The following is a 144,179-nucleotide window of genomic DNA, read 5'->3' as shown; positions in this document are numbered from 1 at the left end:
TTATTTAAGGATTAATTCTTCATTTTTTCATAATCAAAAAAGAGGTTCCCATCACATTACACATTTACGACATACACCTCTCTTTTTCTTTTTTGTGAATGTATACAGCAGCAACTTTGTGACACAGCTAGTCTAAACAGAAAACACATACACTATTTTCATGACATACATAGGTATGACCTAAGACTTTAAAACATTACTACATGCATAGACAACAACAATCCTGTTTGTAATGGTTTTTACACGAATATCATTCCCGACATGAGTAAGTCTTACTGTTTTACAATTATAATTGGGACTGTTATCGCTGTTTTGCCCTCAATTAGCTGTACTGAGCAGGTACTAGAGAGGTAAGAGAGTTGTTTACAAACTAAAGAGCGGCCATTAATCAGCTCGAGTGCACCTATTGTTGGGCAAACTTGTTTTGTTCGGTTGCTCTAAACCTCTCTTTCGAAAGAGCCAACGCTTTTCGGCCTTCAGTGGATTGGACCAGGCAGAGTATTTTGTGTGAAGGTCTTCATCAGGGCGGGGCTTTGGACGTGTAGGACATTAGGTGCCATATCTGATTCGCATGACGGAGTACAATATCCCTCCTAGGTTCTTGTGTTTGGGTTGTTCTTTTCAGGTTTCTGGTTTATTTGCAGTTTGCACTTCTTTGTCTTGGCGATATCTGGTCTGCAGGACTGGGGGGTGTATTCTCCTCCGGCGTTAGATTTACTCGTCTTTGTACTTCCGCGGTCCCGCGCGCCACATCTTATACCAGAAGTGAATGTTATTCGAGATGGCATTATCTGTGTCTCAAGAACCCACTGGTGTGCCTTCTGTTTTCTTTCTATTGAACAGCAATATGGTTACAATTATCAAGGGTTCAATGTAAGAAAAAGTATCAAGACCACTCTTGCTGCCCACCCACTCCCTTGGGGGGGTTTTGTCAACATTCAAACAGATGTCATTCAGATGCCTCTATGTTCTTCTCAAGTTTCTGCTCTAGTTATAGTGTGCAAGTCGTCTTCATAAATTGATGCCTCTCCATGTGCTCAAGTAGATGCTATGAAACTGCTTCAAGACGTCATCCTGAGGTTCAGAATCCCTCTTCGGATTGAACGTGAAAGGAACTCACTTGAACCCTCATTACAAGTGGCGTCCTAATTCTGCAGTTACTTGAATGAAGCTGCCTGTCAGACTGGAGCCTGAATGGGTTTGGAAAGGAACCAAAGTCCTCACCTGTGGGAGGTCTGGAATTTGCTGCACCGGCTGTTAGGAAGCAGGACACCTCTGGTGAGTACGGAGTATGGTACGGTGGAATACAGCAATAATACAATGTAGACGCGGGCAAACCTGTTTATATGACAGGAGTTTCTGTGGTAAACCCTCTACAGACCAGTTTACATGAAGAGGGTTCCTGGATGTCAAGGAAAACCACACCTGATAGGAGCAGAGGAAGCAAGCATGTGAGAAGGGATACCTGGAGGTACCACAAACAGTCATACAGACAACAGTACAGAAGAGCGTAGGTACATGAAGGAACCAGATGGGAAAAAAACAACAAACGTGGGGGATACAATGTTGGGAATCCAACTAGAACGACACAGAGAGCCACAAAAACTAGCAACACATTACCAGGCATGATATCCATGTTAAATATTGACTCTATCCTTCTACCCCAGAAGGGTCTTTAACCCAGGAGTGGGTAAAACCAAAATACCATCACTAGCATTAGGCTAGTTGTCTAGAGTTCAGGTAGTCACAGTTTGCATTGCCCTGCTCTCCAAAGTGTCCAGCCATGACTCATCCTATGCCTGACCCCTTGACTCCTACATTACTGAATCCTGACAGTACCCCCTTCCGGAAGAATCCCTCATCCCAGGAGCAAGAGGCTAAACCTGGTTTTGAGGGGAACTGACTGTGGAATTTCTTTACCTATCAAGGAGCATGGACAAAGTCTGCTGGTTCTCAACATCTTTTGGTGATGTCATACCCCTTCCAGGTTTCCGAAACTGAAGCTGAACTCAATCTATCCTGAATCTGGTAATGGTCTCTAACTCGAATTGTGGAGAAACTTTAATCTGTATTGAGTACTCCCTGTGTCAGTGATTGCAGTATCAAGATGGGAAACCTGAAACACGGGGTAAATGTGTGAGTGGGAAGGGACAAACACAAATAACTTAAGTGCCCACCTTCCATGTTTTTGAAAAGGGACTCACAAAACAGGATGTAAATTTAGGATGTGACTCTGGCAATGTCATGTGTTTCTTAGACAGGTGTCTCCCTCTTGGTTGATCGGTGATTTGCTCTTATGGCAATCCGTGAACTGTTTAAGATCAGCTTTAACTTGCAACAGGTATTGGTGAGCTGCTGCACTCTGGATTGTACAAACTCTTTGCAATAGTTCTATAACATATGGCACTGTGGAAGCTGAGATCTAGGCTGACCACGTTTGTTGACTAAATCCATAGAAACAGTAAAAAGAAGATCTAACCAGTGACGAATGCAAAGCGTTATTAAAGGCACATTTTACTAGTAAAATCCATTTGTGCCACCTGTTTTGGTGGACCATTAAAACGTCTCAAATATTGCCCTTGGGGTTGATTTTATTTCTCATTAGGTCACAGGTGGATTTGAAATGTTTTGCCGCTACTCTTTTCATCGTTTTGTTTTGCAAAAACGAACCATGAACTTTGCTTCTTTGTCAGTAATTATGATCTCTGGGAGACAACGTAACAAAAAGATATGGACACAACATATTCCAGCAAGCACAACAGCTGTGAGAAGTCTTTTAAGTTGGATTAACTGCTCCATCTTTGTGAAGTAATTCACCGCTCCAAATAATGCTGCAAATCCATTGGATACAGGCAACTCAACAATGAACTCAATTGAGATCACTTTCCTAGGTTGACTAGTAGTGGGAAGACAAGTTAACAAAGCAAGTGTGAGTGATAGAGATCTTTGGTTTGCACATAGATTGCACATCTCCTGATAAACGTTTGTATTCATACTGTTAGACGAGGCTATCAAAATTATTGAATGACAAATTCGCTCATCTTTCTTTGTTCGTTATCTCTGCTATAGGTGAATCTCCACACTACTTCTTTACTTTCTGTTGCATCTTCCTCCTGGTAGATGCAGGGTTTTTCTTAAAAAACAAGTCTTGCCTACAAGATCCTTTGTTCTTTTGTTTAAGTATCCACAACTGAGTCTCAATTGTTCATTTTTTCACAGTCTCATTACAACCATAAAAGTTTGAGAGATCTTCAGTTTGATTACCACTGTTAAAATACAACGTTGTACAGTCACAATTTCTTCGGCCTGAAACATTAGGTTTTTCATGCCTATTTCTTCGTGTCGGGGTGACAAATGAGTAAATGAGCAGTTTCACTAAGTGGACGTTCTCTACGGTGGAAACTTTGGGGCATATTTACTTGGCCTGGACGGTGCTCGCAGAGTTGTACTCTGCAGTACTCCACGGAGTTACTGGAAAACTCAGTGAAATTCCGCGAAGTTCTGCACCCGGGCGGAGCAACTTGGACCAATTGCTTGGTCTCTTGGTGCGTGTAACCCCTGCATCATAGTAGTTTCCCACCTTGCCTCCTTCACATGGTGGGCATTGGTGACTGTCCACAGGGGGGCAGCCCACCAGTCTCTCTTAGCCTCTGGTGCTGTTGTCCTGCTGGCTGCTACACACTGCGCTGAATAGGGAGAAGCCTTTGCTGCTCCAGTCGGACAATTCACTGTGCGAGCCAGCTTAGTGCAGCAGCTAACCCCCAACTCCAAGGACAGCAAGAACTGCAGTGTGCATGTCGTATTGCGTGATGGCAGGCAGGCATTAACCTGGAGAAGTGTTTTTATTCTTCAGACTTTTCAAATTTACTGTTAGACCTCTCATTCTTATGGTGGTTTTTCCCCAAACCTTTTGCTTTACTCCTCCACATTTTTGTGATCTCGTTTTTGCTAGCCTTTAGACTCTGTGCACTTTACCACTTGTAATCCATGCTACAGTGTGTGTATGATCACTCCTAAATACATGGTAACATTGGCTTACCCCCATTTGGCATGTTTATTTACGTATAAGTCCCTGGAAAAATGGTGCTACATCATGTACCCACGGCCTGTAAACTAAAGTCTATTAGTGGGCTAGCAGCATCTATTGTGTCACCCACATAAGTAGCCCTTTAAACATGACAAAGGTCTTCCATGGAAGCCTGTGTATGTAGTTTTAAACTGCCATTTAGAACCGGCACTAACAGCCCACAGGGCAAGGTACAAGTAGTTGAAAAAGGAAGACATGTCATTTAAGTTTTACATGTTCTGATAGGGAAAAAAACGTCTTTGTTACTCTTGCAAGGCCTACCTCTCCCATAGGTTAATATTAAATTTAATAATCTGTAACTTCTCAATTAGAACAGATGAACAGTTCATGTGGGATGTCATTGGAATTGCAATTAAAAATCCTCTTTTATGGTGAAGTCGGATTTTTGTTTACAATTTTGAAAATGCCACTTTTAGCAAGTTGCTATTTTCCTACCGTATCCATTTAGTGCCTGCAGCCTGTCTCTGGAACACGTGACTGGGTGTAGTTAGCAGTAGGTCTTTTTCTATTCCTTCTAGACAGCCACACACAATATTGAGCGTAGGAGTGCCTGATAGATCACTGGCAGGATGGAAAGGCATAGCTGGGCACAACCTCACTTACACCTGAATAGGCTGTGTACTGCTTTCACACATAGAATTGCAAAACACCTGTAGTTATTCTGGAGCCCAGGCAGGGCTCTTTGTGCACTTCAAAGAGAAACCTCTAGAAGCTTCTCCCATTTTAAAGGAAACTCAGGTATAAATATTGGACATCAGAAACCAACTTCCCAGAACACTTCTGGACCACTGGAAGACTCTGTCGGGAAGAAGGATTGCTGTGGTACTGAAATGACTACCACTCTGCTGGACAGCTGCTCTGAAGGACTGTTGCCTGCTATGCTGACCTGCTGCCTGCTGCCCTCTTGCCTGGGTGAGAAGGACTGGACCTTTAACCTGAAGCCAGAACCACTAGAGTGACTCCAAGGGCTAGTGTCTTGTAACCAGCACCTGGACTCTGCAACTGTGAGTCCTACACTGCCAAGTAGTGCCACCCCTGTCCTGGACACTTGGAAGGCAGTCTGAAAACACTCTGCCAGCCTATCCGTGGATCCAGCAGATCCAAGGCATAACCTCTGCTGTGCAGAATTCTTCCAGCACAAGGACTTTGCATCACCTGTTCTGCAGTTTCTTTGGATACAACCGTTGTGCGACACATCCTCAATGCAGGACTTCACATCACAAGATTCCCTTGTCAATGGCCCCCCATCAACGATGATGCGGGACCTTTCATCGCAACTCCACAACTCCCCGGAACCAACACATCCTTCGCAGCGCTATGCAAACAGGAGTTAAGATACTCTTGTTCAGCTGGCATAAGTGGGTCCCAGTAGCAGGCCCGCACTCTATTGTGGTCATTCTGAATGTGTGACTTTGTCCCGATCCAGCACGACTAAATATTCACAGTTTGTTCCTGTGGCCCTATTTTCACTTACATCTTTAACATGAAATATCTCTGGTTCTACTGATTTGATCTTTTTTGTTTTAGTCTTGTTTTATTTATTAAAATTTACTCTTTTTGTCTAATCTGGAGTAGGGTTCTTTTTGTGGTGTGTTTTCAATTTGTTACTGTTTTAAGTGTTGCAAAAAGGCTTTACACATTGCCTCCAAGTTAAGCCTGCCTTCACTGTGCCAAGCTAGGGTTGAGCACAGGTTAGTTTAGGGACTGCTTGTGACTTCACATTGACAAGGATTGTGGTTCCTGCTTTAATAGGGTTTCACCCCCTTTAACCAGCTACCCGGTTTCCTACAATTACCATGTATGCTGCCCTGTACAGCACACACACAATGATTAAAAGGTTTAAAGTATTACTTAGCATAGGTTTTGTACGGGAAGCATACCCTTCCATTACAAAACTTCTGCTAGGCATCAGTCATGAGCCAGAGAGCAGGAGTGCTATATCTACATAGATATGTTTCTGTCCTACTCACTCATTCTAGCGCAACAAAGTGCAGCAACTTTGTTCGCTGCACTTCATTGCACTACATTTTAGTAAGTCTCCCCCATTGTGTTTGCAGGTAAGATGAAATGGGACTTACATAGTCTCTTTGCGTTGCATAATATATATTCACAGTTCAATGACAGACTGGTTCATTTTCTTTATTGATAGTGATCCTATTCACGCAGTCAAAATTTCTTAGGACTTGGTTTTAAATTTATTTTTTAAAATCCTGTAGCGCTGCCACAGTGTCACACATCCTCTTTAAACCAACCATACTCTTATCAAAAGAAAGTTCTGAGACCAAGTGGAACCATGTTAGAATATCCATGTTTCAAAAAATATTAGAAAGTGATCCAACAGGAATTATTTTTTCACTCGATATGTATGAAACCCCTATTTAATATTGGTATTTCAACTGTAGATAAAATGAGAATTCATAAACTTAAGAAAGGCCTAGTAAAATAGTTACCTGCTGCAACATCTTATAGTATGTCCCTGAAGGCAGTACTTACTAGGAAGACACATATCTTTCTTCCTTAGTCAAGTATCAAGGTATTTCAGTGAACATTGTTAAAGAAATACAGTTACAGATCAAAGAATAATCAATTGCGGGGGAGAGCGCGTGGCGCCGAACAAGATGGCCGCCTAGCCCTGGAGCTCCGCATTGCAGCGGGGAATGCCGCATTGATTTTTGCGGTTTCAGTGGTTCCTGTCAGCAGAAACGGAGCGTTTCATGAATAGGAAGTGCCCCTGAGTGGTTTTTTTTCCACTTGCATGCTTTTCCTGCATTTTTTTAGCAGAATGGGAATTTAACTCTGTTGCAGCTCGTCTACGGCCGCCATTTTAATTAATCGGTGATCTACTTCTTCATTTACCTCAGGTACACACCTCTGACATTTACTACAAAGCATGACGTACTTGATTTTTTAAGGACAACCAGTCTTTTTCTATGTCAGCAGCGATTTAAATATTTGAATATACTGTGCTGCACAGTTAAATACTGGAGTTTTATTGAGACGCTGTGGTAGTGCGCTTGTGGTTTTCTCTTTCCTCACCGAAGTCTGTCACTCCTTCACTTTATGGGCAGGAGTAAGAAGTTCCTAATTACCAGTAAGAGATACCCGGCCCACGCTCCTATGTCGGATTCCTGTCATACTGATTCTGCGCATATCGGTAATATCAAAATGGCGCAAACTGGATCTTCAAAGTCTTTGGTTCAATCAACATCCTCAACCAAAATGCAGACTCCTGCCTCTGCCAACAAGCGTCTTAAGCAGGACCTTCCTTCTCCACCAAAATCTGCTTCTTCTGTTTCCTTGGATATGGTTATTGAAGAAATTTGCGCTTTGCGTATATTTATTTAGGAAACCAATTCGCGTTTGCAGTTGTTGGATACTAAGTGGGCGTCTATGAAATCTCGCATCACCAATGTGGAACATCAAGTTGATGACTTACAGAATTTCTCCATCAAATTGGCTACTTTGGAAAGGGAGGTTTCTATGCTAAAGAAATCGGCGGAGGATCTTGAAAATAGAAATAGACGCAATAACCTACGTCTGTATGGCCTTCCCGAGGGTTTGGAGGGTAATGACCCCGTCCAGTTCTTCAATACTTTCCTCATAAAGCTTCTTGACCTTCCTACTTCTACAAACTTGAACATTCAACGAGCCCACAGGTTGGGTCCCCGCTTGTCTTCATCAGCTGCTCCTTCGAAACCACGAGGTGTAATCTTTTTATTTTTAAAATTCACAGACTTGCTACAAGTTTTAAATGCAGCCAAGCATAAAAAAAACAGCTTGTTTGGTCAGGTTCTAAGCTATTAATTTCTCAGGATGTGTCTCCGGCAAAGGCTAAACAACGGAAAGAACTCCTTGATCTTCGTCCAGCCTTGCGTACACTTGGAGCACATTACGGACTAATCCACCCATGTCTGTTCAAGGTTACCTTCCAAAACAACACTTCCTCTTTTGATGATCCAGCCGACCTGAAGAAATGTATCCAATTACACCCCACAACTTCTATGGAAACTTCTGGTCCTCTTTCTTCCTCATAGTCCTCCAAACCGTGACTTTCTCACTTATTGCTGACATGTTTTGTCTCGCCTTGACTGGTCTAACGTTTATTTCTCTTTTACAGGATACTGATGGCAGCTGTCTTATAATATGTTCTTTTTAATTTTATATGAATATTTTTTCTTCCCTCATATTTTTGCGTATGTTTTTTATTGACATATCCCTTTCTCCATTTCGTACTTGTCTCATTTGGTTCCCCGTTGTGGTGCTTTCTCCCCGGGTGGATATGTCGTCTTCTTCTACGTGTCACCACTACTCATCCGTTTCCTCTTGTGCTCCTTCAGAAGGTATGTATTGCAGTTGTCAGTTATTTTTTATTTTTGGCTTACATTCTCATTTTGTAACAATAGTTGACATGTACTGTCTTCTCTTAATGTTCTTTCTTTTATCCTCCTCTCTTTCCCTCCTTTTCTTCTCTCTTCCTTTCTTTCTACAACTTTCTTCTTTTTCGTTATTATTTCATTCTATTGTAACTGTTACTACTGTTCATGTTATTTCATATATTTTCCAATGTACATACGTTCTGGGTTATATCGTGGAATGTGAAAGGTTTTATTAACCCTATAAAAAGGCAGATAATATTATCTCATCTAGCCTCTTATAAACCCGATTTAGTACTTTTACAAGAAACTCATTTAACAGAGGCGGAGGCTTTGAAGCTTAAACGCAGTTGGGTTGGCTCAGTTCATGTTTCTCCTACCTCTAATAAGAAAAATGGCGTAGTTATCTTAGTTCATGAAAAATTGCAATGTTCTGTTGTATCTCAGGAAATTGATTCAGAAGGTAGATGGATAATAGTTGTTACTTGTTAATAATATTTCGTTAACAGTCTTTAATGTTTATGGTCCCACACAGCCAGATTATTCCTTTTGGCCCACTATTACAAAAAAATGTATTCAGCATCAAAATGATTTTTTTATTTTAGGAGGCGATTACAATCAAATTATAGACCCTTTTATTGATCGACAGTCTCAGGTTCGTTTCATTCCCCACGAAGCTCATAAGCAATTTCATAACACTATTTCCCAAACTCACCTCATTGACGCTTGGCGCCTATGCAACCCAGATACAACAGAGTTTTCTTTTTTCTCCCCCCCTTATGGCTCCCTTACCAGATTGGATTACATTTTTCTCTCTAAATCTCTATCCCAAAACCTTGAACCCATTGTAATTTCAGATCGTGCCCTGGTTGTTACAGATTTTGATTTGCTCCAACCACAACCCAGATCTTCAAGATGGAGGTTCAATAATTTTCTTTTGAAGGATCCTCTTTTTTCTTCTTCCTTTGTTTCTTTTGCTGAGGAGTTTTTCTCCCTGAATGCAGTTTCTGGTTCTTCCCTACATTGGTTTGGGATACATTTAAAGCAGCCGCCCGTGGCATTATTATAAATTTTGTGCCCAAGAACAAGAAAAAAACACTTGTTCAGTACAATAATTTATTAGCAAACATTAAACGGTTGGAACATGAATTGTATTCTTCCTCTTCTAGATATCCTCCAGAGGAGCTTATCCTTGCAAAATTAGATTTTAATAAAATAACCACAGACAACGCTTCATCTATTCTCCTACGTAGTAGTGCTAGATATTATGTTGGCCGAAATAGAGTTGGTAAGCTTCTGGCTAACTATCTCAAGGTTCAGAAGGAATGTGTATCCATAGATTCCAATCAGTCATCGGAAGGGAAACATCTGTTTAAAGAACACGATTTTCTAGATGAATTTGTGAAATTTTATAAATCCCTTTACACACACCGGGAGCTCCTGTTTCTACATCGTCATTAGATGCTTACCTTGCTCAGTCTATTCCATCTTCCCGAGACAACTTGGACTTCGATGCTCTTGAGGTGGACATATTAAGCACAGAAATTTCCAAAGCTTTGACTCTTCTCAAAAAGGAAAAAACTCCAGGTCCAGATGGGTTCACAGTAGAATTTTATTTACACTTTTCTAATTTATAACTCCCAAAACTCCTGTATCTTTTTCAGCATTTTTACGATATTGGTAAGGCTGAAGGTACTTTTCTAGAAGCCACAATATGCTTAATCCACAAAGATGGTCGAGACACCAAGGTTTGCAAGAATTACCATCCTTGGTTAATGTTGACTACAACATTTTTGCCAAATTACTTGCCCTTCGTCTCAAAGCCCTTTTACCTGCACTAAACGGACCAGAACAATGTGGCTTTGTTAAGGACAGACTAAATTCTGACAATTTGCACCTATTTCTTAATGTTCTTAATAAAGCTCCCACACTTTCTTATGCCTTAGCTGCAATTTCTATTGATGCTGAGAAAGCATTTGATAGAGTGGATTGGTCTTGTTTATTTAAATCTCTTCATTGGCACGGTTTTGGTCCTAAATTAATTTCATTTATCTCTTTGCTTTATACAAATCCCACCGCATCTGTCTTAGTTAATGTCCTTCTCTCACAATTTTTTCCATTGCAAAGAGGAGTACACCAAGATTGTCCCCTATCTCCTCTCCTTTTTGTTTTGTTCTTGGAACCCTTTTTGTCTCGAATTCATCAGAACTCCTCTATATCTGGGTTTGTTTATAGGGAGTCTCATTTGAAATTATCAGCTTACAAGATGATATTTTGCTTTTCATTTCAAATCCTAAAACCTCTATTCCCTCTTTATTGCAAGAATTTTCTGATTTTTCTATGGTTTCTGGTTACAAGATTAATCCTGATAAGACTGAAATTCTCCCCAATACCAAATTTTGTTTTAAACAACATTTTGATTTATTTGACTGGTTTTCAATGCAATACCTCCAAAATTAAATACTTAGAAATTTGGTTAAAAAATTCCATTCCAGCGACGGTCAAAATCAATATGAAAGAAACTTTAGACCGGGTATCTAAACTTCTTTCCTTGTGGAATCTGCTTTTTCTCTCTTGGTGGGGTCATCTTGATTCCATTAAGATGACGATCACCCCTATTTTGCTTTATGTTCTTTCAATGTTGCCCATTCATATCCCTTCTATATATTTTAAAAAAATTGACTCCCTCCTTTCTAAATTCTAATGGCATGACAAGAAATCAAGGATATCTTTAACTCATTTTAGGAGACCAAAATCCATTGGAGGAGTGACATTTCCTGACTTTAGACTTTATCATAAGGCTTTCTGCCAAAAGGCTTCTTACTGTATCCTCCCCTTTTACTCCTCTATGGGTTACACTGGAACGCTTTTTGCTTGACCCCTTTTCTTTGAAGGAACTCTTGGCATTCACTACTAAAGTAAATATTTCATCTCTTCCTTTATTTCGACATACATGTTCTTTGTTAAAATTTCATTATCAATCGAAAATCACCACTAGGGAATCTTTTCTACAATCTCCTATCTGGTACAATCGTCTTATTACTATTAAAATTAGACCTTTATATTGGAAATCTTGGAGACTTAAAGGAATAGTTTGGGTTTGTGACTTGTTTAATGGTATGACTCCATGGGGCCGATTCACAGAACTAACTTAAGACAAAATCCTAAACGTACTACTTTTGGTATTCACAGAAGTTAGGATTTTGTCTTAAGTTTGTCTTAAGACAAACGTTTTTAAATTTTTTTTTTTTACTTAACATTTTATCATACATAACACAAAGTGACACAGTTTGGCAGATTCAAGGCATCAATACAAAGAATGACACAATTAGCAGTGGTACATTGATCTTACATTGCTGCAATAACATAGTCCCAGGTAATCCCGGAGCAACAAGGCCGGATATCCAGGCTACGACCCATGAAGGCAAACATGAACAGGGCAGCAGGCCAATCCCCGCCCACACATCAATCATTCTTAAGCGAGAGCAGGTACGAGGTGAGCGGCCCCCAAATATCCCTTGGCCGTGAGGCTGCAAGCAACTCCTCCGCGTAGCATGGAAGTTGATCGCGGCAGTATGCTAAGTCCCGCAGCCACATGGTCGCTGTGGGAGCTAATCGGCTCTCCCAACAGAGAGAAATACGCCGCTTAGCCATGAGCAAGGCAATGGAGACGAATTTTTTATTAGAAGGGTGCACCAGAGTTCCAACTCCCAACAAGCACAACCGCGGATGGCAGTCCAGCGGCTCCGCAATCAACAGTCCAAGCACTCTGACCACCTCACCCCAATACGCAAACACTTTGGGACATTCCCATGCCAAATGATAAAAGTCTGCCCCAGACGCCCCACATCGCCTACAGGCATCAGATTTGCGGAGCCCGAACCTACTCAATTGCGCCGGTGTATAGTACATCTGATGCAGATACTTAAAGTGCACCAAGCGCAGGTTACCATTCGGCGTCAAGCGGCCCGTCAAGTTGCAGCTATCCGGCCACTCCTCCTCCGTGAGAGGTTCCGGAAGGACCTTGTTCCAATTGTCCAGGGCCCTTGTCCCCAGCAAGATCCCATTCCTCTGGGACTCCCTATAGAGCCTGGTCACCAGCCGCGCCCTAGACGTGGTCGTATAAAGCAGCTGCAGTGCCCCAAGAGTCGGCGGCTCAGACGGGAAATACGGATTAAAGGCTCGCATGGCAGAGCACAACCTCGCATATACAAAGCGCTGCATGGTAGAGACCTCGCCACGGGCCTCCAAGTCTGCAAGGGGTATAAATTGACCTCCCGGGAACACGTCTGCCATGACGTTCAGTCCCATTTCCGCCAACATTCGCTGCGTGCCCATCTCTTGTGTCACCGAGAGACCCGAATGATGGAGCAACGGCATATTCGGAGCATAGAGTGGCAATCTGCCCGCTCGCTGTTCCAATGCCCTGCAGGCACCGGCGGTAGTCTGCACCGTGTCAAACTCCCCCTTCTCATATACCGTGTATGTGTTTACAATCATCGCCTTAAGCGGTAGCGGATGGACCGCGCCCGCCTCCACAGCCACATGCGGGATGAATGCAGGGTCATGTTGCCAATAATAGGCGTATTGTGCCTGGGCACAGAGGTAATAGAGATAGAAATCCGGCGCCGCAAAGCCACCTTGGGCGTATGGTAAGGTGAGAGTTTCCCAGGGAAGTCGGGGCTTCTTCCCTCCCCACGCTAGTGTGATCAGGATGGAGCGGAGGGTGTCAAAAAAGGACTTGTTAAGCCGCATGGGGATGTTACAAAAATAATATAGAAAGCGTGGGAGCACTACCATTTTCATCAAGGCTATGCGATCAGCGAAGGAGAATGGCAGCTTAATCCAACGAGTCACCTGTTCCTCCAATCTGGTAATCGCTGTGCCAAAATTTGCTTGTACGACCGTTTGAGAATCCCTATGTAGCCATATCCCTAATTACTTAATAGCCTCCAACCCCCACACCAACGGGTACTCCATATCAAAGGGCCGGGTGCCATCAGTGAGAGACAACACAGTGGACTTGGACCAGTTGATCCCCAGGCCAGAACGAACATACTCACGAATAAGCGGCGCCGGATACCGCGCCGGCTCACGCACATACAGCACCATGTCATCCGCATACATGGAAACAGCCAGCGGCCGCTGCAGGAAGCGCAATGCCGACGCGGCATGCCGCTGTCGCACAATGCAAGCCAGAGGCTCCAGCATAAGCGCAAACAGCAGGGGCGACAACCAGGGCCGGACTGGGAACTGAAACCAGCCCTGGCAAATTTGCCAGACCAGCCCCCTCTGGCATGTAGCGAGCGAGCCTAGCGAGCGAGCCCGACCACTACTAGGGGGGTTCCCCCCCAAGCAAATTTTGGAAAAAGACAGACCTAAACAGTGCATTTTACAGCACATTTTTCATTACAAAGCACATGGAGGTGCCCCCCTCCCAATCAGGATACCTCATAGCTCATAATGCAGTAGGTTTTGCCTTTTCTAAGAATTTTAAATAACGTGCTGCTATGAACTAATTTAAAGGGAGTCAATGTATCGACCTCAGAAGGCTGAATGGCTGAATTGGCTTTGCCAAGATTCGTACCTCAGATATAAGCCTTGTGGGCTTTTGTAGCCGAGACACATTGTGGCTTCTCACTTCTCCTTCCTCAATCATTCATTCTCTTACCGCCATCTTTCCCTTTTTCTTCTCTTCCATCATTGTTCCCTCCCTTTCTCATTGGTTTCCTTCACTTGTCAGTTTTCATTCCCTTGCAAACTCCCTTCCATCTGTCCTAAGCAGCTTGAATCCAGTGGCAAAGTGAACAAGGGACCCATGTCTGGGCATACCCTGCCAACTTAGGGCGATCAAAGCAAACAAAAGGAGATGATGGAGGGAGTGCTGAAACTTTTCAGACACTCACCCCACCCCCCAGTCCTCTCCCTACAATAACACTACACTACCCTGCATGACCCCATGACACTACACTAAAACACTACACTACACACTACAACACTAATCTAAACCCTAATGCACTACAATACTAAAACACTACAACACTACCCTAAAACACTACACTTCTAAAACTCTACAACAGTATCCTAAACCCTAAAACACTACAACACTACCCTAAACCCTAAAACACTACACTACGAAAACACTACTACACTACCCTATACCCTAAAACACTACACTACCCTAGACCCTAAAACACTACACTACACAAACACTACAACACTACCCTAAACCCTAAAACACTACACTACTTAATCACTACTACACTACCCTAAACCCTAAAACACTACACTACCCTAACCCCTAAAACACTACACAAACACTACAACACTACCCTAAACCCTAAAACACTACACTACACAAACACTACTACACTACCCTAAACCCTATAACACTACACTACACAAACACTACTACAATTCCCTAAGCCATAAAACACTACACTACCCTAACCCCTAAAATACTACACTACTCAAACACTACAACACTACCCTAAACCCTAAAACACTACACTACATAAACACTACTACACTACCCTAAACCCTAATACACTACACTAAACAAACACTACAACACTACACTACAAAAAAACACACTAAAACTTTATTAAAAAACACACACAACACAAACATTCCAACACTACTTTTACACTACCTTAAACCCTACAAAAGTAACCCCCACCCCAAGCACAAACCCCCTTACCTCTCTCCTCTCCAGCGTCGCCGTCTCTGCTCCCGATTCCTGCTTCCTCTTTCCTGCTTGGTGCATGTCGTTGTGAGGAAACAACCTCAGTTTCCTCACAACGACTTGGATAGCCGCCGCCACCGCTATTACACATTACATCGCATGTGTTGTAAAAGGGCATGCAATGTAATGGTATGCGTGGTTTTTACCACGCATTGTAACATCGCTTGTGTTGTAACGCATGCGATGTAGTGGCAACGCGTGGTAAAAACCGCATTGTAATGGCTGTTCCCCCACTAATAGTGTCCTTTTACACCTGTGGGAATTCAGGACTCTAGAGAACTGTGTAGGTATCTGATGGTTGATGTGTGGGTGTCTGTGGTGTATGGGTAGGCATATGATTATGGGAGTGTGGGTGTGTCATGGTAGTGTGTGGGCTTCTGATTGTGTGTGTAGGTACCTCATGGTGTATTGGCATTTGATGGTATGTGTTTGGCTATCTGAGGGCAGTTGTTTGGGCATCTGATTGTGGGTGTGTGACATCTCAAGGAGTCTGGGTGGCTAAGATGGGGGTGCGGGCAGTTATGTGGGCATGATTGGCAGGTTAACAGGTTAACAGGGTGGGAGGCACATCAACAGGAAACTCATGAGCATTTTGTAAGAGAGTGCATTGCTGTAGGAAGCTGGCTCTCTTTATAGTGCACTAAAATGAAGAACACTGTGCAGAGAGTCCAGGGTGACCCAGATTGGTATACAGAGGCAAAAGTAGATAATACTAACATTCTATTTTTGGTAGTGGGGGCAAGTAGTAGGCTTTTCAAAGGGTCATGTTACCATTTGTTGTAGTCACAGAGCCAATAAATAATACACACACTCAAGAATAAATCCGAGATTATTTTGCAAAAATAACACTGATTTTTACATAATTTTTAAGACCAAGAACTTCCTTCTACAGTAAGTACTTTTCAAGAAATGAAATTATCAAGTTCACAAGATAAATCACACTTGTGTTCAATTACACACCATTAAAATCAATGGGAGAAAATAGAAAAAAGCATATAAAATCGCACATTTGGATTTCGTGGTTCACCTGTTGGAATTAGATAGGTAGCAAGGCCAGGTCCAATGTTTCACCAGTGGATTCAGGAGAGCGTCCCGAATTCGGCTGGGAGCAGGATTCTGAGGTTGTTGGTAGCTGGTTCACATGAAAACACACTGCACAAGAGGACTTAAAGGTAGGTACGAGGAGTCCTACTCAAGGGAGCAGGTTGAAAGGGCCTGAGGACCACAGGAGGACAGCTAGTTCATCTGTACCCAGGCTGGGTGGGGCTGCATGCTGAGCAGATAGGTTAGCCGGGCGGCGTGCATCAAGATGTCCTTGAGGTCAGGGACAGGTAGGTTGTAGAGGTGATTCCATGACAGCTGGGCCACTTAAGATGTGGGTCTCAGGGTACTTGATGTCCCTCGAATGGTGCTTGCTTCCTGGGAAGTTGGAGTCTGGTTTGGACTCTTCGTCTCGGTGTCTGTTGCAGGGGTCTGGTACCCTGGGTATTGGTGCATAACGGCTCGGGTAGCTCATGGTGTCTCCAAATTTGGTGGGGAGACAGGTCTGAGCCTTTTGAGCTGATGTGCTTCTTTGTGCTTGGATTCTGTGTCGGAGTCGCCAGAGAGCAGCAAGTTGGCAAACCAGACTCTGTGTGTCCAGTGCCTGCGGTCTGCAGGGGAGTAGTTCCTCTATCCCAAGGGAGTTCTCTAGTGATTAGTGAAGGATTGTGGGGTGCTCCGTGGCTCTTCACAGCAGGGGGACGAGACATGACACCACGATTGTCGAGTCCTGGATACAGCAGGCAGCGTTTCGTGCCAAAAACCAGCAGCAAGTCTTCTGCTCTTGTGTCAGCAGCTCTTCTTTGTCTGTATCTTTCTTGTGTCCATCGAATCTAAAGTTCAGAGTCCAGGGATGTCATCTAAATACAAAATGTAGGGGTGTTAAAGGGGGTGACAGGGAGTAGCCAATGAGTTACATACCTTTAGGGTGTCTACACCCTCTAAGTGACCACTTCCTGTTAGAAGGGGCACTACCCTATCCCTGATTGACTAATCCTCTCTCAAACCAAGATGGAGGGAAATGAAAAGTGGGCTCCACATCACCTGCCCCACCTTAAGGTTGGTGCCGGCTGAATGGGGACCCACCTCCTAATTTAACTAATTTGCACATCTGTCCTCCAACCAGATGAAGAGCAGGGCAGGGGTTTTGGCACCCTCCACTATATGGAGATGCCTGAGTCACATTTCAAAGGTGGCATCACCTTTGAAGCTTCCCACCTTGAAAGGCCATCCTGGCCTCAGGGAGGTGTGAAGCACCTCTTCCCCAGCATACTTTCTCCCTGGCTTCTGAGGTCAGAAAGGATTAGGATATAGTGCACCTTGCCTTAGGGCTGTAAGGCCTGCAGTAGGGATGAACTACCTATTCCTCATGCAGTGTCGGTGGGCATGGTACACAGGGATGTGTGCAATGTTGTCTCTTCAGTTTTCTCTGCACCAAGACACACAGCCTGCAATGGCTATTTGCATGGTCTTAGTGAGGGGTCCCTAGGGTGGATCAAGTCGTGCTGCAGCCCTAGTGGACCCTCTTCAGCAGTGCTTAATTTGCAAAAATGTCCTTCTCTGAACGCCACTGAAGCATGCACCACCTATACCCTGCCAGTGCTGCCAACGGCAATACCAATATAACACCTAACCATCGCACTCCTACAAGTGAGACAATTCAGACTATTTCAGGCCACACACAGCTATGATAATGGCATGAGAGGCTACTAGTATTCATTTCCCATGTACTAACTTAATAAACAGGATTGTTGTGCTCATCTCAAAATAAAAAAAGACAGCGCCACCATGTGGTGAACTGTCACTAGAGCCGGTGCTGTCAATTACGCGCCGATGCCTAGCACCGGAAACTGCTGGCACAAATTAAGCACGGCTCTTCAGTCCCAAAGCTTAGGGAAAGAACACTGGTACCTGCCTACCTGGAACCTGATTACCAGGGAACCAGTACACCTCAGTTAAAGTTACATTAAGAACCGGGCAAAAATTGGGAGGCAGTGTGCTGCAACAAAAACCCAGTTTCTCACAACTACTTGCTTAGCTTTTCCTCGATCGAAAGAACGATGATGGATTCAACCCAGATCTTTGACTGGGGGTGAGTGTCTGAAAAGTTTCAGCACTCCCTCCATCATCTCCTTTTGTTTGCTTTGATCGCCCTAAGTTGGCAGGGTATGCCCAGACATGGGTCCCTTGTTCACTTTGCCACTGGATTCAAGCTAGCCTGGCTGATGAGGGCTGTTAGCCGGAAACCGGTTCCAGGATGCCTATTTCCGTTCCAGGGAATACATGGCTTGGCAGTTCAGGCTGGACTGTTCCCATGAGGCACAGGGTCAAGACTTATTTGCATATAGCTGTGTCACTCTGAACTGGGGTGGCAAAGTGAGCTAACGAACAACGATGGATTCAACCCAGATCTGTGACTGGGGGTGAGTGTCTGAAACGTTTCAGCGCTCTGTCCATCATCTCCTTGTGTTTGCTTTGTTTGCCCAAAGTTGGCAGGGTGAGCCCAGACGTGGGCCCCTTGCTTACTTTGCCACTGGATTAAAGCTAGCCTGGCTGATGAAGGGTGTTTCTCTGAAACGTCCCAGGATGCTTGTTTCCGGTTCAGAGGAGACCCGGCTTGGCAATTCGGGCAGGACTGTTACCATGAGGCACAGGGTCAAGACTGATTTGCATATAGCTGGGTCTGAACTGAGGTGGCAAAGTGAGCTAAAAACGATGATGGATTCAACCCAGATCTGTGACATGGGGTGCGGAGTTTCAGCGCTCCATCCATCATCTCCTTGTGTTGGCTGGTAATTAATGCAGGAGTGGGCAAGCAAGCCAAACACATACACACATACACTCACCCATCTGCATGCACACTGACTCACATCCAATGCCTTCACACATGTGCACACATACACCTACTATTCACAAGTACACACACAGACCCATTCACAGCACCACTCACAAATACACATACATTCATATATACACAGACACGCATGCACCAAACATTAAAAAACATAACTCTTACCTTCTGCAGCTGCTCAGGGAGGAAAGCCTCAGTGGTTCCAGAAGGGTTGGGATTGCTGCCTCCTCACCAGCCTCTGAGAGGAGGCAACAGTCCCTCTCTCATCACTGACTAAGGTGGGGTCAGTCAGACTGCTGACCCCAACCCACTCTGTGATGAGGCGTCAGTGATGGACACTCAAACCTGGGCACTTTAGGGCTTACAACTGGAGCTCCAAGGTCCAAGGCTACCCGTGACACTGCTCCTCATCGCAAGGGGGAGGGCCTTGAGGCTCTTTGCCAGGCTTAAATGGTCATACCCACAGGTTTGTGAAATCTTCAGTCCGGCAAAGTTTAGCTTGCGCAACCAGGAGCCAGCACATTTAGCGCATGTCTAGCGCTTGCCACCCTGATCTGAAAATGAAGAGTGTCTGTCAGGCTGACCTAAGCTCAGCCTGACAGACACTCTTTATGTCGGCAAAAAGCTGGAGGGGCATGGCCTCTCTGTCCTAAAGGACAGACCGCTGCAGAAACTACCTATTTGTGCTTTCCAAGAATTCCAGATTATGTGCCAAAATCCTTTCTGTCTGTTAATTACAAAAACATCCATAATGACATGGGTAACAGGTCGGGTGCTGCTGATTGTGGCAGGAAAAGGAAAATGTCTCAAGTTACAAAAGGAACATCTAGAATGTCATCTAAAGGCCTGGGACAAATAAGTATGAGGCAAATCCAAACTCATCCATTAAGCAAAGTAAGTTTTTAATTTTGTGTTTTGAAACTGATTATGCTGTAGCACCTCAAAACACCTCCTCTGATTTCAATCAGACTTTAGCAGCAAAAATGTGTTTGTTAACACTTTCAGTGCGCATATTTATTTCCTTTCATACTACCTGTGACATTTATGCAGAAACGGAAAATTAGGCATATTATCCATCTTTTTTCACAAGGAGTGCTGCCATGAGATGATCATGGCTTTCTCAAGCAGTGCCACTTTGCGTCATGGGGCATTCCATAGGAGATGCATAGACCATCCTGTGCATCCATCCATCTTTTTTGATGGAAATCCATATTTACAAACAAATGTAGACACAGATTTGCCAGAATCATGTGCCTCCCTGAAGGTGGTGTAACAAGCAGAAATATTTTTATTTCTCATTTCTTTTCTCTTTGCATTTATGCTGCATTCTGCAACACACATTCAAAGAGGAAATTGCCCTAAAGCCTTCCTACACAAAAAGCTATCATCTTTTGAGACTTCACTTTTATGCAATAGACGGAACCCTGATGAAGGCACCTCTGCCGAAACGCGCGTAGTCTCCATCTGCCGTTATGTTTCCATCAACTACTATATTGACCGTGTCATCATTTTTTTAGGATATTAATCCATATCAAAGTCTAAATTGGTGTTATTTTCTGTGTATTAGAAAGGGTACATAAATCATTGTCTCCTTAATTTGATGTTTTATTCTTACATTTGTATTTAAAAAAAACAACAAATAAATAATTATAAACTTTCTATCATGTATGTGGATCTATATTGAACTTTATGAACTATATGCAGATATACACCTGGTCCTGATTGGCAGCCTTTAGTATTAGTTTGCTATTGTCCTTTACCCAATAATGTTTCAATCCCTGCGTATAGCAAACCCATTTATTATGTAGGGGTCCCCTTCTTCCCAATAAATTATTGCTGGTGTCTCCACTGCCCCTTTGCCTTAACATGTCTGCGGCAGTGAGGAGATGATTGCAAGCACCCCACCGCCCCCAATCTGCCCCCGGATCTGACTCTGATTCACTTTCAAAGCCTTTGATATCAGGGCGGACAATCCAAAGCCCTTCGTCTGTACACTGCTGACAATCCACAGCCCCACCACTGCAAACTGCTGACAATCCACAGCCCTTCCTCTGCACACTGCTGACAATCCACAGCCCCACTACTGCACACTGCTGACAATCCACAGCGTTTCGTCTGCTCACTGCTGAAAGAGTTCACATCAATCCCCAACTCTGCACACAGCTGACAGGGTCTAACGCCACCCTGTGCACACAGCTGACATGGTCTACCACCACTAAGAGTCCACAGCTCGGGCTAATGTTGTAGCGGTGAGAAGAAAGGGTTATGTGTGCATAATAATAATTCTCCTCCCTGTCAGTGGTCGAAGTGGGAGAAAGAAAGTAGGGGAACTGTGGGTGGAGAATCTGAAGGCAGGAATAACCCATGGATAGGGTCAGTGGGCAGAGTCAGAGGTGTGCCGGAAATTGTTGGAGGCCAGGAAGCAGGCAGCAAGGGCTTTTAAAACCATATTATACTTGCAAACATGATGGCCCCAACTGAAGTCAGTACCAGCCGCGGGCCATGCAGGTTACAGCGGTGGGGAGGTGGGGGCGTTTAAGGGGGAATTTCGAAGGACGATGCAGAGGGAAAATTAATCATTTATTTAATTTTCCCTCTGCATCGTCCCTCGTAATTCCCCCTTACCCGGCCCCTCTGCCCCAGCGCTGATACCTGAACGGACCGCGGCTGGTCAGCGTCTGGTGTGGTCGCACGGCCCTCGAGCCACCCTGTTCAAGGGTCCTGTGACCTCAGTGACAGAATCACTGTCACTATATGGTGTGGTGCTTCATAGGCCTGCCTGCAAGACTGGAGGTCAACTTCAGAATGAATTGTGGCAGACAGGCGTTCAAGGTTAACCCACACTTGCCACTGCTAGGGTCCACGTGCTGGTGCTAAGACACCAGGGCTTTTAAGATTTGCAGGCCTTGTAAGGTCTAGCATGGGAATGTGCTCCCTCAGGGGGAGTGGTCTGGTGGACTAGTCATGAAGGCTGACCTGGGTACCCAGTTCCAAACTCAGCAGCTCTGACCATAGTGCCACATCCTCTCTCCCACTGAAAACCATACTGACCCACTGAGAGAAACTTGCACTGCACTGACCCGCTATAAACACCTGGATGTGACTCAATTCAAATTACGCACTAGACAAGAGCAATAGGCTACCTAAAACAAAATTGACAACATTCTAGAAAAAGCAAACGCTTATGGGGAATGCAAGAATAAGTGAAGCATGTGAAATGTAAGTAGAAACAACATGGTTACCTTTTTCTTTTTATACTTCTTATTCAGAAATTAGTGAGTGCTTTTGCCTGAAAAGTTAAGGCCATGACTACAGGGCCCAGAAGGGACCCACTTCAATACCATTGCCTATATTATCACAAAGCCTAAGCAGTATGGTTTAAAAAGACCACATTCATGAACACAGAGCCGCGGTCCACATTTTGTTTACCAATTGACCAATCCAGCAGTACTTCAGTACCTCCAGGAATAGTGCACTTTCCCACACAGGGAAAACAATGTAGTTCAAAGAGCAAAGAGAAAACAAAAGTACCGCTTCACCGACAAACACTGTAAAGTGGCGCTAATGTGTTCAGGTGTGAATAAATCCATCTGCCCACCTTGCAACCACTCTGTCTTGCTTTAGTTAGTTAGTTATTTTTCATATTTTTAATGTTTTATTTCTCTCCACCCCGAGGCTACACTTAGAAATTGAAAAATGTCAAAAAAGACTACGGGGCAGATTTACAAGCCCCTTGCGTCACTTTTGCACCGTTGTTGCGTCACTTTTCTGATGCAGCGGCAGCCTAAAAGTTGCGGCCCATTTACAATGTGACGCATCTAGGGAGATGCGTCACGTTGTGAAGCCCAGCGCCAAATTAAACCTGCGTCAGATTTAATGTATGCAGGGTGGGCGTTCTGTCGCAGCAAGCCCCGTAAAAGTGACGGAGTGAAATCTACAAGATTTCACTGAGTCACTTTTATGTCCATGCGGCATCAAAACCCTGTGCCTGCTTGAAGCAGGTGTAAGGAGTGACACAGCATGTTAGGTACAGGGTGCCCCTAAGCATTGCTGGAGTTGCGTTGTGCTTGCGACACGACTCCAGCAATGCGTGACTTTTCCGTCAACAGATGCATCAGAATTTCTGACGCATCTGTCAATCCTTGCGCCATGGTGCGCCGTATTGTAAATACGGCGCATCCATGGTGACGCAAGGGTATTGCATGTTGGCGCAGAGAAAGTGACGCATCTCTACAGATGTGTCACTTTCTTGTAAATCTGCCCCTACGTTTCCAGCAAAAGTGTTTTTTTTCTTTTTTGGATCCATTTCACAGGGGAGCAAATAAAAGAAAGGAGGAAAGAGAAGGTAATACCTGTTTCTTGAAGTCTCGTTTTTTTCTAAATGGGGAGGAGAGACACAGAAAGAGAGGGAAGATAGAGAACAAAGAGGGTGGGGGGACAGCTGCCAGCGGCAGGAGAACTGGACACTATCCTTGTGTTCTCTGGGCAAGAAGGAAAAGACAGAGTCCTTTTCCTTCTCTGCCCATCCCCAAAAGCCGAGCCTTAACTATCGGCCTCAGCAACTTCTGCCCTCCAGGAGGCATGTTTAAAATAAGAAAGTAGGGGAACGGACTCTATGTAATTAAAGAAGTAGGGGCACGCCGTGCCTGGCTGCCGATCCCGCCCACTTCGACCACTGCTCCCTGTGGCTATGTTCTGGGACAGTGCCCTCCCTGCGAGTGAATAGCTTGCAAGAGCGCCTTTTTTCACCCCATCAGCACTATTTTGGAACAAGGTGTGTTTTTATTTGACAGCACAGGGCCAGTGCAGAATGTAAGTCCGTTTGTGGTCGGAAAGTGGTAGGGCTGTCCACCCTCCCGTGGTCCAGCCTCACAAACATGCGTCTCTCCTGATTGTGAAGCTATTCAAAATGTAAGCAGATTTTGTTTGGTGAACTCTGCACGATCTTCTATTGAGCCGGGCATGTTTTGTTAAATGCGAGGCTTGTTAGAAAGTGAAACAAATCTCCCTGAAAACGCACAGGCATCTTGGCACTATCACGGTGGAGGCATAACATGGCAGCCCTTTGCGCATTCACCCGATCTTTGAGTAACAGAGGGAAGCGTTCTGTAACTTATGGAATAGACCAGGAAGAAAGGACAATTTGTTGTCCAGAAAGTGGTTGGCAGTGGGAGCGGGAAGGCGGGGGGTTAAATCGGGGCTGAGAAAATGCCCTGTAAATAGGCTTCCGGTGTGCCAAGATAAAAGCGTGCGCTCATTTTCGGGATGCGACAGCTGTCAACGTGTGAGAGTTGCAATGTGGTCCCTTGTCGCTCAGACTATGCTGGAATGCTGTTTCAACTTCTGTGGGCAGTATGTTGCATGAAAGACGCTATTCCGTTCCTAGTGGGTGAAGTAGGGGTTGCCCAGTACAGCAGTGCACCATGCTCCAAGCGGTGCCCCTAATGCTGGTAGCTCATGTTCTGTGACGACGCTGCCTACTGTGCTTTATATTGTCAATGGGAGACCATGCCCCGTGACTTCACAGTACACGGAGCTCACTGCACTGGCTCCCCTGCTTTTGGATGTCACTGTAGGCGCTGATCTGTGAACTCTGCCCTGTGCTTTGGGATGTTCCTTTGTGACGTCACGGTACATGGGGCCCTCTGCCTCCTGTGCTTTGTTTTGGAAGTTCTTCTGTGACGTCACGGTACATGCAGCCCTTTTCCTCCTGCGCTGTGGGACACCACTAGGACACCTTATTTTATGTCGTGCTAACGTACGCCTTAGACACTTTGCTTTAGGACGTCACTGATAGAAGGTTTACTTAGAAGTGGCCAAGCCACAAATTCTATAGGGAGTATTAAGCCAGGGGGCATGGACCAAAATTCCCAAGCACAAGCCGAGCCATAAAACGATTCGGCATTGACAGCTGTTAAAATTAATAGTTACATTTAAACCACTTCCAGTGCCCTAAAAACGCTGCCACGAGCGATAACCACTGCTTCGGTCACGGAACCGGGACGGGACCTAACCAGGCTTTTGCTTTTAATTCCGGCCCGGTCGCGACACATCCAGAGACAGTGCCTGGCCATAAATTAATTGATCAGGTTGGGGATAAGGATTGCATTTGCATTGCTGATCATCACTCACCTGCGGGCGCCGAGCGGCAGCCGACAGGCACAGCCCGGGCAGGCTACAAATAATAAAATTAAGGGGTCAGCGCCTCCACACTCCGCTCCAGCCTCTCGTCGTCTCACTCTCAGGCCTCCTCTGCCTCTCGGTCACACGCACTTTTTATTGCGCGACCCCTAATGCGCTTGCGCATGATCACCAGCAGGTCCACCGACTCCAGACCCCCACCCTAAGGGTGAATGACGTGCTGCGTAGACGCGAAGGCGGAGACTGAAGACGCGCTTGGAAGTGCAGTGCAGCCCAGTGGATTTTTAATAAATAATATATGCTCAGGGCTGCTAGCCTAAATGAAATAAAATCGGGTGAAGACATTTTATTTATTTATTTATTTGATGCCATTTATAGAGCGCGTACAATTACCCTTAGGCGTCTCGGCGCTGAAATTGCATAGAGGTTTCGCCCTGGAACAGAAATGCGGAGATGGAAATCACTGATTGAACAGCCAAGTCTTCAGGTTTTTTCTGAACTGAAGGAGAGTGGAACTAGTTCTTATGTGGATAGGCAGAGTGTTCCAGAGTTTAGGGGCCGCAGTTGAAAAGCGGCGATCGCCCCAGGAGGTTGTTCGACTGCGTTGTATCACCAGTTGCTTAAGAGAGGTGGATCTGAGCATTCTCGGGGGGTTGTAGAGGATCAGTTGCTCTCTAAGGAATCTGGGTCCTAGTTCCTGGAGCGATTTAAAGACAATACACAGCGCTTTAAATTTGACCCGGTTGTAAATGGACAACCAGTGGTATTGTTTAAGCGTGTCCGAGATGGGAGCAAATCTGGGTTTTTTTGAGAGCATTCGGGCGGCGGCATTCTGCACTGTCTGTAGTTTTTTTATGACTCTGTTCTGGGCATTGAGCAGCAGACCGTTACAGTAATCCAAAGATGACAACACTAGTGAGGAAACCAGTGTTTTTGCTGCTGATTCTGGCAAGTAAGGAGTGATTTTTCCTACCATTCTCAACTTAAAGTGAGCATTGGCAGCCACCTTATTCGCATGGGCCATAAAGTTGAGCTGGTTGTCAAAAGTGACACCCAAGTTTCTAACCTTGGCCGTAGGGCAGGGAGGAGTGCCCATGGCCGCTGGCCACCAAGTTGCCGACCAGGCTGGGGAGAGATTGCCGAAGATAACCACCTCCGTTTTCTCGGAATTGAGTTTCAGGCAATTTCTTGCCATCCACTCGCCTATGGCAATCATCCCATCTTGAAATCTCTCCGCCATTTCCTGTCCGTCTCCCTTTATGGCCAGAACCAACTGAGTGTCGTCTGCGTATGAGGTCAGGCCCATCCCGTATGCTTTGATGACACTAGCAAGGTCCGACACATATATATTAAATAGTGTCGGGCTCAGGGATGAGCCTTGAGGGACCCCACACGGTAACGACAGGTCGGCCGACTGGAAAGAACCCATTGTAACCGCCTGAGTTCTGTTGGTCAGGAACGAGGCCAGAAGGTCTCTGGCGGTGGACTGAATGCCCATCCTCTCGACACGGTCGACCAAGATCTTGTGGTCAACCGTGTCGAAAGCAGCCGACAAGTCAAGGAGGACTAATACAGCAGTACCTCCTTGGTCACGAATGATTCTTATGTCGTCAGCTGCTTTGATGAGGGCGGTTTCCGTGCCGTGGTATTTGCGGAAGCCGAACTGGGTATCATCCAGCAGGTGGTTGTTCTCGATATAGGCTGATAACTGCTGGTTCATAGCCTTTTCTATGACCTTTGCTAGAAAAGGGAGACTAGCAATGGGACGGTAGTTCTTAAGTTCACTTTTATCTAGCCCAGGTTTTTTTAGAAGAGGTTTAATGAGTGTGTTTTTCAGGGAGTCAGGGTAGGTACCAGATGCTAGAATAATGTTACAGAGGGAGGTTATGATAGGGACGACTGTATCTGGTACTGTGGCTAATACAGCAGAGGGGCAAGGATCCAAGGCTGATCCTGCTTTAATCGTGTTAAAAATGCTCATCACTTGATCAGTGGTGAGGGCATTAAAAGAGGTCATGGTAGTACTAGTTGGATTAATCAAAGAGGTGATCAAAGAGGTGGAAGCACTACTATGAGCCTGATCCAGATTAAATGCTTGATAGATGTCATTGACTTTAGTGAAGAAAAATTCTGACAAGGCATCACATAATGTTTGTGAAGGGGGTGGATTGAGATCTGGAGCATTTCCCGCAAGGGTTTTTGCAACATTATAAAGCTGTTTGCTAGAATTTTTAGCAGCTTCTATATGGCGAGTGTAATAATCCTTTTTGGCAGTTATAATCATTAATTTATAAGTAGCAAGGGCTTTCTTATAAATGTCCTTGCTTTCAATGTCATAACTTCTACGCCATTGTCGTTCCTTGTTCCTGGTGAGTTGTTTTTGGTCTTTTAATTCTTTCGTGTACCACTGAGCTTTAGGCGTATTTCTGTTTTTAGAAATTGATTTGGTAGGTGCCAACTGAGTAGAAGCTTCACCCAGCCATTTTTGGAATTGATTGGTAGCGGTCGCTGGATCGGTGGATAGTTCCGGGGTTGACGCATTGAGAAGCGACATTAAATCGCTAGGGTCAATATCCTTCCAAACTCTAAATGTGCCTTCTGTTGCAGGGTTCACTGTTTTTCTATGCGGGCCTTTGATGGTAAGTTCGCTAAAAATGACAGAATGATCTGTCCAGGTCATAGGGAGAACAGAGGTGACGGACAGTCCTTCCACATTTGTGAAAATTCCATCCAGCGTGTGGCCTGCCTGGTGGGTAGGGGTAGTCACCAGCTGTTTAAGGCCCATCAAGTCAAGATCAGATATGAGAGTTGTGGTGTCCCTGTCACTGAGAAGCTCTAGGTGAAAATTAAAATCACCTAGTAATGTGGTGGATACTTCTGTTGCTATAGATTCAGTGATATTGGTAAGATTTGCGAGAAACGCAGATCTGGTGCCAGGGGGTCTGTATACCAAAGTTCCCTTAAAATTGAACGTGGGGGCCATTTTGATGTCAAAATGCATGGCTTCGCATGCTTTAATGGGTATAGGTACACAACGAGTTTGGTATTGGTCTCTTACAATAATGGCTATTCCACCACCTTTTCCCTTGGGCCTGTCGTGCCGATAGGCACTGTAGCCTGGAGGAACTGCCGTAACATAGTCCGGCGCAGAAGCTTCGTCAGACCATGTTTCTGTAATATAAAGTACATCTAAATTAAAATCGCTAATCAGATCGGCTATGTCCTGGCAGTGCTTGCTCAGTGATCGCGCATTAACAAGAGCCATGGAAATATGTGTGTCTACCTCCGTAGCTCGACTTTTGCTATGCGGCGTGGGGGTAACGAGCAAGGGTGAAGAATTGCAGTGAGGGGACCGTGCATGAGACGCCGATATGTGGGCATGACATCAAATTTGGTGCATAGTGGAGCGTATGAGGGGCACAGCTCCCTGAGCTCGCTGCGAGAGTAAGAAATGCGAGAAACAGGGGTCGTGGCCCTGGGCCCGGTCCCGGCGCGGACGGGCCAGACGGGCCCGCCTTTGGCGCGCCTTCGGCGCGGACGGGCGATGGTTTTGCTTATGTACATAATTTGGGCGGGGCGTGAGGAGGGTGGGAGGGGCGCCGAGCTCTCGGCCAGCCTTCCCAAAGCAAGATGGCGGCCAAGTTCGATTCCCAGCTTCCCTGCGCCTGCCTACAGCGGCGCTAAGTGAGGGCAGTTCGATACTAGGCAAGGTGATCTGGTCTCAAAGCGACAATTTCATAAAAACGAAGCAGTTTAAAATATTCACAGTCCTTAAAAACAATAATTTGTCCCAATCGTTTTTGCCATACAAATATACATGCGAGGTGCAAGGGAGCACAATGAAACCTCCGGCTTCCGCCTCAGAGGGAAACTAGTAGCAATTACCTGCGTTTCTGCTAGAACGAGGTTTAAATACACTGGGAGGGCGGGAGGGGCGCCGAGCTCTCGGCCAGCCTTCCCAAAGCAAGATGGCGGCCAAGTTCGATTCCCAGCTTCCCTGCGCCTGCCTACAGCGGCGCTAAGTGAGGGCAGTTCGATACTAGGCAAGGTGATCTGGTCTCAAAGCGACAATTTCATAAAAACGAAGCAGTTTAAAATATTCACAGTCCTTAAAAACAATAATTTGTCCCAATCGTTTTTGCCATACAAATATACATGCGAGGTGCAAGGGAGCACAATGAAACCTCCGGCTTCCGCCTCAGAGGGAAACTAGTAGCAATTACCTGCGTTTCTGCTAGAACGAGGTTTAAATACACTGGGAGGGCGGGAGGGGCGCCGAGCTCTCGGCCAGCCTTCCCAAAGCAAGATGGCGGCCAAGTTCGATTCCCAGCTTCCCTGCGCCTGCCTACAGCGGCGCTAAGTGAGGGCAGTTCGATACTAGACATCCACCATGGACATGTCACGGACGGTGCGTGCAGCACCACCAGGCAGCAGCTGCATTTTATGCAGATAGTTGTGTGCTTGCTGTTTGCTCGGTCACACCAGCGCCCAAATCGGCCCCAGCAACAAAACCGTCCCCCTGTCATAAAACCGGCCCCCACCCCATCCAGCCTACCGGGGGATTGCCCGGTGCCCGGCATTGTCAGTCCGGCCCTGGCGACAACGGGCAGCCCTGTCGCGTACCCCGGTGAATCGCAAATTTGTCAGAGAGATGACCATTAATTCGCACTCTGGCCTCCGGTTTAGTATACAGCAACCAAATCCAGTTCATAAATACAAACGGGACCCCCATACGATGAAGGACAGCCAGCATATAGGACCAGGCTATAGAATCAAACGCTTTGGTAGCGTCAAGTAGCACCGCCACCGCCGAGAGCGCAGGGGTCAATACATGCATAACCGCAAAGATAGTGCGAAGATTATGGGATGTAGATCGAGCAGGAACGAACCCCGATTGGTCCGGGAGAACCATAACCGGAAGTAAGAGCTGGAGCCTCGTGGCCAGCACCTTCGCCAGTATTTTGACATCAGTATTTATTAGCGACAATGGGAGGTACGAATCGCATTGATCAGGTGGCTTATCAGGCTTCAGAAGAGCGACCACTAACGCCTCCCGAAGCGTCGGCGGTAAACACTGGGTCTCATACGCCTCTTCATATAGCTGCAGCAGGCATGGTGCCAATTGTTCAGCGTATTCTTTGTAAAATTCGGCCGCCAGCCCATAAGTGCCCGCCGCCTTACCCCAGGGAGCGCCCGGATAGCATCATGTAGTTCTCCAAGTGTTAGAGGGTGCATTAAGAATTCTTGCTGTCTACGTGACAACCACACCAGTGCGATATCATCTAAATACTGGTCTAGCTCATCCGGCCCAGCCGTAGGGCGGCAGCCATACATGTCCATGTAATAGTCAGTAAATGCCTTCAGAATACCGTCAGCATCGTGCCGGATCTCCCCATCTACCTGAATTCCCTGTACGACATGCACCCTACTGTGCGGATCGAGGATGCGAGAAGCTAGCGACCTCCCCGGCCGTCCTCCCTCTCCATAATATCGCGCCTTACTGCGCCGGGAGAGATGCTTAATCTCCTGTTCTGCAGTGTCATTATACGTTGTAATTTTTTCTTTTATGTGCGCCAGGACGGCCGGGCTAGGACTGTCACGATAGGAACGCTCCAGATCCTGCAGTTCCCTCTCCAGTGTCCCCATAGTGCGACGGAGAGATTTCAAGACACCAGCCTGCAGGCCGATACATTCCCACCGGATGGTCACTTTAAAGGCCTCCCATAGTGTTGCCATTGTCAGAACCGATCCCGTATTTACTGCAAAGTAATCTGTTATTGCCTTTCGAAGCCCTTCCTTGAACACCGGGTCTAATAGAGAGGAGGATTGCAAACGCCACTGGAAGAGGGGCGGGACCCACGCGGGCACCACCATATCCAGCGCCACTGGGGAATGATCAGACAGCGTTCTAGGCAAATGCCTTATCTGCACCACCCAATTACAAACCTCCGGTGTCCCCAGCCAGTAGTCTATGCGGGACCAGGCCTGTCGTGCATACGAGTGACATGTTCCCTCCATGGCCTGAGGGTGTCGCTGCCGCCAGATGTCGATCAGCCCCAATGATCTCATTCCCTCCCGTACTGCACCGGGGGCTCTCCGAGACGGATAGACCACTGTGGTTTTTCTATCCAGCGCAGGGTCTAGCACCGCATTGAAGTCCCCACCACATAGAATAGTTGCACACGATATACTGGAAAGCTTACTCCAGAGAGCATCAAAGAACCCGGGGTCATCTGTGTTTGGACCGTAAATATTAACAATAGTCAAAGGCATATTATAAAGCGTGCCCTGAGCTATGATGTACCGGCCTTCCGCATCAGCATCCACCTGTTGAGGCACAAAGGGAACATTTTTCTTGACAAATATCATAACCCCCCGAGCATACGAGGAGTAGGACGCAGCCAGCCTCACCCACGCCCACCGGGCTGCAATCTTCTGCGCAGATTGCTGCGTGAGATGCGTCTCCTGCAGCAATGCGATCTGCACATTATGCCTGTCCAAATACGCGAGCACCTGCCGGACCTTCCTAGCATTATTTAGCCCCCGAACATTCCAGCTCAGCCAATTAAGGGTGGACCTGTTGCTAATTACCACAGTAGCATATTTCAAGACATAGAAACGCAGCTAAACAGCAGCCGCAGCTGCAGCACCATGTAACATGTATCCTATGAATCTGCATCTCGACAACATATTGAAGCATATATCCCCAACCACCCCATCCCCCCACTGTGACCAGCAACCGCTGTCGCACATTTTCCCTTGTGTAAACCAAACAAAAATAGGGCAATTTCAATCTCCTAACCCATAAGGAACAGAGAGCGAGAAACAGCAGTGCCCCAACAGTGGCGCCAACCTGGCAGCTACAAGTACCCAAAACCGTGCGGGGAGTTCCCATGCCAGGGGTCACTAGCGGCTCTTGGCCCCCCGCTTAAGCAGGGTGGGTCGAGCAGGAAGAAGAGCGGCAGCCATCCTGTGACTTTGACAGAAATAAAAAGAAGGAGTGTGTATAACATGGCCAAGGCTACCTGGCAAAACCAATAGGCGCAGGAGAGCCTCCCAGGTGTGTCCCCCATCACCACCCTGAGGTTACCCCCACCAATCTTTTGACATATAAATGGCATTAGCATAACAGTTAACACATACAGTAAGGAACCATAGATCAGCAGAGCGGTAAGAAGAACCTCAGACACCCCAGCGCCCCTTGTTCAGTCCTCCGAGTCTGAATGTCTATCGCTTCTGCCAGTCGGCTCTTGCCGCTCCAACCGACGGGCGTATAGTAGTGCCTCTTTTGGGGCCGTAAAGATGCGCGCCTTTCCTTCGTGTTGTATCTGCAGACGGGCCGGGTAGAGCATGGCATATGGGATCTTTAGGGATTGCAGCTTTTTTTTCACAGCTTGAAATTCACGGCGAGCCTGCTGCACCGCCACGGTGAAGTCCGGGAACAGTTCTATTTTCATTCCCTGATACTCAAGCTTCCCCTTCTCCCTGGCCAGGCGGAGAGCCACATCCCTATCTCTATAATTGAGGAGCCTGGCAATAATAGGTCTTGGCTGGGCAGCCGGGGCAGGCCTAGGAGCCAGGGAGCGATGAGCGCGCTCTACAATAAACACCTTAGAGAAGTGTTCAGCACCCAGCAGCGCCGTGAGCAGCGACTCCACAGACAGTTCCATGGGGTCAGTGTTGGTAGATTCCGCCACCCCAGTTATGCGTAGGTTGTTCCTACGGGACCGCGCTTCAAAATCCTCAGCACTTTCTCCATATCAGCACAGGAGGTACCCACCGCCTCCATGCGGTCCTCCGCCGCTGAGATCCGGGTCTCCGCCTCCTCGAGCCGCGCACCATGTTTGTCAAGTCGTGAGGCCATACTATCCATGCGGATGTTGAGACCATCGATTTTCGCATCTATAGTGTGAAGGCTTTGCTGCATTGTTAGCATCATTTGCTCCAGTGGCGTGGGTGGACCCTGCTCCAGCTCTGGATCCGATGTAGGGGCAGTAGTTGCAGGAGCCGTAGCGCTTGTTTTAGCCGCGAACTGTAGTTTACTCTGCTGCTTGTCTGAGCGGCCCATGCCTGCGGCGTCCCTCTTCAAGAGAGGGGGAGTTATTGTCGACTTCCTCACCCACCTCTATATTCTGCACGGGGGCGGATCAAGAGAGCAGGCCGCACCGGGCTTAATGACGCCCGACCCACCCAACCTCAATCCAAGCCGGGGTTGCCCAGCCCGATCAGGGAGCAGGTAATGGCCCCGCCAGTTAGATGCCTCCAAAATGTCCCCAGCGTCAGTATCCAGAAGGGCCCTGTCAGGCCACACAGCCTGCCACCAAACCACAGGAGTTGCGCGTCCCAGATGCCCTCAATCAGCGCTCACTCACGCGTGCCCAGCCGGCCTCGCTGATCAAGGCCGCCGCCGGGGGCCGATTCCACCGCAGATTCCTCTGGCCCGGCCAGGCCTCGTCAGTTACAGCCGGAATTTCCAGCGTGCTAGGTCCAGAGATCAGCGCCGTCCCTCCGATGCAGGCAGCTCCCGACAACTCTGCTCAGCCAGCGCCTCGCCTCCCCAGAGCACCACAAGGTCCGAGAAGGCTCAGCACCGCACCCAGGTCGCGGGCGCCACCGCAGCGTCCATCGCCGAGGCCCTGAGGCGGTCTCCGATCCCGGCAGCAGGCCACCAGCCAACTGGTCCAGCCGCAGGAGCGACACCACCAGGGCCACTAACCGTCACAAGGCGGGATGCGGCAGACACCCCGCGGCCCCAGAGAGCCGCCAACGATCTCCGGCGAGCAGGCTCCACTGCACGCCACTCACTAGGAACCAGCGCAGGATGTTTCGCAGACGGGCTGCCAGCCGATTCCTCACACAGCCGCCATCTTCTTCACAGCATGGGTCACCAGCACTCGCGACGGTTGCGGGCTATAGAGAGAGCGGAGCGCTTCAGTCGCTTCACCCCCACGATCTGGGGCTTATTAGAGTCATTCAGCAGCCATCAATGGCCACGGAAGTCGCCGATGTGCGCGGATATTAGGCGGATATTCTGCTCGACCAGCAGAGCTGCACTACGGCGCAGCCATCTTGCTCTGGGCTCGCTAGCGCCCCCGTCTTAAGACAAACTTAAGACAGACTTAAGACAGACTTAAGACAAACTTAAGACAAAATCCTAACTTAAGTCTGTCTTAAGTCTGTCTTAAGTCCGTCTTAAGTTTGTCTTAAGACAAACTTAAGACTAAATCCTAACTTCTGTGAATACCAAAAATAGTAAGTTTAGGATTTTGTCTTAAGTTAGTTCTGTGAATCGGGCCCCATGTTCTTTCCCACATTTTCAGGTTCTTTTTAACTGTCCACGCTCATTCTGGCTCAAATTGTCAACCCTTATGGAGTTAATTTTGGACCTTTTTTACTCTCTACCTTCTGACAATTCTACTTCTCCAGATGATCCTTTATTAAAAATCTATATTTGGTTCCTAAGGCTTCCCTGATATATAAATTCCTCTCTACCCCAGATCCGCTCCACTCTAAAACTAAATTAGGATTGACCTGGGAAAGGGATTTGGGTTGTGTGTGGAGCATTAATTTCTGTAATAAAATTTGGGAGCAACTTCTAAAAATCTCTAGATCCGCTTCTACTACCCAATCCATGTTTTTTCTTTATCGTAGATTGTACTTTACTCCCCTTTCAATTGCTAAATTCTCGCACGATGCTAATGATTTCTGTTGGTCCTGTGTAAATCCCCTATGGCGGATTTGTTTAATCTTTTATTTTCTTGTCCTAATGTGACCTCTTTCTGGTTAAACATATGGTCCACTATATCTAAAAACTTTAAACAAACATTCCTCTTTCTAATGACATTCTCTTAGTAGGTAGGCTGATGGAATCCCTGGGTTTGCCCCTCCATGAACGAGGCTTATTCTACCTTATGTTGGCTTTAGCCTTTCAACAAATTGCACATAATTGGAAATGCTCCACCAATCTTTCCGTCAAATCCTGGTGGAACAATGTATGTCATTATATTAGATTGGATATTGCTTTTGCCTCCTTTTACAATCCACTTGGTAATAGAGACCTATACTGGTTACCTTTAACTACTTATCTGAATAGTGCTGCTAGGAATAAGGTTTGCTTTAATCTGTCGGAAAAATGTAAACCGCCGTAATTTGCCTCTCTCTCTGCTTATCTAGTTTAGATTGTTTCACAATGTTATGCTATTATTTTGTAATGTTACATGCTCCTTTTAGTTGTAGATCTTATTTTTCGCTCTCTCCCCCCCTCCATCTATAAAATCTCAAAATGTAAAATGCTTTCTACTCGGTAAATATTTGCCAATTTATTCTTATAAATTCAACTGGTTATAACTTGTATGGCATATTCTCTGTTTCTATATTTTATTTTTTAATAAAGCTTTTACACCTAAAAAAAAAGGATTGTTTATTGCATTACTGTGAAAGAGATGGAATAAATATGATGGCTAATAAATGTAATAACAACATCTAAATAACAGATGTTTAAAACATGCACTATCTGATAAAGCTAGTGTAACATGATACTGTCATAACAATCATTTCCCAGAATGCCACTTAAGTAACTTTACTGAGAAGACCAAAGCAGTAAAAGCTGCGATGATGCTTCCCAAAGAGGACATTAAATATAAAGTAGTTTGCACCTTGTAGTTATTTTCTTGAAACTGCCCTGGAGGATGCAGCGAAGCAATTTAGAGCTTCTGGTTTCTGTGCCAAACAATTTTTATTTCAAGAAACAACTGCAAGTGAACATGCATTGAGAAGTTTGAATGCAGTCACTATGTGGAGGTCAAATACAGAAAAGAAGTCAGGTCAGTTGTATTACTGGACCAGCATTACTATATCACAAGGGAGCTTATTAGTTTGAACATGGGTTTTCAGAATTAGTCAGAAAGATTCAGTAGAGACTGGCTTGGAACATTTATGTAGTGCCGTTATACCTTGGCTAGTTATCTAGGAGATGACCTAATCACTGTAATTATATTGTGTCATATCAGGAAAAGAACGTACATTGTTTGGAAGACCATACCATCTTAGTGCAGCCAGAAGCGAGATTATGCTTACTCTTTGACATTAATTCACAAGAAACTTGGAATATATTTTTTAATTGTGTGCTAAGGGGTCCATTGAGTGTAGAGAAAAAATTAATTCTCTTCTCCCCATTATTATTCATTTCTAGCAATCACCACAATAGACGTTTTGGAATGTTGCTTTGTTTGACGTCAGCTGGAATTTAAGGTGTATTTTATAATTCACCAGATGTTCCTTTCAATTAAGAAATGTATTAACTACAAGAACATTTTGAATAGAAAACGTTTGTTGAATACAAAAAATTGGATACCCCTGTAACAATTAGGTGTGGGAGAAAACAGATTTGATGTAATGAACTGAAGACAATGACTACTCAATATTAAAAAGAACACATTTAATTTAGAAAACCATTGACCGGAACAATTATCTTAATGAGAAAACAGATATAACACGAAAAACAGTAGAGGAGATCAATTATTTGTGAAAGAAAGTAGGCTTATATTAAAGAAACTATAATCAAAAAAGATTCTTTCTAAGCTAAACATCAATTTGTGAGAAAGAGTGAAATAATATATTTAAGGACAAATAGTGTCAACATGACCCCCTTTTGCAATAATTGAGGATTCGTATAAAACTGCTAATAGGAATAGTTGATGCTAATAAATATTCAGTCTTTGATTTCTTGTAGCCTGCATATTTCCTTACGCTCTGGAGAATAAGCTGCCACTTCTTCTTACCAAATCATGAACTGGTGAAGTGATCACAAAGGATGACTGGAATCCAATATATTTAAGTGGTGAACCTATATCTGCTATCTAATTATTTGCCACATCTCTTAGGACTGCGTGTGAAAGAATCTGCTGCGATTGCTCGTCTTTACTTTTGATCTTTTTCTCCTTTCCTTTTACGAAGGATATTTGTAGGTATGTTTCATTTATGTGCTCACAACCATTTGCTCTATTTGGTTTCCAGGTGCTTCTCACTGGATACTCAGCTTTGATCACTTTTTACAATCCATTGAAATATGTTGTATTATGTAATTTCTAATTGCTTGACCAGGCACCATGCCAGCATACAGATTCCAAACTGGATGTCCATTAAGTGTGTAGACCCTAGTCAATGTGATAAAGGTCCATGTAAGTGAATCTTGGCCTCATTGCACATTTTCTGGTGGTAGTTAATACTCGGTGCGGCCTTCTCTGGCAATTTGTTTGTCTTTGCATGGTGCTTGCCTCGTCTATGATTCTGCCTTTCTCCTGCAAAGTTATTCTCTTGTGCCACTCTCTCTTTAAGAATGTAAGGGTGAACCTACAACAGAAACGTTCCAATGCTTATGGTAATTAAAAAATATTTTTAGACTACCTATACATGATTCAAATAAACAAAAAAACAAATATTTGTACAACTACAAAGGAGAGCATGTTTTTAGTTGAGTTAGCTTTGAGTTGAGTAACTTTTCTGTAAGACACACAGTGGTCCACTTTCAGGAATGATTCAATAAAACTTACCTTGTGAACAAATGGATTCATTCAAGCATTTCATCCACCTTGTTTGTTGCAGATGATGCCTTAAATTCATCTGGTATGCCCAGACTTGAGTCCCATGCTCATTGTACCATAAGACTTAAGCTGCACCCTACTGATGAGGTCCAAATGTGTCACAACTGGTCGAGGGTGTCTTGTGTTCCCTTCTGGAGGGTGGCAGAGCCACCCCTAGCAGATCATGATGGACTGTTCTCATTAGGAGTAAATTGCATAAGGGGTGCCTCTGCCTAGAGTGTCTTAGTGGGTGAAAATGATGGACTGTAATATTTCCCACTTGACTGCCAGTGGCTGACATTAATGGAAGAGAATTTCTTTTGTATTACCAAATATGTTCAAAATGTCTTCTGCCTCTTTTCATGCATGTACCAGTCAGTTACAGGTTGCCACCTCTCCACCTATTGTTATGAAGGGTACTTCCTGAGAAATCATGGAGAAGAATATAATTAATGGGGGCAGAGGTTGGATAGAAAACGAGAAGAAGGGCTAATAGGGAGTGAGTGCACGAGAATAAATATGAGGAGATTAAATTAAAGTGGGAATGAGGAACGGATATAGGATTAAATGGTGGGGAAAAAGAGCTTGGTGGAATAATATATGCATTTACACTTTCATTATTTCCAAAATGAGTGTTCATAATGAACAAATCATGCGTCTAAATACATTTCTGTTCTAATTACATTCTATTCCTTGATAATCATGGGTGCTAGCTCAGAACCCCAGTCCAGTGTGTATATAACATGCTACAAGATCCTCTGCACTGTACAAATGAAAGACCAGAACACAATCTCTGTCCCCGACACCTTTTGCCAACTCTTTGGAAATGTGTTTTTTTGTAATTTGGTCATTTCCTGAGTACCACATTCCATCTGCACTTTCCGAGGTGCCCAAGCATGAACTCAGTCAAACCTGCTACACCGGCTGCTCTAAGGCCTAACCACTAGACTATGCATTTCCTTGTAAGTTATCCAGCTTTAGCCTGACCAGTGTCCGTTCACACAATCTAGATAAGTCTGGTGTAGGTAATGCCCAAAGGATGCAGGAAATTCACAGTAGCATTGGAATAAACTATCCTGTGTGCTGAACTTCAGATGCAGCCACAGCAGCAACAACAAAAGCATTTTTTACAGCAAGCATTGCCCGGAAAGGGGGCCTCCGGCATGGTTTCTTGGCACGAACCAGAGGGCTGGCATGTAACTGGCTTATCTTTCGAAGCGGCCTTTAAATTAATGTCCACCTCAGATTTGCTGGCTGGCTGGGCAGCGTCCTTCTCTGACTTCACAGCTAGAAAAGCAGCTAGGTCCAGGTCGAGCATGGTGACTCCACCCCGCGGGGTGGGAGTGTTTTGGCGGCACTGTGGGCAGGGGATCCAGCGTTGCTCGTTGGTGACTGCATCAAGTCTTTTGATGCAGGACTGGCAGAAGCTGTGACCGCAGTACAGCCTGCGTGGTAGCCGATTGGACAGGTTGTAGGAGGAATAGCAAATTATGCAGTCAATCCTCCTGCTGCCCCTATCGGACGTCTTGTCTTCAGTGCCGGTGAGTGTAAGTGCCACAGGTTCTGGGTCCAAAATTTCACCAATGTCCACATCTACAGGACTCTGCAGCATGCTAAGGGGGAAAAAATACAGCATGAGGACCCAAAAACATAGACGCTGGGACAAATGCATTGAAGACACTTTGTAACAAAGTGATCAAACTTTCAAGAAATAAATACAAATACACTGTAGTTGTATAAAGTTGTAAATAGTTAGAGAAAGGCGGTGCTCGGTGACCCAAAATGCTTACATACAATCTAACCAGTGCTGCAGAAATGGGGAATGACAGCACAGTGTCTAGGCTTCCACATAGATAACAATCACTGAGAGACACCTTTTGTATAATTTCATATGATGCAGGATAGAGTAATTTCCTAAGGACAACATTTTATGCACATTTAATTCAAGCATACTGTCAAAGGTAAATCCTGGCTTTAAAAAATCAATAATCCCCATTGGCTATTGGATGTGTAGGTTATCAAAATAATGTAATCTTTTTTTTAACTTGTTTTTATTGCAACGGTACATGGCCATCACTGTACATTATCATCAGAAGGATGTTACCGACTGCCCAAATGGCTAATTCGCAAGTCACATTTTGGCATCATTCACGGAGCATGACAGAATATGTGTAACAGTATTTGTTATGATACAACAGCTGAGAAAAAATTGTAAACAAAATAGAAGAACAAATACATCTCGACAGCGACAAGTGATGGTACCCATCTCACACCTAACTTGTACAAAAAACTCTGAGAGCAGGCAGTGCGGATGCGGTCCTTGATAGGTATCTAGTGTAAGGAACAGAGACAATATATACCATCACCTAACTTGGATTAGTGCTATGTAGGAGAGCCAGGAGTGTTGTCAGTTGCTGTGTGCGGCGGATGAGATGTGTGGCTTGACTGCTGTGTGGCACCCCCTCTCGACATGGTATCCAGGTAAGTGCAGTTCTTCTAGCATGTGCCCCCAGTCTTCCAAATCTCCTTCTGCGTTCTTGTCGGCCCTCCTCAGCCACCCCCCATTCTCGCATGTCTGCTCTCCATCTATCCACTGTTGGGGGGGATGGTGTGTGTCCAATGTGTTCATAAACAAGTCCCCAGCTGTCGTGCATCCCCCCTCGTACCATTTGGTCAGATCGATGACCGACTAGATCTGGCGAAACCCCTGCAGCTATTGTAATGGAAGTGAGTTAGTGTATGGTGCCCTATGGACAACCTGGACCATGGCTTGTTCCCAGGCCCTCTACACTTGTTGGACCATGCGCGGGCATTCCCTGGGGACCCATGAGCCCATCATCAGATATCCCGGTAGATCCTCGCTGCTGCCCCAGTTGGCCAATAATGCTTTTTCGATGTTGTTGCCTTCCGCACACCACTGTGCAGCATACAGCGGCAACTCCACGAAGTGAGTCTGAAATCCGGGATTACTGGTATCATTCAGCACAGCGGTGCAGACAGCCCACAGCCTGAGCATTTCGATCTCCTCTGAGCTTCCTACTTTTAACTTAGTTGTGGCAGCTATGTATATTGGGAGGCCATCAGCAGCATTTCATTTAAAGGAACCATTGGTTTTTTTTTTGAGGAACTGAAAACATTCAAGAGATTCTGCTGCATTGTATTAATATGGATATTGGCAGTGCTGACTTTAAAGGAACCGGAGGGGTTTAACTAACTGACTCGAACTCAGCAGCGTATTGTTTTGCAACATGTACTGATAAGGAATTAAGTCGATTGCCCTCATCTACATTGAATACAGGAAGTGAATTGGCAGTAGGTGCAGAGTTGCAGCACTATTAAAGCACAAGCCTGTTGTGCTGTGCGATTAGCCTGTGGTACGTGTTTTTACTTAAACTTTCTACACCTCTGAGGGGTAAGTAGAGCGTGGCCCTATACCTGGGTGGTGCATGCGTCCCTTTATTGTTGATGCATCTTTTGCATGGGCTGCAAGGCTGTCATGTGACGATGAGTGCATGCCTTCATACCGTGATCCAGTGCAGAATTTAAAATTGTCTGTGTGAACTCCTGTCTGTCATGTAAGTTCACGCCCGGTTACAGTTCACCAACCTTCTGGGTGAAGAAGCGCAGGTCAAACATCTATCTGTATTGTGATGTGTAACTGGAGACTGGAAGACTGAAGACTAGAACGCTGACCTACAGGGAATACAGGAGGCACAGCACATTGCAAAAAATCATGGCGAAGACTAGAATGCGGAGCACAACGATTCTTAGGTGGCACCACGTGGAAAGTGATCACAACAGTGTATGCAGCAATTTCAATGGGTCTCTGTATATTTCAGATATTCATTTGGCACCCGGGGAAGTCATGTATATTTCAGACACTCCAAGACTAGTTAAATTTGAGGCTTGCATGCACTCTAAAGTTTAGACCAAATCTGATTACCAAGCATTTTGGAGGGAAGTGCAAGACTGTACGTATTGCTGTGGGAGAAGTAGATTTAATGTGCTGTGTATTGTCATACCAGTTGGGTGAGAGTTTCACTCAAAGGGAGGAACTTTGAATGTTTTGGGTGAATTTTATCCTTACCAACCTATCTTTGGTGATGATACTATGCTATGTATCATTCAGGTTCTGTTATCATTTTGCTGCCATGTTTGTTTCTTATCATTCATAATTTCTGCCTATGTTGTTTTTGCAAGACTTATGAAGGTGTAGGGGAAATTGGTCATGCTTATCTTGCTTTCTGTGGGTGTTTCTTTAAGCATGCTTAAGTGACGCTTGACTGCTGTCTGTTGTTAGTGTTGCTTATGTGTCAGTGCATGGGTGTGTGATGCAACCCCATCTGATGCATATGTCTTGTTCAGTTTGAGATGTGCATATTGTGTTTTGTGTAGCACTGTGATCTTCCCTGTTAACAGGAATCGGTTAGGGTTTGAGTTTGGGTCTGTGGTGAGACCAGGTGCATTGTTTCAGACCGTGCGAGGTGTGTGGAATGAAAGATACCTTTTGCTACATTTTCTGAGATTCCCTGTGTGAATGGGAATGTGATTAGTTGAAAGGTACTTTTTGCTATATTTTTCTGAGATTCCCTGTGTGAGTGGGAATGGTATGGGTTAAAATATACCCTGTGATTGTGATGGATTGAAAAAAACTTTTTTGCTTCATTTTTCTGAGATTCCCTGTTTGAGTGGGAATGTCATTGGTTGAAAGATACCCTGTGATTGTGATGGGTTAAAGTTACCCTGTGATGTGATGGGTTGAAAGATACCTTTTTTTGTGGAGGTTCATGGTTGAACATTACCACCCTTCTTAAGGGGTATTTCTTAATCCAAGGTACCACCTTTCCTTAGGGGTTCAGGGTGAAGGAACATTTTTAGCCCAAGGTACCACCATTCTGTGTCCGGTTTGTGATGCAGGAGGAAGGTGGGTGTGCAGTGACGTTATGTGAAGTGTATTCTTAGCCCAATATTACCGTTCAGGGTTGTGTATTGAAGGACAATGGGCTGGCCCTGTTGAGGTATGTGTTGTGAGGAGAACAGGTAGTTGATTCATCTTTTTGGGTCATTTGCACTCTTGCATCGTAGCACCTTTTGTCCTTTTGATTCAATGGGACCTGTTTGTCCTTTTTTAGGTCTCGCCTAGTACTGGAGCGCGCATGCGCTTCCCGTTCTGCGAGGCTTATGATGATCGATAACATTTCTGTAGTGGACTTGTAGCCACGCCCATCATTTTAATTGGCTGGCATCATCATTTATGTTAAGCGCTGGCCTCTGATGGAAAATGAGGCTTTTTGGGTAACGCCCTGTCTCCTTTTGGCCCTGCCCATCCGGACTGGATAGTTTCCTTGCGGCGATATACAGTCTCCTTTAAATTAGTCGGTAAGCACATTTTGTCCAACTTGTTCACACTGACACCAGCGGGGAGGACACGCGGCAGCATAATAAGAAACCACGCTTGGAGTCTCAGGCGCAGTGTAAAAAACCACTACGATATTAAATAATAGTATTCTGTCAAATATAAAACGGAGTTCACACGGAGTAGAGCACAGGAACTTGACTATTTACTTGGGTTAATAAATGACAAACACGTAGCAGTAAAGTGAACATGTCGCACTCGGCGCGGCTATTGAGAAAAACGTTTCTAATGCAACTGCGCAATCTTCTGGTCGAATGAATGCCCTACACACGCCATATGGAAAGCCAAATTTGTGGGCAGTAAAAAATTGCAGAAAAAAAGGAGTATCCTACTAATTTAGGGACATATTATCAAGAAACAGAGTAAAAATTATCGCTACTTTAGCGGCAGAAAACTGCAGCTAAAGCGGCAATAATCGGCTTGATAATATGCCCTTGAGAATTCCCATAGAAGCCCATGTTTTGGTGACAATATGGGCTTCTATTGGAATTCTCAAGTGCATATTATCAAGCCCATTATCACCGCTTTAGCGGCAGTTTTCTGCCTCTAAAGCGGCGATAATTTTAACTCCATGCTTGATAATATGCCCCTAAATCAGTAGGGTTGCAAGTGTCATGACAAAATTCAATGACTAGTTCACTTGCCACAGCTAATTGTTTACACTGAATCAAATTTGTTACTAAAACAGCCGCGAAAAGCGACCACCTCAGACGTGAGGGTTGGAAGAAGGTGTGCTTGATCTCATATCGCACATGTGGAGTTGTTTTCTTTTTTTACAGGTAATACTATTAAAAGTCCCTTTTTCTTCATTACAGTCATGACAAAGGAGGTGAGTCCACTTATGCTGTCTGTTGTCTTAGCTCCTTCTATCATTATTTTATTCTGTTGACTTTTTAGCCCCTTCCTACCTCATCTAAAAGGGTATGCAGGGCCACCTACCCAGAAGGCATCCTGGTCCAATTCCAGGCTCCCAGGATGGACCCGACTCAGTGACCAATGGGAGAGAGGGGTATATGTATCACATGACTGTGTCAGTGAACCATAGACTCTGAGTAATGGAATTACCAGTAACTTACTTCATCATCCACATCCTGGTGCAGTCATGACAAATAAGGAATATCAAAAGCACAAAGGGTAACCAACCCTAGTCAGAATTTAAAAAGATGTTCAGTCAAAAGATGAAACATGCCTGCAGGAATGTATTCCAGAGCAACACATATTACAATAAAATGAAACCTCTGCATTATTTTGCAGCAGCTGGCTCTCAGGATCACTTCTTCCTCAAAATGACGCCCCAAAACAGTCACAGGAGAGGACATTCGCCCAGATTCACTCCTAGCATGGCTGTGAACCACCTCACTCAAAGAGGATTCTGGGGATACATGTTTTTTCTTGGAGGACTTTTTCCCTCTCATGATTGCCACTCCAAAAAAAGAAAGGGCACATCCGAAAACACTCCCCAAACAGGCTCATCAGCTGGGAGAAGAAAAGTAGAAAGGTTGCATTCATACTACTTCCTATGTTACCCCATAAATGTGGCTCTCTCTCCATCTAGTTTTTAACAGAGCGAATAAGGACTCGAAGTCATAACCCCCACTTTAAATCCATGAATATACACATATGGAGTGCTTCTGCCTATTTTGCTAGCAGACAGGCCTCGAAACAGGCTTTTACATTTCTTTCAGCCTGGCACACTTAAGATGCTCCAACCTTTCACACAGCCGAAAAATGAGTCACCTTTGCGCCCTCGGCTGCTCAGCAAATGCAGTGAGTAATGCAGTGAGTAAGCTCCTCCCACCTACCTCAGCATCCCATCTGTCATGCACAAAGATGTTGGCTTCCAAGTTTTGTACTGTCATCTGGCCCAGCTGACCCTGCTTTAATCCTCCTGAACCGGAAGTCCTTATCTTCCAACAATCCAGTAGGAGAGTTGGCCTCACAGTGCTGCTCCACTGCTCCTGCCAGCAAAACCCTCGACCCAAAATTTACTGTTTTAAGGGTTGGTGACCACTTGGTCCAAGTCTTGCATGCACCAAATGTTCATTCTTCGCCCATGCTCTGCACTAGGCTGACTGCCTCATTTCAAACAAAATGAGTTGAAGGAAGAACAAAAACTGTGATCTAATCAAAACCCCAGGAACAGACCTTCAGAACTGGACCCGGGCGCGTCTGCCTAGAAGAACGGCAAAACAAGATGCCTTCCGGGCAGTGGTCCTGATATATGCCAATCAGAGGACGTAAGAGGAGCTGCAAAAGGAAACAAGCATTTGCAATGCAATAGGTCTCGCATTTGCGAGAGTTTGAGCTATTGGCATTGTAAATGATTATGCCTTTTATTTATGTTTTAAAAACCAACACATAACTAAAAAGCATTGTCATTTACAATGTCAAAAGCTCAAACTCTCGCAATTACGAAACCTATTGCATTGCAAATGCTTGTTTATTTGTGTGATGGGTTACGTTTTAGCTGTATGCATTGTTTACATCTTGCAAATGTTTCAATTTTCTTTGCATCAGATGTATGTGTTTTTACATCTTGCATATGTATCTGTTTGCTAGGTATTTTATGAATGTGCGGTCCCATCCTGCATTCATTATTAATGTATTATTTAATGTCCATTTTGCATTTGTAATCCATGCATTATCTTTACGCAGTGATCCCATCTTGCATCTGTTGTTATTTTCTTTTGTTTATTCTAAAGGGGGAAGATGTGTTGCATCTTGTGTGCTGCAATACAGTTTTCCCCAGTGCTCTGTCCCTTTCTGCTCAGCCAGGATGAGTGCTGGTGCTGGAGTACTTGGTGATGTAGTGGAATTCTGAGTGCTTGGTGATGTAATGGAATGCCTGGGTGCCTAGTGAGGTGTGGCATGTCAGTTGGAGTATGTAGACTGAGCAGCAAGGAGGCTGCTCCTAGTGGGGCTGTCTTCTATTTGTTTGTCAACTACCAGCTTAATTTACCTGTACCTAAGTCCTAATAAACCTTCTCCATCTAATCTACTCTATGCCTACCTGGACTTCAATTCATCACAACACTAGGTTATCCATAGGTAATTTTGACTGTACTATCCAATCTAATAACCCATACTCCTACCATCTCACAATGGGTTACAGTTCATCGGTCCTTTGGATCAGTGAATGTATACAAATAAAAGAAATCTCTCAAAAAAGGGGCTCAAGATGGAGCCCGTTTGGCATTGCACACCCAATCCACGTGGAGCACAACCCGATGATGAAGCATGCCACCTTATTGGGTGAGGGTCTGTGCATCCTGAACAGGATTAGCCTTGGATGTGATGAGATAAATCTCTAGAGTGCTAACGTTCGCGCATTGTCACGAATGTCACACCCTGTTATTCAGATTTAAATCTAGAGAGGAGGTGTGACAGTCCAAGCAATTCCTCTCGTTAATCTGTTCTTTACAGTGTACATTTGACACTTGCCTATTCTAGGTAAGCTTGTGTCCATTTGCCAATTTCCGGGGAACCTTTGGTCAATTTATTCTGTGATTCACAGATTATTAATTTGTCTTTTGTCAGTAAACCATTTCAGAGTCTTTACAGCATAAGTGAAGATTTCATTGGTGTAAGTAAATTCTCTTTTGGGCAAGTCAAACTTTTCTTCTGAAAGACTGTGACATTGAACGCTACGACTTAGAGTAATGAATGTTAATAATAACTAATTGGGGAAATAATCTTAGAAAAGATGCAATGCAAAACTCATATCTGATGAAATTCATTAAATTTACTACCTAAGAAAAAGCAGTGTACTTCTCATTCTAGTAAGAATGTTGTCTGAGTGAGTTTGGAGAGAGAGTAGGTGAGTGGGAGCAAAATCTAGGCAAAGCTAAAATGTGTATATTTTCCACAACAAAGTTCTGTATTGTGGCTGATGCTGCTTCTTTGTATGCAGCAGTTTTATGTCAGAATATCGAGTACAATATCATCTGACGTAAATAATATGTCCTAAATATTTTTTACAAAAATGTTGTGCCATTGCCTGTAGATTTTCCATAATTGACTTCTATGTATGAGATTTACGTTGACTATGTTTAGGGCATGCTATCGATGTCAGACGAGATTGTTTGTGACAATGGTATTATCGTACCACACCAAGTGTAGCCCCCTCCCTATGTGCCACAAGACAGCACTATCAATGTGGCCGATGTGATACAAAATGTTAGTCTCTTCAGCCCTGAACACTCTACAGAGACCATGGAACCTAGAACCTTGGATTCTGATTTCAGCTTTGGCACATGACCAAAAAACAGTACGATTCTGTAGAAATCACGTTATCTTTCCGTTCCTCGAAAGGTAAATATGCAAAAAAGTGGTGCTGTTTCTAGTCCTCCTTATTAAAATCTATGGGGCATATTCTCAAGAACGTGTGATAATCATTACAAAAGTAACTTAACAGAACCTACAACATTGAGGTCTATCGCAGGAAATTTTAGTCGTGTTAACCAAGTATTCACAACACGGCATTACCATGTGATAGTCACCAGATAACGCGTCATAAGGCCGTGTTAAAATCAACGCCACGCTGCAAAAATGCGAAACACGAATGCGAAAAAAGCTGCAATGAGGCCAAGCGCGATACAAAAAGCTGCGAACACCAGTCACAGGCCTGCAAATCCCACGCGTCTGGCGAGAAAATGCACTATAAAATCAGAACAAGAAGAACACACCAGAAACAATCAAAAGTGCGCAGCACCATAGATGTACCCCGACCGAGCGCAGAGGCCAACGCGAACCCCACAAGCCCCACAGACCACCAGCAAGGTACAACGGCGTTGGGGAAGGCCAGGGAGAAGAGGGAGAGGAAGACGGGGTGCGGTCCGCAGCAACACAAGACCAGCGTCAGGTAAGTGACAGAACACTACCAGCAACTGTCCCACAATCAAACTACCTGGATTGCAGCCGGAGTGTTGAGGAGGCCAATGGATGAGGCCATGTTGGCATGACCTGAAAACCTACACCAGGCACAAAGATTCCGCCAACAGGAAGGCAGCACCGGCGACAGGAGGTGGGAGTCCTGCGCCACAGGAGGAGCAGGAGGAAATGGAGGCCAGTGATCAGTGTGGAGACGGTGCAAGGAGGTGGGAGTACGGACACAGCTTGAGAGGACCTGACACAACAACAACAGGGTGAGTAACGACCAGGGACTGGGGGGACGGGGGTAGATGGGCACAATGGTACACATGCACAATCAAGTATATCACACTGCACACCCACAACGACCCAGGATCATGTCCCTCATACCCGTGGCACTCTGAGGCACGCACACATAGCAATCACAGCACATCCCATGACAATGTGGCACCACACCGACACTGCAGAACAGGGGACACAACTGGGTCCGCTCATGCACAGAAACAGGCCAATCACATTGGACAGAGCAGGGAACTGTGAGCTGCATATGCACGGGTACAACCTCATATCCTTCATGTAGTCCCAATGTCCACACCCCCCTCCCAATTGCCCGCACAGCCCAAACAGTCACAATGTACATTGTCACACAGTCTGCATGTAAACATGAAGAATGCGCAAACATAAATGTCAACACAATGTCAACATGCATCTCCCCTTCACATTGCAGAGAGACAAAAAACACCTCCAGCAGGTCAGACCAGACAACCCATCAGTGATGCCGGAGACTAGCACCACACCTCCTACAACAGCTCATGGACTTCTCAGGCAACCCACCCCCAGGAGCAGGGCAGCCAGGCTACATAGAGAAGACCCCAGCCCCTGCACAAACCACACAGCAGGAAGCACCCTCCACCATGTCTGGCTCCCAACACTTCTCCGAGGCACACATCGCATTCCAATGCCAGGTGTCAGAATGCCAAAAGGAGGTGGCCGAACAGGTGCGTGTGGGCTCAGAGCTCATGGAAGCCGAAGTAGATCACATACGTGGGTGTTCAAGTCCCATCAGGGACCACCTACACCCCATAAAGGAGACCCACACCATGACAGATACACATGCATGTGCACATATCCTGCAATGAGCCACGCCCAGAGCCACGGAATCATCATTCACACCCGACCTCCGTATGATGGCCCTGTTCACTCCCCATATGCATTGAGTGGCTTACGACAAAGCTACATGTCCAAGGTCTTACCCGCTGCCTGCGGTGACATGTCTGCATCCGCTGTACACAGCACAGTGTAATGTCGTAGGGCCCAGGGCCCTCATGCATACAACAAGACCACAGGGAAACACGCATATATCATGTTGAACTGGTTACGGGCACGTGCGCCCAGCCTCTTTATAGGCAGGGCCACATGTACAGTGATGCCTGTGCTGGATGTGTGTGGGGTGAGTATAAGCCAGCCCGCACGGAGTTCTTGGTGCTGCAATAACTTGAACAATGGACACCAGTGCAATGGAAACAGAAAACACCTGCATAACAGAGTCAACTGCTGAGCAACTTGGAGGGAGCCGGAGCAAGGACAGTGGTCACCCAACATTCAAACAGCAGTGTCCGTGAGTTGCAGTGCACTGAGGTTGGGGTACTAGAGATGAGCGAGCTCATGTGAAGAAATTGCTAGGATTGTGTCCCTTCGGGTTAGTCCTGATGCAGATGCAGTGGGGTGTGTTACACCTGCATCAAGTTCCTCATCAACGTCCCAGGTCTCCCACTCTGCCTGAGGTGACATTGCTGCGCAACCTCTCCACAGCACAAAACTCAATCAGTAACGGTCCATGGGTTGCGGTGAGTGGCACCTGAAGTGCTGAGCAGGGGATCAGGCAGTTGATGGCATCCACGACAGGCCTGAGCAACTCCGTTAGTCTGCTAGTACCACTGTTTCGACCACTGTTTCGGCAGATGGTGGATGGAGTTGGCCCTTGGGATGGTGGCGTGTGCCTCCTGCGGGGCTGCGACGTCCGGGACGGTCAGGACTCGAATTGATGTGTAAGCCCTGGTGGTCCGCATTTGAGGCCGGAGGCTGCAGACAGCGCAGGGCCACATGCACATGGCGTCAAGAACACCGTCACAGAGGTCATCCAATATTTATTCAGACAGGGTCCCTGATATAAGCTGTACAGAATTAGTGGCCCGGATGCACAGCGGTCGGCACAGGCGCACGGCCATGAGACGGTGACTTGCGGTGCACTGAGGTAGGGCCACGCGGACTGGGCAGGTCCTCATCGATGTCTGAGGAGAATGTGGCGGAGGGTTGCAGGGGACAGTGGAAGGTGTCCTCCAGGGCATGATGCAGAGGTCTGATGTTATTCGGAAGCAGCAAATCGAGGCGTGGAAAGCGACAGCCTTGTTGCCACCACCAATTCGGTGACAGCCACATGAGGATGAAAACTACCCCCTAGTCCATATACTCAGACTGCACCAATGTACGACCTGAGAGTGTCCATGAATGTCGGAGAACAGACTAAGTGGCACTGGGGCTGGGAGGGGGTGCAGTCTGCGATGATGCCGGTACACTGATATGAACTTCGCCATCGCTAAATCAAGACTCTGTGACCTACTGGACCGCAGTGTAGGCCGGAGGCAGCGGTCAGCAGTGGCCCAGAGCCATGTGTCATTGGCTCGCGATGCACAGAGTTATTGACTCCAGGACAGTTGTCGGTAGTGTTCGATCACCTCGGTAACGATGATCTTATTCCCTCCGGACTGCAATGTGTCATCCTCTTACGCCTCTCCTTGGGTGCAATGATATGTATTCTGCCTTTGAATAATCTATGTTCAGTTCCAAATCTGGGACCTACTCATGCACAGCGTAGGCCGAGGGCAGTAGTCTGCGTGGGCCCACGGACACGTGTGGTTGTAATGCTATGCACAGACTTGGTGGCACCACATCGAAGGGAGTATAGTGACATAAACTCTTCCTTAAATAATGTTCACTGCCGTGGTGTAATCAAGACTCAGTTCCAAATGTGTGACCTACTTGTACGCTGTGCAAGCCTATGGAGTACGTCAACGAGTAAGGAGTACTGCGGACCTGTGTTGCGGAGGCTGTGATGGTCTGAGGTGGCTACCACGGTCACAGGCCTCGGGCTTGGAGATTGCACTGGCACGTGGTGAGCCCTCTTTGACACATGCCGGTGTCGGCAGGTGGGCATTGAGGCCTGGGTGTGCAGGGGCGGGCAGGACTGGTTCGGGGACCAGCTTCCCGGGTGCAGCGGGCGCACAGGATTGCTGGCGACTCCGCTCATGGCGTCGGCCTTGTGGCGGGGTGAGAGGCGCCGCCCTGGCAGAGACGTTGGGCATCCCGGAAGAGGACCACCCCCAGAGTTACGTGCCTTTTATTTACACCCCTATGCTGGCCTAGCGTACGCCGGGCCAGCCCACTCTGCTCACACTTACGGGGGGGACGTAACAAGCTACATTTCCGTGATCTTCCCCACTGGCTGTGGTGACATGGTTGCGTCCACTGTCCACTATACTCCAAACACCAGCGGTGTGTGTCGACATGGATATGTGTGTGGTCTGCATATTGCAGTCTGGCCATCACATCCACCCCACACTTGGCATTGTGTACAGTCTCATTCATGGGTCGGTTGCCTCCTTCGTACATGCCTGGTCCCCACCTCTTCTGACATTCTTCTATTGTGTGGCCGAGGTGCCATGCCGTTGATGGCTAATCTACATGGCTGGCCCAGGTTCCCACAGTGAGTTCTGCTGTTGTGTCTGGTGGGTGTGCATGTTGTATGTGTGCTTGTGACGTGTGCATTCCCAGTGTTGTGAGTTGCATGATTGTGGAGTTGAGGTGTATGGTGTGTGCATTTGGTATTGGCCAACGAGCAGTGCATTTCCGTGGCTGCCATCCTGGTGGCGCAGGTTGATGATGGACTGTTGGAAGGTGTAGGAATCATGCACACTGCCTGGGTAGTTTGTGGCGGCACTGGCGGAGATTCCCAGGTGGTCCACTATTGCCTGGACATTGGTGGGATACGTGCGCTTTCTGTTACTCTTCTTGTGTGCAGTGTTGCCAGGGGCCACTAGTAGGACATGTGTGCAGTCAATTGCCCCCTGACACGTGCGGGAAGCCAGCTGTGGCGTACATGCCTTGCTTGGTCTCCGGCAGTTCCTGTGCAGTGTGTGGGAAGTATAGATAGTGGGGTACCAGGCTGATGGTGTCATCCATGACTATTGTGAGGGACTTGGATTGGCCTGGCTGTGTGACTCCTCCGTCTCAGGCGGATGTTGGTTGGAGGGTACCAGAGGCCAACACGTGCAGCACAGCCATCAGCTTTGTCTGAGGTGGGATGTTGGTTTTCTGCTGTGTTGGTACCGTCAGCCTGTGGGCAATTGTGGTCAGAATGCGGAGGAGGGTTGTCCCTTTGGGCATGTAGTGGGCAATGACATTCTCTGGTGTTGGGTCTGTGTGGTTGGAGCATTTTGAGAGGGTCGCTGTCTTTGTCTGCGCTGCCTCAGTGTTGGTCGGGCGGTGGGTGTCCGGGGGGTGGAGGTGGTCCTGGTGGTGGTGGCGGTGGGTGTTGTGGCCCTCTTGGGTGTCCGGCATGCATTATCAGTGGCTCCATGGCATCTGCTGTTCTTCAGGTGTGGGTCTGGGCTGTGCTCCCTTTTGTGGTGCAGGCTGCCGTCCGACTTTGCACCAGGTAAGAGCATGTGTTAGTTTCCTGCTGCTAACGCACCTTATCGCATGTTTTGTGATCTTATCGCCGATCTGTCTGATCGTTGAGAATGTTGTGGAGTGGTGTTTTCGTGGCTTTTGGCATGGGAACGCCTACTCTGCATCTCATTAGCGATAGTTGCCGGGGTCATCTGTGGCGATGTTTTTTGCGCTGCTATCGCGGGTAAACTGGTGCTATGGGCTGTTGACACCAGCTTGTGAATGGGGTGAAATGTTTATCGCAACTTTGGGTGTGATAAAGTGCCGTTAACTCGGCGATAGCTCCTCGAGAATATGGCCCCATATCTTTTATTGTCTTTATCAAAACCCCACACCACACACAGCACTCCATGTTCAAAATACTCCTACTACAATAAAATGTTTGCTGCTGCATGCTCTGCAGCCATTGAAGCTAGATCTGTCCTATATTACTCATGCAGAGACCCCTGCAACAGGTGCATTAACCCCCTGAACCAACTTACATAAAGCCACTTGTTAGGTACTCCCCTATGCCACTGACTAAGGAGCTTCCAAGAACTGCCCTGCTGAACTTACTGCACAAGAAAGTAAAGTGCATTTCCCCTGCGACTCTCAGCCGAGGCAACAGGGGGTGATGCGATATTATACTGTGGTTCCATGACACCACTTTTCTTTTGTGCGTCTTTTCTTTTCGCACAATAAGAGAGTGTAACGTTTGGGTCACAGATCCCTGAGCACTGTTTAACCAGCAGGCGAGGCACTCCTTCCAGGGCATGGATTATCTGTGATTACAACTTGCAGGCAGCTGAACCGACCGCACCCTGTAATTCTAGTATATTGCCCGGCAACCATGTACCCAATTCCAGTTTGAATCCTTGCTCTGAATTGCAAACAACAGAAGCACCTTCCACGCTGTATTAATTCGGTCAGCCACCTTGTGAATTAAAAGGGGGCACTGGTGCATATTGTAAATCCCTACAGTGATGGTCCACAATTGTCAGGGGGCCCCACTAGAGCAAAACCCTTGTAAACACCTTTCTAGCCTATGTGAATGTCTAGGGACCCCATACACCCAATGTGACAGACAGGAAAAGGGGTTGAATATATCTGCTACATAACGATCAATGAAATCCAAAATGGAGTCATGGCATCACCCAATTATTCCTCTTTTTCTGTATCTGGAATGAAAACTCTAGAAAGTAGGACAACACTGAAGGTTAACTTTTCAAATGAGACAAGCAACCATCTCTGAAAATGTTTGATGAGATACGTCAGTGGGTTGAGGCACTCGCACGAACACAGGGATAATATGATAATATGAACCTGGGCTTCTATGGGAATTCACAAGGGCATATTATCAAGCCCATTATTGCCGCTTTAGCGGCAGTTTCCTGCCGCTAAAGCGGCAATAATGTTATCGACGTTCATTGATAATATGGCCCATAATTTTTCCTTTGCTGCATAGTCTGCAAATTTTGCCAAAAATAAATTTTGTGTCTAGCTCAAACGATTCAAAAGTTACTAAAAATGCAGCTGCGTGTGTTACCTTGCAATGAAAGGACCTTTGCAAAAGTTAACTATTCATATTCATGTTTCTATTGCTTATTGCTATATTTGGGTATTAAATGAGGGGCAACCAATGCCCAGGCAGTGTTAAAAAGTGTACAACATGGCAAAATAACGAAATAATATTATCTACAAATGTGCTGCATCATGCTGCAGAATTTGCCTTTTCTTGCTGCATGATTTAGTCAACCCTGCCACATAATTTGGCCCCCCGCTGCATAATTCCAGTGACCCTGCTTATGTTCAATGAAAATTATCCTGAGCCACTAATATTATTAGTATTGTAGTAGTGACCACACCAGTCAACATTACATTAGCAGCCACCATATGGAAGATTGCTGACAGTGATCACACTCAGTTCATTAGGCTGGATTGATAGCTGTAATGTAAACAAGCATTTGCAATGCAATAGGTCTCGCCTTTTAAGTTTTGGGTTTTAAAACATAAATAAAAGGCATTGTCATTTACAATGCCAATAGCTCAAACTAGCGTGAATGTGAGACCTATTGCATTGCAATAAAGGACCTTCTCAACCACTTGTTAGATTGTAAATATCAGAGGAATAGTAACACTAACAAAGCGCTCCAACAGCTTTTGCTCTGTGATTACACTGTCACGGCTCAGGAGAAAGAGCGGGAGGGGGGGCTAGTTCCAGCCCTCTCCGTGATTTGAGTGTGCAGTGTGGCATTGTGTAATGTCATTGCTATCTTTGGTGGTGGTGGTATTGGTGGTATTTGTGGTGGTGGTATTGGTATTGGTGGTGGTATTGGTATTGGTACTGATGGTGGTAGTATTGGTGGTATTGGTGGTGGTGGTATTAGTGATGGTGGTGATATTGGTGGTGGTACTGGTGGTGGTGGTGGTTTTGGTGGTGGGGTTGGTGGTGGGACTGGTGGTGGTGGTGGGACTGGTGGTATTGGTAGTGGTGGTATTGGTGGTGGCGGTATTAGTGGTGGTTGTATTGATGGTGGTGATATTGGTGGTGGTATTGATGGTGGTGGTGGTAGTGGTATTGGTGGTGATGGTGGTATTGGTGGTTATGGTATTGGTATTAGTGGTGGTGGGTGTGGTATTGGTGGTGGTGGTATTGTGGTGGTGGTACTGGTGGTGGTGGTATCGGTGGTGGTGGTACTGGTGGTGGTATTGGTGGTGGTGGAATCAGTGCTGGTGGTAGTTTTGGTGGTGGTATTGGTGGTGATATTGGTATTGGTAATGGTGGTATTGGTGGTGGTGGTCTTGCAGGTGGTGGTATTGGTGGTGGTATTGGTGGAGTTGGTATTGGTGGTGGAATTGGTGGTGGTTTTATTGGTGGTGGTATTGGTGGTGTTGATATTGGTTGTGGTGGTATTAGTGGTGGTATTGTTGGTGGTATAGCTGGTGGTATTGGTGGTGGTGGCATTGGTGGTGGTGGTATTTGTGGTGGTATCGGTGGTGTTGGTATTGGTGGTGGTGGTATTGTTGGTGGTATTGGTGGTGTTGGTATTGGTGGTGGTATTGGTGGTGGTGGCATTGGTGGTGGTTATATTGGTGGGGGTGGTATTGGTGTTGTGGTGGTGGTACTGGTATTGCTGGTGGTGGTAGTGGTGGTGGTATTGGTAGTATTGGTGGTGGTATTGGTGGTGGGGGTGGTATTGGTGATAGCGGTGGTATTGGTGGGGGGGTATTGGGGGTGGTGGTATTGGTGGTGGTCTTGGTGGTAGTGGTGGTATTGATGGTGGTGGTGGTATTGATGGTGGTAGTGGTATTGGTGGTGGTATTGTGGTGGTGATGGTAGTGGTATTGGTGGTGGTATTGGTGGTGTTGATAGTGGTGGTGTTGGTATTGTGGTGGTGATGGTAGTGGTATTGGTGGTGGTATTGGCGGTGTTGATAGTGGTGGTGTTGGTGGTATTGATGGTGGTGGTGGCATTGGTGGAGGTATTGGTGGTAGTGGTGGTACTGGTGATGGTGGTATTGGTGGTGGTGTTGGTGTTGGTGATGGTATTGTGGTGGTGATGGTAGTGGTATTGGTGGTGGTATTGGCGGTGTTGATAGTGGTGGTGTTGGTGGTATTGATGGTGGTGGTGGTATTGGTGGTGGTGTTGGTGTTGGTGATGGTATTGGTGGGGGTTGTGGTATTGGTGGTGTTATTGGTGGTGGTGGAGGTGGTGGTATTGATGGTGGTGGTGTTGGTATTGGTGGTGGTGGTGGTGGTGGTACTGGTGGTGGTGGTTTTGGTGGTGGTGATGGTGGTAGTGGTATTGGTGGTGCTATTGGTGGTGTTGATGGTGGTGGTGTTGGTGGTGGTGGTTGGTGTGGTGGTATTGGCAGTTGTGGTGGTAATGGTGGTGGTATTGGCAGTGGTGGTGGTATTTGTGGAGGTGGTGGTATTGATGGTGGTGGTGGTGGTTTTGGTGGTGGTATTGATGGTGGTGGTGTTGTTAGTAAAACAGGCTTTTGAAAATAAACACAGGATTGTGTGCTACCTGGAGTTCACTTGACTTTCGCTAATCATTTCTAAATCCTTTTTACTTGGGGGGGGGGGGGGTTGAAACAGACACAAGATCATGCTCGATTAAAGTGATTGAAAGAGGGGCCCCCGTGTTCCGGGGCGGTCGTGCTGCTTGAAAAAACACAAGCGGTTTCAGCTGAAGCAACACATGTCCCGCCTGCACTAAGAGAAACTCAATAAAGTAAATAGTGCTTCCGGACTAAATAACAGGTCCCGTTTAACAACCGAAGTAAAAGGGACAGTCCCCACGGGAGGGTACAAAGGAAGACAAGGCTGTACTAAGGAGGGACTAACAAGCCTACTAACAAATCCGAAGACAGCATTTACGAAAGACAATGACACAAACCAATGGAAAATATGGGAGGAGAGTAGGCGCGGCTTCTCTCCCACACTCTGCCACAGCAGTCTCGCAGAGCGAGCAGCGCATGGGCGCTGCCACTAGACTTGACCTAAAAAGGCTTTGTCAATGTGAAATGCCTCTAGGTGGGTAATACATGCCAGTCATAAATGTAATGCCCCAGGCAACAAGGTAATAATATTAGCAATACGTCTCTACATAGCAGCATGATTTGTCTCTCAAATACAAGCATTAGGTATATTTTAGAAATTCTGGCAATTTTTTGGGAAGATCAATTTGTGAGTTCTGAAAATACAAAATTTTTGTCTCCAATACTTGCTTTGAAATGTTTTGTATACACATATTAATTTAAGCTGGTCTGCACACCAGAGAGCTACGCATAGGTACGGGAGAGATCCCAGTAACTCACAAGCTACTTGTTGGAGAAGCCTGCGCTAACATATATGTGTATCTAAGTAACAAATGCCCCACACCACAGGGTTTTGGGTAATAATAGCCCTGCTGGACTCAACCCACCGGGTTGACAAAACCCTGGAAAAACAACCCTAGCCCCAAAATATCATGAACCACTGTAACAATAAATGCTGCAAGTTGGTGGAGAGTCCAAAAAAGGAAAACATAATAACACTGTTTGAATTAAGGAATCATTACATTTATTTGTTGAACATCTCAACACAACATTAATTTCATTAGTTCTTCATTTTCATTTTACAAGTTGGTATCTTCACGTAGTATGTAACATTACTTCCAAAATTCAGTGTTGCTAGTTTAAATGTTATTGATGCAGTACAGTCAAACAAATTCAAATTTCAATAGAATCACTTTCCATTCATATCAAGTACAGCCAACCTGTGTTACGTGGCTTAAAGTGAACTGCTGCTTCTTGAGGGTTGAAACAAATCTCCTCACAAGCTAATGGCATAGGAATATCCGTACAAAAACTGCAGATGTTCTCTTTTTGTTCTACCAACACATTAATCCTTTCAAAATGCACCAATAGTGTGAAAACACATTGGCCGTACACCTTTCTTAGTGATAATTGGGGTTTGTCGATAGAGCTGAGAGTGCTGACTTATTGAGGGGCATATTATCAAGCACGGCGCTAAAATTATCGCCGCTTTAGAGGCAGAAAACTGCAGCTAAAGCGGCGATAATGGGCTTGATACTATGCCGCAGAGAATTCCAATAGAAGCCCGTGTTGACACCAGAACATGGGCTTCTATGGGAATTCTCAAGGGCATATTATCAAGCCCATTATAGCCGCTTTAGCGGCAGTTTTCTGCCGCTAAAGCGGCGATAAATTTAACACCGTTTCTTGATAATATGCCCCTTAGATATTTCTTTTATATTGTCTTTTATATTGTCCCCAAAGAGTAGTCCATTAGCCTCTGTTCCCCTCCGTTGATGCTAGTTCTGTTGGTATGGAGTGTAACTTAAGAAGTAAGCCCCGGCGGCGTTCATCAGAAATGGCTGAATTGGCATTGCCAATAAAACAAATTACTTGTTAAATCCAATTTAGTTCCTGAAAGTCAATGGTCAAAACTCTGTCCTACCCTTTTTCCGCCATCTCAAAAATGTTTCTTATCAGCCCCATTGTATCTAATAGCTCACACTGACAGGCAGACCAGGCCCTGTCAATACCTTCTCTCCGATAATTATTATATTTTTAAAAGAAGGCTAAAATCTTGGAATCCATTGCAGGAGTTACTGATATCTAGTGGGGGATAATAGGTCCAGAACACTCCAATTTGAGTTTGTTTCTTACAACTTTGTCTAAAGGTTATCTTATTCTAGATCTGATGTAATTTTATACACGAGGCATGGTTATGGGTAAAAAGTCAGGTGATAAAGGATGTTATAAAAGAGGTTCTCCTGGGACATCATAAATATCAGTGTGAGCCTAAATGTCTCTTATATTTTTGATTATTTAGATAATCTTTTACCTTACTCTTATGGGATCAAACTAATTAATCTCTGACTGTGTGAATCTGTGTCTGGATCATAGATAATTGCATCAAAATCATCATCAGTATATGTAGGGTCTGTTGCGATATGTTTCCTCTTTGCAGTATGTATTTCTACCTCCTTTATGGAGGGTCTAGAAGTGGATGACTATGTCAGATATCTTGTCAGCAGCAGGTCCTGCTGAATCCAATGGCACCATTCTACCTGTTTCAAGGGTCTATGAGTGTATGTTTTAAAAGGTTTGTCAGGATGATTGACTTTATAAGAGTCTGGGTTTCTGTTTTTTTTTACTTAGAAGAAAAATACCCACTGCCACAAGTGGGTTGGGTCTGGGCCAATAAAACCTCTTCAACACTATTGTCAATGTCTTGCACATTTGCACCTATTAAAGCACTGACAGTTAATTTTACAGAGGAATTTAATGTATAAATTGCTTGAACTTACTCTTGAATACCTCCTCACTAGTAGCTATATCATCATCTTCTTGTCTTGTCTCAGCCATAATGGAGTGTAAATAATGAGGACATAATTAAATAAAGTCTTATAATTTATCTATAATAAAATGTGTGAGAAATAATAAAGTTTTTGGGTATTTATAAACCTCCTGTGGAGAACAGAGCTTGTTTAACAGAAGAGGAGGGGCGAGTCCCAGCAACAGTCATTTTTAGGCTGAAGCCTACCAGACAGCACAACTGTCTGGTTTGCTAAAGACATCTTGGGGACCTTCAGAAAGCTTCCATGGGAGTGCATTCGACCCGTTGCTTACCATTGGCTTTGTGGTTTGCAACTCACATTTTCTTACTTTCTATTAGCTGACTTTATTTGCTATAGGCTATCCAAGGCGAGTCTGTCCCTCCCATGGAGCAAACACCACACCAACTCCCCTTGCATTCTTCCACGAGTGCTACTTTATGTAAACCGGTCTATAAATCTTGTTCTTATCTTGTCACATTTATTGTGCATTCAAACACAGAGATCAAATGTCAGGCTCCGTCTTCCGAAGGAGCTCGGTGTTTACTTTCCTTTCTCTGACTTCAAAGTGAGAGGATTTATATGACAATCTTGCTGGATATTGGCAGTGGGAAGGGGTTTTCTCTAGCAAAAACCATTTAAATGGATTGTGCAAGTATTTCAGAATTAGGAATGCACAAATGAAGCAACTTTGTTAATTCTGAAGTGTGTTGGAAACAAATACTTTAATATGATCAAAACAAATCAATATACTAGGTGATGCCATTTCCACATATTATTGTTTGTGTGCAGTATAGTTTTATTAGTAAAACTGTATGTCTGTGCAGATGTAATGGTCATTTCAATTAAAAATGTGTTGTCTGCAATATCAGTGTGCTACCACACCAGGCATACTCCACTCTGTGCCACTCTAATCTACTCTGCACCACTCCACACCACTGCACTGTACTCTACACCACTCCATTTTACACCACCCAATACCGCTGCACTCTGCACCACTGCACTCTTCTCCACTCTGCACCACTGCACTCTATGCCACTTTACTCTCCGCCTCTCTACTCTATTCTGCCCCTCTCTACTCTAAGTCAATACACTCTACATCACTCTACTCTAGTGCAGTCTTCGGGGAAATATCCATTACAACACAGTCATTACAACAACCTACATTTACAACTCAACTGTTACAACGCAACAGCCTTTACATCGCATGTCATTACAATGCATGCCATTACAACGCATGTCACTACAACGCATGCCATTACAACGGACACCATTACAACGCATGTCATTGCAACGCATTACAAGATAAGTAAAGGAGATTTTCTTAGTATTAGGGTGGGTATGGGTTTTGGGGTACATGGGAATAGTAATTTTTACCCCTACACTATCCAACACTTACCCTACTGTCTGCCCTAAAAGTGTTATGTGTTGTATTGGTATGCGTTGTAATGGAATGCGTTGTAATGGTACTTTTTAAAAATGCATTGTAATGGCATGCGTTAGAAAATTATGCAATGTAATGGTAGTTGTGATGTAAAGACTGAGTTGTAAAAGCATGCACTGTAATTGCATGCATTGTAACATCATATATTCACTCTTCGCCACTGCACTCCAGTTTAGGCAACTCCAATCTACTCTGCACCACTCAACTCTACACCACTCCACTCCACTCTAAGCCACTTTGCAACACTGCACTCTATGCAAATACAATCTACGACACTGCACTTTACTCTGTAACATTCAATTCTTTGTCCCTGCACTCTACGTCAATCCACTGTATGCCACTCTGATCTACACTGCACTCTATACCACTGCACACTACAATACTTTACTATAAGTCACTGCATTCTACCCTGCACCACTCCACTCTAAGCCATTTCCCTCTACTCTGAAACAACCTACACTATGCCGCTGCACTCTATGCTACTCTACTCCACTCTGCACTATTCCACTCTATGCCACTACACTCTATGCCACTCTACTGTAAACTACTGCACTCTACGTGACTGCACTTTATGCCACTGCACTCTACTCTGAACTGCACTCTACGCTAATGGCCTCTATGCCGCTATGCTCTGTATCACTCCACTCTGTACCACTGCACTGTACTATGCACCACTCTAGTGGACACCACTGCATTCTATGATGCTTTACTCTACTCTGAAACAATCTACTCTATGTCAGTGCACTATATGCCACTCTACTTTAAACCACTGCACTGCATGCCATCCCACTCTACACAATTGCACTCTAAACCACTGCACTGTAGTCTGCACCACTGTACTCTATGCCACTGTACTCTATACCACTGCACTCTACACCAATGCACTCTAAGCCACTCTACACGACTGCACTCTACGCCACTCTACCCTGCAACACTACACTCTATGCCAATGCATTCTACGCCACTCTACTCTGCATCACTACACTTTGCACCACTGCATTCTGCATTACTCCACTCTGCACCACTCCAGTCTGCACCACTCTATGCCATTGCATTCTCGGCCACTCTACTCTACTCCACTGTACTCTAAACCTTTGCACTCTACGCCACTGCACACTATGCCACTCTACTCCGTACAACTCCACTCTGCACCACTGCACTCTACTATACACCACTCTAATCTACACCACTGCATTCTATGATGCTGCATTGTATGCTGCTGAATTCTATGCTGCTGCACTCTACGCCACTGCCTCTTATTCACTATGCTCTGCAATACTCTACACCAATGCACTCTACACCACCACTCCTCCACTGAACTGTACAGCACTCTAATGTGCACTACTGCACTCTATGCAAATGCACTCTACATCACTCTACTCTTCATCACTGCACTCTACACCACAGCATTGTGCACTACTCTACTCCAGTCTGCCCCACCCTATGCCACTCTACTCTGCACCAATCTACCTTGCACCACTGCTACTTTACACCACTGCACTCTACGCCACTGCACACTATGCCACTCTACTCTGCACCACTCTGCACCACTGCACTCTACAATGCACCACTCTAATCTACACCACTGCATTCTACAATGCTGCATTGTATGCCACTTAATACTATGCCGCTGCACTCTACACCACTACACTCTAATTCACAATACTCTGCAAGACTCTATGTCAATGCATTCTACACCACTCCACTATACTATACATCACTCCACACCACTCCACACCACTCCACACCACTCCACACCACTGCACTCTGGCGCTACTGCACTCTATACCACTGCACTCCATGTCACTGTACTCAACTCCACTAAACTCTATACCACTCTACTCAACATCACCCTACACTACACCACTGCACTCTGTGCCAACACACTCTATGCCAATGTACTTGATGCCACTCTACACCACAGCACTGTACAACAATGCACTCTATGCCACTGATCTCTAAACCCCTCTACTCTGCACTACTGCATTCTCTGCAAGCATCTAGATACCCTCTTGGGTGATTAGTGTGCTACACAAATCAATATTGCACTCTACTGTGGAGAGGTGTGGCTCACTGGTTAGATGCGGCAGACCCGTAAGCAGAGAATCGGCCAGGGACCAGGGTTCAATTCCCGATGCGGCAGGGTCGTGGACCAGGGTCAAAACGGACTCGATAATTCTCGCGTCGGTACCTACTCTAACCAGGAACATACTCGGCAACTCTGGGCATTAAGCTTGCCTCATCTCTACAACGGCCCCCCACAGACGCCGGGGATGCCTGGTTTCACCTTGGAGATACCCAGAAAGGGACCATCTCACAGGGATAGCCAGGACGGGTTCCCCAGCGGTCTACAGCGCCGGGACGCCCCGTTGCTGGGGCAGCTGTGCGCTTTACAAGTCTACAACATTTACATTTACATTTACTCCACCACACTCTACGCTACTCTACTCTGCATCACTCCACTCTATGTCACTGCACTCTGCAGAACTCAACTCTATGCCACTGCACTCTATGTCACTGCACTCTACAGCACTATATTCTACTCTGCACTAACACCGGGCGGAGCTTGCGGAGTTCCACGGAGTTGGGGAGAAACTCTGTGGAACTCCGCTACGCCACCCACCTCCACCCCGCATAAATTAAAATACTAGTACAACATAATTTAAAAAGAATAAAAGTAACTACACATGGCGCAAGGAGGAGGCCAGCCCGGGGACGCCGCAATAAGGTAAGTTACTTTTATTCTTTTTAAATTTTGTTGTACTAGTATTTTAATTTATGTGGGGTCGAGGCGGAGGGGGGCTGGCAAACTCCACTCTCCTCTCTTTTCCCTACTCCGTGTTCTCAGCGGAGCGCAGAGTAGGGAAATCTCCGCAGATTCCACTGCCGGAGCGGAGATCTCTGCCCGCGCCTACTCTGCACCACTCTATGCTACTCTACACCACTCAACGCCACTGCACTCTGTGCCACGCTACCACACACCACACTGCACTGCACCACTCTAAGCCACTGCACTCCACTATGCAACACTCTAATCTGCACCACTGCACTCTACGATGCTGCATTGTACGCCCCTGAAATTCAATGCCGCTGCACTGTACGCCACTATACTCTGCAACACTCTACCACAATGCACTCTACACCAGTCCACTCTACTCTACGCCATGCCACTAGACACCACACTACAAGACTCCACTCGATGTCACTCCATTATACAACACTTTATACCACAGCACTCTACTCCACTCTTCACCATTCCACACTACAAAACTCCCTGGCACTCTCCCCTATGCAACTAACTTTTAGCCATGCTGAGCAGCAGTTATACTGGTGTAAAACATGTCTAAAACACATTGTCAAAGCCAATAGGTCTTGTATAGGTGAGACCTATTAGCTTTGCCAATTCTTTTCGGAAAAAGAAACAAATGCTCATGGAAGCGATGCATGTCAGTCTTTCCTCTTTCACAGAGTCCCGAAGCATGTGTGGAGACCAAGCTTCAACACAGGTGAGAGGCACTTTACCCACGGGGTGGTTCCCTAGGGACTAAAAAATCACATACCAGCGCATCTCGCGCCCCAAGAGCTGGACTGTTGAAGTAATTAAAAAGATTAAGTAATGGCTTGTGGAGCCAAGAATCAGTGAAGTCCTCCTGTAAAGCGTATCATGGTTAAATAATCAATTTAGTGGAAACAGCCTAAATATGGAAAACCAAGATCAGAGGTAAACTTTTCTTTTAAGTAGAAATTAAACCCGTAAATTGCACCGGCAGTAAAAGAAACAGACTGAAGGAAAATGTGTGCATTCAGACTCGCAAATACATTGAAACATTGAAATATGCAGCAGTAGATAAATGTTCTATTACAGTAGTTCTTAACCTTGTGACTTCTGTCGACTGCCACTGAGAGCCTGATTTAGATCTTGTTGGTAGTAACACTGTGCCACAGCGGCCGCCGTCTCAAGTACTCTGTCAAGCCGACATCGGTCCACATGCCATATATAGATGTTGTGGCTAGAGATAGAAGACAGCCATGGTGGCGGTCTTGTCTGCTGGCTCAGAGTACTCTGCCGCCGTCAGGCCGACGGGATTGCACGGAGCCTATTTTAGGGCCTTATTCTGACTTTGGAGGTGCGAGAGCAGGCCACCACGCCTGCCCCCCTCTCCCGCATTGCCAAAGCATAATTAGACCGTCTGCCAGATTATGACTGGAATCCATGTCACGCGGTACTGCAGTGGCTGGCCCACGGCAGTGTCTGTTTAAAGGCTCACAAGAGAGCCGTAACAGGCACTGAAATCGGAACGCCATTGCAGGCTCCTGCAGGGCATGGACTATTAAGTCTATGCCCTGCAGAAACTGGGGGTGCATGCAGACAGGGGGCCACACCATGTGCGACCCTGCATGCATCCTCTGGTGCAGAGGCCCCCTTTGTTTCCTCTCTGCCACACTTTTCATGGCAGGCTCACCGCCATGAAATCCGTAGCGGAGGGGAAACTTGTAATATGCTTGGCAGCATATTGTGGGCTCAAGACCATTGCAACACCAGCAGGGAATTCGGATCCCTGGCGGCTTGGTGGTGCCACTGCGGTCCGATCGCCCAAGTCGTAATGGGGCGGTCGGTCCGCTGGCGCGGCAATGCCTGAACCGCCAATGTGGCTACGGCTCTCCGATGGACCACCATAGTCATATTAAGGCCTTTAGATGGTCCAGTTCTGCTGACGGTTTCCTGGCAGCAGTGTCCTGACAGAGAGAGGTTTGTGTGGGTGTGGAGACAGGTAGGTACAACTTATTTATATGTCAATACCCATATGTGTCATGTTTGCATGTAATACATATGTAAGCATTGTATTATGTCCCTTTGCGTTACGTATTGCATGCCACTCACACAGCATACACATGATACATAGTAAAAAGTACAAGAACCCTAGCATAGATCTTGGCTTCATGGTGATATTGAAGCAGCGAAGGAGGGACCTGGATGCCACTGAACCCAACGCTTGGACGCCACTGAACTCAACGCGACTGAACTCTATGCTACACTACTCAACACAACTCTACGCCACTGCACTCTGCTCCAATGCACTCTATGCCAATGCACTTGATGCCATTCTACACCACTGCACTCGACAACACTCTACGCTGCAACATTGCACTCTAGGCCACTGAACTCTACACCCCTCTACTCTGCACTACTGCATTCTATGCAAGCACCTTTATACCCTCTTGGTTGATTAGTGTGCTATACAAATAAATCTAGCATTACATGCCAATGCACTCTACATCACTGCACACTACGCTGCACAATACGTCACTATACCCTGCAACATTCTACCTCAATGCATCTACACCAGTCCACTCTACTCTAAGCCATTCCACTGGATGCCACTCTACGTGACCCCACTCTATTCCACTCCAATACACAACCCTCCATGCCGCAGCACTCTACTCCACTCTTCGCCATTCCACTCTATGAAACTCCACAACATTCTCCCCTATGCCACTAGCTTTTAACCATGCTGAGCAGCATCAATGCTGGAGTAAAACATTAATTCAATTCAATTCAATAAGCTTTATTTCGATTTAAAATTAAATCATAAGAGCATTACATTTAAAAGAAGAACCTCCCAACCAGTCAATGCAATACTGAAACACATTGGTGAAGCCAATAGCTCTTGCATAGGCGACACCTATTGGCTTGGCCAATGCTTGTTGGAAAAGAAACAAACACGCACAGAAGCAACACAAGTCAGTGTTTCCTCTTCCTCAGACAGACTCTCAAAGCATGTGTGGAGACCAAGCTCCAGGGTCTCTTTATCCAAAATGGCTCATGCTTCCACGCTTGTTGTATTTTTTTGTCAATCTTCCTGTCCTCATGCCTAGCCGGTGGTTCCGCCCCCTGAATGCTCTGCTTCGGGATCTAGTATGGGGAGATGGCCGTTCCCGGGTGTCGCTGGCAACGCTGCAGCGTCCGGCTGCTGAGGGTGGCCTGGGCGTGCCGAATTTTGAATATTATATGCTAGCTGGTCAATTACAGTGGCTGGCGCAGTGGATAGAAGAGGTGAATGAGGAAGATACATTCTTGGCACACCCAGATACCCATCCTAGATTGGTAATGGCAAAATTGCTACGGCCTAGGACGCCTACACCATACTGTTCCTTACTACAATGCACTGCCTTTCAGGCCTGGCGGCGATGTGGGAACTAAGGACGGCAGACCGCTAGATACACCCCGGTGCTGCCCCTGGTGGGCCTGCCGCATGGCGACCCCCCAGTCCGTCTTTACCATCAAGCAACTGGCCCCCTGGACAGATGTTGGACTAGATGTGGTTGGAGATTGTTTCTTGAACAAGTCCCTAATTCCCTTTGATGGCCTGGTGGAGGATTGTGGTGTGCCCCCTGGCCAATTCCTGCATTATGAAGCCTTGATCCGAACTTTTGCACAGTTGTGGGGGGTGGGTAGAGACGAACCGGAAACACATCCAGTGCTTCATGCCTTGTTCACACTCGGCACAGCGAGGCACCTTGTGAAATGATTCTATGTGGCCCTCCAGGAGGCCTCGGTACGCCCCTTGACCAGACTACGTGCTAAATGGGATGAGATTGGGGGTAAAGAGTTATCAGATGTGGAATGGCGAAGGGTCTTGCGTTATCCCCAGAAAATCTCTCGAAACACTCGCCTCAAATATATTCAGTTTAATTATACGCATATGGCCTACATGACCCCACATCGACTCAATGTGACTTATGGAGGTGAGGTCCGCTCTTGCCCCAGATGCTCTCACTCAGATGCAGACTTTGGTAAAATGATAGGGGAGTGTGGTGCCTTGCGACCTTTCTGGGTGGCGGTCCTGGGTAAGCTAACTGAAGTACTGGGCAGAGATTTACCTCTCACATTGCAGACTTGCATTCTGGGTCTTTTTCCTAGGCCGCCGAAGTGTAAGGTGGGGAACAGACTTGTGGATCTAGCGCTGGGACTAGCGAAACGCCGTATTGCACTGGAATGGAAATCTGCCAGGGGTCCACGGTTCGCGACCTGCTATAGAGATGTTATTGTGTGGGGTGGAGCGGAGAGTAGAGCACTCAGTTGGGAAGAATCTAAGGGTATGAGGAAGCTCCCCATGGCTGGCCAATGGAGGGAAGTGCTGGCGACCTGGGAGAATCCAGAGGGACAGGAGGAGAGGGAGATGGGTTCGGGCTCCGAACCAAATACGGATGCACGCTCAGGGACGTCGCAGCCTGCGTCACCTACCGCTACTTTAGAAGGCTTGGGGCCCTGATGGGGCAATATGTCCAGTTGCTGAGTACGTAAGAGCTTACAGAATCTGTGTAACCTGGAGGAGGCGCCTTTATTGGTAGCTATGGGCCTCTTACCTATGTATCAACCTGCTCATCCTCTGCTGTACTTTCTTTTATAAGATTCCCCCACCACACGCCCGAAATAGATGTACATGATATGTTTCCCCCTCTGCAGAAGGTCTTTTCTATGGGTCTTTTTTGTTGTTTTTTCTCCTTTTTTCATTTCCTTTGCCCCAGTTGGGCCATTTGTTTTGGAGTTATTTTATTATCGTGCTATTGGAATTATGTTTTTGATAATTGAAGTGGAATTTTGCAAATTCAAATTGTTATTTGGGTTCCCTGGTAGATTGGTGGTTAGCCCTATACTGTACATTGTCAAGTATTGAGCAGGACTGGACATGTATTATGACCTATGGCAAATATTATGCGTTGTGGCTATTCCGATAATTGTACTTAGGACGGTTTTTAAATATGCCTATTTTTATAAGACTTGTATAGCAAAAATCGAAAATGCCAATAAAGATACTTAAAAAAAAAAAATGTGTGGAGACCAAGCTTCAACACAGGTGAGAGGCACTTTGCGCATAGGGTGGCTTCGATTCACAAACCACATACCAGTGCATCTCGAACCCCAGGAGCTGGTCTGTTGAAGTAATTAAAAAGATGAAGTAATGGCTTGTGGAGCGATAAATTAGTGTAGTTCTCCTGTGAGGTTTAGCAAGATTAAATAAACAATGTACTGGAAACAGCCTAAATATAGAAAACCAAGATCAGAGTTAAACTTTCCTTTTAAGTAGAAATTAAACCTGTAAATTGCAATGGCAGTAAATGAAATAGACTGAAGGAAAAACTGTGACTGCAGACTCGCAATAACATTGAAACATTGCAATAGGCAGCAGTAGATACATGTTACATTACAGTGGTTTTTAACCTTTTGACTTCTGTGGACTGGCACTTAGGTCCTAATTTAGATCCTGGTGGAATTACCATCATCCCACCGAGGCAGCGGTCCCAAATACTCCATCGAGCCGATGGCGGTCTGCCTGCTGTATTTAGATGTTGCAGCTAGAGACAGATGCCTGCTGCAGCGGCTGTCTACTCTGCTAACTCACAGTATTTCACTGCCTTCAGGCCAACAGGATTTCACCGAGCCTATTTAGATGTTCTTGTTGTGCTCGTGGTTTCCTGGCAGCGGTGTAGTGACGGAGAGAGGTTTGTGGGGGTATGGAGACAGATAGGTACAACATACCTCAATACCCACATATGTCATATTGCATGTAATATATATGTAGGTATGGTATGTTCCGACCAGAAGCCTTCGTTCCTCATCAGCCAACTTGGTAAGCATGTCCAGGTTCAGAACAACAAGGTTTGGAGGAAGAACATTCAGCTCTGCAGCTGCACGGCTCAGGAATAAACTTCCGCCTAATCTTAGACAGATAGAAGATCTCGTACAGTTTAGGAAAAGGCTTAAAACATGGCTCTTTCCAAAGGTGTAACTCAGACCAGCTGTCATCCCCTGGTAATTGAGATCTTCATAGTAACATGTGCGAACAGTAGAACTAACGTAATTCAGCACCAGGATACCCGCGGGGTGATAGTGCGCTTTATAAGTCTGATAAACATAACATAACATAGACAATGTGTTATGTTTGCTATGTGTTATGTATGGCATACCACTCACATAACATACACACGATACATAGGAAATAGTACAAGTGCCTTATCATAGATCTTGGTGACAACAGAGCCATTTGGCGTTGTGGTTGTGTCGGAGCACCAAATGAGGGACCTGGGTGGTGGGGTGGAAGACAGAAATGGAAGAAGAAAACAGGATAAAATTTTACTTTTTACTTCTTTTACTTCGATTCCGCCGTCTTGAAAATGAAGGTCTTCCTGCCACAGTTGCCTCGGCAGGAAGGCACATCATAATCAGTTTGCCGGGAATCTTGGCTGGAGTCCCGCCACCAGCCTCTTCTGGCTGTGCTGCTGTCGACGCAGGAGAAGGTTCCTGGCAGAGGCGGTGGGACAGTGGTGGTCTTCCATCTATGAATCCACCAAGACCTAAATCGGGTGGGTGAACTGCCAGGATGGCAGACGGGATTCCAGTCTAAAAAGTGACGGCGGGATTGAATCTGCCAAGGACAAATAAGGCCCATAATTCTGACTGGATCCCAGGCACCCCAATTTATCATTATTAGAATCTGCTCCCCTCCCCCCCCCCCCCAATGAGTCACTTCCAGAACTGGGGACCCCAGCCTAAGCATTTTCAATGATTTATACTGCAAAACAATACGCAAAAATACAAAAACAAGCATTCATCAATCAAATGCACAAATGATGAAACACACAAGCAAATATAAAAAAGTCAAAATTTTGATTTTAATGGGAAGAATAGCACTTTCTAAATTCTATTGAGGCCACTCATCAGCCATACTATATTCTGCTTGATGCACTTACACTGCTCCCATGAATCAATTTGAGGATACTAAATTTTCAGTCTCCAATTTATAATTCTTCACATTTACAGAACGTTTTAAAATTTTCAATGTTACACTTTGTTTCTTTATCTCTAAACACTTTATTCATTTGCTAGTAATATCTAATTTTCTAAGCAGTGCAGATCCTCAGTGTAGGCTTTCTGGACCTCCAGGGGTTCCCGGACCACAGTTTTAGAACCACTGTTCTACTAGAAACACAGGCATCAAGTATTTTTCTTTTGTAAATTACAGTGCAGTTAAAAAGTAAACGGAATGATCAGACGTAACTGACTGCCAGCAGCAAGAAAAAGGGAGGGACAGGATGATTAGACGCCTATTAATAGGCAGGACTAATGATGCACCTGTGACTTTAACACTGTAGTCCAGCACCTAGGTTTGCTGGGTATATATATATATGATTCTAGGCAGTCATAAATGGGTTTACAATATGCCAATAGACCCGATTCAGGCTCCTGATATTTGAAGTAAAAAAATTGCTTTATTTTGGCTGTCTCCTGCCTGCTTCATTTAAAGTCAATGGGAGAAATACTTGTAGTTGTGGCCACTATCTTAGAATGATTTTTCGTAAAGCCAAACACAATTCATTCCAAGATGGCCATTGTGCATGCACATGCAAATGTTGCAGCCCTCATGGAATGTTTTTTCTTATGCTATAAAAAATTTCATTTAATAATCAGTACTGGACATGTGTGTGCACTGCAAAGTGTGACTCCAGCAAAGGAAGCATTCATCATCCAATCAAAATACAACGAGACCAAAATGTTCCAGGAGTGTGACGAACAGGTGAATAGGGAGGAAGCCCATCAAATCAGGAGCGGAGAGGTGGACAAGAACCCATCCAATCAAGGACAAGAGGTGTACACAAATCCTACTTTAAGTCTATAGAAGTTGTCTGCAGAAAAGGCCTATAAACTAGGAAAAAAATGGATCAAAAAGAGTTGCTATTTATCTGGAGTTAGAATTCATTTGGAAGCAGAGGTTGGACTCTAATCAGTGGAGGATTCATGGTCCCACACACGTCGAAGGCTCTAAGACTCATTATGCAATATTGGAGTTTGGCTCCAAGAAGTTGAATTGACAGTTCTAAGTGGCTTAGGGGCATATCAACAACAACCGGCGATAATTATCGCTAAGCGCACTTAGCGCTAGGATAATTATCGCCGGCTAGCGTTGATTTTTATCGCTGAGCTAGCGTGCTATTAGCAACGCTTATCTCAATAGCGATAAAAATCCTCACGCTAAGTGGCTAACGTGAGATTATCGCTGGAAACCCAGCGATAATCTCACGTTAGCTTGTTGATAGGGACAGACAAACTTAGCCATGATATCCTCCTTCCATAGGATATCATGGCTAAGTCAGAAAAATACCAGACGTAAAAAAGCAGCGTTAACTGCGGTTAGCGCTGCTTTTTTTGTCTCTAACTGGGTTAGCGATATTCTTGATAATAGGAGAAATGTCGCTTAGCGGCATTTCTCCTTCTCCTATTATTTTACTCTGGAACGCCCCCTTTGCATCTCATTAGAGATGCAAGGGGAAGCATAGAGTAAAAGGGTGCTAACATGCAAATTTGCATGTTAGCACCCTGTTGTTGATAGGGTACTAGTTTTATCTCTGCTTTTTTGGCTTTTAAAGCCAAAAAAGCAGAGATAAAGCCCTTGTTGATATGCCCCTGAGTTACTTGCAGCTCAAACACAATGATGCTGAAGAGTGAGTTGTATTCAGATGAGAGGCTAGTTCACTCAGATTTGATCTAGGACACAGGCAGTGCAAAGACTCATGGCTTGGGGCTCTAGGTGATGCCTTGAAGAGTTCTCTGAAAGAGGTTGCTAATGCTTCTTGCAGGTGACACCTGATGTGGGATCTATGGGCTAAACCTGTCTAAAACTATAGCGCATTGCATACGGTCTCCACAGCTCAAAACATATGAATTCTTCCAGATAAGTTTTGACATCCTCTCTAAAAGTTGGAAGATTCTTATGTCATTGGCATGGGCATGGGCATGGGCATGAGGCGGAAGACCATATCAGATGGCACCTCATCTCACCTGCCAATGTGGCAATTAAGTACATCAGTCAGCGGCAGCACTGTAGCTTGCCTAATTACATTTCAAATTATGAACTGATTACACCTTTGGCAAAAATATACTAGTGTGAGCTTGTCAGATGACCGTGCACTCTTCCTTTTTTTCCCCAATTGAAGTCGATTTATATGCTAAAAGGTGAGTGGCATTGCTCGTTTGTTCAAGACACAACGGTTGGGAAACTCTGGGTGAAACTAACCTGGCCAAAAAAAAGATAAAGGTATCCTCATGTGCAAGTGCATATTTCTGAGCAGACCCTGAAGAGACTAAGAGGTCCATTAAGATGGCGGGCGGATAATCACCCCGACCGCCATGGAAGCGGAAAACAACCGCCCGCCAGCACTGTGGGAAAACTGGCGGCCAAATTAGGATTGACCGCCCAAAAAATCCAACCGCGGAACGAGGCCAAGAAAAACCGCCCGTAGTGGGGGGAGATGGACAAAATCCGTCCGCGGCGGCTGGAATCGTGGCGGAAAAACACCAACCCGCCGCAAGTATAGCGAAGACACCACACGGGAAATTAGGATATCCTCGACGGTCCCGCGGTACGTACCGCTGTCCCCGACCGCCGCGGTCGCACAATGGGATGAATGGAAGAGCCAGCGGAAGAACTGAAGAACAGTCACCGTGGCGGACAAACCATAAAAAATATGGCGGACGAAGCCAAAACCCCACAAGAAGGCCAAAAAGTGCACACAGAAAACTAGCCATGTCCCCCAAATACACAAAACACACCCCAATGACACAACCACATGGCAAAATGAAAAATACAAATCCCAGGACAACACACCTGTAAGCAACACCCCAATTGGACACACCCAAATAGCTGAGTAAAAAACAAGCCCCTTCCCTGACCACAATCCCTTGCAAAACTCCAGGAGAGAAGGGACACATACCCCAGCTGACAAGAGAGGCAAAGGACACAACATCACTAGCCACACCACACACAGCACCACCAACACCTCCACACCAGCACAACTAACCCCCTGCACAACACACACCATACACAGCACAACCACAACCACGACTCACACTCCTGCACCTACAACCACTTTGCACACCACACACCAGGGCCACACAGAAAATGCCCAAATTCACTGAGAGTGAGTTGAAGGTCATGGTAGATGAGATAGTCAGAGTGGAACCAAAGCTTTTTAGTACCCTGTTCCAACAGACACCATTAGCCACAAGGACATAAATGTGGGCAAGGATAGTCCAAAGGGTCAATGCAGTAGGGACCACCCCAAGATCAAAAAAGGAGATCATGAAGCGTTGGCATGATCTGAAGAGGGTGGTCAAGGAGAGGAGGAGCAAGAACCGTGAGCTGGCTCAGAGAACTGGCGGTGGCCCTCCCATTCCACTAAAACCATTCACACAATGGGAGGAGAAGGTGCTTGCCATACTGCATCCAGAGAGTCTCACAGGAGTAGCCGGAGGAGTGGAGGCTGGTAAGTACAAACAAATGACTACCGCCACTCTGCTATGAACTGTCTTGCACAACTACAAAGCTACACCACCTAGGACACATACCATCCATCTGCACCACACACTCGCAAAAACATGGTTCACAGATCCAACATTCACCCACTCCCATTCACCCCAAACATAGCTACCAACATTACCATGGGGGCATGTGTACAGACAGACAGCACTACAACTCCTACCAGGTCCCCTGGCCCACAGCATCAACAAGATGGATCCCTCCCCCCACCCCACCCAGAAGCATGTGTCAGCCATTACACAACCCACATCAAACTTACAGGTAGGTAGCCATCTTCCCTGGGAGGGGGTCTGGGGGTGGGAGGCCTGCACCACTACTCTCACCATGCCCCCTGTCCCGCACCTCCTCAGGATGGCACCCTCCCCCACCCAGAAGCAGTTGGAAGCCATAGCAGTACACCAAACAAACTTACAGGTAGGTAGCCATCTTCCCTAGGAGGGTGTCTGGGGGTGGGGGGCCTGCACCACTACTCCCACCATACCCCCTGTCCCACAGCCTAGCAAGATGGATCCCTCCCCCCACCCCACCCAGAAGCATGTGTCAGCCATTACACAACCCACATCAAACTCACAGGTAGGTAGCCATCTTCCCTGGGAGGGTGTCTGGGGGTGGGAGGCATGCACCACTACTCCCACCATGCCCCCTGTCCCACACCTGAGCAGACGGAGCACTCCTCCACCCAGGAGCAGTTGGAAGCCATTGCAGTACACCAAACAAACTTACAGGTAGGTAGCCATCTTCACAGTGAGGGTGTTTGTGGCTGGGAGGCCTGCACTACTACTCCCAAAATTCCCTCTGTCCCACACCTCAGCAGGATGGAGTCCTCCCCCACCCAGAAGCAGTTGGAAGCCATTGCAGTACACCAAACAAACTTACAGGTAGGTAGCCATCTTCCCTGGAAGGGTGTCTGGGGGTGGGAGGCCTGTACCACTACTCCCACCATGCCCCCTGTCCCACACCTCAGCAGGATGGAGCCCTCCCCCCACCCAGAAGCAGTTGGAAGCCATTGCAGTACACCAAACAAACTTACAGGTAAGTAGCCAGTAGTGGACCCACCCATTTTTCACAAATTAAATGGTGCCATATGACAACACCAGCCCACTCATTGCACAAAGAGGCATACCTACCCCATTGGCAAGCACAGTGTGAACACAGGTAAGCTAAGGAAACTGTCACAGCTACCAAAGTATGACACACCAATGCACAAGTAGAAGAAATTCAGGGCACAATCATGCACAGCACCTAGTTACATGTACATCGCCATGGGGCAAGTGCAACAAGGACCTGAAGAACCGGGGTTTAACCCAGCGGCGTCAGGGGCACGCGTAAGATCTTCGAGTTCACCTGTCTTGGTATACAGAGACACGGAATACTTCTGGATGGCACCAAATACCAAGTTTATTAGCTGCAGCTAGTAACAGTGATCCTAGAAATACATCACGGTGTAAATTCCCAGGAGACTGCTCATTTTACTAAGGCGAGACGTCTCCTTTTATACCCAATATTCACATTATAAATGTACACCCACTGCACAAAATTCTAGCCAATAAGGTACATTCCCAAACCAAGTGTCACATAACAAAAACTCAATTTACAGTATCCCAACCCAAAAGTTAATTATTAGGAATGTCCCAAATTCAATCTCCATAAGCCGGACAAACCTATAATTGAAAGCATAACCCATGTAATGAAGAAACATAAAAAAAAGAAACTGTAACAGATGCTGAACAAGATAAGGCATGTGCAAGGAAACTAAAAGTTAACGATGTCCTGAACATTGATTGGCAATCTCAGACAAATATCGATCAGGGAAATTGGCTTTGCGGGGTCAGTTTCAGGTGCAGAGGTCAGTTTCTTACAGTTCATTTCAGAGTCAAAAAGAAACCTAGTTAATGTATACATGAACTAAGAAGGCCAGGCCGCTTTATTCGCCAGGCTACCTTCACAGGCCTACGTGAGGGCAACACAAAATGGTGGCACAGAACAAAATGGAATCAGACTCGAGAATTACAGAACCTCAGACCATTCGAAAAATATGAAAGCATGTGTGGTGGCACAAATCAAGATATGCACATGACAGGACAAAGTTATGCAGGAGATGAAAATGGCCAGTCCATGGCCAGATGTGACGTCTGCTAGGTCAGACAAATAAACAATGAGTTCTCAATTAAACACATGTTGTGCCAGGCCCTAGATGGCAAGAAGTCCCTGTAAACCTTAATTGTGCATGGGTCGCATGGTATGCCTTGACACCTCACACCATGGACAAGTAATGCCTGTACCACTGCATCAAGTCAGGAAGCACAGTAGTGCACATAGTCATCAATGTGATGATATGTCAATTGTGCAGTGTACAAAAAGTGAATGACACACAGCTAACACAAAGCTTGCCGGGTGCACTGCAATGACCATTTCACATCTGACCCACAGGTGACCAAGAACTCACTGCAGAGGACAACACCAGTAACCTGCAGAGCCAGTCTCCACCCCCGGTACAAGGACTCTCGGATATTAACTCCCAGGATTCCATGGATGATGAGCTCGAGGCCGGCCCATCTGGTGTGCCAGGGAGCAACAGGTCCCAGGACCCCATCGTCCCCCCACCACATCTGCACCAACAACAACTCCACAGCAGACCCCTGCTGTCACGGCCTGTGGGGCCATCGCCACCAGTGTTGCATGCAACACCCTCCTTGTCCCAGAGGATGACCAGCACACACCACCGACGGAGGGCAGGGAGAGGATGCGGGTGCCCACAGTGGTGAGGCAACAGGTCCGTGGCAACAGGGCAGGAGGGAGGGGCAGGGTCAGCCAGGGACACCAGGAGGCTGGGACCCACTCCCTGGAACACATCACCAGAGTCCTGGGGGCATACGAACAGGCCCAGGGACGAATGGGCCGGTCGGACGAACTGTTGCACGAGCTCATCCTGCTGATGAGGTCTATCAACACCTGCATGGGACAAATCGTGGACCTCTTAGGCCAGCAAGTGGCGGTACTGAGGGACAGGCATGCGCCACAGACAACACCTTCACCTCCCTCTGGTGGGCCGCACAATGACAGTTCACCATCCTCCCCTGCGCCCACAGAGAGGGGTGAGTCCACAGACCCCACTGGCCCTTCAGCAGGGCCCACCCCTGCCAAACGACGAAGGGGCCGTCCCAAGAAGACCCTGGGAGTATCTGGAGGCCAAGCACCTGCGAGACGCCAGTCACGGAGCCAGCCATGATGGCAACCCTCTCCACCACTGCATTGACTTTTTGGACTGTCCTTCCCCACACTGCCTTGTGAATGGCATCTGTCTGTTGGACTGGGTCACCACAGCAATGTGGTGACTACTCGACTATCTCATCTACCACAACTGTCAACTCACTGCTCCACCCCATCCCCCAATGGAAATGGACACCCCCCTTGCATCTCACCATTGTGTAAATAAAAATCCTCACACACATGTTGTCAGGTCTGCTCCGTCTTTATTGCAGGATGTACAGTCTTCAACATGATCACAATGTCCCAGGAGCATGGGCTGTATGTAGGCAAGAAGTCAAAGGGAAACACAACAGAACAACTGTCACTGGTCTGGGTGTGGCATCACAGACATCACACAACCCAACATGCACATGTCACATGTCACAATGGCCATACACGTCCTGTTGATGTTCCCAAATGACATGTCCCACAAACATTTCCAACCACCACTGAGTCTACAACTGGCTGATGCTACAATTCTCACATGCCCCTTCACGACAACAGAAATATCATCAGACAATGGGTATGTTGCACATTGACACCCACTGTCAAGTGAAGTAGCGGGTGATGAGCTGTTCACGCAGGTGAACACCTTCCTCCTCTCCACTGTCCTCATCACTGGACACAGCTTGGTTTGCAGGCTGGGGCCTTGGGTCCTCACCATCATCCAGGAGCAGGGAAATCTCCTTGCGAATGGCTAGGTTGTGGAGCATGCAGCATGCCACTACAATCTGACACACCTTCCTGGGCGAGTAGGCCAGTGCACCTCTGGTCTTGTCCAGGCAGGGGAGACGTGACTTGAGCAGGCCAAAAGTACGGTCCACCACACGACGTGTCCTCCCATGTGCCTCATTGTAGCGGAATTCAGCCGGGGACCTGGGATTCCGCAGTGGGCTCAGCAACCAGGAACGTTTGGGATATACACCTAGGTATGACAAACACAAATAGACATTGCAACGTCGCAGAGGCCCAGGGCAGCTGGTCACACACACAGCACGCCACACGACTAGGCATACTCACCCACAATCCATGCACGCTCAGGAAGAAGATTAGCCATCAGCTGGGGCACTATGCTGTTCCGCAGGATGTAGGAGTCATGGGCCGAGCCTGGGAATTTGGCACACACGTGTGAGATGGTCATATCTGCCAGGCACACCACCTGCACATTGATGGAGTGGTAATGCTTGCGATTGCGTTAAATGTGCTCACTTGCCTGTGGTGGCACAAGACCGACATGGATGCAATCAATGGCCCCAACAACATTGGGGATGTGTCCAAGAGGATAGAACTCTCCCTTAACAGCTGGCAATTCAGCACCCCTGGGGAAATGGATGTATCTGTCCTTGTATAGCATCATGGCGGACAGTACATCACGCTGCACCATGCTGAACATTGGTTGTGATATCCCACCAGCGCTGGCCACTGTCTCTTGGAACGATCCAGTGGCAAAAAAATGCAGGGCTGCCATCACCTTATAAGTAGGGGTGAAAGCTGTTGGATATGTCATGCGGGGCGGCAGGTGGGGCTCCAACAGATCACAAAGGGTTTTCAGGGTGGCTCTGTCCATGTGGCATTTCCGTATGATCGCAACATCCTCCATGTCCTCCAGCACCGTCAAGTGACGAGTCAAATTTGGCCTCCTCCTATTTGAGATGATAGTGGACACATGTCAATGCAATACATCATGAGATGTGCACAGCATATCACATTGTGGATGACTCAACGACAACAATGACTGGCCTCTATAGTGTGCAACACACCAGCTTACATGTAGGGACACCTTCATGTACACAAATGCCACACCTGTCAACTTACACAAGATAAGTACCTCAAACACCACCTTGGTCAATGTGAATGCACATAGGGATATGGCCACATTTCACATGGGCACGCCTGGGAGTATAGCATCCAGCATCCAGCATCCAGCATATGTGTAACTAATCAAAACCACTGTCTCATACCTAGCTGCTGTACCTGTCACCCCTTAATGCGTCATTACAACCTGCCACACATCCACCACACAATGACCACAGTCGGAGCTGGAATGAGGAATGTGTTCATGAGCAGACATGAGAGGCAATGCAAAATAGATCATCATTCATTGAGATGAGCATCACCGTGATTGTCACTGGACCTCAACACATTGACATGTGTTCACATTGTACAGTCCAGAACAACACTGTCCTGCCTACACCAACATCAAATCCATAAGTGACATGTGAGTGGGGACAGGCCAATCTACGATACACACACAAAATCATGGCATGTGTAGCCATCAGTGGAGTAAATTGAACATTGGCATCGTGTGCACAATGATGTGCCATTGAACATGTTGGCACTGTGCACTGTTGATGTTTGACAGATGGCCATTGCCATTGTATGCCACCCAAATCATGGTAGCTAACGCCTGGCCCCGGCGGTGTGTTACCAGCACACCCATTCACACAAGTGCGGTAGTGATAGGAATGAAGACATGTGCAAATGGTGGTTGGCATGCCCCGCCACGTGAATGGCGGAACCTCGTGTCAATGTATGGCACCCAATTCGCGGTAGCTACCGCCTGGCCCCGGCGGTGTGTCACCAGCACACCCATTCACACAAGCGCGGTAGTGATAGGCATGGAGACATGTGGAAATGGCGGTTGGCATGCTCCACCACTAAAATCGCTGTAGCGCACCCCGGGCCCCTGCGTTGTGTCACCGCCATGGAGCATGCCCTTACAGCCAATGGGAGCCATGATTGCGGTGGCATGATGCAATTTTGAAGATCGCAGTAGGCGTGCTCCGCCACCGCGGAGGCGGTCATTGGCTGCATTTGAAAGATGCACCATCGCGGTAGCGCGCCCCGGGCCCCAGCATTGTGTCACCGCCATGGAGCATGCCCTTACAGCCAATAGGGGCCATGATTGCGGTGGCATGATGCAATTTTGAAGATCGCGGTAGGCGTGCTCCGCCACCACGGAGGCGGTCATTGGCTGCATTTGAAAGATGTACCATTGCGTTAGCGCGCCCCGGGCCCCAGCGTTGTGTCACCGCCATGGAGCATGCCCTTACAGCCAATGGGAGCCGTGATTGCGGTGGCATCATGCAATTTTGAAGATCGCGGTAGGCGTGCTCCGCCACTGCGGAGGCGGTCATTGGATGCATTTGGCAGAGGCAGACCTGGACCACCAATTGCTACAGCTTGGCACCTTTGAAACGACCCCAGGGGGCTATATATGTGTGGGAGTGAGCCTCACATTTCCACTGCTCCAAGAGTCTGCTGCCTGAGACCCCTCACCTGCTGCTGCCTCCAGGGACTGCTGCCTGAGACCCCTCACCTGCTGCTGCCTTCAGGGACTGCTGCCTGAGACCCCTCACCACCCAATTCATCCGCTGTTGTCTCATGTCCACAGTGATGGCAAGGACAGAGAAGATCCGTGCGAGTTCCTTCACGAGCGAGAAGCTGGAAGTCCTGGTGGACGAGGTGCTCACACAGTACCCAAGCCTATATGGTGCCCCAAATGTTGTGGTAAGTCTTCAACAGTGGTGGGGTAGGGCAGGTGGGCCACACATGTAGTTGGACTGATGCAGTATTTGCCTGGGAGTGTGGGGTAGTGTCATGCACTGCCTGACATGCTGTCTCCAGTGGGAGGGTGTGTGTACCCAATGCCACAGCTTTCCCTCCCTGCACATGTATGTATGAGTGGCCTGTGTTGTGTTGTCAGCCATACAGTGACACAGAAGGTTGCTCATGCTGTAGTCAGGACAGTGATTGCTTGGCTGGATGGCTGTGTGTACCCCTCTAGTCCATCTCAGTGTGAGCCCAGCTGGCCTGCACAGTCCCCGCCTACAAAGACACCTCACTCAACTTACAGAGTATGACATCAGTCTTTTCACATTGCACTCCAGCTATGGGCCATCTCAGCACTGTATTTTGCACACAACTGCCAATTTGAATGGCATTTTGTATTTGTGTGATCATGTCCCTCATTGTGACCACCATGACACATTCATCTATTCACACGACAGGGACATTGATGGCTGCGCAGTCTTGGACACAGTGAGTCCACCCCCAAACACAGGTTGACATGTGATGTATGTGTTGCTCAAGCCAACAATGGACTGGAGTGTGGGCAGGCTGCATGGGTGTTTCAGTGCTGGCATCCTGCATGTGCATGATATGTGCAGGGACTGTGTTCCCCCTCACACCTGCATGCTTTTAACATCAGCTTTTCCCATGCAGGTGTCCCATGTGAGCTGTACTATAGTCTCTGATTGCCAATTTCATTGGATATGTGATGATTTTATATCTTGCTGCTATACTGATAGATGTCGGTACATGGCACTGTGTCACTGATCATTTCACCCATGTCTGCAGCTCAAGGTACACCAGCGTAAGGCCGTGTGGAGGGCCATTGCAGCAAAGGTGCGAGCTCTGGGGGTTTCAAACCGACGGCGCACCCACTGCCACAAGAGATGGGACGACATCAGCCGGCTGGCAAAGAATGTGGCGGAGATGACCTTGCGGCTGCTTCCTCGCACTGGGCGTCTGGCACGGCGCAGTATGACACCACTAATGGGGCGCATCTTGGCGGTGACACAGCCTGAGCTGGATGCACGTTTGAAGGAGCATCAGCAGCAAGCCAGGGGTGAGCATTTGGGGAGTCTGACTTTGGCTGGGAGTGGTTGTATGTGTACAGAGCCTGTGCCAGCACTGGCCTCTGTGATGTTGGTAGTGTGATGCTGTAGCATGTAAGTGGCTGCTGGCCTGGGTGCCTGTGGCATGCATTTGCCCTACCTGTACTTACAAAGGTGATTTGGATGCTGTACCTTCAAATTACATTCTGAGTTGTGCTCTTCAGGTTTCTTCTGCATTGGTGTAGTCTTGGGAATCCCATGGGAGGGAACGGCAGTGTGCCCAATCTGACTGTGCGTACATCAATGCGTCCATTGCATGCACCCATATTGGGGAGGCCTACACATCTTACAGCAATGTGCAGCATTATATTGTCCCCAAGGTACAACATGGTGGGTGGCATGGGCTAATGTCCATTGTGAAATGTCATGTTGTAGTCTGGGTCTGTGTTGTCCCCTCCTGTTCCATCCAGTTCTGTCATTGGCAACAAGTAGTGTGCCCCCATCATGTCCCTAGGTGTGCTCAGAACTAGTTGTGTGCCTGTTTGAACAGAGCCACAAGCAGGGTGTTGTGCTGTGTGGTCATCGCATGGCTCACTCATGCCTGAGTTTCCTGTTTCCACGCAATGCTTGAGTCTATGAAGTGAGACGGCAAGATGTGATTGCACAGGGTGGTGTGCAACATGTAGATTTGGTCAACTTTTGGCATGCATTGCTTGCATATGTTTGTTCTGTTGCTGCCACTGACCGGACCCTACATCTCTCTCTCTCTCATGCAGCATCACCTGTGGTTACGGAGGGACAGGAGACGGACACCAGTGGGGGGGTGAAACTAGCACCACAGCTGCCCAGGAGCCCAGTGACACCGATGTCACCAGCGCCTCAGAGGGGGACAGGAGTCTGCTGGAGGAGTCCCAGCCTGAGACGCAAAGCACCACATCATCCGATGCCAGCGGGGATGCATCCATGTTGGAGGGCACAGGGAATGGGGACTCTGCATCGACTTCCACCACACAGGGGCCATTGCCCACCCTTCCAGCCACTTCCTCTGGTGCTGCCCATGTCAGTCTCAGTAAGAGGGGACGAGTGCCCTTCACCCATGGCCCTGCTGCCCCTGCCCCTGTCCCCCCTGCTGCCTCAGTGCTGAGTCTGTGGACCTTTTGCGCCAGCTGTGTGTAGGCCAGACAGCTCTTCTAAATGCCTTCATTGACCACAACAAGAAATTGGCCCAGGTGGTTGCTTTCATGGAGGGCATACATTCCGACGTGGGTGGGCTGCACCGGACAGTCCAGGCTTTGTCATCAACAATGACGTCTGCCCTGCAACAGGCACATACTCACAGTCCAGCTCCAGTCCCTTTGTCCACCCCCCTGGCAGTGGCCATGTCTGACGATAGTGACCACGGTCCACATACATCAAAGTCACGATACAGCACACGGAGCACACAGCAGCAGCAACCCAAGCGGTCCCGGGCGCAGACACCATCCCCACAGAAGACCAAAGGCACCCCAGAGCGCAGGGAGAAAAGCCCGTCAGGCGACACCAGTGGACAAATAGCAAAGCAGCACACCTCAGGCACACATGCCTCAGTGACATCCCCATCCAAGGACTCTCCTGCCACTAAAGCATCGCGCAAAGATAATCGTACAGTGTCTGTGCCCACCAAGGAGGTGGTGCATGCCAAGGGTACACCTGGGAAGGGCTCCAAGGCAGTATCACCAACCACCTCGACTCCCATTCCAAGCCCAGTGAAGCAAGGGCACTGTAGGGGTAACACCTAATAAATAGGGGAAGGGGGTGCAGAGACGAAGCAAGGCAAAGCGTTACGCTAGGTCCAGCACATCACCAGAGGGGCTGCCAGCACCTGCACCTGCTGCAGCAGTGGTGGTGAGTGTGCCTGTTGTGCCCACACCACTTCCCATTGATCCAAAGTCAGGCAAGCCATTTAGGATCCCCAAGAAGTGGATGGGCACCCCTCCACAATCTCCCAACCACACTGTGTCTCCCGTAATCATTACTCCACCTCCACATGCCACTACAACACCTGGTCCAAGCCACTGATAGCTCTACCTCAGCTGTTCCGCTCTCTCCCTCGTCAAGTGCCCCGACAGTCCCCGAGACACCGCCTGACAGCCAAGTCTGAGTGTTAGTCACCCTCACACACCTGTCTCTCACACAGGTGGGGCTGTACTGCACATTGTTGCCCCCTGACTGTGTTGCTGACCATGGAACAGTACAGTCGCACACATTCCATGTGTAGCTTCTCATGGACTCAGTCTGCACCCTGGACTGGCCACTGGCCCTGTTGCTCTTTGCTGTGTTGGACCCTTCCCTGTGCAGCTTCTCATGGACTCAGTCTGCACTTTGTCCTGCCCACTGTCCCTGTTGCTCTTTGCTGTGTTGGACCCTTCCCTGTGCAGCTTCTCGTGGACTCAGTCTGCACTTTGTCCTGCCCACTGGCCTTGTCATTCACTGCTGTGTTGGACCCTTCCCTGTGCAGCTTCTCATGGACTCAATCTGCACTTTGTCCTGCCCACTGGCCCTGTTGCTCTTTGCTGTGTTGGACCCTTCCCTGTGCAGCTTCTCATGGACTCAGTCTGCACTTTGTCCTTACCACTGGCCTTGTCGTTCACTGCTGTGTTGGATCGTTCCCTGTGCAGCTTCTCATGGACTCAGTCTGCACCCTGGACTGGCCACTGGCCTTGTTGCTCTTTGCTGTGTTGAACTCTTCCCTGTACAGCTTCTCATGGACTCAGTCTGCACTTTGTCCTGGTCACTGGCCTTGTCGTTCACTGCTGTGTGCCCACTGCCTGTGCAGCTTCTCATGGACATGCTCTGCATCTTGTGCTTTGCTCTTCTCTTCTCATGGTACCTATCTGTGCAATATGTGAATAAAGACAGTTGCTCCTGTTGTCTATTTTGTCAGTGTCCTTACTGAATAAAGTTCTTTTGCTGTGTGTAAATGGTTTACTGTGCCACATGGTCTGTGTGGCACTTCAACATGGTCAATGTTTGGCCTCACTTGCTCTCTTTGTTTTAGGGGTGACAGGATCTTCATTTGTTTTTGACCCAGATACTTGTGGTGGCAATGGTGGCAATTTTGAATGGTTAACAGTAGTCATTTACTTGATTGGTTCATGTTGGCTCTATTGTACATATGTCAGGGGGGGTCACTGCCAGCACAGAGTGGGTTTCTGCACACGGTATTGCAGGCAGGCGGGTCATCATGTATGTGTGTTCTTCCTTTATGTGTGCCCAGTGGTGTATGTGTGTGGTCATCTTTTGATGGCCAGTCATCCTAGTCCCATGGCTTACATTCCATTTGTGCTCTTGGATGGCCAGGTAGTTGGCAGTGTGAAGGGTGTAAGTTTGTGGGGTGTGTTGATGTGTGCATGCCTCTGCAATGTCAAAAACACACATGTGTCACCCGGGAGTAGTGTGCCTATTGTTTTGATTGTTCATCCCTGTGGATGTGGTTGAATGCCCATTTGTGAGTTGTATGTTGTGCACTGTGCAGTGTGTTGGTGTGTCCTTGCAGTTCTGCTGACTCCTACTTGTTGTTTTTGTCACTTGTGAGTATGCAGAGAGTGTTATTGGCAGGTCAGTGTTGTGTTTTGTTGCACATCCATGTGTCTTGTTGCTGTTTGTGGGGACTGTGCAGACCTGCTGCTCCACATTGCCATTGTGGTTGTGTTTTCTCATGCATTGCTGTCACATGGTGCCTTCTTGCCTCCAGTGTGGCATGTTGTGTGTGTTGTCATGCCCTCCCCTATTTGTGCATTCACATATAGCATGTGCCTTCATGGGGTGTGCTAGTGTGTGGTGGGAGTGGGTGTGGCCCTATGGTCTTTGTGCCCTGCCCATGCCTGGCACTGGCCCTGCCTTCTGCATTGTGCGCATGTATTTGCTTGTGTTCGCCCGCTGTGGTGACATGACCAGGACATTGCTGCATGGTGGCGGTAGCTGTGTGTCCAGGATCCAGCGGGGTGACTTTGTGGCAGGTGGGTGATGTGTGGGTGCCCTAGTGGAGGTGTCCCTGTCCCCCCTAGGGTGTCTGATGTGGATTTGGACCCTGTGTCAGGCAGTGTGTTGTGTTTGTGTTGTTGCGTACCTGCGGCGGCGTCCGTGGTGGTCCATGAGTTCCTGGTGATGTAGCAGGTACAGCACCGGAAAGACGTGTAGAGCTGGGTCGATGGCAGTCGTGACCGGGACTCTGGTTTTGCGCTCCGCTGTCGAGCTTCCGCCATCTCTGATTGGGCGGTGTTTCCGCTGCGGTGCGTCTGCTTGCTTGAGTCATCCTAATTTGTGGAGCGGGGCGGATGTCATTCCGCACGGCGGTGAGTCTCCATTGGCTCCCAGTGCCGCGGTGGCGGGCGCACTTTGTTGGCAGTGGGTGTCGCACCGCGCCTGTCGGGAATTGGCCTATGTTTGTCCATACTAATATGGCGGGCGTGATGTCCGCTGCTGGCGGACGGAAAAAGGCATTTTTCCACACTGCCAGCACCACTGTGGTGCCTCCGCCCTACATCCTAATGGACCCCTAAGTGTATCCAGAGCTCTAAGAGTACTAACATGTCCCTACGAACAGAGAGTCCTTAGTTTCTTCCTATCTGAGAGTCATGAAATCAAGTTCAGATGATCTGACTCAATCCAATGCATAAATGAGTGCTGCTCTTTTCAGTCAACCTATGAGAAGCATTTTAAATAAATAATGATGCAGGTGGTATAAGCAATGCCCCTACATTATGACTCCAACTTTACCCCTCAGCAATGAGGAAAGAGTTACCTAAAGTAGGAGGCAACATAACCCTATACTGGAAGGTGGCACTGAAGTAAATGTAGAAAACAGGCTGGCCTCTCTACCCTATTACTAATGGTGTCTGCTAAAATAATGATTAGGATTTTCTATGTACCCTTATACAGTGCCTACTGCTGCCTACTTTGGAGTCAAATCCTAGGAGTCTGGAGACACTTCCAGCTATTGGTTTCTTCTTCAGCATTCTTTGGATGTACTATTCACTCATGCCTCCAAAGGAAACTTCAAAATGTAAACTCTACACACCAAAGGATATTGCAGGAAAGAAGCATCTGTCTTACTCTGGAGCGTGTCAACTATCTGGTGAACTCAAGAGTGAGACAAAAACTCGACTCTGTTGCACACATGTAAAATAAGAAACCCTTAGGCTCCTTAATAACAACACAATCTTCTTCTCCATGAAGATACCCTCTGCACAAATCAAAACCAACTACACGTATTCGAGAATAAACTTTATAATTCAAGAAGGATGGCAAGTCACAATTCTGAAGGCTCGATAGTGAGACAAACTGAGGACCAAGATATGATCAAGCCACAAACACCTGATCTTCAGATGAACCATTAGAAAAAACTCTTAAAGACAAATTTTTACCAGACCCGGTCACTTCATTTTGAGGAATATGTTGATTCCAAAAATGTTATGGTGTGTTGGGTTTTACATTTCAATTTTAATTTTTGGAAATTGTTGGACTTATCCTCTAAAATCTTATCTGCATATTGTACAGGTTCATATCAAAACCTTCCCAAAATAAGAATGTTGACAAGAGGGGCACTTTGTGTCATACAGAGAGTAGGCCCCATGATCTTTTTGTAATTGACTGGGTATGTGAATTTTTTATGAGAAATAACAAAATGAGTAAGAAATGTCCTAGTCTGGGTCTCGAAATTATGCTTTGCTTTCTTATGATGCACAATTGAGTAAATGTTTACAACTGCATTGAATTCTAACATTCCTCTTCAGCTCCCAACATATTTTAGATATAAAAGCATATGCAGATGTTCTAACCGCTTTCCTCTTGACTTCACATTCACATCTTTTTGGTTTTACACTCACTTGGCTTGCATGTGGGTTCTGCTTCCTGGCTCACATTTTCGGTGATGCACTAATCGAGCCCCTCCACTGCTTTCGCTGCTAACAGACTGCTGGTGAGACAGTCTGTGCATGATGAACTAAACGTTTTCCACTGCTGCGACTGAAGAGGTGTCCATGCTTGAACACAGATGCCTGTTAGAAATTAAAAAAACATTGGTTAGAGCAGTGTGTAAACAAATATATGCAGCACCATGAAGTAGAGCGTTTGATTGTACCCAAAAGGAGCAAGTTCTTTTCATATCTAGTTGTCAGCAGCTAGCTAAGGCTTACCACTTATGTCTCAAGTCAATACGAGCAATCTGTAATCTCTTTTTATTCCCATGTCACTGTTTAATGGCTGTCATAGAACCACTGTGCTCTTTCGTAGAGGCATATTCACCCTTACTAAACCCAGCAAGAACTTCATGACCCAGAGAAGATTCCTTTTCAACATCAAGTAAGAGTGAGGATTTCTCAAGCACCACAAGCAGATACAGTATGGGTGCAAACCCCATAATTGCACCCATTCGCAAAGAATACATCCCCGGATGTGCATCAAAAATGATTTACCTCCTCACTTTGTTCATTTGCACAGTTAATATCGCAAGACATCGGAATTGACTGTCGGAACTGATGAACATTCCTTATTTACTAACGGTCGCCATGTTAATTACTCATCACCGACGTGCATTACACGACAGCTCAGTCTACTCAAGGTGAACTGAACTAAGAAGACAGAGATTCATACTTTTGAAATAAATGATATGCTAGCACTAGATATTTCCCCTATTTTCATTTTACCACAGAAAAATACATTTGAAACTGAACTGGTAATCATCCGAACCTGAACCTACATATTCTTTAATATGACTACTTAATCCATAGGGCCATAGACATAGCAAACGGACAATGAATAAGCATGAAACAGTAACACATCTTAACATGCCCAGGGCAAATGAATAGTGGTGCCAGACGGATGGCTGCAGTCAAAATTCTGGCATCCTGGTAGATTATCCATACACCAAATCTTTCTGGGAACCAACATGCAGGAGATTAACATGGGGCAGGGCTTAGAGTTTGCAATATTGGGTTTACTGAAGACAGCAGATGAGTCATGCGTCAGAAATGGATCGTGCATCAAATATCTGTTACATGTGTCTGACATGCAGAAAACATGCTATTGCATAACCAACTCAGACAAGACCACATACCCATCCACTGTGGGTGCTGGGGGCTGTACGCAAGTGCCTTGTGATGGAATTCTTGGTAACAGTCTTGAGATGAACAAGAAAAATATTGAAAATATTTAAATGGTTTTGGTACTCCTGGTCTGTGATCTTGCTATATGATTTATGGTCAACATGAGGTGCTCTTGGCTGGGACATTCAGGGGACTGCCACATGGATGGCGTTTAGTATTAGGGAAAGGTAATTCAGCTTACAGGCTTGAGAGGAAGGAGATAATGGTGTGCTATGAGGTTGTTTTTTTTTTAAAGGTAAATCATGGTGTTATTTAAAAAAAAAAAATCTTTGCTCACCATCAGTCGCTCTTAACCTGTAGTCTGGCCCCTGGGGTCTGCGAGGCGTATGCAGAGGTTTCGTGACTGTTTTACAAATTTAAATAATATTAAAATTTATAAAATAAAATTAATAAAGTATGTACAAATAAAAAAGCAAAATTGAAATTTGAAGACTTTTTCAAATATTTGAGCATTTGTTTGGTGCATACATGTTTTTGTTGGTATAGTTTTGATATTCAAATCATAGAAATTGCTTAGGCTTGGGTCCCCAGCTTCCTACAGGGACTCAGTTCAGGTCCCCGGAATCCAGTAATGATTCAGTGGGGGTCCACAGCAGTCAGAAGGTTAAGAACCGCCACTTCATATGATTTAGTAAAGTACTATTAGAAAATATTTTTGAGTCAAACGACTTTGTGGACACACCTGGTTGGAATATTTTACAAGTAATAAGAAACAGTGAGCATTTTAAAATACTTTCAATATGTCTCATCAAAGAAGTTGCAAAGCGTACTGCAGAGAAAGTGCATAAGGCAGTACTGAATGAAGTTATCGTTCCAATCAAGTAGTAATTAGAAATGGTAGATATCAGGCTTCCTGGCCCCTCTCTTGGGTCTGTGAACCCATATAGTCTTCTGGACTTTTGTTGGACCTCCAACATGCATTGTGGACCTGGTACTGGGTTTTCGCCGGGGTAATAGTTAATTGTGAAAAATTGGCTATCTCTGCAAGTGCAACTGTCATACAAATTAATAAATAACCTTCTACAATCACAGTGATCTTCTAAACTGTGATGGCAAAAACCAGTACTGGTGAGGTGTAATACGTACTATTCTAATACTACTCAAATAACTGTGAACCCCCAGGCCCCGAAATATTGAAATAATCCACTTCATCCAAATTTTATGATAAAGGGGGTAGCAAAGCAAACAGCTCACCATTGTCTTAAATCGCAGCAACTACAATCTGATGACAACTTCAAGCGACTGACCAGTTTACAGTAAAACTTGCTAATAGTAGAAAATCAGATATAAATTTCATGTTTTGAGTCGTGGCAAACTATAGCTGTACTAGGAAGATCAGGAGACCACCCTTCTTCGCAAGATCATTCAACAAATATGTTCTAAAAGGAACTATCACACCTTTTCCACCTGTGCATAAGCTTGCACCAGTTTGGAAACATAGGGGCTGATTAGGATGGTGGAAGGACCGCCACCGCCAGCTATGCAGTGGCGGTTCTTCCGCCATCGGACCGTGATTTTACCCCCACCAAATTAGGATGGCGGGGGAATCCGACAGCGATCGTGGCTGTCGTAAAGACCGCCCGCACGGAACCGCCACAGGCAATCGTTCCGATTGCCTGGCGGACGGTCCACATTGTGTAAAATGGTGGCGGTGCCTAGTTGGCCCCGTCCGCCAAATTACAATGCGGGCTTCGCCAGCCTTTCCGCAGTGAGTAAACCGCCATTGAAAGGCTGGGGGAGATTGGTTTTGGGGGCCCGACGCTGGCCCCCCTTGTGTTGGGGGAGGTGTAGGTGCACTTGGGGGTATCCATGGTACCTCCCTACATTTCACTGCACCAAGTGGCAGGCGCCATGTGGTGCCTGCCACATAGTGCAGTGAAATGCACAACATGCGCTTTTAACATGCACTTTCAACATCGCAGCGGGTGCTGCTGTCAGCAGGACCCACAGCAATGTTAAAATGCAAGATACGACCACCATGGTGGCGGTCGCATCCCAATTTGGTGTGTGGAACCGCCGCATGTATTGCGGACGGTCCCAGTCACCACCACGATGGCGGAAGGACTCCAGTCCGTCCGCCATCGTAATCGGCCCCATAGTTTCCTATTTTCAGTCAACAAACCGTGGTGATGCTAGGCATCTGTCTTAGTCAGGGGTTCTACAGTAGGCAAGAGAGTTGGACATCCTCAAGCCTTTTAAATGCACATGCAACTTTCACAAGCGTCTAGAGTCAGCTGATTTGAAGAAAGCAATGTATATGTGCTGTTACTTACTTACAAAGTATTTAAAAATGGAGGTGGTGTTGCTTACTTATCTTACGTGCACTCACAAAGTAGCAACTCATTTTCATGTAACTCAAACTGTTTCACTAGTTTTCTTTCATTGTTCTTTTCATGAGAGCAGAAACAACGTTTCATATTCCGGACGATAAAATAGCTTTGCTAGGTAAACAAAATATTTTTGGTACTGTATCCAAATTGTGTCTCCAGTTGTGTCAGCGTTAGTGATGCAATCTAACAAATAGGTGACTGATAGGGTCAATAATTACAGTTTGGTAAAAAAACATCTGCTCAGATGTAAAAAGAGTCTCTAATATGTCATCCGTCAGTATAAGCACGTAAAAAGAGAAGTGTAGAAGAGTTTACTTACACGAAGACTTAAACCAGAATCTACAGCACTATGGGGCATATCAACAACAACCGGCGATAATTATCGCTAAGCGCACTTAGCGCTAGGATAATTATCGCCGGCTAGCGTTGATTTTTATCGCTGAGATAGCGTGCTATTAGCAACGCTTATCTCAATAGCGATAAAAATCCTCACGCTAAGTGGCTAACGTGAGATTATCGCTGGAAACCCAGCGATAATCTCACGTTAGCTTGTTGATAGGGACAGACAAACTTAGCCATGATATCCTCCTTTCATAGGATATCATGGCTAAGTCAGAAAAATACCAGACGTAAAAAAGCAGCGTTAACCGCGGTTAGCGCTGCTTTTTTTGTCTCTAACAGGGTTAGCAATATTCTTGATAATAGGAGAAATGTCGCTTAGCGACATTTCTCCTATTATTTTACTCTGGAACGCCCCCTTTGCATCTCATTAGAGATAGAAGGGGAAGCGTAGAGTAATAGGGTGCTAACATGCAAATTTGCATGTTAGCACCCTGTTGTTGATAGGGTGCTAGTTTTATCTCTGCTTTTTTGGCTTTTAAAGCCAAAAAAGCAGAGATAACGCCCTTGTTGATATGCCCCTAAATAAGCAAACACTCGATCACAAGAGATTCAAGGGGTCGCCACATGGAAATCTGTGAACGCTTTCTGCGCTCACTTTGACCTGGCTTTATATCCGTGAGGTGAGGCACATATTCGACTAGCACTTTGGCAGAATGTGTTAACCAGAAATGATAGCCTCATTACAGCTGTTTCTTTCAGGAAAAGCTATTTTATTCCAAAAGCGTCCGAATCTATGATTATTACTTAGATGTTCTACAATCTCCCCTGTTGATTTTTTACGGACTCTAGGCTTGTTATGTGTTGCCCCTTAATTCCGATAGGGCCAGTGACGGCGTTAACGCCTTCATGATATTGAAGATATCCGCAGTAAATCCACATATTCGGTGTGCTTCGTCTGGACATTTCAGCTGCTAAACAGGGCCAATGTGTCTGGATGAAACTCCAAGGATAATTGAGGAATTAGCAGAGTAGCTGGGTACGGTATGTGTTCAAAACATTCTAAGGTGCTTAAATAATTTATATGGCCAGCAAAGGTGATGCTCCATTCACCCTTTGGATGCTGTAAACGAAGCCCAAATAACTGAACAGGTGAATAATCAGAAGAGATTCAGGTAGGTAGAACTTAAGTTACAGAGACACCGTGAAAGTGCACATGAGGTACAGCCACTTTGGCCCGCTTCCTGCTCCAGCAACGACCACCTTCCAATGATGAATTACGTTTCCCATCAGGGACCTTTCATGGTTGCAATAGTGGAAGGAGCTCTTTTTGTTCACATAACAACAGGGCACAGAAAAGCTCAGAGTCAATCGAAAAAATAAAAATAAATATATTGACATAAAGATAAGGGAAGAGTGAATCAAGGTATGAATACAAAAAGCATGCATGAGAGAAGCAGAGTCAATCTGTTAGAGGGCAATGTGGGCAGAGCTATAAGGGGACTGCAGGGGGGTATGACTTTCTGGAAAACGCTCCCGCTGTCCGTGGCAGGACGAGTAGCTCTGCTTAAGATGGTGGCACTACCTAGGCTTCTGTATTATTTTAGGACCCTCGCCATCTGGTTCCCAGCGATACTTTTTAAACAATTGCAGTCAATAATCACGGGCTTTCTTTGGCACACTGGCAGGCGACGGGTGGCCCTGAAAACCTTATTACGCCCGAGAGGGGAGGGTGGTTTAGCAGTACCGGACTTCGAGTCCTAATACCTTGCGACCCAACTGCAATGGTTTACTCAGGAGGTGGCTCTGGAGTTCCGGGGAGTGGGTGAATGAGAAGACGGATGAGTGCCCAGACAGATATTGTCTTGCATCATTTTACAGCAACCAATGTCCCTCAGGACACTCTCCACGGAAGTCAAAACTTATAGATTGAGTTGAAACAGAAGCCAACGGAGGGTGCATATTGCACGCCCCTATGCTCCTGAGATTCCTATAGCATGTGCACTATACTCCCACATGGGGGTAACTGGTCGGAGATTAACCAGTGGACTGACCTGGGCCTGACAGAATAGGAGATTTATACGAGGAGAATGTTCTACTACCCTTTGAGACTCTGAGGGAACGGTATGACCTGCTCCGTGGGGACTACCTGCTCCACTCGGCCCTAGTGGCGGCAATTCAAAAATATTGGGGGGAGGGACTCTCCGAGCCAAAGACCTCCACGATCTGCCAATATGTCATGTTAGTGGCGGGCACAATTAAGGCAGTTACGTGCTTATACTGACGGATGACATATTAGAGACTCGCCCCCCTAGTAGAATTGAAACAGAAATGGGAGGAGGACTTGGGTAGTGAGATCTCAGAGAAGGTGTGGGCTGAATTGGTGGAGCGACCCTTGAAATGCACTAGGAATGCTAGATTCCAACTGGTCCAATTTTTCAAACTACATAGAGCATACCTAACCCCAGCAAAAATTAACGAATACTTTAATGTGACTACAGCGCCGTGTCCGAGATTTGGCAAAGATGGGGCCGATTTTAGACATATTGTTAGAAGGTGGTTCTGACACTATGGGCCGCCCGGATTTTGGGATTTTTGAGCACCAGTAAAAACTCAACAATTAGGTGCTCAAAAATCCAAAAATCCGGGCGGCCCATAGTGTCAGAAGCACCTTCTAACGCATATGCTCTGGGATTGTCCCAATATATTGATGTACTGGGAGGAAGTATTAGACCTGCTCTGCGATATAACTGAGAGACGTATTGACCTGGCGCCGGGCCCTTGTTTACTTCACTTGTTCCCTCATACCTCCAAAAATAAGATAACTAGCGAGTTCCTAGATCTAGGGCTGGTATTAGCTAAAAGGGAGATTACGGCACACTGAAAGGCTATAAGGGGCCCGAGCTATCAAAAGATGGAGGAATGTATTTCTTAGATGGGCAGAATGCGAGGGTACTGCCAGATTGAAAGCAGCGCGCCGCGCAAATAGTGAAAAGGCACTAGAGGCTGCAAGGGCTTGGGAAGCGCTTAAATTACTGCTGAAAGCGTAAGAAACAGACTCTGATGTGGACTCTACAGTGAATGATCTGAATGATCCGAGTGTCCCTGCTTGATGCCTGCTAGGGTACCATAGATATGAGGAAGCCTGGATGATACCTGTAATTGATCCTTGAGTTGCTATAGACCCAACTGCTATCCATAGAAATGTATAAGCCTGCTGCAATTGATTGTCATTATGTACCTAGATACTACTACCATTGGATTTTCATGCCAAAAGTGCCACGTCTAGTGGGGAGGGGGGTGGAAGGGGGGGATTCTGGGGGTGGGGGGGGGTTTGAGTCAGTTTTACTCAGTATTTGTTCCTTGTAGGCTGCTGACTCGAACTTTATTACATTGGCACAGATATAATGGTCCTGCACTAATGTTGGAGCTGCTTTGAGATATTTTCGACTAATGACTTGCACTGAACTATTTCACAGCAGTCCGGAACTATATGACATGATAGGAATGTGACCTTACCTGGAGACCAAATCGATGATATGGGAACCTGATATCCTGTGTATGTTGGATGATTCTTTTGTTAAAATGAATAAAACAATATTTTTTTTAAAAATGAGAGAAGCAGAGTCAAAAAGTCTCCCATCTGAGATGGGGGAAGCCCAAAGGATCTACTAATATTTAAATGCACAATCTTTGAGTGTTTTATAAAACATGTAGCAATCCCCTGGTTGCGCTCACAATTGCACTCCTGTAGAAGACCCCTTAACTGCTCTCCTCATGCTCCACCACAATCCATCATGTACCCTAACTGGATTCCCATTCATTTCTTCAATCACTATGGGGTGGCAGAATTTGGAAAAACACCTTTTAACCAAGACTGGCTGCTTTATGTTTATAATGTCACTGATACGCACACGGCCTGCTTTTCTCCCTTTTTAGGACTGGCCCGGATATCTTTCCAGCAGTCTCAACAGCCTAATGTAACCTACAAAATAATACATTGTATAATAGTGACATTACATAAGATAGGTGCTTGGGTCAGTTATCTTTAGCTATCAGCTTGTTGGAGTGTCAAGGAAATGTTGAGTCAAGTCCCAAAAAAGTATACATACAATGTGGGAATGGGTCAGCGATCTTTAGTTACTGGCTTGGTTGGGAAAGTGAATCTTATCTTGGATAAACCACAGAACAGGCATCTGGTAACTGCAGTGTCAATTATGTGGAGTGATGGCATTTTGCCTAGACATGGAAGTCTAGAATTCCACTGAATATCCAGATTTTGCAATGTCTCAGCAGTAGTGGGCTTTTAATGGTTCATCTTTTAGTGTGGCAAAGGTGGAAATGTAGTTAATGTGAAAGCTCTTGCTTCTGGAAGCAGTAATCGGTAACTGTATGCTTTTTTGGAAAACAAATTCTAGGTGAGTGTGAACATTTTGCACTGCTAGGAACTTTAACATTTTGGTTTAATTTTTTTGCTCGTAGTAAGTTTGAATGGTCATCTTAACAACAATGTGCTTTGAATATAAACTTAACTCATATCTGGTTTATATTGTAGTTGCACATGGCACGTACCCTGTAACAGTATATACATTTTTGGGGCATCCTTAATACGAAGTAAGTGGATCAGGGTAAGTTTTATGTAAACTTAATACGCACAGAGCAAAATACCATGAGTTATTGTTTGATACAGCGCTCCGTACCCTAATCTTGCCATTTGTAAGCACTGTAAATAACAATTACAGGTGGCATTTTTTTTCTGCTGTATAAATGTTTTGAATATTTCGTTGTGTGCTAAATAAGAATACATTCTCAGCGTAAATGATGCTGGAACCATCACACTGGAGATGATCTAGGCAGAAACTGTCAGATCTATTGCGTTTGCCAGTGCTCTTTTGGAATTGCGATATGCCTTGTGCACATCTCTCTTGGACTTGAGAGTTACCAGCACCACCTGATCTACTGACTTCACATTCACCTTCAAGTCCCCCAGCTTCTCAACGAGTCCAGACACAAACAAGTCAAAGCCTTTGTTCACCCTAGAAAAAGGAAAAATCTGAGAAAAATAATGCATTTCTATAATCAAGTAAGGGCCTGTAAAATGAAGGAAAAGTGCCTGGCTTTATGGATTCAGGCAGAAACCTACAATCTTTTTCACTAACAGAAATCAGTTCTTGAAACTTCAAAATGTGTAAAATTTAAATTCCAAGGGCTTAAACATGGCAAACAGACTGGAGCATGGGTCTGCCACATTATTTATTTACCACGTCTAATGAAGCTTTTACTATGCCAGTAAACAAACTGGAAAATCAAGAGAAGGACCGGGTGGCATTTCTAAATTATGTTCAAGTAATGTTTTTCCCCAAAAAGATCGAGGGGTATATTCACAAGAACGTGTGCTAAACATCACAAAAAAAATGTTAACGCAACTTTACACATCGCAGCCTAACGGGGAAAATAACCCTGTGTCAACATGGAATTCACAACAAGGCGGTACCATGCGATAGTCTGCCGAAACCGCGGACAATGTCCGCGATACAACCACCTCGATGGAGATAAAAATACAAACCACAACACCAAAAATCCTGCGATGGTCCAAAGCGCGATGAGGAAATCAGCAATAAGCAGGGCCAGGCCTGCAACACACGCCTGGCCGGCGGGAAAAATCACCATAAAAGTAGAAAAAACACCCAAACACAAACTGACCAATACCCAAGCACCACGGAGGCAGCCGGAGCAGGCACAGAGGATGAGCGCAACCCCACAATCACCCCGGACGACCAGCCTGGGACCTCGGGGACAGGGAAGGGCAAGGATAAGAAGAAGAGGAAGAAGAAGTTCAGTCCGCAGGCGAACAGGATCATAATCACGGAGGTGATGGAACACCATCAACAACTGTTTGTCACCTCCAACGTGCCATTGGGCACCAAAACAGGAATATGGCGGGACATTGTGGACAAGGTGAATGCCGTTGGAGAGCACAAGAGGACAATGGACAAGGTCAAGAGGCGATGGAATGACATCAAGCGGAAGACCAAGGAGAAACTCAAAGCCAACCAGAAGGCAGCAATGCAGACTGGAGGCGGGGGCCCAGCGCCACAGCTTGAGCTGGATGACATGGAGGAGCTGCTCGACAGGACACAACACAACCGTAACAGGGTGAGTGACCGCCAGGTACTGGGGGGGACGAGTGGAGATGGCCATGATGGCACACAAGCACAATCAAGCAGAGCAAAGTACACACCCTCAATGATCTGCCCAGATCCATAGACTGTCACAATATACAATGCCATGCTGTCTGAATGTCAACATGTCCCATGGGGCTACATACATGTGGACACATTGCAATACACCATCTCCGCTTCACATTGCAGGGCCAGCGTCAACACCCCCTGCAGAGCAGTCCGAGCCATTCTTCACCGATGATGAGGAGGACAACCTCTGCATCGACACCCAAGCCCTCCTAGACATCATTGACATAATCTGCGACTCACCTCCACGATCAGGGCTGACCAGCTGCATCGAGGAGATCCCACCCACCACCAAAACCACCCAGCAGGAGCCCGTCAGTCTCCCAAAACCCCCAGGAACAACACATGGCCTTCCAACGCCGTATGCTGGAGGCCCAGAGGGAGATGGCTGGGCAGGTGCGGGTGGGGTTCGACCTCATGGCAACCAAACTGGACGCCATCCATGGGTGTCTAGACCTGCTCCATGGCCTCCAACTAGCCCTGACTGACATCGCTGGAGTCCTGACACGGAGAGAAGAACACCTGTCCACTCAGAGGGGCTCCAGTGATAGCAGCCGTGAGCTGGCACACATGTGGAGGCTCATGGAGGACATGGTGTGTATGGAGGTGGAAAGGACGGCAGCCACCGCTGTACATCAGCAAAATGTAGCTGGGATCTACCATGCCCTGCAGATCATCATCATGGCATTGCTGCCACAGGGCATGGCGATGATGAATGCTGCTGCCCCCACACCATCCACATCTCCGCTCCCTGGTGTGTCAGTGTCCCACAGTGCGGCAGGCATATCCACTCCGGCACCTGATGTGTCACTGCCACACAGTGTGGCCGACAACCCTCCTCTGGCCCCTGATGTGTCAGTGGCACACAGTGCCCCAGCCAGTACTGCAACACCCACAGGTGGGGCAGAGCACACATCCGGGGACGAGGACGTGGATGGGTTTGTGATCAGGAGGCACTAGCTTTCATGTATGCCACCTGGCCTGTTCCTGCTTGGTGCCGCATATGGCCCCATGACCTTCCACTGATCCCCTGATACACTCCAATGCACTCACCTTGGACAGCGACATGGACTGCCATATCCTGCTTGATGACCAATGACACAGTGACCAGACTGCGGACTGTACCCTTCCTCTTCCACAGTACTTGTCATCCCCGGATGGACTCTGGCTGGCCCTTCACGGGCCCATATTGTGTAGTGTGCTCGGCATTGCCCTGTACCGCTCCAGCTGCAGGACTGCACTGGATGTGCAATAAACATCCAGTGACGCACTGCTGTGTTTTGTCTATTATTATTCATGTATGAATGTGTGGGTGAATGTAGGGACAGTGATGTCCCTTGCGTCAATGATGCTCATCCTGTGGGATGCCAGTCAGAGGGTGCTACATTGCATATTGTGTACCGGGTCCCACTACAACAGGGACACACGCATCAGTCACTTCCATGTCCGGACATGGACTGAACTATGCCCAGATCCCACGAGTCATTGTTGCATGCCCTGCGCTGGTCTGGCATATGGCAAGCCAGACCACTCCTCTTACGCTCCGAGGGGGGGCCCTCATTGCGACCCGTCGCAGGCGTACTTGCTAGTGGTGTGCAGGTCACTGGTCTAGTTGTCAGCATGTCACAGCCACTCCCTGAGGGCAGGTTTGCACGCACACCACACCCATCCGGCACAGGCGTCACAGGCCATGTGACTCCGCCAACATAAGGGGCCGACGACATCACATTCCCCTCTGCCGGTGGTGACTGGATGACGGACGCTCCACGGTTCTCAATCATAAAGGGCCCATGAGTTGTTGCGCATAGGTTTAGTGGCACCGGAGGCCTTGTGGCAGTCACAGGCCTACCACCACGTGGCGCTGACTGGGGTTGCACAGGGTTAGTGGCACCTGGAGCAATGTGCTCCGATTTCTTTGATGCATATTATTCTCACAGAAAGACTCTAAGGAGGTGACAGTTTGTTCTGCATGAGCCACTGAAACCACAACAATTTCCTGTAGAATAATATGCATCAAAGAAGTGGGAGCACATGTGATTGAAGCCCATAGTTGTTATCCCCCGACGAAGGGCTTCATCAGCCCAAAATGCATTGGGATGGGATGATATGAACAACACTTCTATTGTGGATAAACAAGACATGAAGAAATATGACTTTAAATAAGGCGGGATGTTATCCCTCATCGCAACACCGCGCTCAACCTGTGGCGTTTGCATGGGGTGCTCGCGCGGGTCCCGTTCAAATGAGAGCCGGCCATTTTGGCGTCCCTGGACGCCACTATGGCGTTCGACACGCTTGAGTGGCCGTATATTTGGGCGACGCTGGCTAAGTTTGGTTTTGGCCCGGGATTTATTGGTTGGGTGAAACTGTTATACTCCGGACCGCTGGCGCAGGTGGCGGTAAACGGTAGAGTGTCGGCTCCGTTTGAGCTGGGCAGGGGCACGCGGCAGGGCTGCCCGCTATCGCCGCTCCTCTTCGCGCTTGCCTTGGAGCCCCTGGCGGAGTGGCTGCGGTGGCACCCTTCTATCCGTGGTCTCCGATGGACCCCCGAGTATGAGGATCGCGTATCCCTTTACGCTGATGATATTCTCTTATACCTTGCTTCCCCTCGTAAATCGCTGATTGTACTTGTGGATGTTTTGCATTCATTTGGCCGCAACTCCGGCTTAGTCATCAACTGGGCTAAATCCTGTGTGTATGTCCTTTCCGGGGAGGCTCCTATCCTTCCGCGGGGTTGTCCTATCCAGATCGCTCCGCAGGGATTTAAGTACCTGGGTATCTTCATTACCCTGGACGCTGAGGCCCGATATAAACAGAACTTGCTCCCCCCCCTCCAGCGCCTGAAGGAAGACGTGGCGCGTTGGAGGCGCCTGCCGCTCTCACCGCTCGGCCGTGCGGCATTGTTTAAGATGATGTCGCTGCCACGTTTCCTATACGCTTTACAGAACACGATGGACGTTGTCCCGGCGCGCTACTTTCGCGAGATGGAGAGTCTGCAGCGACGCTTGTTCTGGGAGGGTAGGCCGCATATCGCCCTTGCGAAGCTGACGCTCCCGTGGTACGACGGGGGGGTCGCCCTCCCGGACATCAAACGATATTACTGGGCCTCCCAGCTGGCTGCTATAAACCACGGCCTTTATGGGCCCGCTCTTAACCCAGCCTTTGAAATGGATAAACTATTACTGCCGGGTGGCGACTATAATCGGGCGCTTTATTCTAGATCGCTCGACGCACGTCTGACGGGCCCTACGCGGGTCGCGGTACGGGTGTGGCACGCGGCAAACTCGGCGATGGGGTGGAAGGATCGGTTGACCCGGGCGACGCCGCTGTATGCATCTGAGCGGCTGGGCTCCCTGTGGACCTCGAAGGGCTTTGAGAAGTGGGATATGATAGGCATCAGCAAGGTGGGCGATCTCTGGACGAGGGGGGGATTCAAAACGTTCGATGTGCGGCAGACTGAATTCCAGTTGCAGGACAGGGAGTACTTTCGATATATTCAGGTCCGTCACGCGCTGTGCTCCGTATTCCCGGATGTTGCCTCCATCCCGGAGTCTTCCCCTCTGGAAGATAGAGTGCTAGATGGGCATGTACCGGACGGCACGATTTCATTGATTTACAAAAAGCTCATCAACGATCGCTCGGGATTGCTGACTAGCCTTCGTGAGGTGTGGGTGGCCGATGGATTGGAGCTGGATGACGAGGATTGGGTGTCTGCGGTGGCCTCCCCGAAAGAGGTGGCCATACCGGCTCGCCTTCACTTCGTCCAGCTCAAGATACTCCATAGGGTCTATGTTACGGGGCTGGGTCTGATGCGTATGGGATATGCCGTGGATGGGTTGTGTAAGCGTGGGTGTGGTTCTTTAGGGACCTTCCTTCATATTTTGTGGGAATGCCCGGAGGTGGCGCGATTCTGGCGTGATGTGCACGCGGTGTTGCAGGCGGTCACGCATGTGACGCTGCTTCCCGAGGCGAGGAGATGTCTGCTAAATGTGTGGGAGCCGACTGACTACTCAGTGCCGCAGACGTGGTGGGTGACTCTGGGATATATGGTGGCCAAGCGTGACATTGCGCAATTGTGGGGTTCCCAGAGGTTGCCAACGGTCTCGGCGTGGAAGGACAACATGGATTGGTGTATGTTTCGGGAAAAGGTAGTGTATGTTGCGAGAGGTAAGCCTGGGAAATGGGTGAAAGTGTGGGGCCCCTGGAACACCTACCGCGGCGGAATTTGTACCCCGCCGCTGACGCCTGATCTGGCACTGGCCCCGTCTCCTTAGTCTGCTTGTCGCCTTGGTTCTGGGCTTTGAGTCCACTTTGTCTCCTATCCCCCCCCCCCGCTATTCCTGTGGATCGGTAGGGTCCTCCCCAGGGGAGCTCATACTGTTGCTTTGACTTTTGGCTGCCTTGTGGATTTGTTTGTTGTTTCTTATATAAAAATGGAACCGCCATGTGGAGGGTCCAGACGGTGTGGCCGCCAACGCTTCTTTCAACTCCTGTGACCTCTCTCACGCTGCAGCGACTGTTTACTGACTGTATTCTATGCTCATACTGTTTGCTAGCGGCCGGCCCGAAGGTTGTAGGCCCATCTTTGTATATCTTTTGAATTCTGTAATAAAGGTTTCAAAAAAAAATAAAATAAATAAAGAAGATTTTTGACTTCTGCTTCACAGTCAAAAAAAAAAAAAAAATAAGGCGGGATGAAGAACATTGAATACCACCACTGAAAAATAAAACATTGCAATTGAACTTTGGTGAATATTTGATTTACATCAATGAAGATGGTTTACCGCTTATAATAGGGACATTGGCTGTGCTAAAGGGGATGAACCCCAATTGGGGAACGCTGCTTTTCATTATTATTTGTTTACACTCGAGGATCAGACAGTGAAACCCTTTATGCACGCTACCAATTGAATACAATTTTATGAAAGACTGGAATACAGGGAGTGCGTGATCATTTCTATATAAGTGAGAACGTGGTCACTGTCACACGGCACAAGGATGTTTCAAAACCTCCATTTCTCAATTTGATATGCACCATGGGTGGTTGCATCAAAATACTGCGGTCAGAACCTCCAACCTTAGGTCAGGCGGATCCTTTCCGCAATGGTGTCGGGCGGAAGAAAGTCTGCCTGACATCGGAAAAAGGAGCCCGTCGGCCAGTCAGAGACCGGCATGTAATTTCAATGGACAACATTTCTGCTGTTGGGATTACGATGCTTGGTTTCTGACAGGCTTTCCATGCCTGGCCCCCTTCTCCTTGTGGTCTCCAATTAGGGGCTGAGGGGGCACCTATGGTGCCCTCCTGTTGATCCTTGCACTGTGTGGCAGGCACCCTGAGGTGACTGCCACACGGTGCAGGGATGAAAACAACCTCCTATTTCCCTATGCGAGCTTGTGCTACAGATGGTTTACACCCGTAGCACAAGCTCCCATAGGGAAATGTGAGTATGTGACCGCACCATGTGAAGTTGCATCGTAATTAGGCAGTCGGGACCACCGACCAGAGGTCAATCGGTCCCAATTCCGCAATGATGTTGGTGGAGCCTTTGTTCATTAGTCTAAAGGCAGCCAGTTAAGTACCAACTCAATGGGAAGGGGAGCTGGTCAAAGGCCCAGTTTGGTGTAGGTGCTGACTGGCACACTAGCTCCTTACAAGGTCAGAAGGCCTTTCTTTTAGTGGAGTGCATTCTGCAATAGTTTGCAGTAATGCAAATAGTATGTGCTGTAAAGGTGGGTAGGGTTGTCTGCGGGAACTTTTCCCCATTGGTTAGGGTGTGTCCAGGAGTCAGCCCCACCTATTGGCTACAGAACAGTAGAAAAATGGACCTCAGTTCTAGAAAACAATTTCTGGACCTGTGTAAGGACAGAAGTGGTACTTTAGTAGCTTTTTGAGACATGTGAGGAGAACTGAAGGGCTGAACCTACTTCCACTTGTACTCAGGACAAAGAAGTGAACTCCAAGAATCTTCAGGATGACCGTTTTCCTGGAGTGACCGTTGCAACTGGAAGAGGACTGATAACTAAAAGTACTTATTTGTTCAATTAATTAAAATTGTTACAATCCTTTCTTATAATGGGTCCCATCACCAGTAATGTTCTTCTAAATATGACAGATTTGTAATGCGTCATTGCTTTGCCTTCTGTGTTTTCATTTGCTGCTATCTTGGAGTTGTTGATGATGTGCCCTTCCCTTTCCTGTCCTTCCCTGGTCTTCTTTTTTCTCTTTTCTCCTTTTCTCTACTTTCTTCCTCTTCATGATATCTTGATTGTTGTATTGTTTTGATTTATATTTTCAATAAAACAGATTTGAAACAAAAATTGTAACAAAATATTGCGGTACATAAAATTTAAGTACAGTAAGCAATACACCTATAGGGGCTACTGCCATTGCCTTTAGTATCGAATCAGGAGCATTATCCAATGTGCAATAGAGTAAAATCTTAAATGCAGCGCATTTAAATATATTTCATGTCAGCAATATAAAACAATATAAAAGGTAGAAGAACTTGTTTGTTATAAATACTGAACACTAGGACTAGTATCAGACAACTCATAGTGTAACATGCTTTTTGTAGGGTAGAGCAGAGCGTGCCACATACATTAAGGTGATTTGCTATGCCAACCGAGGCCCATCTGTAGCTCAGCAAAGGATGCAAGCATATGTGGTAAGTACCAGGGCAAAGACCTACCCGTATTTTAAAGAGCAAAGTGCCTATTTTGCTAAAGTTGTCCCAATTATGCTAGTGTACTAACACTATTCTGAATCCTGCTAGGATAAAAAACCTTAAGTGAGTTAGCTCAATAAATTTGAGTCAATAAATTTCACAAATCAGGCCAGCTCCACCGGGGTTTCCAAATTAAAAAGCAGCTTTTTAACTTTCCTACAAGAACGGTCCTCATTTAATAGGAAGAGTGACTTTATTAAGATGTGCCATGCGTTTAATAGGCATTGGCATAAGCAGATCACGTGGACAAGAGATTCTTCCATAGAATGGCAGAGTCTGCACATGTCAATATTCCCCAGTGACTTCTAGTGGTTGTTTAGGTCTTTAATTGGTAACACCATGGGGTATATTCACAAGAACGTGTGATAACTACCGCAAGAGTAGCGGAACTCAACTTTCAATATTACAGCCTAGCGCGGGAAAATAACCCCATGTCAACGTGGAATTCACAACAAGGCGTTAGCATGAGATAGCCACCAGATAACGCGGACAATGTCCGTGATACAACCACCTCAACGGAGATAAAAACACAAACCACAGCACCAGAAAACCTGCGATGAGCCCTTCCGCGATGAGGAAAGCAGGGATAAGCAGCACGAGGGCAGCAATACTCATGCGCAATGAGGGAACAAGCACAAGAACAGCATACGAAAAATGCCACTGACCAAAATAAAGCAACAGCGGAGTATCACAGATGCACCCTGGCCAACATGCACACCACAACATCCAAACACCGTGGAAGGACAGAACCGACAGGCACACCGCATAAAAGAGACCAGTGGCAGACAAATCGGAGCCGCTGGAACAACACACCCACCGTGCAGAATACGCACATAAGCAGAAGTGCACCTCGACATTGGCAACATCCCGGTAAAAACATCAACCCCTCCACAGGACACAACTGGAACGGCAAATGTGCACAACCAAGCAAATCACATTTGTAACCCCAGGGATATGTAACATGACAATGCACAATTCCAAACGTTAACCTGCAAAAATGTTGAATTCACACATGCAGTGCAATTGGACATCTACTACTGTCCCATGATTGCCACGGACCGACACAATGTGACGTGCTCATGAGAAGTAGGTGTCAAGGATGTAGTTCCTACGGGCCATTCCTGCTGCAGCTGCAGTGGGATGTGGCCCACCTGCCCCATCACCACACAACATGCAACGATCCTCTTCCACACGACGTCCGGGCTGTACAGGAGCTTCCCACCTGTGCAGTCCAGGCACCTGAAACGTGACTTCAACACACCAAATGTGCATTCAACTATGCCCCTGGTGCGTATGTGGGCCGCAATGTACTGTCTCTGGGTGGGTGTGTTCGGGTCCCAGAGGGGTGTCATCAACCAAGGGCAGAGTGCATATCCTTGATCACCTTTGACAGTGCAGGGAGAATAGAGGCAATACTTGGTTCGGCAGGATGTGATGGCAGGCCCATCAACTCAGTGATGCCTGTGCTGGCTGAGTGTGGGGTGAGTGTAAGCCAGGCCTCAGGGGGTAGCCCCGGATGACCATGGAGTGGTGTAGTTGTGTCTGGTAGGTGGTCGTGTAGTCTGACATGTCGAATGTGGCTTGGTCAAGTGTGCATCCCCACTGATGTGCTTTGTGCGTTGTTGGCTGTGGGATGTGTGGTGTGTTGATTTGGTACTTACCAACGAGCAGTCCAGTTCCATATGTGCCATCCTGGAAGTGCTGGTTGATGATGGACTGTCGGAAGATGAAGGAATCGTGCACACTGCCTGGGTAGTTGGCGACGACATTGGTGAAGAGTCCCCGGTGGTCCACTATTGCCTGTACATTGATGGAATGCGTGTGCTTTCTGTTGCGGTAGTGGTAACTGCAGGGAATTGCCCCCAACACGGCCGGGAATCTGGCTATGGCGTAGAAGCCTTGATTTGTCTCCAGCTGTTCCTGCGCAGTGTTGGGGAAGTGAAGGTACTGATGTATGAAGCTGAGGATGGCATCCAGGACAGGTGTGATGAACTTTGGTAGTGCTGGCTGTGAGACTCCTCCGACTCTGGCAGTTGTTGGGTGGAATGTTCCAGGGGCCAACAGGTGCAGCACAGCCAGCAGCTTTGTCTGAGGTGGGATGTTGGTTCTCCGCTGTGTTGGGACCGTCAGCCTGTGGGCAATGTGGGTCATGATGCGGAGAATGGTTGTCCTTTTGAGCCTGTAGTGGGCAATGACTTCCGCGGGCATTAGGTCTGTGAGGGTGGTGCATTTTCGGTAGGTCTGCTGTCATTCTCTACGCTGCCTCTGTGGTTGTCTGGGGGGGGGGGGTGCGGGTCCGGGTCCTGGGGGTGGTGGCGGTCCAGGGGATGGTGGCAGTGGGTGTTGTGGCCCTGTTGGGGCTCCGAGCTGCATGATGAGTAGCTCCATGGCGTCGTTTTTTCTTCGGGTATGGTTGTGTGCGGGGCTCCGTAGCCAACTGCAGGTAGGCGTCCGTCTTTATACCTGCTTGAGGCAGGTATTAAATACCTGTGGACACCGCAGCTTACCGCCAGTTTTTGGTTCGCTTCTCAGTTCTGTCAGTTCGTTGTGAAAGTGGTGTTGTTTTTCCGTGTGTTTTTGCACGGGTACGCCTACTCTGCATCTCATTAGAGTTAGTTGGTGGTGTCCTCCGTGGTGTTAGATTTTGGGGCAGTTATCGCGGGAATACTGGCGATGTCTGCGGTTTGCACCTGTTTGTGAATGGGGTGTTAAATATATCTCCACTTTTGTTGCGTGAAGGTGGAGATAAATCAGAGATATGTCCTTGTGACTATGCCACCATGAGCTTGCCTAAAGGATCTGCCTTAGCATTTCTTGGTTAGTGCACAACTTAAGTACGTCTGACAGCGGTTTTCTTCATACGAGTTTAGTAAATCCTGTATATTGCTGTTGGACACTGATGGAGTTGAGGTCTTCCTGTTTAAATAAGAGCCTACCTTGCTTTTTCAATACGGGTTTTAGTGCACTTGGATGATTTGCAAAGATTTCCCAGTTTTCTATTGCCATATTTAGTTGGGTGCAAGCTGTGGTCAAATATTCCAACCAGGGATTCTTCCAGTTTGTAAAAAAGGCTCTTCAAGATCACTTTCATTGTGTTGGGAGGTGTCCCACAGGCTCTGCAATAGTACCGGATGATGGCTGCCCAGTTCACTAGTGATTATTTATTTTGGCTGAACTCAAGATGTACCAATGAGTTACGGATGTGTGTAGGAATTTGGACAATGCGTTTGTAGGTTCTACATTGCGCTAGCTCCATAGTGTCCACTAAGGACCCCAGAAAGACTGTTTGGCCCTAAATGATGGAGGGAAGAAGTTTAGCCTTTATTTCCTTTCTTATGGCTTTGGTGGTTGGACTGTGTAGAGTGGAATGTAGTTTGCACAGCGCCTAGGTCACTGCCTTGTCCTTTTCTTTTGGTTGGGTAACATGTAGCTTTGGCTTGCCATTGCTCACAAACCACACACGTAGGTAGTTGTAATTAGGAGCGCTCTTTATTCTCAGGTTTCCCAGTCTCAACTGCAGCCTCTGCTTATTTGGGTAGCACCTTCATGCAGTTTGCCACCAGTTCGTTGTGGGTATTGTAGGCATTTAGACGTCCAAAACTCTCTGCATTCCCACTTTTATGTGGTCCATTAATATCTTGTCCGCGTACTGCATCAAGGAGAGTCACTCTTGGCCAATTTTTGGTGCTAACAGGTTTGCAGATTTTAACGGTTTTCCTAGGTCAGCAGTATACATGTTGAACAACTTTGTTGCTAGAATGCATCTTTGTTCTAGTCATTGGTCCATGTATACTTTGGCGGTTGCCGTACTTTGCGTGAGCTTGATTCACACCAAAGTTTAGGAGTAGAGTGCGGTCATGGCATCCTGCAGCTTGTCCGGAATTCCCTAGCTGTTTAATTTATTCCAGAGGATTTTCCTGTCCACATCATCAAAAGCGGCGGAATAATTCATGAAACATGCAAACAGCGGATGAGTGTTCGGCTGTTTGGCCTGCTCAACCAAGTATGCTAGGGCCATGATATTGTCCACAGAAGAAGCTCAATCCCTGAAGCCTGATTGGTAAAAAGGCAATATGCCCTCTTCTCTGACCCAGTTATCTATGTTGTGCAGTAGTAAACGTACAAAGGCCTTAGCCTCAATGCCCAGCAGTCAATCATTCGATAGTTAGTCGGATCTGTATTATAACTCTTTTAATATATAGATTGGAGAATCAAGCCCCTCCAGGAGTCGGGGACAGAGGCAGTTGCGATGCAATGTTGGCAACGTGGGGACAGAAAAGCAGCCCAGAATGCATAGACCTCCTTGAATAGGTGGCCAGGCAGCACTTTCGGAACCGGGACCCCATCCTTCCTTATATTTATACATATTTTGGCCACAGAGCTGCAGTCCCCATGCATTGCACTTAAAGAGGGCTGATTGTGCACCATCCCATGGTTTTGCCCTGTGATCAGTTGGACCCTTCCGTGTCCTGAGCACCACTGGGCCTGGTGGTGAGCGTGCAGCACAATCCTTGGACATGTCTGATCCGCATGTCTGAGAAGACTCTGTTTCGTCTGTCTTGAGTGCGACCTGTTATACTGTTAATGTACAACCAGAAGTCAGCCTGGTTACGTTGTTTCAGAAGGATGTGTACATGCAGCCATTGCAGCTCTTGTTGTTGTTTTTTATGCTGCCATACCACCTTATTATGAAGTTTAGTTTTCGTGCAGTGGTGGATTTATCACCTAGCTCCGCACCCCCATGATGTTTGTACTGGCACAAGGCGTGCCTCAAGGATCTTTTACTCTTCTTCACCACCATGCTTTGGCTTCATTGAGGATAGCGCTTCTTTGCCTTGGCCCCTTGATGCATCCTAATGCATCTGCCTTGGAGTAGCAGGTGTGTGGGGGCTGCGTGACTGCTAAGATATGAAGAGGGATAATTGCAGGTGGTTGTTAGACTGCTTGCGCTTTATTGAGAAGCCCAAGAACTGGGCCAAAAGGGCACAGCTAATGAGCATGTAGTCCAGCGTTGAGACACTCTTATAAGACTTGGGCATTTAAATTGATAAGAATCCGTCTTGTGCTGATGTCAGTTGATGTACTTTGAGAAATTAGTTGAGGCTAGTGCCTGCAGGGCCAAGGGGGTATTTGCTCAAATGCATGGCCCCTATTTTGCGTTTGTTGAAGTTGCCACTGATGATTATTTTGTTGGTTGGGTGGGTGTGAACTAACTCTTCCAGGGTGGCCACGAGTTCTCTCATCTTCTGTAGCCTCAGGCTGCCTTTACTACTGAAATAGACATTTATTAGCAGTGTCAATGTGCTGAGCCCCATCATCTTCAAACCTGTCACTCGCACCACCTGTGCCATGTCTGTGGTTAGATTTGTTTTTACTGTTGTTATCACCAGCACCAAGTTAACGTAGATAGAGAGGCTCCCATAGGGTCTGCCCAAGAAAACTGGGCCATGCTAGTGGTCTTTGCAAGAGTGAGTCCTGACTCTTAAGTGCTGTCTCTGCAGTTCTAGAAGCCTTAGTTCAGAATGACTTATTCTGAAATCTCAGAAAAATTTGGAATTAGAAAAAGTTTGGACTACTAGACCTCCGGAGACTGGGACCAACCCCAAGTCAATCTGCCCAAGGAGCGACATCAGTGAGCAAGAAAATCAGGTTTTTCCCACTCTGAGCTTTTTGTCGTTGAAAATCCATGTTCAGCAGAGCAAGTCTATCCGGATTCAGTGTGACCTTCCTGGATACATGCTGCTTCCTTGCCTTGATGAAATAAATGACTAAGGTCGTGATTATGAGTTAGGTGATCCAATTGACTGCCGAAACTCATTGAGGCAGTGTGGCAACCGCCGAACCAGCGGTTTGACTGCCCTATTACAAGTTGGGAGGTTGAACCGCCATTGGATCAGTGATCCCTCAGTGGTGGTGCGGTGGTCTGAGGCCGCAAAATGCTGGTGGTACCGCTGCGGTACCGCCAAGCATATTATGAGATTCCTCACCGTCACAGTTTTCATGGTGGTGAGCTTGCCATGGAAATTGTGGTGGTGAGGAAACTGAGGGGGCCCTCAGGGCCATCTGTTGCCTCTAGGCCAGGAAAATTCATGTAGGGGGCCCCCCTGTCTGCATGCACCCCCAGTTCCTGTACGGCATGGACTTCATAGTCCATACCATGCAGAAAAATGCTTTGGCGCTCCCATTGCAGTGCCTTTCTAACAGACACTGCCATGGGACCACCAAATGACTGCCCGCAGACTATGAATGAACTCATAATCTGGTGGGCGGTGTGCGGATTAGTTTGGTGATGTAAGAGTAGGGGACTGGCGTGGCGGCCCGCTCCTACACCGCCAAACTCGTAATCAGGCCTTAAGCTGAAGGTAGAAATCTGAACAGTCAAAGGTGTCAAAAGTATCCAGTTGACAAGAGGACCTCCCTGGGTGCAAAAATATACACTTTTCCCGCACTGAGCTTTTCCCGCCATAACCAACAGCTTTAGCAGGACCTCATTCAATGGCTATTAGACTTCGAGAGGACTTCTTTGGATACAGTCTGCAACCCTGCCCAGCTTAGGATTTTGACTTCAATTTCTGGGACTAAGTAAGAAGGTAAAGGGCCAGATTTACAATAACTCGTGCATCCACTCATATTAGCAGGGATGCGCCAGTTATTTTGCATGACTCGGAAAGCCCCTTGCGCCACCATGGATGCGCCGCATTTACAATGCAGCGCACCGTGGTGCAAGAATATACAGATGCGTGACGCATCTGTCGCCATAAGAGTAACGCAGTTCTGGAGTTGTGTCGCAAGCGCAACGCAACTCCAGCACTGCTCAGGGGTTCCCTATATCTTATATGCTGCGTCACTCCTTACGCCTGCTTCAAGCAGGCGTAAGGATTTGACGCAGCTGGGACGTAAAAGTGACTCCGTGAAATCCTGTAGATTTCACTACGTCACTTTTACGGGGCTTCCTTGCGACGGAACGCCCACCCTGAATACATTATACCTGACACAGGTATAATGTAGCGCAGGGCTTTACAACATGACGCATCTCACTAGATGCATCACGTTGTATATATGTCGCATAGTGGAGCATTCTTTACGCCGCTGTTTACGGCGGCGAAAAAGTGTTGCAAGGGGCTTGTAAATCTGCCCCAAAATCTTTAACTGGGATATGCCTGCTTGGTGTATCTGGCACACGCTCCATCACGGTCAGCCTGAAACCATGCAGGTCCCCAGTCAAACTGTAACAGTAGCTTCTATTGGCGCTTTTTTTCTTCTTAGCATCTTGTTTTATTAAGCTTTAAAAAAATCATATTTCCAGTTTCTCTTATAGGACTTTTTCATTTTGGTGTCATTTTATTTATTACATTTCCCTCTATTTTAATATATTGGAATTAAATTTCTATATTGCGATGTGTTTTGGTGGTTTTAAATGGTCACTCGTTTTCACTAAGTTAAGCCCGTCTGTAGCCTGTCTGCCCTATGCCTCAGCTGCCTCGGGTTGAGCTCAGATTTACATTATTGAAACCTTTGCCTGGCCTAACAGAGTAGTGATTTTATTACTTTTGGTGGACTACAACCCACCCATTAATCCACTTTCTTACAAGGGACAGCCATGTGACCAGAAAGTAATACCCATATTTTCTAGCAAACATCTTAGTACAGTGCGGGGGTGGCTTTTGAGCTGGTGCCACCTGGTGTAACAATGGATGTTGTCGCCCCCCCCTCCCATAACAGTACCCCTCAAGTATCAACAACCACTCCCTCGCTCTCATGCATTTCTTTTGTTTTATAGTGCCACTCATGCCAGTGTAAGGTATCAGAGTACTTTACATCACGCACACAATTCACAGAGACAATGAATCGTAAGTGTGTAAATCAGTGTATAGGAAATGTTACATCAGACAGAGGACTATAAGGTATACCAGTCACAAGTCATCCATACAGGTAGGCAGTATAGTTTAAGAGTCCTTGGTCTGGAGAAGCACAAACTCAAAATTTAAAACGTAAAATCATGGTTGGGGGTTGGCTTTACTAATAAGAATTGATTTCTACCCAAGTAAACGCTTTTTGCAACATTAGGATAACGAGAGACTGGGGGGGGACCAAAACACTCTATCTATACCTTGCAGTTTGCATGCAGCTCTTTGGTGATAGTTAATAGCTCATTTTTCTATATTAGGATTTAAACTTATAAACTGTAAATAGCAAAAATGTCATTCTGACAGAATCAGTAACTCACTGACCTTTTTACATTATATGCAGTTTGTGATCTGCCCGGTGCACGTGCTTTGCAGCTGTCAATTTATCCTCCTGCGCTACTTTATGATGAGTCAAAACTTCTACCTCTCTGGAGCAGGCACCTTAATCACCAGAGTTATCTTGACATTTTTATGGTTGCCTGAAAATTGCTGGAGGCAAGGAACGCGGTAGAAGTTGCTTTTAAAACCATTCTGAACTTGAAAACACGGCCCCCCCCAAGAGTCAGCGCCCAGTGCGGTGGCACCGATCGCACCGCCCTAGATCCCGTGCGCTATTGCTTCTAGGCACAGTACAAAACATTCTAACTGAGAGCTCAGTCAGGAGTTACACTTATCCTGTCTAATAGTATTCTTATTGTGAGGATCAGAATTACTCCAAAGAGAGTCTGTTTTCAAAGGCAAGAGTAGAATTTATGGGAACTAGTCTTACTTATGGAACAATAAATTATCTGCTAGCAATTATTATTCCTGAAGCCTGTCAAAATAGTACTTTATATTTGATTGTGGCACTGAAGAGAGCCTTATGTTTATTTATGTACAGACTCAAATGAGGTGGTTGACGACGTGTTTAAATAATTTGTGTATGACCTGTCAATCGCCTTAAATAAACAAAAGGTTTCTTTATTTCTACCTCTTGTTTCCTCAGGAGCTATTTTGACTATTCCATCTTTGCAGTTTCAGTTATATGGAGTGTTACAGAGCTTAATTTGTTACAATATATGTACTGAGTCCCAAAGTGTTCTATGGAGTCCATTGTGCAGTTTTGCCGAATACCAGGATTGCAGAACACCAAAGCTGCCATATCTTGATTAAACCTCCTTCCTGCCTCTTTATTTCACCACCTGACTCTGCACTTTCTGACTCTTTTTCTCATTCTTGCACGTCCTTTTGCATCCCCGTCTTTCCCCAGTCACAGTTGTCCTTCCTTTGTCTCCCTCCTTCTTTCTCCCTTTTCTGCCTTCCACTCTCTAGCTCTGGGTCACAGCCTAACGATGAACTATAGGGTGCTCTTGGAAATAAATAAGAAAAGACCCCGTCCTGGAGATAAACTTACCAAAGTGTTTATTTTATTTTAAACTGAGAGAGAGGAATCTTAAAAAGATGAAAGACAGCAGCCAATATCTAGAACCCTGAATACCCCAGACCTTCTTGTAGTAATGAGTAGCATAGGTGGAGAGAGGGTTGATATTTTACAAGTACATGTCAATAATGGGTTTATGAGAAACATGTACTCCTAGCATTTAGATCACCTGTCATAATGGTTTGCCCTTGCTTAGCTAAGCTTGGTCGATAGGTTATTCACTCATGTTCAAAAATGCAGGATTAGTTCCTTTCTGCGGTGCAATGTCCTCCTCCTCCTGTGGGCAGACCTATGCCCACCCTCAGTGGTCTGGGTACCAGGAAAGGTGTTTCAGAGATACATAAGGGAGTCCCTGAATTTGCATATCTGTGCACAAGTACAGGTAGTAACAAGGATCTAAATGTAAGAGAATAACAAAAAACTTGTTAAAAAACTTGAGATCATAGTAGACACCCATCACACCACATTCCAGGTCATGTGAATTATTTTGTACCCACAAAATAGGTCAGTCTCTTGGAATGTTTTCACCCCTACAACTTCAAAGATATCAAGGCAAAGATTAATACTCAGCAGATCCCATTCCTCCCCTACTCTCTAATGATCATAATGAAGCCCTCGCCCCATATCGGCTCCAATTCTTGTAATTGTCCCTTAAACATAGATCAGTTTCTGACCCTCTAAAAATGTACCACATTTGCCCTCTCCGAAAAAAAAAACAGACAGACCATTAACAGAAAAACATCTATCACGGTCCTCCCTTTCTAGCAAACTTCGGTTTTCACCTACACAACACAAGTCTTGGGTGACTTCTGATCTGGCGTCTGACCCAGACACTGCAGTGAAACCGCCCTCTCAAAGTGCTGATGACACACTATGGCTGTTTATTGAGGGAAGCCTGTATTTTACGGAATCTGCTTGCCTTATCAGAGCATTATGATATCTTCGCAATATACTCAGTGAGAGTAGGTAACAGAGAAGCACTGTCTTGAAATGGTTATCCTCATACCTAACAAACAGCAGTGTGAGAAGATTGAACATTCACTCTCAATTTCCCCTAAGTTCCATCTGTAGTTTGTTAGGGTCCCACGGTAGCTTCTTCTCCCCGCCAACCTTCTGGGTGTTAGGCTGCAAAAAGAGCCATCCTGTTTCACTAGGATGCTGATGATACCGAGCTATACCTAATAAATGGCATAAGGTGCATGCGTACCACAATCAGCTGCCGCTCCTAAATAGAGTCCTAATGACCAAGATTACATTAAAACTTAAACAACCAAAAAACGGAACTCCTCCTCCTCTGCCCAAATGAGAAGTATGATGTCTCTAATGGATGAACTAACCAGATTAGAGATAAGAGTATCTCTCTCCAAACGGAAACATCAGCAGAGTCCCTTGGCTTCGCTCCTAGTTCTGCATTCCATCCTGATGCGCATGTCAGAAACAGGACCAAGTGCCAGACTCAGTGTAATGCCAGTGCACAACATCAGACCCTACCTCCATAAGGCAGACCTAACGTGAGTAGAAAAAGCTCTTGTTTCTTTTGGAAAAAGCATGGTATGGTCCTACTAAAGTCTCCCAAAAACCTGGCACTCTCACAGCTATTCTTCACTTGGAGGACCAGCACATCTCTCGGGCTGTGAAGTATAAACACATCATCTGTGTTCCAATCGCTCACAGATAGCTACCACTTCAAAAGACATGCTGACTGAAAACCAGCCTGGCTCACCTGAAGAGCATGAACAAAAAGTGGAGGGTGTCTCCCAAAACAAGCAGTCACTATGCCCTGCCCCTTAGTGCGCACCAGGCACAGTACTTGTGTTCTTATAGAACCCTGACCCGCGCGCTTCCACCTGAAAACGAAATCTCTGGTGCAAGTATGGCCCCTAAAAACAAACCAATGTTAGCTCTTGAAATCACACATTTCAGTCAGAAAACAACTTTAAAATGATATTTTTCTCGAAATGCCCCCAAAATGGCTTACCCTGACAATTAATGTGAAACGTCCCCCTTCCTTTATTCTTTAGAAGAAAAAGAAAACGTAAATACCATTTTTTCAGAGGTACTACTATCTCTATGTAATCTGGGCGTGTGCTGACAGTGTTTTTTTACAGACCTCCGATTTAGCTGCTAGTTATTCACGGGGCGTTTTCATGCCCTGAATAACCACCCCTCTCTCCTTGCTCTTTCGCCTTTCATCATCTAAAATAACTTTTCTTTTTAGATTCTTCCTATAGCACCTCTCGCTTATACAGGTACTGCTCTCTAATGTTTCTGATGACAATATATTCTATATGTCTTAATTAGCTGTATATTTCAACCTTTACACCTCTGCTTGACTGGATGATGTAAAAGTACAAAGCAAACTGACGATCAAATGTGTGCTATATACAAGCAAAGTAATTAAAAATGAATAACATTTATTTAAAAATCGTCCCTCTCTGAATATGCAACAATAGATCGGGTAACAAGATAGCCAGCTTTTCAGGTACCTTGAAACCCCCAACCCCAACCCTGACCGAGACACAAAGCAGAACATTTGAAAACATAAACACATAGAACTATGATGTCAACATGTTAATGTTTTGTTGTGGTTGTCCCGCGACAGGCGTCTTTATAACGTGTTTTGATTGTAATTGTATGATCAGCCGCAATCAAGTAGTGAGCGAGGTAGGACTCATAATTTTTAGAAGGAGAGATGGTAGTGAGGTCCTCTCCCATTGGATGGCATTGTTGTTTATTTTGCTATGACAAAGGACTGCAATTCTTTTAATTGTGAAAAATGTATGAACATCATAGTGACTGTGATCAAGTCATTATAGTGAGAAGTATATTTTAACTGCAATTTGTGTACCCATTGTGACACTTTTGTTTTTATTGTATTGCATGAATTCCTGCTGAATGGTTTATTCTTTTACCGTAGATGTATTTTTAGAGCACTAATAAAATGTTTGTCTTTTAAGTAAGTAGCAATTCTGGGTGGACATTTACATTTTATTGGACTTGGGATAATTGTGTCCTGCTGTATTTACTTCCAAGTGCCACACCGCCTCCTTTGAGCTAGGCCTTGACTGCGCATCTCCTCTACTCTGCCGACTGAAGGGGACTTTGGATACCAACCTCCCATCTCAGTCCAAGTTCCCAGCATCTTAGTCTAAAGGGAACAACACAATAAATATCTCCTTTGATGTTGTGTGGTGGTCCCATCAACTGCACGGTTGTGAGAAGAAAGAACCGACATCTTGCACTCAGTATAGTGTCAGCACAACAAGTACATACCAGATTCGTGGATATTCTATATGTTTAGTGCTGTAACCCACCTACAGTTTGAATGGCCCAGGCAAGGTGCATAGCCTATATGCAGTTTTTATGCGACGTCTGGCAATGTGCAAGATAAAATGTGTAATGTTAAACCTTCAGTTAGGTATAAACTGTAATTCAGAAAGTGATATATCCTACAGCATTAAGAACTAAACACAACAAGGACATCCTACAATTGTGGACTATCTTTACGAGCAGCAGTGTAATATCAACAGCATGGAGAGGTCATTGCTACAGTATGTTCATCTTGCCTATGGGTATAAGTTATGTCTGCAGAACTGTGACATCTTAAAGTTTCAATAATTCGTTTTAACATGTGCTTTTTGCATTTGGGTGTGCTATATATTTGATGCACTAATGCGGTTTAGCAATAAGATTCAACGCAATATGGATGCCCTATATTCATCTGCTGGTACAGCATTACAATAGCCAACAGAATTAAGGCCTAACTCCTTTACCACATATGAAAGAAAATTAACCAAGAACTTTCTTGGTTTCATTCGGTGAGGATTCCTCCAAAAAGGATTCCTGTGCGCTCTCTATATCTCCTGATCTAGATTCATTTCTGGACGTTTTTTTAAGACAGTATCCCGCAACAAAGAGATTATAAAGGACTTCATATTGGTTGCTTGCTTATCCCTGTGGCATTTTTTATGACATCTTGTCTTATCAAGCCTACCTCCTCCTCCAATGCTCTGGTACGCGAAGCCACTTCATCTAGTTTCTGAGCCAAAACGGAGCAGGAGGCTTGAATGCCCACCTGGTTAGCCTCCGAGACCTCAGATCTGTTTTTCATCTCGTCTTTTAAACCCATGATTCCTCTTCTCACTCCCTCGCTGTTACACTTCCATTTCCCTCTTGAGGGTGTCTGAGAGGCTGCTTCCCTGCAAGACCAGGCTCTTCTTATGAGGAACCCTCAACGAATAAAACCAAGAAATATCCTGGTTCATTTTTTTTCATACGCAGTAAAGGAGGCATTCCTGAGAGCAGCTTTAAGTGGCGGCTCCTGCATGATCAGAGGGTTTCCTTTATAATTACATTGGGTGTGCAAAGCGACAGACCAGTGGCAGTGGGAGCTAGGTAGGAGAATGGAGGAATTGCAAAACTTGGGAGAAAAAGTAAAAAAATAATTTCCAGCAATGCTTCACATTATGAGGAACAATCAGATGTTTAATTATCGTGTTGTGGAAGATGTGGATGTATTGATTGACACCATCATAAACAAGCATTGGCATAGCCAATAGGTCTCACCTTTGGGGCCTTATAAGTGTTTAACCATGCAACAGTTAATGTTGTTGCATCAAGGATATTGTGCTGCATAACTAGATACTTATAAGGTCCCAAAAGCAAGACCTATTGGCTATGCCAATGCTTGTTTGCGACTGCGGCGTTACCACGGTCATCAAAGATACAGTACTGACAAGGCCACGGTGCCCTTTCGTATCAGTACAGTGGGTGGGCTGCGAGAGTGTCTTTGCACCTCGGAGTCATTAGCGAGGTTTGGTTGATTCCACAGCAGGGGTTGATCGAGCGGAGGGGGGGGGGGGTGCTTTTCTGTGCTCCTAGACACACCCGATGCCAATCAGTAAATCATTAATTTACTGATGAAGTTCCAGCAGCAAGGCCCCAGGGGGAACCTTTTGGGGATGTTAATCGTGGACAATAAACACTCCTTCACTTTCGGTTTCATGCTGGGTGGCAGTGATCAGAGTGGGTGACTCGGGTGGCAGTGATCGGGGTGGATTGCAGTGCGCGGGTGGGTGAATCTGGTGACAGTGGTCATGAATGGGCGCTTCTTGGGTGACAGTGATCAGGGTGGGTGATTCTTGGGTGACAGTGGTCATGAATGGGCGCCTCTTAGGTGGCAGTGATCAGGGCGGGTGACTCGGGTGGCAGTGATCGGGGTGGGTGGCAGTTATCGGGGTGTGTGAATCCTGGGTGACCGTGGTCGTGAATGGGCGCCTCTTGGGTGGCAGTGTTGGGGTGGGTGAATCTTGGTGACAGTGATCGGGGTGGGTGATTCTTGTGTGGCAGTGATTTTGAATGAGCGCCTCCTGGGTGGCAGTGATAAGGCTGGGTGCCTCTTGGGTGGCAGTAATCCGAGTGGGTGACTCACCCCAGCGCTTTAACTGCATTGTATTGTAACTGAAACGATGTTGCGCTTTCTACCTCTGAGAAGTGGGGGGGGGGGCAATATTTGGACCCCACCTGTTTTTCCTGTAATATTTCTGACGGAGCTCCTCTGCGTGGCCTTAGGGGCAGGCTGAGGTAATTTACACAACCATGTCACTGAGCGCTCTGTCGCAATAATCGCGACAATCCCACCTGGGGTTTCTGATGAACCAGGGCCCGTCTCGATCATCAGACTTCCAATGCCGCAGAAACCACAGTTCATCAGCCAGGTGACGTCAGCAGGGGTGCAATACTGGTGCTGAAGGTGAGACCTTCCAAGCTGTCACACCCTGATGCCCCTCCCTGCCCCCCCTTCAGGGTGAGACAGCCTGGACTCCAGCATGGCCACTTTCTATCTCAGGGTGCGCCATTCCACGTGTCATCCCTGGGTGCACCGCACCATGCACTGACAGCATGCAGGGCCATGAACCATTCCAGGGCTCACGACTCAGGCACTGATTTCAATAGAGTTCCGTGCACCATCCTAGGGTGCACCGCTCAATGCACTGACAGCATGCATTGCCACGCCCCATCTCAGGGTGTACCATTACACGCGCCATCCCAGGTGCACTGCTCCACGCGCTGACAGCATGCAGGGCCACGGTCCATTCTAGGGTGCCCTTCAAATGCTTTGGATGGGGGTGTGCCTGGAGCACTCTCACGTGCTGCGTTTTGAACACGGAATCTTCGCGAGTCGCTGTAGTCTGTAGTGTGCAGTGTTTGAACGAGTGGTGAATGTCTGAGCAGCACACGCTGATGTGTACATTGTGAGGGGCCGCACCTGTGCAGCGCGGTGACACTATTGCTCACAAGCATCCTAACCACACCCTGGGGCCAACGGTTATGGTTATACCAAAGCGACGGCTTATGACCGTGTCCGCGCCTATTACAACACTCATGACGTTCTGTGACATTGACAAGATTACTGATGACAACGGAACTGACCACAACACTGTGCCTGGCCACAGCGCGAGTCATAAATGCGGCAAATAATTAGAACTCTAGTTTTTCAGGGGTATTTTTAGTTTAAAACATTACATTTAATATTTTCACCTAGCTAGAATATCACCAGCTGTCCTGCAGTTCCCCCGGGGCACAAGCAGGCATCCACTTCTGTCAGGACAGCTGATCGCAGCAAAAAGACAGAAGTGGATGCCTGCTTGTGCCCAGGGGGAACTGACATTAAACAAAAAATACGCGAAGCGGCATTTTCGTAGCTATCGCAACAAAATGGCATGGGACTGTCCACAGTCCCTACGGACACGCGCATGCTGTCTGCTATAGACAAATGGCTAGAGCAGCCATGTTTGTCCATGCAGGCGCGTGCATGAAAAGCCCTCGGCAGAATCGATTACAAAAGGTACTTCCAATTGCGAGAGCAGCACATGCGCTGCTTTCGCCAGGCGAGACCTAAAAAGGGAGCTGACTCCTGAATTTTATCCTTGGAAGTCTGTAAATGCCAGACAAGGGAGTTGGGGGCGGCTAGAGAGGCCCATTGTGGCTAAGTAGTTATGAGAGTTGTTTGTTAGCATCTCCCGGGGAAGCGCATGAGGCATTTGAATGCCTACAAGCAATGGAAGCGTTCCCCAGCGCTGGGAGCTGGGGTGGGTAGTGAGTATGAACATCGGCACAGGGTGGGGAGAACTGGGATTTTTTTTTTTTAAATGTTCTTAATATCACCAAGGAGTTATTTCATATTTAGGTACCCCAGATAGTCCACTGGATGAGGGACTTGAACCTGTGTGACAATGATAGGCGTGGGCAAGAATATATGTCTTTGAACTTGGAATGTTCATGGTCTTAGGACCCGGGCTAGGCTGAGACTGGTGATGCGTTATCTTGAAGAAAGTCTTGCCCACATCATCATTTTGCAGGAGACCCCATTTGACTGCAAGTGAGAGTAGATCTCATTTCCTTGTGCAGATGGGTGGAGAGTTATGTGGTTTCAGACCGAGAAGGGTGTTGTAAGGGGGTGCTGGTTTTGGTAAGGAAGGGCGCTGGGGTGGAGGTTACATTTTCAAAAACAGCTCTAGAAGGTGGGCCCTGGCTGGTATAAGATGTGCTAGTTTTTAATTTGTGTTTGTAGGATGTTATGGTCCAAACTTGGATGATCCCCATTATAAGGCAAATTTGGAATGGAATTTAGTGGTGTACACTGCCCGCTGGTTTTGGGAGGTGACTTCAATACGCTATTAAACCCCATTCTAGATAGGTCAACCCAGAGAGACTGTGTTCAAGCACCCCGGACGGGACAGGCCCTTACGAATATGCTCTAGGATTTAGGGTTGGTGGATTTATTGCAACATCTAAAGGGCCAGATGAGAGGGTATACATTCCACAACACAAAATATGGCCAGTACTCTAGGCTGGACTATTTTTGGGCTGATAGAGACTTGCCGGCAAATATAAAAGAGGTTAATCATCTTCTGGGTCATATTTCGGATAATTCTGCTGTCACTATGTCACTGCAATATCCTGGGAATAGGCAAAACTCAAGGTGGACATTAAAGTGAGCTGTCCTCCTTGATGTTGGGGTGGTGTCACCTTCAAAAGAGAAAGTGCTGATTTTTTTCTGGATAATGCAGGTACGGCTTCCTTAGGTGTAATACGAGACGGTTTTAAAGCGTTTACACGAGGGCTCCTACGAAGCCAGGTACATTTTAAGAATAAGGTGGAAAGGGTGGAATTGGCCAAATTGGAGCAAGAGGTGGGGACTTCGTAGGCTACTCTTTAGATGCAGGATATGGGGGTAGATAAGGAAGGGACAATAAAACATTTGGAGGAGGCGCAGCTAAATTACAAAATCAAGTTGGATATGAAGTGAAGGCAGGGGTGGCATACTGGAATTATGAGACAGTTTGACTATGGGGAGCGAGCTGGTGCATTATTGGCATGTAAGGCTAAGGATGAGAGATCCAGGAATACTTTCAAGAATCTGGTTGTTAACCCTGAGGGAGATGTCTCAAATAAAGCTGAGGATATGCAGGAACATCTGGTCTCCTTATTTTCCACACTATACACAGAAGACGTCTTCCCGGAGCCTAATAGACTTAGACAGTGGTTGGGGGGCCTTGATCTCCCTGGGCTCACAGAGGAAGGTAAGTACTGTATGGAAGCACAGATCCCCAGGAGGAAATCAGGGGGCATTTATTGCATATCAAAAACGGAAAAGCGGCTGGCCCTGATGCATCCCTTTGGAGCTTTATAAGCTTCTAAAAAAGGAGATTGTACCTGTATGGGAGACACTGTCTAATTCAGTATATCAGGGGAAGGTGCAGATCCCAAACTCATGGAAAGAAGCCACAATAGTACTGGTTTTAAAACCTGCAAACAATCCTAGGGAGGCTGATTCTTATCGGCCGATATCCCAGTGGAACACGGATTATAAGGTTTTTACGAGCATTCTGGCTGGGAGAGTGGCCAGGCAAGCCCCCGAGCTAATACATCCAGATCAGAAGGGCTTATCCAGCAGCTGCAAACACAAGGAGATGATGGAAGGAGTGCTAAAACTTTTCAGACACTCACCCCCAGTCACAAATTTGGCTTAAATCCATCATCGTTTTTAGCTCACTTAGCCACCCCAGATCTGTGACTGAAAAGTTTCAGCGCTCAGTCCATCATCTCCTTGTGTTTGCTTTGTTCGCCCTAAGTTGGCAGAGTATGCCCAGACATGGGTACCTTGCTCACTTTGCCACTGGATTCAAGTTAGCCTGGCTGATGAGGGCTGTTAGCCCGAAACCGGTCCTAGGATGCTTGTTTCCGGTACAGGGAAGACATGGCTTGGCAGTTCGGGCTGGGCTGTTCCCATTAGGCACAGTCAAGACTAATTTGCATATAGCTGTGTCTGAACTGGGGTGGTGAAGTGAGCTAAAAACGATGATGGATTCAAGCCAGATCTGTGACTGGGGTGAGTGCCTGAAAAGTTTCAGCGCTCAGTCCATCATCTCCTTGTGTTTGCTTTGTTCACCTTTTAGTTGGCAGGATATGCCCAGACGTTGGTCCCTTGCTCACTTTGCCACTGGATTCAAGCTAGCCTGGCTGATGAGGGCTGTTAGCCCGAAACCGGTCCCAGGATGCTTGTTTCCGGTCCAGGGAAGACATGGCTTGGCAGTTCGGGCTGGATTGTTCCCATGAGGCACAGGGTCAAGACTGATTTGCATATAGCTGTGTCTGAACTGGGGTGGCGAAGTGAGCTAAAAACGATGATGGATTCAACCCAGATCCGTGACTGGGGGTGAATGTCTGAAACGTTTCAGCGCTCTGTCCATCATCTCCTTGTGTTTGCTTTATCCAGCAGCTGATCAGATCTATAGATCTTGCCACGGCTCGGTCGATTCCCTTGACTGTAGTCACTCTAGATGCAGCCAAGGCATTTGACCGAGTTTGTTGGGCTTATTTGTGGGAGGTATTGATGGTATTGGGCTTCAGTCCCCACTTTATTTCAACTCTACAGAGGCTGTATGTAAATTCGTCGGCCAGAATGTTGCCTAATGGGTCATTGACCAGGAGCTTCAGTATATCTAGAGGCACTCTGCAAGGTTGCCCTTTGTCCCCTTTATTGTTTGATATTTATATTAAGGCATTTGCACAGCTTCTTTGAAGAGATGTGCAGGTCACTCCTTCAGCCACACCCATTATAGTAATAAAATCGCGCTATATGCGGATGATTTGACAATCTACATATCAGATCCTGCTCAGACTATCCCTATGATGGAAATCTTGGCGGAGGAATTTGGTCCTATCAAAACATTAAGTGAATAATTCCAAGTCAGAGATGATGTTTTGGAATGTAGCAGATTGAAAGGGGAATCTCTGGTGGAGATTAAGTATTTGGGCATCATAACTGTAAATCCTCTGGAGGCGATACCACAGTACAATTTGGAGAGAGTGGCGAAGGAGGTGGATACTTTACTCACCAGATGGAAGAACTTTCCCCAGACAATTTATGGGGGAGTGAACTTGATTAAGATGATGGTTCTTCCCAAACTGATGTATCTTTTCAGCCGCATGCTTCTCATATACCTACAATTGTGTATTGATAAGATCCAGGGGAAAATAACAAGTTTTTATGGGCCTCTGGAGGGACTAGGCTAGTATTGCATGGTCTTTCAATTAAAAAACTGTAGGATGATTCTGGGTGAGCCGGACAGCTGAACTTAGTGGGAGTTACTGGCAGTTATGGTTAGGTCTCTACCGCGGGGTTCCTATATAATTTCCGTGCCCCAAACTCTTTCAAAAAAGTAGGGCTAAAGGTTCTAAAGGCAGCATTGAGTCTATGTCTCAGAGTAAGCAGAGTCTTGGATATTGGCTACTTGTTGGACTTGGCCCTTTTTGCATGGTTATCCCCAAACATTTTGCTTCTTCCTCCTATTTTTTCCGGACCTGTTATTGTTGGCTTTAGGAATCTGGGCACTTTACCACTGCTAATCAGTGCTAAAGTGCGTATGCTCTTTGTATAAATTGCGTTTATGTATTGGTGTTTCCATGATTGGCATTTTGATTTACTGGTAAGTCCCTAGTAAAGTGAACTGAAGTGTGATAGGGTCTGTAAATCAAATGCTACTAGTGGGCCTGCAGCACTGATTGTGCCACCCACATGTGTAGCCCTGAAAAGTTATCTCAGACTTGCCACTACAGTGTCTGTGCGCAGTTTGTTAACTGCCATGTCGACTTGCCAAGTGCACTCACTTGCCAGGCCCTAACCTTCCCTTTTCTTACATGTAAGGTACCACTATGGTACCCGACTGGGCAGGATGCAGTGTATGTGAAAGGTACGACATGTACTGGTGTTTGACATGTTCTGATAGTGAAATACTGTCAATTTTGTTTTTCACTAATGGGAGGCTATCTTGCCCATAGGATAGAATGGGAAATTCTTTGTAACATCTTATAAATTCCCATTGGGACAAGATGGAGAAATAAAGTTTAGGCTCTCTGAACTCAGAATTTAATAACACATCTTTCAGTAAAGAAGTTTTTTTAATTGTGTGTTTGATAATGCCACTTTAAGAAAGTAGGCATTTTCTTGTTTAACCCTTCTGTGTGCCTCTGCATGTTTGTGTATTGACTGACTTGTTTTGGAGTGACAGGGGCTGTGGATGTGGATTCTCTCAGACAGCCACCGGGGGAGGAGGGGGTTGATGTGTGTCCTGCCTTTCCTGCATGAGTCAGGGCTGGGCTGAATAGACCTGGGCTGCATTCAGAGTAGTGGGAGGAGTTTTCACTAGCACCTGAATAGACCTGGTCTGCATTTAGAGTGGTGGGAGGAGATTTTTCTTGCACCTGAATAGGGCCTGTCACCCTTGCACAATGCTGTCTCCACCCCCTGTGGTAATGCTGCACCAGTGAGGACAGAACTGGTTTGGACTGGGCTTAGTGACCCTTGCACAAAGAGAACAAAGATATTTTGGGGTATAAGTATTAGACCTAAAAACCCCAGAACTTTAGATCACTTCTGGAATCAAGAGGAACCTTTGCCAAGGAGAAGAGCTGGAGAAACTGGAGGAGGAGTATTGCCCCTTTGCTGTGTGCTGTCTGGGGTTTGCCTGCAGTTGCTGTTTCTGCCAAGGAAAGGACAAGGACTTTGTTGTGTGCTGTGCACCCTGCTTGAGGAAGATCTCCAAGGGCTTGAGTTGAGCTTGCCTCCTGTTCTGAAGTCTCAGGGACACAAAGACTTCACCCAAATCACCCAAGAACTTACATGCTGGGGGTTCTGACCTGCCAAGAGGTGCCTGTGACTGTGTTTGGCCTCTGGAGGTTGTTCCTGCTGTTGGGAGCTGGAAAAACAAAGCAACTACAAGAAAATCGGCGCATCGCTCTTCTTGCGCAGTTTTCCCGACACAGCACCGTGCTGCAAGAAGAATCTCCATGCCTCGCCGCACTGCTGCCGAAACCGATGCAGCGCCTGTCGCCGCTGCATGAACCGATGCATCGAGGGATCGCGGCTGAAGAAACCAAGAGCAGCGCTGCTCGACGACGACGCTTCCCAGATTTCCAAGCATCATACCTGTGCGGCAAGTTTTCCCGACACATCACCCGCAGACCAGAATCGTCTTGGAGTCGATGCATCACTTCCCCCTACAGACCGGAAACGACGCATCACTTCTCCTGCGTGCAGCAGAAGTGTCACATCGCCTCCCCATGGTCTCAGGAACTGACGCATCTTTTTGTGTTCTTGACGCTTCCCATCTCTGCAGCTGTTAAGCCTTGTGAATTTTGTCGCAACTACCGGTACTTTGAGAGAAATTACTCATCCATAGTTTTCTATGGACCAAGTTGTTTGAACCCTTTAAAAGTCAAATTCCTAATACTTGTATGATGGATTTGTGTCATTTTGGTCTTGTTAAAGTTTAGATAAAGATACTTTATTTTTCCTAAACTGGTATGGTGTCGATTTCTGGTGTTATCACTGTGTGTTTTGAGTACAAATACTTTACACATTGCCTTTGGGATAGGCCTGTCTGCTCGTGCCAAGCTACCCAGTGGGTAAGCAGGGGTTATCTAAAGTGTGTATCCCCTTACCCCCCTGACTAGAAGCAAGGGTCCCTATTTGGACAAAGGTCCCTACCTATGCCAGCTAGAGACCTCCATTTCTAACACCACTATTTCGATTTTGCACCTATCTGGAACTCCCCGGGTACCCCAGATTGTCTGAGGGATAGGCTGAGTATTTCACTAAGGAGGGCTAGGATAACTACCTGGGGGAATTGTTAACAGTGCAGAGGGTAGTACCCTGTGAAGTTCTAAGGGTCAATACTGGGGGTTCCCTACCAAGGTTTAAATATCTGCAGCTGTCTTCTTGGTTTGCAGCACTATTCTGGAGACATGGGGTGTCTGGAAATTTGTGATCTAAAAGTAAGGAGTTTGCCATGTGGTACTGGAAGTTTTTGGAAGCTGGGGATAGAAAAATTAAGGCGCCATATTCTGTATGGGAAGGAATGATTCTGGAGACCGAAGTTCAATCTGTGTGGCAAACCTACTCTGTGGTTAAACCAGCCAACCTTAAGCAAAATCATTTTTTTACCATCAACAGATTAAAAGATCGCAAGGTTTGCACAGGAGCCTATCCCCAGATGTAGAAGGTGTGGCCTTTTAAGAGCTGATGACCAACATGTTTTTTCACTTGTTCTGGGATAAAGGATTATTGACATGATGTTGAGAATGTGTGATATCTTGGGTTTTAATATCATGTTAAGCCTCGTGTTTGTCCTAATGGGCATTGAAATGGCTTCTCGTAGTTTGCCCAGTAGAGTGCAGAGGCGCCTTTTGTTCTATCTTATGCTTCTAGCCAGGACAGAGATCTGTAAGCGTTAGACTGATCCATCTTCTCCTAGCACGACAGACTGGCACAAGGCTGTACATTGGAATTGCCATATGGATATTGAGAGTAAACCTGATGGGACAAATGTGAATATCATATGGGCTGGCTTTCATAGATGGAGTAGTATGCTGGCACTGGAATCAATAGAATGAGAGGTCCTATGATTACACCGAGGCGCCGCCTGGGTAACAGGGCAGATGGCTCAACTGGTGTGGCATGAGCCACTGTTAAATGCGGCAGGCTGCGGGCCGGATTACTATTGTCAAAATGGCTGAGTTTGCAAAAGCCGTTATGATATGAGGACATAAAAAAGGATTAAGGTGTAGACTCCTCACTCAAGTTCAACCTGTATCGTGCAACATACCTAGAGCGTGAAGGACACAACACTATAGGCATATTCCACAGTCAGATATACTCTCCTAATGAATCTGCTTAATCAACAGAAATAAAAGGCTACAGTTATAAGTGGGGGCTCGAAATCCTGTGCTAGCATTTGGCCTTTTATCCTTCTGATGATTCAGAAACAGACTGCAGAAGATGGGTCTTTGTCGAGTCTGCTGGACTAAATGCAATATGTTCACCCAGCATTCAGGCGGGCTGTTCAAATGTAGAATTGATACATCTCACACCTTTAAGAATCAGACACACCATGCATGTCTGGATTCGGGTAACAGCCAATAGTATCATGGATGTGTTTCCTGCATACATGTAGAAACTGCATGCGTAGCTACGTTGCATTCTACAGTATTAAAGATTGAAGCATTGCATCCTAAAGCATTAACAATTGCAACTCGGTAACACACTGAAGCATCAATGACTGTAGCACTGTGACATCCTACAGAATCTTGGTCTGGAATACTAATATTCTACCATGTAAATGGTGGAATTACTATTTCATCCAACAGTGTGAAGGACTGAAGCACTGCAACACACTACGTTATTGTGGATTGAAATCTTGTTACATCATATAGTATGGAGACTGAAATGCTAACACTGTATATTGTCAAGGTCTGGAGCACTGTATGACTGAAACAATGTAACATCCTACAGCAGAAAAGACTAAGGGAATATAACATCATATAGCATCAAGGGTTAAACCTTAAATATCCTACAGTATCAAGGACTGAACCTTATACCATCCAAAAGTGTAATATCCTAGGGGCATATGTATCAAACGATTTTGTATTCGCAAACGCTGCGAATCGCAAACAAATAGCGTTTGCGAATACAACATCGCAAAATGAGATGTATGTGGCATTTCAGCATCGCATTCTTAAGGAATCGCTAATTTTGCGATTTCTTAAGTTTGCGGAAGCATTTAAGAAATCGCAAATTGCGATTCCTTAAATGCTATGTAACACGCACCCAAGTTGTGCGATTTCTCCCGAAGAAATCGCAAATTACCACCAACTTCAAGTTGGTGGTAATTTGCGATTTCTGTGCAAAATGCACTTTTTGGCATTTTTCAAAGTGCCATGTGGCGCACATACATGCCCTTAGGGCATGTATGTGCGCCATTTGCGCACACATGCTGATTTCAGGGGTGCATCAGGGTGTCATCATGACACCCTTGCACCTTTGAAAATATTCTCAATTTGCGATTAGCAAATTGCGATTCGCAAATTGAGAAAGATTTCCCATTCATTGCTATGGACCTCCTGGCCCATAGGAATGAATGGGAAGGTATTCCTTAATTCCGATTTCGCAATTTGCTAATCGCAATTAAGGAATTTTAAGAATTCGCAAAATTTGTGCGAATTTTTAGATACATCCCGTTTTGCAATTCTCAAATAGCGATTCTCAAAAAATCGCTATTTGAGAATCGCAAATGGAGATTTTGATACATATGCCCCCTACAGGAGTAAGGACTAAGACAATATAACATTGTATAGCATCAGAGTGAACCTTAAACATCCTACAGTATCAAGGACTGAACCTTATACCATCCTAAAACATCCTAGAGCAGGAAGGACTAATGCAATGTAACATCATATAGCATTATAACATTCTGCAGTAGTATCAAGGATTGAACCTTATACCATCCTGAAGTGTAACATCCGACAGCAGTAAGCACTAAGGCAATATAACATTGTATAGCACCAAGGGTGAACCTTATAACATCATACAGTATCAAGGACTGAACCTTAGACCATCCTACAATGTTATGGACTTAAAGGCTTGAGCATCCTATGGTATCCAGGACTGAAGTGTGAGTGTCGATGACTACAGCACTGTATGAAGGACCAGTAATTGCCAACACTATTGGCTGATTTAGATACTGCGGATGTCCCACGCCTATTCACCATATTTAGGGTGCATAGACTTCAATACACACTAAAAATTGTGAAAATGACATCTGCTGCTTTTTTCCACCATCCGCCAAACTCTTAACTAGGCCCTGTATCTAGCTTCCCTTGAAGTGATTCACAGGTCAAGCCAACAGTAAACATACAGCAACACCTCAGCTTACACATACCTTAAATGGCTGTCATGGGACCTTGCTTACAGCAATCAACACAGCTTACACAAATCTTAAATGGCTGTCCTGGGACCTCGCTTACAGCAATCAACACAGCTTACACATATCTTAAATGGCTGTCTTTGGACTTCGCTTACATCACTCACCACATATTAAAAATACCTTAAAAGGCTGTAATGGGACTTCGTTTACAGCACTCAACACTCCTAGCAAATACCTTAAATGGCTGTCACGGGACTTAGTTTACAGCAATCAACACAGATTAAATATACCTTAAATGGCTGTCATGAGACCTTGCTTACAGGCCTCACCACAGATTACAAATACCTTTAAGGACTGTCATGGGACCTCGCTTACAGCATTCGCCACAGCTTGCATATAACTTAAATGTCTGTTGTGTGACCTCGCTTACAGAACTTACCACAGTTTACATGCACCTTAAATTATTGTCATGGGACTTCGCTTAAAGCACTCACAGCAGCTTACATATACTTTAAATGGATGCCGTGGGACCTCGCTTACAGCGCTTACCGCAGAATACAAATACCTTTTATGGCTGTCATAGGACCTCACTTACAACACTGGACACAGCTTACCATACCTTAAATGGCTGTCGTGGGACCTCACTTATAGCACTCACCACAGATTAGGAATACTTTATATGGCTGTCGTAGGACCTCACTTACAACACTCACCACATATTACGAATACCTTATATGGCTGCCATGGGACTTCAATTACAGCACTCGCCACAGATTACGAATACCTTATATGGCTGCCATGGGACTTCAATTACAGCACTCACCACAGCTTACAAAAACTTGAAATGGCTGTCATGGGATCTTGCTTACAGCACTCACCACAGTTTACATATAACTTATATGGCTGTCATGGGACCTCATTTAGAGCACTCACCACAAATTACAAATACAGTAACAGGTTGTCATGGGACCTCTATTACAGCACAAACCATAGTTTACAAATACCTAAATGGCTGTCATGGGATTTCAAAAGCCCTCACCAGTAACTCAATCTCTCACGGAACACTTGATAAACAAAACAGAAGAGACGTGCACTATGGGTGAGAGTCAAGGTACTCTCTACATAACTCACAACAAAAACATCTTACTAGCAGGGGCGTAATGTAACTCTTTAAACGTTTGCGGGACGGGGGACCCCCAACCATTCAGGGGTCCCCCAATCCTTCAAAGTGGCCCCATTCCTCCCTAAGGCCAATAAATATCTTTGAGATATTGGAGACTCAGGGCCCCGCTTCGCATTCTGTAGGGGGACTCCATCATGTTACATTATGCCAATTCTTACTGGATAAGACATTAAAGGGGGTTGAACAATGTAGAGGGGAAAAAACTATTTTATGGCAAGACTGGAGTCTAGCACCATGTAAAACACTTCATCGTCACTCCTCTGCACAGCACTTTAAAGAACAAAACATAACATCCCCACAACAAATGGAATTAGAATCCTTATTCTGGCTGCAAAATACCCTTGCTGTTCAACATTCCCACTTTCTGAAACCTGATCCTCAATAGTACATCCCAGTAGCGTGGAAAGGATGGAATGGGCCTTGGTTCAATCAAGGAAAATGGCCCATTTGATTGCATTGGGGTAGTAATATATGAGTTCAATGGGCCCGATGCCTGCAGCTGCTACACGAATGGTAGGTTTTGCCCTGGTGCAGCCAACACTCTAGGAAGGAGGGCACCTAAGGACGTTTTGAGTAAAAAAGAAGGGAGTTAAAAGGGGTGATAAAAACAATTCTCTTCTCTCAGTTCTGCACCTCTAAAAATCACCAACAGCAGGTTCTCTAGAACATTGCTGTGTTTGATGATTTCAGCTGGGGTTTTCAGATGTATAGTGACAGCAATCATCAGATGCCCCCATTAAGACTGGATTATAAACATACATCAGGGCTTTAAGTGGGCCGGGTCTCACCGGTGCTGATCACCGGCAGTTTTTTAAAGAAGGCCTCGAAACGGGTCTCTATCGGGCTCTGTTTTGTGCCCTGGCACAGGCGGTCCGTTTTTTTCCACATTGCAGTGACAGCAGGCACATCGATGTGCGCGTGCTCAGACTGCTCACTTCTCACTAATGAAGAAGTTACGGCATGACGTCATGCAAGGTGAGCGTTGTAGGGGAAGGGAAATCCTTTAGAGTCATTTTCACTCTGAATTTCTTTCTCTTTTGGAAACTCAGGAGCAGCAACATTGTCGTGGTGTCACCAGGGCTTTACGTGGAAGCTTTTTCAATATTATATGCAAGCCATAGTTGCTGCTTATTTATCTTATGCAACTAACAACCATTGACAAAGCCAATAGTTCTAACTTGTTGTAGGTATGATGTTACTTGTTGTATCATATATCTGGATGCAATGACAGAAACAGCAAAATACAAGTCGGGCAGCACACTATGCTAAGCACAGATTTTTAGCTTATGTCTTTTTAAGCCACGCCCTTAATTACATTGGCTACGCCCCTTTGAGAGACCCCCCAGTTTTTTCATCCCACTTGAAGCCCTAACATACATCCAACACTTGCTACTAACAGCTACTTATCGCACATATGCACTTGACAAGCAATGGATTCCTGTACCAATCGATGAACTACAGAGGTTCTTGTTGCTCTCTCACCCACCAAACAATCTGAAACTCTTTAAGGGCCTCATGTACAAATTTGCGATTACCAAATGCAAATTTTTGCGATTTGTTATTTGGTAATCGCAAACTCTGAAGAAAGGTGTCTTTGACACAATTTGTGATTCCCAGTGGGTTGCAAATAGACCTACCTCATGTGTATTAATGATTTAGGTCTTGCTATGTGACACATTGGGAATTACTAAAATTACAAGGATGATGGCCTGCTAGGGTCAGCAGACCACCATGTTTGTGAATGCTTTAAAGAAAGCAATTTTTTTCTTTTAATTGCAGCACGTTTTCCTTAAAGGAAAATGGGATGTTTTTTTTAAAAACTGATACGTTTTCTTTTCATTACTTAAGAGTAGGCAGTGGTCCGTGGGAACACTGCCTGCACTTAAAACAAGCATTGGCATAGCCAATAGGTCTCGCTTTTGGGACCTTATCAGTGATTAGCCATGCAACACTTGATGTTGTTTAATGAAGGATATTGTGCTGGATAACTAAACACTTTTAATGTCCCAATGGCGAGACCTATTGGCTATGCATTGGGGGGCCTTATAAGTGTTAAGGTAGAGCTATTGACTTTGCCAATGTTTCTAAGCTGTGCTGTAGAGAAGTGTGGCTGCTGTGCAGCATGTTGAGAAGTTGTAATTAAAAAGTGTAAGAAGCACTGAGTGATGCTGTGATGACGTTGAGTGATGCTGTGCTGGCCCTGAGTTATGCAGCGGTGGCGTTGAGTGATGCTGTGCTGGCCCTGAGTGATGCTGTGGTGGCCCTGAGTGATGCTGTGGTGGCCCTAAGTGATGCTGTGGTGGTGCTGACTGATGCTGTGGTGATGCTGTTTGATGCTGTGGTGGTGCTGGGTGATGCTGTGGTGAAGGTGAGTGATCCTGTGGTAGTCCTGAGTGATTCTGTGGTGGTGCTGACTGATGCTGTAGTGGTGCTGACTGGTGATGTGGTGGTGCTGTGCTGGCCCTGAGTGATGCTCTGGTGGCCCTGAGTGATGCTGTGGTGGCCCTGAGTGATGCTGTGGTGGCCCTGAGTGATGCTGTGGTGGTGCTGACTGATGCTGTGGTGATGCTGTTTGATGCTGTGGTGGTGCTGGGTGATGCTGTGGTGAAGGTGAGTGATCCTGTGGTAGTGCTGAGTGACGCTGTGTTGGTACTGACTGATGCTGTGGTGGTGCTGACTGATGCTGTGGTGGTCCTGAGTGATGCTGTGGTGGTGCTGACTGATGCTGTGGTGGCGTTGAGTGATCCTGTGCTGGCCCTGAGTGATGCTGTGGTGGCCCTGGGTGATGCTGTTGTGGCCCTGAGTGATGCTGTGGTGGTGCTGACTGATGCTGTGGTGATGCTGATTGATGATGTGGAGTTGCTGAGTAATGCTGGTGGTACTGAGTGATGCTGTGGTGTTCCTGAGTGATGCTGTAGTGGTGCTGAGTGATGTTGTGGTGAAGGTGAGTGATGCTGTGGTGGCCCTGAGTGATGCTGTGGTGGTGCTGAGTGGTGATGTGGTGTTGTTGAGTGATGCAGTGTTGCCCCTGAGAGATAAGAGCATTGAAAATAAGTACAGAGATGAAGGACAAACGGGCCAAGAGAGGCAGCTGGGGGACACAGCTAGACAAGTAAGAGGGGAAAGAATCACTTGCTCAACCAGGAGGTGTGTGCGGAAACGTATTTCAGTCAGCCCCTTGCTGTTAGTAGCTTTGTAAGACTTTCCACGCTCTTCTTATCCCTCATGTCCTCGCGATGAATCCAGGAGTCTGGAAGGCAGGGTGTGACTTCCGTATAACAGTGCAGGCGGTGAAAGTACCATTTCATTTTTTGTTCACCCACCCTAATCTGGTTGTAGGGCACCAGAGTGACAGGAAAGATCAAAACCCTGTCCCTTTAAGTGTTCCTGCTCTAACGTTCACATCACATGACTGTTCCATGCCAGCATTAATGCTAGACACTTTTCCAACTTCTCACTTCTGTTGCAACAGAGTCTTGTAGATCCGGGTCGGACATTATGGTTTTGAGACTAAGGTATTTGTGATGTATTTGTATTAACGTATTTTTTGGGCGTCTGTGACAGGCTTGTAGGTTGCAAGAAAACGCTAGACAGTTTATGGCGTGGGAGCAGGGAATAATGGCCGCATAGTTAAATTAGTGTAAAGGACAATAATTGCGCTGCATAGCTACCAGGTGCCCCTTGCCCTGTCAGCTGAACACTTCCAGAGTCTGGGCGTTATAGCCTGCATTTTTTTGTAAAGCTGAGATTTTGTATTCCATACATAATAAAAAGCGAAATTATCCAGAATGGAATGTCCTTGTGTTTATGTAATTAAAAATCTGCATAGTTGCCACCAGTGATTCAGCAGTTATGCTGCTGCTAAAAGCGAACATGCGCAGCATTGGGAACGTGCAAAGGGCAGAGTACTCTGGCACTGGCACAGAGGGGTGCATTGTCTGGGTACAAAGGGCTGGTTTGGTTGCAAGGCACACTGGTGTTGTAGTTAAGGGAGTGCCCTGGGCTTTAGGTGGGATGAAAAAGAGGCCGCGAGACACGCTCTGTGGTGGGGGAGGGGCATTGTGGCGAAACTTTCCTGAATGTAATTTCCTTGTGTTTGTGTAATTAAAAATCTGCATAGTTGCCACCAGTGATTTAGCAGTTATGCTACTGCTGAAAGTGAGTGTAAGCAGCATGGGGAACGGGCAAAGGGCAGGGTACTCTGGCACTGGCACAGAGGGGTGCATTGTCTGGGTACAAAGGGCTGGTTTGGTTGCAAGACACACTGGTGTCGCGGTTAAGGGAGTGCCCTGGGCTTTAAGTGGGATGAAAAAGCAGCCGTGAGACACGCTCTGTAGTGGGGAGGGGCATTACATCGAAACTTTCTAGAATGTAATTTCCTTGTGTTTCCCCGCCTTCCTCGAGCTCGCTCCTCACTGCCATGTGACAGATGGAAGATGGCTGGAGGGCAACTGGGGAGGCCCTCGAGCTCGCCAGGGTTCTTATTGTCTCATCATCTTCCTGTGTAGCTAAATGAAGTCAGTACTGCTAGGAAATCTGTATTTATGTTCTAATTGCAATGTTTCCATTTCCTGCACATCAGCAGAACAGGAAAGCAGAGAGATGGAACAAACAGCTAACGTGTTTTTATGTTATTAACAATCTGCTGGAGTCGAACCGGAGCAGTGATAGTGAGTCTGTGGTCTTTGGTGAGTCGGAGGGGTCATGTTTCTGTGTAGTTAAGCAGAAATATTCCAGGCTTTCATAAAAGTATTACCAAAGCTCTTGAATGAAGCTGTAAGGAGAATGCAGTAGCTTCTTTCTGCGCTCTGCGTTTACCCGCCACTTGGGACTGTATCCAAGCGCGCCGCGCATTCTGTCATTTTAATTAACAAGTTACAAATACATGAAGAAAAGAACAGACTTGCGAGGGACAAACTACGAAAGCAAGGGAACATTAACAGGAGGCAAGGTTGGGGAGGGGGGCAGAGTGAATCCTATGGGTACGAGCAAAGGTGCACCGGGATGGAAAGGGGACGATAAAATTAATATTTAAAAAGGACGCGAGTGATGCGCACGCATGCGCGGCAGCAGGAAAAAGTGAAAGTGATCGCGCTGTAAGGGTGCCGCAAGCTATGTGCTTAATGAGGCATGACGGAAAGGCAGATGGCGGCTGCCCGCGCGCGTAACTGCAAGCTTGAGGCCAGCAAAAGCGTGTGGTAGCACTTTGAAAACTCACTTACTAAATGTCTCGCAGAGCACCGCATGCGCTAGCTCAGGCAAGACCTAAAAATGCTTTTACAAACATTTTAAAAAGGAAAGCGGTCCCTTGGGGACCTCTTTCCCATTTGCGAATGGGTTACCACCTACTTGAAGTAGGTGGTAAAATGCAAATGTTTTGCGACCGCATTTCAGTTGCAAATCATTCACACGTGTCACTCCCATTCGGAATTAGGAAGGGGTGCCCTAAACATGCCCCTTCCACATAACGAATCGCAAACCCAATTTACGATTTGGTAATAGGTTACTGAATCTCAGATAAGGCTTTGTACAATTGAAAAACCCTTTTTGCGTTCGCAAACTGTTTGTGACCACAAAAAGTATATGTGGCCCTAAATGACCGCACCTCGCCCACAAAACCAGATGACACCTCTGTTTGCGATGGAAACATTTAGAAAACCATACTGCAGACTACTGAACGGCCGCGCAATTCCATACTAATAACAGATAGTGTGCCATACAGGAGACAATAATTAACAATAAGAATAACAGAACTGCAATATCCCAATGTATGAAGGATCGAAACCAATATAACATCATATAGTGCCTAGGGCTGAGACACTGTAATATGGAGAACTGAAACACTGTAATTTCCGACACTATGAACGCCTAATAAAGTACGGTGCTTCAAACCTACAATGCAATTTGAACCGCCTGGGGTATCTTTCAGATAGATACACGCTGCTTCTGACACACGTGAAAAAATTTTTAGTATGAAGGAATCAACAATGTCTGCCCGTCCTCCTATCTTGTATTTTATGCTTCCACTTTTAAAGGTAAGGATGCTGACAACAGGTGTTATCTCTATGTGAATAATTGGACCATTTCCCTGTATCCAAGACTTGAAGCAGCCTAAGGACGTACGGCACTTTCGTTAGTTCGCTGATGAGTATGACGGGATGCCTCCTCAAAGTATGAAGAACTAAAGAAAAAGCCTCACAACGTCACCCATTAACAGCGCGCGCCGCCGCGCTCCGTTAAGGTGACGCCATCGCGGCACCAGCTCACCTCTCTCACAAACGTCGGACACTGCGTTGACGGCGAACACAAACCGGATCGCTCCTGTCGGCAGCCATGGCCTCCTTTCTCGTTCAGGCCTTGGAACCCGTCGCGCGGCAGTCAGCCTCCACCTACAGGCGCTAGCGGCGCATCTCCAGGACCCCTCTCCGCCCAGAGGAGAGCATCGGAGGGAAGCTCCAGGGAGAGGCGGCTCCGGTACCGATGGGGCTGCCAGCTGAGGAGGGCATGGCAGCTGCGTACTGTACGGAGCGTCGCCCGGCCCCATTCACTGTCTGTTTCGCCTGCGCAATTATAGCAGGCTCGGGTTACACAAGCCGAGCTCGGCTATTGTAACCGGCATACTGAAGGATCCGCAGAAATATTGGCTTACAGAATGCCTGGCCGCACAAAGGACATGAAACCCGAGAGTGCCCTTTACGTCTTCCAAGGGTTATTTAATATTCAATTATCTCAACGGTTCATACATGGCATTTAGCAGTTATTGAATCTACAGGTGACACTGGGGCAGGACAGCCGAACTGCTCATCTATAGTGATAATTGTTTTCCTCCAGTCACCTAGGGCAGGTGCTGCGTGTTGGTATGCCTGTTCTTTATGAAGGACAGCAGTCATAAGGAGCATTTTCTTAAGGCATACATGTTGTGGTAATAAATGACTCCAAACGACGGTAACATTAAAAAAGTTTATTCTCTCTGTGGGAGAGCGGCAGGCGCACAGCTCTTGTGGCCGTAGGACAACTGTCAATCACATGGAGTCTTGGCATTTTCTCCAGGTGCTGGGTAGCAACCTCGCGCGACAGGGAGAATGCCATTGCCAACACGACACATCTTCCCTTTTTATAAACAGAATTGGAAAGATACAAGGTAAACCACAGGATAAGCAGGTGCAAAACAAAATGAAAAAAAATACAAGAGTAAAACAGGAAAACATTTCATAGAACAAAAATGTCATAGTAATAGACAATATAGTTTCCTAATAGACGTGCAAATAGATATGTAATTCACATGCGCTTAGTTAGACACTACCATAAATTACAGAAATAAAGTTCTAAAATAGGAGAGCAATTAATAGTGCAGAAATGTGATAGGTAATCGACAATATAATCATAGTACTTGACAGGTAGTTTGATTTGTCTACCCAGACGCGAAAATTTGACAACACCGTCAGTTACAGAAGCACTCTGTGTAACAAGCAGCGAAGGTGAGACACCCTTACCCCTAGCCACACTCTCCCCTTGTACCTCTTCTGGGGGTGTATCATCTGCTTGCACCAAGGGTGTGCCCTACCAGGTGGTGTCCATAGATACATCTTCATCCCAAATCCATGAACTTGAAGAGTGACCACAGCCCCTCTTCAAGACTAGATTTTATTGCATTTGGCAAGCTTGCTGAATTGTAAACACAAATGGGGCTGTCCCTAATTGGGATTCCTACAGGATTTTTAGAGATGCGCGACCACTGGGGGCATCTCACAAAAAAGGAAGGACTGGCCTCACACACCACCTGGTGTCATGCTTCATCATAGGCAGTCCTCGCCCTCCAAAAACTTCATTTGATGGAGGGCGAGCATACTCTTGGAGACAGGGATGCACTTCTATAACTAAGTGGTGGCCCGTGAATTAGTGAAAAAGTGATCTAAAAACCATTGCAGTTGTTAATAAACTAATTTAATTAAATGTACAACTGCATGGTATTAAAAGAAGTGAGCAGTGATATGAGAACCAATTATCCCTTCACCGTGCTAGGTATGGTCACCATGTTTCTGCTTTAGGGTCCCCGGAGGGTACATAGCATTCGTCAGGACCAATGGGTTGTTGGAGGGCTCTGCCTTTTACCTATAGTATAAAGGATCAACCACTAAAAGACCGGGGGTTGTAGGGATCAAACACCCCACTAGTATAGTACTTGCACGAATAACCTGTAGGAAAAAGAGAAAGAAAACAAGAAACACATGCCGGAAGTGTAAGTATCCCGATAGAAATGTTGCATTACATATATCACCACACTTAAGGAGCGCGCCTGGTGGTCTATAAGTGAAAAACACATGTCATTCATACGTGTTAACACTTATAAGGAGAGAAAAACAGGTCTCTCGCCACTTACCCTAGAACACTATCCTATTTACTCCATGGGAGGTCGAGGGTGGAAGAGCCTGCTGTGACATTTTGTAAAAAGAGTCATAGGGTCATGGCCTGGTTTTGATGGAACAGGTCCATGAAGGGGAAAGAGAAGCATACACGTAATCAATTACATATTTTAGAAATTTAGACCGATTGTACAAAATTCTCTGTCGTACCTGAGGGACACGAAGGACGTCTTATGCCACCTGAGGGATTTGGAGACCAACATCGAAGAGGATCTATTCATAACTATGGATATCGAAGCGCTCTATACGAGCATCCCCCAAAGACGCTCCTTGGAGGTGGTGGAACAAATCCATCTGAACCAAGAATGGCCCTACATGACACCAACACACTTCATTATGGAGTGTGCTGAGCTGGCCCTTACCGAAAACTTTTTCGAGTTCAAGGACACACTATACCATCAGGTCAAGGGCACGTCTATGGGCAGCACTTTTGCGCCCAGTATGACGTGCCTGTATGTCCATCAGTTTGAGGAAGATCACATCTTCAATGCTAACAACCCGTTTACCCACCAGATAAAAACATGGAAACGATACATAGATGATATCTTCATTGTGTTGTGTGGCACGGTACATCAGAGGATGCCACGACCATTGTGGAGTGGGTTAACTGCAGAGATAACCATCTCAACTTCACCCACACCCACACCCACACAATTACTTTATTAACAACTGCAATGGTTTTTAGATCACTTTTTCACTTTCACGGGCCACCACTTAGTTATAGAAGTGCATCGCTGTCTCCAGGTGTATGCTCGCCCTCCATCAAACAAAGTTTTTGGCGGGCGAGGACGGTCTATGATGAAGCATGACACCAGGTGGTGTGTGAGGCCAGTCCTTCACTTTTTGTGAGATGCCCCCAGTGGTCGCGCATCTCTAAAAATCCTGTAGGAATCCCAATTAGGGACAGCCCCATTTGTGTTTACATGTTGTATTGAAGGCTGGCTAGTCCCTACGCCCTGTGCCTCTAGTTCCTATCCCTAGCTAATAACTAGGTCTAGTGTGTGTAAGCTTGCTGAAATGCCAACCCTTGCCATCGTTTAACTCGGCAGAACATGAAAAGACTTTCCTCACTCTTTTAGGTTCGGAAAAATGGCTGCTACCCTTCCTCACCAACCTACTGGACCTGACACGTACCCTCTCTCCTTCGACCAAGGTAACTACCTTGGTACTCTTCTTTTTATCAAAGTATTCCCTGTACATGTTGTGGGCTTTTTCTAGGTTAGTTTTGACAATTTCTGGAGACCATTTGCATTACAATTCTTGAGACATCCATGCCAAATTGTCTCTGGTGAAGCTATCCCTACCCCTAAGAATTTTGAAAGGGCTGTACCCCGTAACAGTGGGAGTGCCCATATTAGCTTACTCTGTTCTTGCTCCCACTTCTTACCAGCGCAAATGGCAGCTTGAATGCAGCCATAATGACCCTGTTAAATCGCTCGACCGCTCCAATACAAGCAGGCTGATAAACAGGGGTTTTCCTGCTTTTGATGCCATTTCTATTGAGGAAACAAGTACATTTTTCCGGCAAAAATTGTGGTCCATTATAGCTCAAAATGGATTTGGGAATGCCCTCTCAAGAATACAGTTTCAAGAAATTCTACAATATTAGTAATGTCATAAGATTAGCAGATCTTCAATTCCGGCCATTTTGAATACATGTCATATAACACAAAGATGAATTTGGTACCCCTACCCTATTTAATACGGGACCCAAGATATCAATGGCCAAATCCTCCCATCGAACCAGAAGGTAAAATTCTGTTACCTAATGGTGATCTTAACATTACCAGGGATTTATCAGAATTGCTACAATGTTCACATATTCTGATAAGTTTTCATGGCCATGTCAATACCGGGCCACCAATATGAACTCTTAAGTCTCTGTTTAAACGTAACAATATTTTGGTGTCACTCATGTGTAAGCTTAAGGATTCTCTCCCTTAGGCGCAGTGGAGGAATGATCTTGTTATTCCTGAGGAGTAATCCAGGTCCCAAGACAGAAATGTAATCTCTAAGCTCCCAAAAGTTTTTGCATTCCTTCTCAATAGTCTTTTTGTCAGGCCAACCTTGCAATGTGTAATCCATCACCATAAACAAGGTACTATACTCCCTGTTATGGGTTTTCCAGTCTTCTGCAGTAATGTTAACAGTATTGTGCTCGACACTAGCTACACTGTAGTCTTCCCATTCACATACCATCATAAATAACTTTATTTCGACCATTGCGACCATAAATGTGCCATATGCATACAGTACATATTAAATAGGATAATACATGGAAGATAAATAGCAGCAATTTTACAGAAACAAAATAGTTAGTATTTATAAATAGCAGTGCAGCAGCCCCCACAGGGCGGAAATATCTATGTAGAATGGTCAGTTGTTGCATGATGTATAGGATCGAACATCATAAATAAAAAAAGCATTAAAAAAAAGAACAAGAAAGTGCAAATGCATATAGTGCTTATAAATTCTGACTCGCTGGTTAGGACCAATATCTAGAAAAAATGTTAAGGTCCAGCTTAAACGATAAACTTATGTGATGGTGCAAGGGCCGCAAAAAGTGCCAATGCCTAAGTTGCAAAATGAGGCGATGAAAGCATGAAGGTGGCAAAACAGTTGATTCATCAGTAGCCAACTTGAATAAAATTAGTAAACGATGTTAAAACAATTTAAAAAAGAAAGCCTAGGAGGATGGTTAAGAACTATGCCAACAAAGGTCTATGTAGTCAATACTAGGCAGCATAACCTTCCATGCGGATACAGATCTGAAATTGGCTCTCTTCTCAACTAAAATAACTACATACATAAAACCAATTTAAAAAGCGTGTTAAAGGAATTACATCTACTACGTTTCCATTGTGTGCCTCCTGCTAATCCACATTTTGCCCAGAAATTTAGCAACTGCACATACAATTAGTGTACTTGAGTCAGATTTTAAAATGTGCAGAGCATTTTTGTGGCAATGGGTTTCAAACCTTCACAAGCGGGCTATCACTTGGATCTCAAATGACTATACCTGGAGCACACAAAAAGGATGTGGCTGATAGTCTCAGCTGCAAGAGCACAGCTCGGACAGAGCTGCAATAGAGGAGAAGGCTGGCGCCAGGAGACAGTATAAGAATGCACAGGAAGGGATCAGAATCTAAACTGCATGTATATCTTCCTGTCCTGTGGATTTGTAATAACCTCCAGATATTGCTCAAAAGCTCCTTTTATTTTAAACTCCATAAAGCCGAAAGTCAAACGACCCCAGGTTGGATGAGAAATGGTGGACAGGGCCTCCCAGCCCCAGTAATGTTTCTTAATCAATGCTTTGCTGGGTAAGGATTCTGTATTTTTATTGTCCCAAAGATCTTCCAGCCCCACAGAGATCATCAAAGCCTTCACCTTGGTCAGCCAGCCAATTTTCTCATTCACATAGATCCATACCATCATTTTTTAAGGGTGACCTGCTGAGATAGTCAGCTACCCTATTTTTCTTACCAGGGATGTATTCAACATTGTATGTGTAATCCAGTAAGCGGAGGGACATTCTAGCGATGCGGGCAGTTGCGATGCTAGACCCTTCTGCTGTTAATACCTACACAAGTGGTTTATGATCAGTACGTATCGTGAACTCCTTACCCCACACAAAACTGTCTGAGCTTGGAAGTGGCCCATACACATGCAAACATTGCGCGTTCTATCATAGAATATTTTTCTTCCAAAGGGGTTAGGGAACTGGAAGGAAAAGAAATGATGCCCTCCACCCCATCACATGAAATCTGAGAGAGGACCGCACCCAGTCCCTAACTGCTGGCATCTGTGGTAATTAACGTCTTAGCTCTATAGTCACAACC

The 144,179-nt window shown here is 46.3% G+C and overlaps 1 protein-coding gene across 1 annotated transcript; it reads right to left on the bottom strand.

Annotated features, from left to right (window-relative positions):
* Positions 1–36,663: 36,663 nt before the first annotated feature.
* On the bottom strand, positions 36,664–138,381 carry RNF224 (ring finger protein 224). Its single transcript, XM_085610132.1, has 3 exons — positions 138,182–138,381; positions 88,217–88,387; positions 36,664–39,432 (listed from the first exon to the last, which is right to left on the bottom strand). The coding sequence occupies exons 2-3, from the start codon at positions 88,324–88,326 to the stop codon at positions 38,910–38,912; spliced, it is 633 nt and encodes a 210-aa protein (XP_085466258.1). The 5' UTR covers positions 88,327–88,387; positions 138,182–138,381; the 3' UTR covers positions 36,664–38,909.
* Between the last annotated feature and the right edge of the window lie 5,798 nt (positions 138,382–144,179).

Source organism: Triturus cristatus, chromosome 1_2 (assembly GCF_964204655.1).
Source record: "Triturus cristatus chromosome 1_2, aTriCri1.1, whole genome shotgun sequence".
In the NCBI taxonomy this organism is placed as follows: Eukaryota; Metazoa; Chordata; class Amphibia; order Caudata; family Salamandridae; genus Triturus; species Triturus cristatus.
Note: the sequence above shows the minus strand (reverse complement) of the source record. Positions and strands in the feature narration are given on the sequence as shown.

Bases quoted from the DNA above. Each gene is read 5' to 3' on its own strand.
- RNF224 (XM_085610132.1), bottom strand. From the start codon at position 88,326: ATGCACAGACTGTCTCACCAGCAGTCTGTTAGCAGCGAAAGCAGTGGA. The intron at 39,433-88,216 runs GTGAGTGTAAAA...TTTCCCCCTTAG, and splicing joins AGAACCCACATGCAAGCCAA to CATGCTGCAGAGTCCTGTAG.